The sequence below is a fragment of the Diadema antillarum genome, unplaced genomic scaffold, assembly GCF_040938485.1.
Source record: "Diadema antillarum isolate AM-2024a unplaced genomic scaffold, OU_Dant_1.0 seq00000547_RagTag, whole genome shotgun sequence".
Lineage (NCBI taxonomy): Eukaryota > Metazoa > Echinodermata > Echinoidea > Diadematoida > Diadematidae > Diadema > Diadema antillarum.
This window is the reverse complement of record NW_027271493.1, coordinates 789890-912546: the sequence shown is the minus strand read 5'-3', so window position 1 is coordinate 912546 and position 122657 is coordinate 789890. Positions and strand designations below refer to the sequence as shown.

General features: G+C 40.7%; 1 protein-coding gene and 1 pseudogene across 1 annotated transcript; one reads left to right on the top strand and one right to left on the bottom strand.

Annotated features, from left to right (window-relative positions):
- Positions 1-32496: 32496 nt before the first annotated feature.
- LOC139734809 (uncharacterized) lies at positions 32497-41897 on the bottom strand (annotated as a pseudogene).
- A 13597-nt stretch (positions 41898-55494) lies between these two features.
- On the top strand, positions 55495-122243 carry LOC139734808 (uncharacterized). Its single transcript, XM_071645594.1, is given in 65 exon segments — positions 55495-55525; positions 56914-57039; positions 57859-58056; positions 58642-58818; positions 59528-59776; positions 61175-61426; positions 62028-62279; positions 62825-63076; positions 63575-63826; positions 65005-65256; positions 65770-66021; positions 66535-66786; positions 67268-67519; positions 68039-68290; positions 68779-69030; positions 69553-69804; positions 70478-70729; positions 71430-71681; positions 72186-72437; positions 81766-82017; positions 82376-82627; positions 83157-83408; positions 83929-84183; positions 85101-85352; positions 85861-86112; positions 86512-86763; positions 87341-87592; positions 88055-88309; positions 89058-89309; positions 89996-90247; positions 90850-91101; positions 91575-91829; positions 92132-92383; positions 92697-92948; positions 93388-93645; positions 93890-94150; positions 94628-94879; positions 95390-95641; positions 96027-96160; positions 96162-96282; positions 96494-96582; positions 96584-96743; positions 98027-98386; positions 98777-98899; positions 99690-99812; positions 100225-100350; positions 100767-100901; positions 101403-101567; positions 102219-102383; positions 102593-102712; positions 103379-103621; positions 103888-104142; positions 104607-104861; positions 105617-105871; positions 106189-106473; positions 107832-108107; positions 109304-109558; positions 110202-110462; positions 110879-111127; positions 113805-114050; positions 116824-117075; positions 117578-118090; positions 119326-119448; positions 120130-120234; positions 121564-122243. Coding segments are annotated over 65 exon segments (14733 nt in total). The 3' UTR covers positions 121782-122243.
- The last annotated feature ends 414 nt before the right edge of the window (positions 122244-122657 follow it).

Below are 122657 nucleotides of genomic sequence, written 5' to 3'. Positions count from 1 at the left end.
TTAATTGTTCTATCACATCACTATGCAATGTGTTTACTTTTTTTACCGTTGTAAAGTATGCATTGTTCCACTCATTATACATTTGATTTTACGCAGTATTCATGTGTACGTTTAATTTGAATTACATTTTATTGCTTGTATTTCTTCAAGTAATTAAACAATATATTTTGTCAAATAAATGTATACTCTACATTACGAATAACTTTCTATTGGATAATGGAAATATTTAAAATGGAATGTAAAAAACATGATTTTTGTGTAAAAAAAAACAAAATAAAGGTTTACATCACTAATTCTTTAAGTTTGGTTTGTACACCAAGACAAGCACATGCATTTAATTAATTCTGCTGTGTTTTGTAATCACTTGACAAAATAGCCTATAAACACGTCCCTGTGTTGTATACACGTAATGTATAGTATGGGGATATATCATGTCTTCTTTCACATGATGCTGTGGTGAGTTTTCTGACAGTCATAAAGATGACAATGATGAACTTTGCGTAAATTATTCAAACAATCGAACCCATTATTCATGTTACCGTATTTTCAATCCAAACGAGGTAAACACACTGTTGCGTATTATAGTTCTGAAAGCGTCCCTGTGATTTACGTGCGGTTACAAACAGCAGCCCTGGAGTTTCTTGGGTAACGAAGCCCTCACGTGGGATCTTACGAGATGTACGGACGTCACAAGTACACATGAAAAAAAAAAACTGCTGAGTTTACATAGCCGATATTACACAGGAGTCCTTTAATGACTGCATATATTCATATCATTTTGTTTGCGTATCTGATTACAGCGATGGGAAACGAATCTGATAAAGCACTTGATGTACAGTAAAAATTAAAAAAAAATGCGTGACACTTGATAACATCCGGGCAAACACTTGTATAAATCGTTAATTTTGTTGACAGATACACAGGCACTCATATTGTTGTGGTTTTATTTGTTCTTTCTGATAGTTTCAGGATTGATATTTCCTTCGTCATGCTTCATGAGAGGAATCTGCCGAAAGGTCTTTGAACTTATTCCAGTAGCGGAATTAGTGTAAAATAGCTGTTCATACCATTTGTCGAGACCTTATTATAGTCATAATAGCTTAATTTATCTTATAGAGAAAACGCTATGTAAGATGGTAAATCATTATGTTTGTCGAACACACGAATTTGGCTCTCTATATACTCATCATTTGTGTCACTTTGTCTATTCTTCAACAATCGTTACGTCATAATGTAAAAGTTATACTGGAAGTAATGTTAGTCTGGAACAGATTAATCTGAATCTCGGTTCATCACTCAACGAATATCAAAACAAATGTCACAACAGCAACGTCCTTACGGGTTTACATGGGTTATAGACGAGAAAAAAAATGCGATTGTGTATCAAGTAATAATCACAGATGAATATCAAAGTGCAAGTCCAAGACAAACTTATCGAACCTTTTCACTTAAAGTCTTGGTACATCAGAATTGAACGGTGTATCAGTGGACTAGAAGTTTGTTTGAAAGCAAAATGAATCCAGTTTATATGCTAATGTAACTGCAGAGATGGAACAAAGTAGGCCACGCAAACTGATTTTTATTGATATATATATATATATGTGTGTATATATATATCTGTATATATATATTATATAACATACATATATATATATATATATTATATAACATATATATATATATATATAATTATATATATATATATATAATTATATATATATATATATATTATATAACTTACCTGTGTTCATTCATTCTTTTTTTTATTCATCTACATTTCAACTCATCGTAATTCATCATAGGACTTAATGGTTATTTCGTGTTTGAGCTCGTGATAAACAAACAATTCTAGATCGAGTATATTCTGTAAAAAAAGAAAAAAAATGTTTTAAAAGTTCCATGACAGGGATTAATTTAAAAATAAAAAATACTAGGGGGGGAGGACAGTTGCCATGTGAAATGGATTATATAAAGACACCTAGGTTACCATGGATTTCTAAATCAATTCTCCGTTCAATAAACAGAAAAAATCGATTGTATTATAAATACAAAATGGAAAAAACTGAACGAACAAAGAACAAATATACATCATATAAAAACACATTAACCAGGATTTTACGTTTGGTAAAGAAAAGGTATTATTCTCAGCAGCTGTTGAGATACAAGTCTGATATTAAAAATACCTGGAAAGTTTTAGAACAGGCTATGAATATTCCGAATAAAAAAGCAGAAATTTGTGAAATAAAGTGGGATGATGAAACAATTGATGACCCTGTTGATATTGCAAATATTTTTAATTCTTATTTTTCAAAAATAGGTGAAACGCTTGCTCATGGTATTCCGGCTACAGAACAGAATTTTACTGAATTCTTAGGCCAGAATAACCCAAATTCTATTATTTTAACTCCAACAAATAGACATGAGATTATCGACATTGTATCCTCTTTAACAAACAAACGAAGTTCCGGTTATGATGATATAGATAATTGTATCCTTAAAGGTGTTGTTATATCCTCAGTTGCAGTTCCCTTGGCCCACATTTTTAATCTGTCAATTTCTAATGGTATTTTTCCTGATAAAATGAAATTGGCTAAAGTAATTCCAATATTTAAGAAAGGTAATAATCTGGATGTCAGCAATTATCGTCCAATCTCTTTATTATCTTCATTGTCGAAAGTTTTAGAAAAATAATATACATCAGAACTATTAATTTTTGTAATGTGCATAAAATATTCACAAATTGCCAGTTTGGTTTTCGAGAGAGACACAGTACTATCCATGCAGTTCTTCATTTTATTGATAAAGTTGTTAATGCAACCGACAACCATTCTCATTTAATTAGTATATTCTTGGACTTCTCCAAGGCCTTCGACACGATTAATCATAACATTTTGCTCCATAAGTTATCGCACTATGGAATACGTGGGAAGGCCTTGGAGTGGTTCAAGAGTTATTTAGCTAACAGAAAACAGTTTGTTTCAATTAAAGATAATCATTCAGTTATAAGAGATGTTAAGTGTGGCGTTCCACAGGAAGTCTCTTAGGGCCGCTGTTATTCATTATTTATATCAATGATTTTTCCTCTGTTTCAGAGCTACTTTCTTTTATACACTTTGCTGATGATACCAGTGTTTTTCTTGCCCATAACGATATCGATGTTCTAGTTCAACAAGTAAATACGGAATTGAAAAAAGTGACCAACTGGGTCAGAGCTAACAAGTTATCTCTGAATGTTCAAAAAACAAAATATATGCTTTTCAGCAATACTGTGGATTCTTTGAACTCAGAAATAGTTCTGAATGATTGTAATTTAGAAAGTGTGTCATATTTTAAATTTCTTGGTATTTTTGTAGATAATAAACTTTCTTGGAAAATACATATAGATCATATCTGCAAAATTATTTCTCGCAATATAGGTGTTATGAATAGACTGAAATTTTATATTCCTGAAAAGACCCTACTGGTGTTATACTCCTCTTTGATACTCCCTTACCTTAATTATGGAATTTTAGCTTGGGGCAATACTCATCAGACACTGCTGAATAGAGTGTTATTATTGCAAAAGAAAGCCCTCCGTATCATTTCTAATTCTCCTACACGTTCACATACAAATGCATTGTTTGACTGTTATAAGCTATTGAAAATAAACGAATTATTCTTATTTAACTTAGGTCAATTTATGTATATGTATGATAACAATTTACTCCAACCTATCTTTGATTTTATGTTTCAAAAAAATCAATCCTTCCATAATTACCCCACCCGACGTTCTAACGAGTTTCATTTACCACTTCTTCGAACGATTTTAGCAAAGAATACACTTATTTACACTGGACCAAATTATTGGAATTCCCTGAACCATGATTTAAAATCTGCTCCATCTATATACTCATTTAAAAGGAGATTAAAGTCTTTTCTTTTACAATCTTATAATGACGACTCGCAGAGTCAGATTAGTTTATAGGCTTACTTTGCTACTCATCCGCAATATCGGCATTGCCGTTCTCTTTATTATTGTAACTATTGCTCAAGCCTTGATTATAAGATTTTCGTTAACCTATACTTCGCAGTTGCAGGGTTTTTTTTTCTATATTCTTTTTTCTTCTTCTCCTTCTTCCTCAAACCCCCGAGGATCGTCATATGTGTTGCATATTCCTGTCTATTTTGTTACCTCTTTATCACGCTATAGTTTTGTTTCCTCTTGTGTCGTCATGTCAGTTTTTTTTCTTGTTTTTCCTCCTACAAGTAGTCTTGTTGCTGTCCCAGTCCTGTTGCATGTTCATTACTCTGTTTGTAGTTGTTCTATGTATAACTGTTTGTTCGTCTGTCTCTTAGTGGGCTGCCAAACTTTTTTTGTGACGAACTTTTTGTGCGGATTTTTTGCTGTTTTCAATTCAATTTTTACATCGGACTTCTAATAACGAGGGGCCCACACTCTACAAGCTCTGTCTTTTTAGTGGGTCCCTCCGTTTTTTTCACACAGTGCATAATTATATTGAAAACTATTTCACTTTCGTTGTCTTAGCAACTATTGCAATGTATCGATACTGTTAGTTTTTTTTTTTGCTATTATTGTTGTTTTCTCTGTACAATTGTATGCATTGGTTTTGTCACTTCAGAAAGTGAGATTTATGTCTGTGTTATGTATTGTGGAAAAAACGAATAAATATGAACTTGAACTTGAACTTGAAAGGTGAGACTTTAGTTTACTGTCTTGAGTTTTCTCTTACCCACATGTCTCCTACATGACACGTAACCAGCTGGACAGCCAGGTATAAACGTCGCTGACGGATGGTCCACGTTATTTTCTTTTCATTTTATTTCATTTTCTATAATTAAGTCTCCACACAAATCATACAGTGCAGCGTTTGCAACATCCATCCATGACAATGTAAAGTAACACGTGAATAATACGTTATTAGTTCAGTATATACAAATAGCATTTACACGGCACAAATCAATTGAAATCATTCTCAAGTACATTACATTCATGACGGATAAATAAAATTGTGTGTGGTGGGAACCTATATCGAAGCATGTTATGACCTAATACACATAGTGATTACTTGTGCATCTTTCTTCAGAGCATTATCAATCTCTTTATTTTCTTTTCTTCATATTCATGTGATAAGATTGCACTGAATCATGGCTTCAATGGGTGGCAGAAAAACGGTGCTGTTCGTTATTCCGAAGGTGCGCTATTCCGAAGGTTCGTTATTCCGAAGGTTCGTTAATTCGAAACACAGAAATTCCCTATACCGAGGTTCGTTAATCCGAAAATGAAAAAAGGGGTTGTTAATCCGAAAATTTGTAGCGTTATTCCGAAGGTTCGTTATTCCGGAGATTCGTTAATCCGAAAATGAAATTCGGAATAACGAACCTTCGGAATAACGAACCTTCGGAATAACGAATCTTCGGACGTAAAGCGCCATTGGAATAACGAACCTTCGGAATAATGAGACTACAAGTACGAGGTCGCGTGGTGTAACTGTGAACTATGATACGTCTACGGTAGTGGACAATTTGTCGTAGATGGCGCTATCCACGGTATTGCTTGTAACCTGCCCGAAGGTAGCAGCAGCATAAGACTGAGTAACCATGGAACCAGGGGTCTCTACTTCTATTGACCGATTCTGGTTCGTTGAGGGCAGCAGACATTTTACGGCACAGGGCGCAGCCATAGTGGGTGTATCAGCCGACCCCCCCCCCCCCCCCCCTGCTCTCCCCCACCCCGGGGCAACATGTTTATCACGCACTTGTAACAAAGGTTCGCGCACTAGCAAGCATTCGCGCACTCAGTACGAGACGCCCATTGGCTAAAGCAGTTTTTCATTCTGCGCGCGTGCTAATGTAGGGAGAGGGGTTTTTGCCCCCTCCCCCCCCCCCCCCCTTCAGATCTCGGTCGTGGATCGAGCGATCCTCGCGAAAATTTACACTAAGATAGAGGCCAATGTAACCACGAGACTGTATAGTTAGATTTTTCAAATTTTGATTTATGCATTTTATATTAATCAATTTATGCTAATTTATGCAAAAATATTTTTGTCTATAACTCAAATAATAAACCTCCAAGGTTTCTAATTTTGGGTAAACATATTCTTTTCAATATCCTCAACAATAATATTGAAGCAAATATTCGGCTTCATAATTATTTCTTATGTATTTCTTTGTTCGTTACTATTTGTTTTTGTTGTTTTTTTTGTCAAAATTTGTCGCAGAAACTTTTTAAAGTTTAATCAGGCTAAAATAAATCATTATCAGCCATTGAAAGTAAAGATATTTATTTTTATATGAATTAATTGCAAAAACACAATTTACATTGGATTTGTACACGTAATCACGTTTTTGAGCAATTTTTGGGTCGACGAACTTTTTTCAAAGGGGCGTGGCTTCAAAACGGTATGCCCGGGAGCAAGAAATTTGCTCTCAAAAGTTGCGCGATACTTGAATGAAAAAAGTCACAACAATGTCGCGGCGAGGGCATCACACGTTGCGGAATAATCACGCGAAACGTCGAGGGGGGGGGATCCCCCCCCCCCCCCCCCCCGTGGGAATAGGGTTAACGTCAATCCTATAAATTGTGATAATGTGTCTAACCAATTGAGTAAAACAGAAAGGTCAATTGTACCGATGTACCCTGTGAACTGGTTTATTGAGAAGATTTGAAAAGGTGGTGGTAGTGAAAGAATGCCTCTTGCCTACACCAAACACTGTAATGCAAAACCTCGACCAGACTGTCCCGTTGCCGGGGAGAACTTTCGTCAGAAGAAGCATGAGCGGAATTTGGTCTGAGTGTGAGGCTTTATATTCTTCTGTCACCTACTTGCGATCGTTTTCTCATAAGCCTTTGTGCGCGATTAGGGCTGAAGAGTCTCTTCTAAATCTACTGGTTTGCCTAAGTCAATGCCCACATTTGACTTAAAAAGATGAGCATGACATTTCTGAATCAGTGGCGGATCGGAGAGAGGGGGGGGGGGGGGGGGGGGAGGGGGCTCACCGAGCGCGCCCCCTTAATTTTTTAACCAAAGAAATTTAAAAAAAAGTGAAAAGGGGAGTCCCCTTTATACATCTTTTCTTATTCACCAGAAAATTGCGCTAAAACATTTTCCTTTTTGGCTTGTCAACCAACGAAAACCAGGAAGTGGTACGAGAAAACGAAAAAAAAAGAAAAAAGAAAAAGAAGAAGTGCACTTGAGTTTTTCTTTTGGTCAGCTGATTTAACCCGGAAGTGGCATCAGAAATGTGTTGCACCTCCCCCGCCCCCCCTCCTTCTTGACGGAATTCCTGGATCAGCAATTGAATGCAGTCGTCGTATACCACAGTATAAGGCAACATCGCGTTTGTGGGGACATATAGCAGTAAAGATTAATGGCAGGAGACCAAGAAGAAGTTTCAAAATGGACCTGAGTGAAAGAAGAAAGTTTAGCAACTGACTGCGCATTTCACAGGTCATCCAAAAAAAAAAAGAGCAAGTACAAAACAAGTCATTTCTTTGAGATTTTCTTGTAGCCCAAACACGCAGTAGAAAAATAAAGTACCCTGCGTTAAGGTGCCTTGAACACTAAGCTTATCATGATGTTAAGGACACACATCATATTTCCCTATAGGCATAACAGGTGTTTTTCGCGAGTTTTGTGTTGAAAAATGCACATGTGACATTGACAATTTAATTGATCTATTTAGAGGTACTGTGGCATAGGGGCCTAAAAGCCAGTTCGGGGTTAGCTCATGTGCCGATGGGTAAAAATGACCTTTCTTCTTTCTCAGTTGATTAGGCACTCATGCATTAGCTTGCCCAACGAAGAAATTTATGAAATTCATCAGTCATGTTCAAACAAAGGATGAACTCGCGTAGACCAGGTCACCAGAATAATCCATCACTTGGCACTTTGGAAAGCATCCATTTCATTATCTTGTATTGAATGTAATTACCATCATTTTCTATAGATATTGCCAAATACTAAATTTGCCGTCGGGTGGATGTAATGGCAGCACCACTTAGGAGGTTTACTTGAAATAATCATTACATCACAAATGCTTCTGTCAGTGAATTTAAAAACCAACATTCTCTCCTAGTTCAAACACTACCCTTTCTTCTGCTCATACACAAAGTATAACCCCGAATTGGCTTATATTCCTGACTCCTAATCAGAGGACCCTACCCTATTCTATCCTCTCCAGTGACTACGTTCTAAAGGACCCTTGGACAAGATGTTTGAACCCATCATGTCCCTCTTGACAAAGGGACCAAGAGTATAAATTTATACTTGGCATCGCTGGGATAATGATGATGGCAGTGTTATCTGTAAGAGCAGTGTCAGCATTGAAAAGGCTACCCTTGAGGAAGCAACAATACAAGAAAATACAAGAAAATACACATAATGTCGAATGAATGAATAATGAATGAATGAATGAATGAATGAATGAATGAATGAATGAATGAATGAAACATTAATTAGTCTCCTGATCCAGTCATTACAACACCAAGACTTTACAAAATTCATAACTTTTGCATCGATTGTCCGATTTTCCTCAAACTTTCACTGATGTTTCTATTAATGTTGCTGCTTCCACTCATTCCACATTGATTTTTTGGTTTTGGTTTCCTTTAAGGTGCCTCGGACCCATATCCTTCATAATTATTATACTATTCTTGCGTCTCGGGCAATTTACTACAGGCCGGTTATGAGTGTAAAGAGCGAACAGCTACGCCTTTCCAACGGATTCATTCATTTCACGCTTCACTGGAATGTTACGGTGACAGTACCACACATTCCATCCCCACACCTGAATAATATCCTCCGTTGTGCATTCACGCGTTCATTTCCCATTGCATTTTAATCCCCACAAATTCGGTCTGCTGCACACACACTTTCTCACCGGCTCTTACGTTATGAAATCTCCCTGTATTCCATTCCAATGATTCTCTTTACTTGAGTCTATCTCATCTGCCCCTCCCCAACTCCCTTTCTCTCTGTCTTCTTTTTTTTTCAGGGGTTACATATACCTAGTGTTGGGTAACCGATACGTAAGTGCTTCTTTGCGCAACACCTTGCCTAATGCATTTTACTGGCAAACCAAAGTAGCGCCATGACTAGATCGTCCGCAAAAGGCATAACGGAGCCATAAGACTCGACGTTGATGCCAGCAGAAGTCAGCTTTCTCATGCAGTAGAAATGAGTAAAGCCTGCTAACTAACGATAGAAGCAATTCTGTTATACATATTGACGCTTTGAAAGAGGGATTTAGAAGACTTTGATGTGCCGACCCACCCCCACCGGAAAAGGGATAAATATGAATTTTCTACTTTTTTGTGTGTCTGTTTCCTCTACTTTTTCCCTTTTCTGTCTTTTTGTTCTTTTTCCTCCTCCTCTTCTTCTTGTTCTTGTTTTTTTTCTTCCTTTTTTCTTCTTCATATTCTTTTCCAACTCCGTGTTAGTTGACAATGTACATTGTAGTGTCGTTTATATTCCATCATTGCGTTATGATTCCCCATGTCATGTGTGATGTAGCCAGGTAATGCGCCAATGTGAAATCTGAAAAGTAATGCAATATAAATGTATATTTCATTTATTAAAACAATAATTAATGCAAATATTACTACCTAGTATATGTAGGGTTGTCTCAGTGTAAGCATTTTTGCCAGAATCATGTGCAGCTGCTGTTTGTTGGTATTTATCACGTGAAAAGTACACTTATTTTGAGTACAAGCTTAATCACGTAATGAGTACGCGCAGCTCACTTAGTGCATGTTGAGCTACGGGTTGTTTTTTTTTTTTTTTTTTTTTTGTTTGTTTTTGCTGTCTTCATCCATGTCCTATATACACTGCAAGAACATCGGTGTTAGATTTAACACCATGGGTGTTAAATCTAAGACCAATCAAGTGTCAATAAAGGACCACACCCACAGGTGTAGAAAGTATGTTGTGATGGTGTTGAAAGTGTTCACCTGGCACATCGTGGTGATAATTTGACACTGTTGCTGATGATATTTTTGATATTACGCTGGTGTTAATTCAACATTGTTGTACCGCATGGTGTTGATTTCATATTTTGCTGGTGTTAATGTCAATGGCAGAACACCCTTCCAGCTTTAATAGGAGACCACACCAACTGGTGTTACTGTGGTGTAAATGTGTTTACACCTTTTAATTACCTGCCGAGTGAACGTGAATTGATGTTCGTTGTGTCTGCTGCCCTGCTTGTTTTTCTTTTATTTTCCCACCACAGTTTGCAAAGTGGTGTCAAAACGTTGTGTTCCGAAGTGGAAAAAGAAAGAAAGAAAGAGATGACTCGTATCCATCAAATTCCCGGGGTACATTTTACTCTGTCCCATCCTAAATAACAAACAGACTCTTCTCTGTTCAAGTACAACTTTGTTATAGACTCAAAATGGTTCAGTTTGCTTTAAGTACTTCACCAATAAATCATCATCGTCAGGTTACCGGCAACAAAACGGGTACAAAATAGATTTAGTCAATTAAGTGATGTCCTGACAAAATCCTAGCTGTCTTATCCAAAAAAATAAAAGAAAAAGAAAAGCGAAAAATGAAAAATGAAACCACGGCATATAATAGAAAAGATGACCCCATTTGTTGGTTTGTTTGTTTACCTGTTTTTGTCTATTCATTTATTTATTTTAGCCCTCCTAAACATCACAGATACGATATTTGTCACCTCAACCGCGTTGTATTTGTCTGTATATTCGCATCTACATGTATACTCGGTTTCGAAGGTACACTGAGACGGTTATGTACAGTTTCCTATGGTGCCGAGATAGTATCAATTACACGTTACGTCATCTCCTCTTCTGTGTTTCTTTCTCCTATGCATTTACGCTGATGACATATGATTATATTTTACCCTATAATCTTAATGCCAGGAAACTCTGATATTAACGAAATTGGTCACCCTGATGACCCTGATGACCCTTAAATGACTTTCAAATAATCTAACCACGCCTTTCATTTCCCTAATGTCCATTCATCGAAAAAAGGTGGGGCTTTGTATCGTTCAGGTTGGCCAGTGGCCCCTTCGACCAGTACAAAGTGATAGAAAACAACCAATTACATAAGAATCCTGCCGATAAAAGATAGGAACTGGACATGGTAGGGGATTCTATTCTTACCATCTATGGTAAGATAACCCTTGGGAGTGGTTGGTCGAGTTGGGCTATTCTTGGTATACATTAAAAGATCAATGTGGGATTTACGCCACAACCAGGCCGAGGAATGATACCATTACGATATTACACCAACAATGCCACGGATACGGACGTTGCTCCAGCAGTGGAAGGCAACAGAAGGACGGAAAAGTACCGCCGCGCAGGTCCATCTTTCAAGATGATATTGCCATGGATGTACCCCCTTCTATCCGATACCAGACCACCTAATTTCCTAGAATGCAACAAGTTAAAGACATGCACGACAAACCTTTAGACACTTCCATGACTCGGCTTGCGGTTGATCCAATGTTGTAAGAATTATTTCCCTTTTTCTCATTTTCATAGACGTTATTCACCCTAACCGTCAACTTTCTGGTATTTCTTATAGCAAGGCTTGTTTAATCAACCTCGAAGTAAAGGGAAGATGAAACAGAATAACCTGAAAGTCATAAGTAGGCTATTTATTTACATGGGAGGAAAGCACAAACAAATAAAAAAAAAAATACCAAAAGGCTTTGATGGGTCCATAGAGATGATTGCAATCCCATATTTTATACAGTTAATTCGTTGAGTTAAATCTACCAACAAAATGTTTCATGATTTTAATATGAACACATAACATTCATATTGCATGAGAATGCGAGCTTAACAATATAAATACAATAAAAAGATATAAATACATATTTCAATGATTATGATACATACGTATACTTTACCATGATTGTTCTGATTAATTTTCCATTTGGCCCAAAGAAAAAACGAAAATCACATCGAATTGGCGTAAACTGATATTTGCTTGATACTTATTAAAACAAACACAAAAACTAACAGAATTATTGTCGAAGGGAGAACCAAAAGGTATCACATATTTTGCAATTCGAGAATTGTTTTCCCATAACTTCCTGTTTTCACTAAAAAAAACACACTACGTAGTATATAACTGCAAATTTTGTTCATGATAAACCTTAATTTATCAATAACCTTTGTTAACAATGAAATTGTAGATCTTTTACGAAATAAAAACCCAGAAGTTCCTCTCGAATACCCATGGGAAAACAATTCCAAAACTTATGCAAAAGATAATAAGCACGTATTATGCCATAAATTTACATTTAGGGAATCTAAGCATTGAACAGCCCTTACCTCTGCTTGTTAAATATAATATGGTTCATCATATTGTAATAGTATAATACTTTACTTAAGGTAAAACTTGATATTATGCCCTTTCTGTAAAAATGTGTAAAAATGTTGATATTGAAAGTTCACAAAGAATAATAATAGACATTCAATACTCATTGGGCTCGTAATTAGTGGCCTTAAAAAAATACCGAAATGGAGAAAATGTAATTGCTCTCAAAGCCGCAAAGTTCATTTTCACAAAGTATATAGTAATTGGGTAATAGTCCGGACACGCCCTTGTGTGATTGCTTCTTGTCCCTCTCCTGTCGCGTTACTACAACCGTTGTTACCATGGTTACAATGCAATAAGCCACTTAGGAGTCCCACTTTGCGCATGAGCAGAAGAGGGTCATTTGTAGCAACATGGCATGTTGTTTTTAAATTCATCGATATAAGCATCTGTGAACTAATGATTATTTATGCTTGCTAGCGCATCCACCTGACTGCAAATAGCAGTATTTGGCAATATCATATAGAAAAAGATTGTTGATACATTTTATTAGTGCAAAACAATGAAATGGATGCTTTCCTATTCTGTTCATCCGGTCTATGTGCAAGTCCATCGTTTGTCTGGACATGACATATGAGTTTCATACCTTATTTTGTTTAGCAAATTTACGGATTTTGTCGCCACGAAAAACTGAAGTGTCTTTTATCTGAGGAAAAGGGGGCATTTGTACCCATGTGCACATGAGCAAACTACGCACTGGGAAATTTTCTTAAAACATCATCTGGGCATGGGAACCTCTCCCGTCAAGGGTGATGCAGCTCATGTCACGATGTGCCTGAAAATGCAGATCACGTGGGACTGGAAATTAACTTTTGGAAGCTCTTAAAGGGGATGGCTAGTAACTGATCAGTGGGAATCAGTGGGAATGCTGGGGGATGATTGTTCCAATCCTTGTGGGATTCTTTTAAGAGTACATTATATATCTATTGTTGAGTAAAAATCATTTGCTTCAGAACGGTGTTATATTCAAGTAATGTGCAGTTTAATGCACCTTCACTGTACAAGCATGATAGCCTGGAACCATTAAACTGCATATTACTTGAATATGAAACCATTCTGAAGCAAATAATTTGCACACAACAATAGATATGTAATGTACTCTAAAATGAATCCCGCAAGAACTGGAACAATCACCTCCCAGCATTCCCACTGATTCCCACTGATCACTATAGCCACCCCCTTTAAGCTACCTGGTATGATTATCGCTTTGGCAGAGACCATGCTCCTTTTACGGGTACTGACCCTGTAGGGAGATAATACAATTGTCCATGGTTCAGCCAAGGCCCTGGGAATTCCAACTGAATTTTGGAACTTCTGGATCAATGGACTTCGTCTTTGAGCTGACTGTGAGGATGGCATTTCAAAGGATTTGGAACAATTAAAACTTTCTCCCGTTCTTCCGTTGAATTCTGTCTCTTTGAAATCTCCCCATGTTAGTTTGGTGGAAGGAACTGACTCCCTGGTATTATCTGGTGTTTAGGGACAAGATAAGCCTACCTGACAAAAAGAAAGAAATATTTTGTTTTCTGTCGGTGGATTATCATCGTACGATTCTCGAGATTTTAGATGTAATGGATTAGTCCATTACGCCTTGAGGGCCATTCTAAGGGACAATAATTTAAATACCGATGACACGCCCCTCGAGGTGTAGGAGGAACAGAATTGCAAAGATTTAGCCCAAATTTAAACACACAATTGCTGTCATTCTTATCCAATATTGTGAATCATGGGGGGGGGGGGTTAAGGATAGAGTGGGAAAAAAATGAGAATTCAGCTTTATGCTGCTATAACCAGTGTGATGGTGACCATGCGTATGTGTATAGGGCATGATGTGGTCGTACTATGTGCGTGTCGAATACTATGTGCGTGTGAATACGTCATGATGATGAATGAAAAAAAATATGAATCATAGGTGTGTATTTTAATTACGAATGGCTGCACGTGCACGAATATCAGCGTTGTGAATACATTGTTACATGAGATTAAAAATGGCTCATTATTCGGTAATGCACTGGCATGACTGGCAAAGACATGTTGTCTTCCAAAAGCGGATTTCTCTAAACTACATGCATATCACTTTTTGTAAATGTAATACATTCCTTTCATCTTTTTTATAATATACATTGAAAAGTGTTTATATCCTCTTGTTGCTGCAAACAATATTAGTTGCTGAGAGTGCGGATGTCCATATCAAAAAAAAAAAGGTAGGAAGAAAGAAAGAATAGATGGAAATGAAAAAGTAAAATTATCAGAAATGAAACTGATTGACTAAGGACTAAAATGATTGATAGTAATAATGAAGGTAATTAAACAAAAAATGTGCACTGCCTCATCACAGGAGCAGTGATGCAGTATAGTTCACCCAGCACATTGCTTCATTTAAAGAAAGTTCGATGAAATTTTTCAAGGGTCGCAAAGGTCACCCTGACAGAAAATGGTTGTGTACCGTGTTGAGCAAGACGGTGAAACTTAAAGAAAGTCAAACCCTATGGCACAAAAGATTTCAGAGATGTTTGTTTATTTTATATCACTTTATTTCATAATATGTATTTGACTACTTGTATTTCACTTATTTATAGATTTGTTAAATGTAAGCAACATCAATTGGAACACCCCTCCTGGAAATGTGGCTTGGTCTTTTATAAGCAAACGTTCAAGCACGAGCCTTGAATAGCGTAAAATCGATTTTAGCTTTGGCTTTGTCGCAAGGGCTCAGAGATGAGCGGGGTGGGAGATAAGGGGGATGAGTTGTCATTGTCCTATTCATCTGTTAAAGGCCTTCATCTGAAGAAAAACATTTGTAACAATCATCCTCTTTTTTGCATCTCCTACTGAAAACCTCGAGAACAAGTTATAACCTAATACCGAATTTACAATAATCACTTCGACAGTCGGAAATATCTCTCGATCCAATAATAACACGCTTTGTACCAAGGACAATTATCTGTACTTTCACATTCTACTATCAGTACAGTACCTATTGTATTACCTCCCTTTCTCTTTCTCTCTCTCTCTCTCTCTCTCTCTCACCCTCTGTCTCACACACACACATGCACTGTATATATATTTATATATATGTATATATATATACAATATATTTCTCTCTATATGTATATATATATGTATATATATATGTATATATATATATATATATATATATATATATATATATATATTCATCATATTTTCATTCCTTTTACATTCAATCAATCATGATTATGTACTTGCTGCATTATGAACGGGGGTACTAAGGAGAAATTGTCAATGTTTCATTACATATTATTTCTATTTTCCATGAAAAAGCGTGTGCATTATCCAAACGATTGTTTTGTTTGTAGTATATGTTATATGCGTACTTTATGTCATTGCTTATGATTTGCACGTTGCTCTGTATACGTTTGATTACGTTTAAGCATTTGAACTCTGCAGGAATGTCCGAAAACAAATGTTATGCATATTTTTACATGACAATGAAATATCTTAAGTCATGAATCTCTTGCACGCCCTCTCCTCTTTTTTTCAATTTGAAAATATTGTGGTCCGTAATCATTTCCCGGATCTAGTTTGCTAGGATTAGAATATCATTAGAACTTACAGTGAGCTTATCATACCTTGAACATCGGACCCGATGCTAAACTGTCATGTGTACGTGTGTGTGTGTGGTTAAATTCTTTTCATGTGCCTAAGTGCTGATTATTTTTTTTTAAGCCCGTACTTACTGAAGAAGTCCCTGGCACAGAAGATTAGAAATAAAAGACAAAATTAGATTGAATCGCTATTCCTCGAGGACCTCGGATCCTAATTTTTGTTGTTTTTGTTTTGTTTTGATTTTAAGTTGGAAGTCATCAGTGAGTGTGGGTTTTTGGTTCATTCGGCAACTACTGAGATCTGCCCGGATTTGCTCCGGCGAATAAGACGGTCAAATGGGCTTCAATGACAAGGTTTTTAGCCGCCCTGTTATCATTCAAGTCTTTGTGCTTGGTATTATAGGTGAGTGCAGTATTTAGGGTGTGAGTTGAAAGTGTGTACTCTTCGGCATCAAACGTCAAACGAATCGATAAACTTCGTGGTTCTTGTTCTTGTTATTTGCGGGTCTTTTATTTTTTCTGTACGAATACATTATTACCGCGCTGTCCTACACTTATCCATCTCTGCTTCCATCTCTTCCCATATCTATCTATCTATCTATCTATCTATCTGTCTGTCTGTCTATCTATCTATCTATCTATCTATCTACATGTATATCTATCTATTTATGAACATATTTACGATTGTATGTATGTATCTGTATGTATGTATGTATATATGTATCTACTATCTATCTATCCATCTTTCTGTCGATCTGTCTATCCATCCATCTATCTTCTAACTATCTACATGTATGTTTATCTATTTATGTATGTATTTACGTATGTATGCATGTATCTATCTATTATTTATCTATCTATCTATCTCACTATCTATCTGGCTATCTATCCATAATATATCCTCCGTTTCTCTCTTGAAAGTTCTGAAATGGGAATGGTTTACATATTACATAGGACGTCTGTATGATATAGCGCAGAGTGAAAATCGATAAGACAAACCACGTTTCGGGGCCATGCACCCTCCCCTGGATACGCCATCTCCTGCCTCCCCCCCCCCCCCCTCCTAAGTAGACTTACACTCACACGCCTATCGTAATAAGGCCTAAGCCAAAATGATAATGGTTGAAAATACCCCAGTGAATCTATGATAATGATGGGGAGTTCAGTGCAAAGTCTGATCTCATGACTTATCAAGAAAGGTCCCGTTCACCTTTTCACGGGCGACGTTGATTATTGTGAAAGCGTGCCCCATACGACAAAGGGAATGAAAAGTAGAAAGGGTGCAGGAATTACAGTTGTTACACTCGAGATAGCAATACTTCCAATTTTTTTCTATTTTTACCTTCAGTTTGCTTGATTTCAGATACTATCAATACTATCAATAACAATGTTGACGGTTATGGTAATAGTATCCAAGATACAATGATAATAAATGAAACGATAGTGACAGTAAAAACAATGATGTTGATAACCATTATCATCATCATCGTCATTTCTTTGTTTGATACAAAATAATCTAATTCCGACCTACTCGGAATCATTGATATATAAACGAGCTGTGAGGTATAGGACATTTTATTCCTTGACATTTCACCACTCACTTTCTCGTGAACTTCCCCGCCCAATAACAGAATACAATCATATAAAAAGAGAAATATTTTGCATATACGTCGGAGCCACTTTGTTTTATATTTAGCACACCCCCTGTAAGTGTTCAAACATGTGCATCCCTTTATGGATTGAAAAAAAAAAACTATACAAAGACACACATAGTAATTGAATTGATTTGCAACAGTGCTATATTATACCCATGCATCTAGGCCTACGTATATGTACACTTTACCTATTCTCGATGTACATAACTTGCAATGTTTCTTTAATTGTGTTGTATTTTGTATTTTTATGTCTGTTACTACTGCAGGTTGCCTTCAGAAAGCAGTTTTACAAAACTGAAGAGGCCAACCCTCAGCATAAAATGAATAATAAAAATCCTAGATGAAAATAATAATCATCTTTATTATCATTGTTATCATTATTATTTTCATTATTATCATTATTTTTATCATCATCATTATTTTTATTATTATTGTTGTGTTATTATTGTTATTATTATTAACATTATCATAATTATCGTTGTTGTTATCATTAGCATCACCATCATCATCATCGTCATCATCATCATCATTATCGATATCTGTTTTATCACCATAGAAACATTGATATAAAAAGAAAATTAATTACAAAAAGAATACTAATTACAAACAATGTCAATAACACGTGCTTTTCATATCATGCAGTGATGTATGCCCTTTGGTACCTTCGAAAATTGGTTGTTAATTCATATTTCCAATTACAAAAGAAAAACCAACAACAGTGAGCCAAGTATGCCGCTATGTACAAAATTTTCAGCGTTGAGTAGGTTTGCCAGTCCAGAGTAAAAAGACCAGGCCCTGTTTCACGGAGACTTATGATTAACTTTTAAAGTTGATTTCTATGGCAGCCTGTATTAGATCAAGTGACATCATTCTCTATTTCATATCCTTAAAGGGAAGAGACAGCCTGCCTATCTGTTGGTCTGTTTCTCTTCCCGTTGGTGGCGCTTTGAAGAAAGACATTGATATAAATGAAAAGGAAGAAATGATACGAGAAAGACATAGAGAATGAACGAGAAGAAATGCAAAGGATCATAATTATGAACAAATAATGATTTAACTCTCTTCCACCATAATATCACCATTTCCCACAGGGTCAGCTAATCAACCTCCCCTTTTTTCTTGGGAGCAATGGGTTTATTAAGGAAGAATGAAGCGCTGTGGGAGGTAGTGCATGACAGACTATTACATGGGAGAGCGAGAAAAGATCATTCGAAAGCTAGAGAAAATTGATGAAGAATTAAGACCGAAAAGAAGAAAGAAAGAAAGAAAGAAAGAAAGAAAGAAAGAAAGAAAGACATATCGGTGAAATAGAGAGACAAAAATGAAGGAGAGAGAGACAGGGGTCAAAAGATCATGAGGACAATGTAGGTAAGTGTTTTTTTTTAACTGCCTTTACGAGATTTTTCCGGCTCTTTTTATAGCTTATTTACTGACATAAATTTGAAGCCTCTTTAGGATTCTTCTTTGGAAAGGATAATTAAAGTGGAAACGATTTGATCCCTTGTAAAGCTGAAACTGTTTCAAAAAGGTGCTCTGAGACAGAAAGATTTGACTTAAACAAGAAAAAAGAGAGGGAGAGAGTGATGTCTTTTTCCTCCTATTGAAAATTAGGAGCATTCAGTTCTCTCACTCTACCTTATATTCCAACCAACAAAAGATACTCTTCGCCGCAAATCAAAACAGATTTGTTGTCTTCAGTAAAAGAAAGACAACATATAAAAAAGGAAACCAAATAGGCTAACGTTTTGTTTTCTTTTTCATTTGAACAGGCATTTATCATACTTAAGCCAGTGCCAATCAGCTCGCCATGACATTCCACAAATCGAATCTAATATTACCCCTTTTCGCCGCAATGCACTCGGAAAGATAGCTTTGATATTTGTAGCAAATGTATATAAGTTACATCTTTCACTTCTCCCTCTTTATGACAACGCCCATGTAGAACTTGTTTTGTTAGTTGTTTGTTTTTATGGGTCAAGTTATACCGAGCATATTTTATTACCACTTATGCATATGAGATACGATTGGCGTTAGTCGGTACGTGACTGTGATATTCAAATCTTTCGAGCATTGCTCTGAAATTTCATATAATTCAGATTTTATTTCATTTCAAATTCTTTCTGTTGGCATTTAGACAAAAGGGATATCTACATATATACACAAAAACATACATTAGTGTATATAATAAATAAATATATATATATATATATATATATATATATATATACAGATTTCAATATTATACAATTATATAATCACACATATTATATTCACAATACAGCGAGTAAATGCATAATTACCAGTTTATGCAAACAATTTATTTATAGATCATCAACAGAGCAAAAGAGTTTTCAGGAGTCGGTTCTTTCGTTGACCTGCACCATTTTCGTGATCACCTTAAAAATATGAACCCTCTTAAATATCATTAACAAGAGAGGATAAGTAACATTTCCTATTATTTACAGAACTTACTTCAAAACATTGCATTCGTATATTTGTTCCACACCAGTCATATTGTGAACTTTCTGTAATCTATTTTTCCATTGTTTTTTTCTGTCTGGTTCTGCTGTGTACAGTTTATCACACTTAACCCATTCCACACGGGAACCTGGTGGCCTGTCTATTAAGTCTATGAGGATTTCAGAATTCAGTACGGAATGGGTTAATTTGAAGGTCATTGAGTACGGAATTACATTATTATTTTTTCAGTCCAGTATTGTACCGTGCCCCAATTCTTCCTGGCCCCAGCATACCCCTACCCAAAAGAGAGAGGAAGATGGGGAGGGGGAGGGGGAAAGAAAGAAATGTTTCTGTATTATCAAGCGTTTCTTTCCATAAGGTACTTAATCCACTTTTGATGTTATTGTAAGAAGAAAAACTAAATTCGTATCAATTTCTCAAGCATACGTGTAAAAGTGTTTTCAGGAGCCGCATTTACACTTACTAACATCGCGATTTTTAAAATCGCGATATTTTAGTCCACCGTTTACACTTGCGCAAAAGCATGCGAAGTTTGAGCTTCACGAAACATCGCGATTTTTTGGTCGGTAGTGCGCATGCGTAATTTACCTCTTTTCAACACGGTAGCTGAGTGGAAGCGCGCGCTATTCTGTTCGTTTTCACTGCAGGGCAGTATACACGTACTAGTATTTTGATCACAGCTAGCTGGTTGGAATGTTGAGCCAGGGCTTTTTATCAGTGCAATGCACATAAATTTGTGCTTCTCGAGACTGTTTACTTACGGTAAAACTATAGAGCTTGCTATATTAGATCACATACGTAGTAGGTGTGTAAAACTTCATCTACAGCAGCATTCAGGAGGATCATGAAATTTTGCCGATATGACGAAAGTGAGAAGTAGGACTGGGAAGTTAGGACTGGTATTTTATCAGGCGACCGCAAGAACTCACTCTTGTTACGTACTCCTGTATTCCACAAACAACGTATGAGAGCAGTACGGGCACTCCCACAATCTGAATCAACGCATTTTCTGGGAGAACATTATTTTGTTAAGTCGTCATGGGGTGATGATACGTGGTTGGAGAACTTCAGGTTTAGTACAGTTTTCACGTACTAGTTTCATCAGGGAGAGGGAGGTGAGAGACCACGAGCCGATCGAGGATCGGCCGTTCAGACCTGTGCACAGCTGTCTACTTACTAACTACACGATGGCCAGTGACCGACGTACTCTCTACACGATCGATCCAAAGAGGGATCGGGAGCGCGCGTAAACTCCCGGTGCCATCCGATACCGAAAGTCACGTGATGAAAAATCGCGCTATTTCTGCAGTTTGGGTTTACACTCGCTAACTTCGCCTCAAACTTCGCGATGTTTCAAAAAATCGCACTCCGGCTGGCGATTTTTCTGTTTTAGCAACGACTTTATGTGATTTAGTGTTTTTTTGATAATTATGATGATTTGTTACCTCCTCGCATTCTCCTTCTACTTTCGTCATCTTTCAAAGGAATTCATATTGCATAGAAATGAAAAATTTCACAGCTTGTAATAACGTAATAGGTGTGTAATTCGAGAAGCTACACAACTCGAAAAGTTAGCCAGCTTGGAAAAAACTCGGGGGGGGGGGGGGGGTCCAGTGCATTCAAGCATGCACATTTATTTCTGGATTAGATCCTGCTGGATTCAACACCACCTTTTGGAGATTTTTTTTTTTAATCATTATTATCAACTGGGTTCTCCATTTTCTGTCAAGAATGTAAATATCTAGAAGAGTCTACTGTATGAGACTAGTATAATAAAAAAAAAACCTGTACAACATAAAAGTCCTATTTGATGAAAATGGTTTTAGCACCTTTTGGAAAGGCGCTGTTTGTGGCATAATAATTTGGCGAAGGAGAAAGAAATGGAGAGAAAGGTTGAAAACGAGAGACGAGAAAACGAATCCATATACCTTTCACTTACATGACGGGAATAGTTGGAAAGGGAGATCGCAAAGGCTAAAACCGATGAAATTCAGCTAAAACTTTTTGCAGAGGGGTGAAATGAACCCTGATCTAAAATTCCCTTTCTAATTACGCAAGACGGTACGAAAGTAATCGGATTTTAAGTAAAGTTGATTTTACTTTTTAAAGTGCATCCGCACGTTGTAGAAGTCAAAGACGGACACAAAGGGATAACCCGAGGGGCAGATAATTGTGGCTTACGTACCCTGCTGCTCTCTATAAAACTCCTGAACAGTGGTACTTAATGAGCAACTTTAATTTCGATGCTCCTCTGATTGTCGCTCCTGAAGTTACTCGAAGGCATGGAAATATTTTTACACATATTTGTATACGAAAGGGTTTATAATGGATATTTTTTTAAGGGATGTTTATAGATGATATCGCAAATCATGTCTTCTCATCTATCGATCAGAAGTTTCTATTATTCGTGAACACTTCATTTCGAGTATGACTCTCTCATAAGTTTACAATCAATGAGAAATTACCTAACATGTTTACTTTAAATTTTTCTTGGGCATGTAATATGACGAATATGTCATCCGCTTGTCAAACTCATAATAGCAAAACAATTTAAAAAAAAATAGGTTACAAGGAAGTTAACTAATCCGAAATGGAAATAAAGCTGAATAACTATTTTTCCGTGCATTTATCTACATCAGCTGATTATCTATGTATGATAAAACGTGTAGAGAGGGTGTTTGTGCGTAATAAGACATTTAATAATAATAATAATAATAATAATAATAATAATAATAATAATAGTGGCTACTTGTATAGCGCACAGGTCCACTATTCAGTGCTCATGGCGCTTCAAAAATGAAAAGATATCATATATTTACATGCATATACATATTCAAACATTTCAACAAATAAGAAGATGGTAAACGAAAACAAATATATACCAAATAAAGAATACAACATATACCAATCAAAAATACAATATTGATCCAATATTAATGACATTTGAGAGATTGTACACGGAAATGTACATGAACGGATTAAAAGGGGGAGGAGAGATAATGTCAATATTGTGTTCTTTCTTTGTGGACGGATGGTGATTCGCTCTTTCCGATTCCCTGACCCCATTAAGTTCCATAAAAACCGTCATTTTGCAGCTTTTACATCAAAGATAGATCACAGTGCGTGTTCTTCAGTTGGTCCGACTCTTTACGAGAAGAGGAATAAAAAGCTAATCATAATCCCAAACATTATTTTAAGGAGCTTCAACAACACAGAGAAGTAGAATTAAGACATGACAGATTTCTTAGGACCAATAACTTACTGTAGATCTACACTTGTGTGGTTTGCATGTGAGTGTGTTTTACATACAAGGAGTCAAGCCACTCCTGTCCAATGTTGGTGAATTATTTTAACAGTCTTTTTCTTAGGGTCAGAGTTTTTGAGGGAGCCTATGTCATTACACTTAAAGAATGAATACGCTTCGTAACACATGCGAATAATATACTTGGGGCTTTAAGCGGGTATATGAGTCACACCAGCAAACCATTACATCCTCTGGTAACACTCTCCACTGGATGACGATGTGCGCAATGAGATAAGAAACTGGTGAGGGCGTGGTCTTTTCGTAAGAGGCGACTCCGTGCTCTCGTAAACACGGTCCGGTCCGGCCGCACCCCCTTTTCACTACCTGAAACCGCATCCCCATTCATGTCCTTCATGGCGCCTTGTTTGTTCTGTAGGCCTAAATGCGATATAGTAGCACAACTTTACCGTCCCCCACTCTAGACGGGTAGCATTGTTTGCGTAAAACATTTAAGCTTTCTGACCTTAAGATTCACTCTCCTCACTTCAGAGGCGGTGAATTACTCATTATTTGTATGTCTTCATCATTTACCGATGAAAACGCCTCTTCCCATTGCGTGGGACTGACTGGATGTTTTTTGTAATTTTTTGTGTTCAATCTAATAATGGGTGTTTTCCTGATTCAGACTTTCTACGAGACCAATAAATAACACGACACGCAAATTACTTATATATAATTACTTATATATAATCTCTCTATCTCTCCGTACTTAACATATAGACGTGGGTGTATACAGTGTATGTGTATCTAGGTGTCGGGTGATTGTGTTTCATTACAAATGATTAGTATGAGCTTTTTTCAGTTTCAGTTTCAGATTGTTTTATTTCTCCACTTGCTTTAAAAAAATCAGAATGAAAAAATCCAAAGTTTTCACATGAAAAAAATATAAACAAGAGTACTCAGAAGAAATGTTACTATGTGAACAGTATAATAACATAACTCATTATCTAATGTTATATCCGAACGTATACAGGTGGATTAGTTTTTTACTTATGAGTTAGTTGTAGAAATGGTAAGTTTATGTATAATTTATGAACTAAAGGGTAAGTTATTGTTACGGGTATTTTACTGTTTATTTTGAAATTTTCAATTAAACAAAATTGTTGCGTGTGCATGCCCAACCACTATTTATTCTTGCGTGTGAGGAGCTTCAACTATCACTGCAAGGTTCTGCCAGATAAATCCATATCCAGATAATTCCAGGCTGCCGTGCGAGTTATACCTTTCAAGTTTGGGTGTGGTCTCGGATCCAGTAGTACATCATTGTTTGTTCCGATGAAGAGCTTGTGTCTGTTTTAGGGGGAAAAGCCGATCAGATACCACCCCCACCCCTCCTGCAATGGAAAGAAAAGCGTCATGTAACTACAATCTTTCATGCAATGGGTACTGTATGGTCAAGGTTCAAAAAATTGAAGCGGATCTCTTTTGTTATGCTAATTTGCACTAGATTACATCAGAGAAGGCAAGGGGCGGGTCTAAGAGTTGTTTTGCTTGCGTTTTGCTCTTTTCTTTTGTTCTTGTGTGTGTGTGTGTGTGTGTGTGTGTGTTTGCGTGTTTTCTTTTTTCTTGTTAGATTTTACTCACGTAATGTCGCAATCTTGTTTTTGTTTTTTTGTTTTTTTTTTTTGTTTTTTTTTTCGGGCACATAACTTGAACGTACAGACGTGTAATGCTTTTAACAATTCAGGCCTTATGCGAAAGGCAAAATTCGCTTATGTATGTTGTATAGCAACTCCAACGCGAATCACGCACAGGCCTAGCTGAATTTCTTCCATCATTCCTTTGATATAGGCAGCACTTGAAACAATTTCCCCTAAATGCTTGACCGCAGTATTAAGAAATTAGGCGTTTTCACATCAGCCCGATAAAAATCCAAGTTCGAAATATTTTTTTAATTCCCCCTTTCAGAAAATAGCGCGCTATTTCGAAACATCGGGCTGATGTGAAAACGCCTATTGTGTAATAATCCTCTTTCACTAGGCGTTTTCACATCAGCCCGATAAAAATCCAAGCTCGAGATATTTTCCAATTTCCCAGGTCAGAAAATAGCGCGCTGTTTCGACACATTGGGCTGATGTGAAAACGCCTAATGTCTGTGGAATTTTCTGGCATTATTACAACCTCTCTGACAAAGTATAGGGCCTACTGGAGGAGACTGCTTGCTTTTTGTTCAGGGAGGTGGGAAGACATCTCTCTACATTCGCAGCGAAACATTGTGGATGACACCTTTCCCCTGGCCGCGTGCCATGCACTCACAACCGTCGAAGAGATCAGGGCCCTCGTTTCATAGAACTTGTTATCTGTGAAAAGTTGTAATAGTTGTTATAAGCTACTGAAATCCCTGCATCTGACTGGCTGAGAGAAATTTTGTCACAGAAATGTGACAGTTGTCACTGATAACAAATTTTATGAAACGGGACCATGTGCAACTGCCTTTGTAGGATCTTATTCAGGATATTCCGGATGATTTTCAGACTCTTACGTTTGAGCATGTATGAATTTGCTGTACTGGGTACAGAATTTGAAAATTCATGCAGACTGGGATAAGGAATAAGAATGTTTAAGGAATCACAACAAATCACAATGAGGGCGAATGGGACATAGCAGCTTTACGTATTAAATAAGAATGCAAGTTTGGTGCTCAAAGAAGCAGAAAAAAGAAAAAAAACATGCATAATTTCTAGGAGGGGGAGAACTTGTCAAACAAGTAGTATTGTAATGGAATTGATCCGATACATTATTGGAATATGACTCTGCTACGTCATCATCCTTTTTCAGTGCATAATGTTTTGGGTTTTTACAATATTGGTTTCTCTGCTCAAGGACGACAATATATTCAAAGGTGTAAACAAAGCACTGTCGATTTACGTGTTATAAGATTATGATGTGAAATTATATAAACCACCTGGGATGTCCCTTAAAGGGGATGGCTAGTAACTGAGCAGTGGGAATCAGTGGGAATGCTGGGGATGATTGTTCCAATTCTTGTGGGATTCATTTAAGAATACATTTGTTTATTTATATATCTATTTTTGTGTGAAAATTATATGCTTCAGAACGGTCTCATATTCAAGTAACGTGCAGTTTAATGCCCCGTCACTGTACAGACATGCTAGCCTGGAAACATTAAACTGCACATTACTTGAATATAAGACCATTCTGAAGCAAATAATTTTCATACGACAACAGATATATAATGAACTCTTAAATGAATCCCACAAGAATTGGAACAGTCATCCCCCAACATTCCCACTGATTCCCACAGATCAGTTACTAGCCATCCCCTTTAAACGTCTATTTCATAGTCTGCATTTTAGTAGTAGGTACATGTATAGCAATGTGTTACTCCCACTGAAAGGCCATTTTAGAAGACAATGAAGATAATAAATACATGGACTGAAAAACAATGGTCGGGCGAACAAAAAAAAATTGACATAGAAACAAAAGTGAAGCGACTACACTTGAGAAAAGCAAAGTTCGGAGACGCCGCCATCAACTGTGATGGTTAAAGGCATTATTTACCATTTGCAAAAGAAACAAAAATCCTGCATTAGTGCATTAAAATCGTTCTAAAATGTGAGTTAGGGATAGAAACAACCACTGTAAAAATTTGAATCCGTATAATCGATGTTAAGTATTGTTAAATACACAAAATGTGGACAATAGTTATAACAAAAATGTTTCCAGACTTAAGCGTCTACAGTTAAGGTTTAATGAGAAAAATACTGATATCTCCTTATATTTTAGGCTTTATTGCAAACATTTTATACGGTAGGATGTTTTGCGATACAATAGACCTCACATATTATGCATCAATGTGATATCTTGATTTTTTTTTTTTCAATCACTGCTCCCAAAAGTAAACAGGACCTTCAAGATGGAAGTCGGGATAGATGATATCACAGAGAGATATAGAAAAACGGAGAAAGAGAGAAGGGGGAATAGAGAGAGGTACCATGCAGAGGCAGGACTACAAGACGAAAAAAGGTCAGAGATTAGTTACAAAGAGTTTCCATTGAACAAGAGATTTAGCTTGACAATGGTGATGGTATAAGATCGTACCTAAACGACTGAAGAGCCCTCATTCAACTGTTTCTCTCAGAGATGCTGTGAAAGAGCAAATAATAAGCAAGTAGAACGACCGTGTGAATACCGACACTAAAGACTTTGTGCCCGAAAGTTTTGTACCGTTGTAGGATATGTCCTTCTTCTTGTGAGGATGGTAAGATTTGTCCATTGTAAGAATAAAGTCCTTCTTTGTAGGATACATGTACTATTAGTAACAAGCAGTGTTTCGCATGTAAATGGTATAATAACATGGTGCTAGCAAAGAGGTACTGTGGACGAGCTCCTCCTTGGGGCTAGTAATCGAGCAATCATAATAAGGTGTGCCCCTGCCATTCTCCAAGCATGGATCTACTACGAACTATGAACGGAGGTCTTTCTTTTATCCCGTCATCACCGCTGCCAGCTGATTATGTGCATCTTGATGAGAGTACATTCAGATGATTTGACAATGACAATGACAATTGTGTAATCACGCATCGTCACTGACAAAAGAACCGTTTCCCTCATTTCGGCCTTATTTGGCTGAGGTGCCTTTCGAGACTCTATTGCCTTTGAATAAACACCGATGATGAGGAGCAGCAAACGTTATAATAATATGTCAAATTTGTGTCACAAAATGAGTAATTACGGAAGTGGACACTTGTGGACACGCATTTAACGTTACTTAATGGTGAGACATAGGTGTTATCTACCGTTACTGTCCATGTTTTCTCTGAAACACTGCACGAAAGATATAGGGAAAAATGAGATTGCAAATCACAATGAACTTGCCGAAATATTTGCTTTCTCTTATAAAGTACGTGCATTTCGCAAATGAAATTGGCTGAGCGATGATTTCCAAATTCACACTACAACTGCACTTGCATTTTCTTGATTAAGATAGAGTTATCATCTTCTGCGCATACGGTTTTTAGATTTCTCAAAGCGCGTTTGTTTTCATCCAGGCTGACAATCGGTGGTCGTGATGAGATCAAAGCACGAAAGTATGTATAAAAATGTTAATGTGACGCTTTTGGGAGAAACGTGTGTTTGAATAAATTAACGAGCGATGTATGTCCATGTGTAGTAGGTCCATGCTCCAAGTATAGGGAACCTGGATGATATCCATGGGCACCTTTATTGAATAACCAAAGTATACTTATTGCATTGACCGATCAAACCCGTTGCACAAGTGATAGCGTAAGAAACCCACGTGGACACCCATATGAAGCTATTGGTTGTGCGCCCCACCCTCTCCTTTTATCGGCATCTTGCAACCAATCACATTCTGCACCTTGCTCGAAGTACTTGGTTGATGTCGTAAGGCTGCGTTTACATAGAAGTATACTATTCGGGTATAAAGTGCGCGTTTTCGAGGGCACGCGAATAGCTTGAATCGAACGATAGGATTTCCTAACACCGGGTCACATAAGAGGGCACTATTCGAAAATGCCGAATAGCTGCGTATATAGTGGGAATCGCACTTGTTCGATTTTCGCGCAGCGTATACCAACCTATTCGGGTGTGACCGCCGGTGTTCGTATGGTGAATGTATGCTCTGGTTAAACAGTTAAAGGTAAGTATGCAAATTCATACGATTTCTTGGTACTCACTTTATTGGAATTGCATAGCACATGCCATTATATCTAAGTTATCCAGCACTTCAGGGTTACTATGTCAAATGACCCACGTAGCCCCACCCCCCTTTTTTTAACTGAAAGAACAACATTACATTCTATGTGATTTATGTGGGCTCTGCATTTTTTTCCTTTTTTTTGACCTTGAAATGATTGAAGAAGGTCAGAAGGGCAGGTTAGTTGTGTAGTTATGTGGAAAAACAAGTTTTCTTTTATTCTTTTTACACAAATTAACTTCAAGAAGGAAAAATCGTACTGTCATACATTTATATTCGGATGAATGAATAAAAAATAACAGAAATAATCTATCTATCTAAACATGTATTTCAAAATAATTTTTCATGTGTTTTGCTTTCAGACATCTTGCCACCCGATCATCGCTTGCGTCGATGTCAGCACCATTTCACATGTCCACAAATAGGCCTAGATGAGAAGTTTTTGTTTTGTTTTTTAAACTACATGCGGATGTCATACAACAGCTACAAGAGTCCGAAGTATCCATTTTGACGGCGCCAAAAGAAAGTATAGGACGCGCGTGCTATCTTATATGGATGAACCGCCTGCCCGTATAGCGTATACCGAATAGCGAATAGCGAGTAGCGATTACAGTATATCGTATACCGTATACTTCTATGTGAAAGCTATACGTATATGCACCAACTCAGGTTATCGAGACCATTCAGAATCTTTATTCGCAGAATTAAAAACACTTAAGGTAAATGACATAATTTTTTTTTCCAAAACTCACTCTTTATGTTCCGCTTACATAATGGTCAGTTGCCATCTTATTTTTACTCACTATTTCAATTAAACAAGGACATACATTCTTATCCAACAAGACGATCTGATAAGTTTCATTTATATAATCCCAAAACAGTGATGGCTCCGAAATCTGTCAGACACACCGGACCCGATGTTTGGAATTCTCTTCCTTCTGAAATTCGGAGTTTAAAGACCATGTATTCTTTTAGGAAAGCTGTAAAAACAATGTTGTTTTCTGGATATCAGTAATTCCATTGTCATTGTTAATGTATTATACACGAAATTCTTTCGCAGAAATATCGACGCATTTAATCTATTATGTAATAATAATTATGTAACTGACCATGACCTGTATCAACTGTTCATCTGTACCTCGGTGAGAAAATATTTTGTCATGCCTTGCTAATCAGTGATACGCTAGTGATTTCATTTTGTATAAACCTTTAGTGAAAGCAGACAAACCTCTTCTTTCCCTTTCTCCTTTCAACTATCCTCATCCAAGTCATCCCTCCCTCCTATTCCCCTTCCGATGTATATTATAATATTACAGTATATGTTATGCTACGGGGGCTGCACGCAAATCAAGCAACGTTTATGCTGCAGCCCCTCTGTATTATTCATTGTTGTATATTTTGTTGTACTCTTGCTGTACATTGTACAAAGGCAATGAAGAAGAAAATGCAACTTATATTTATGTTTGTATATGAATGTGTATGTACAATGATGATACAGAAACCAATAAGTCAAATCAGATAAAATCAAACGTAGCCTCACGGTAGCTTTTGTAGAGGAGCCCAAAAGTCACCGCAATGGTTGCTCTACATAGAATGAAATCTTACGGACTCGCCTATACCCGACCTCGATCAAGGGCATGAAATCAGTTACACAGCTGACGAGTTCGAGTAGCCCAAGCAAAACTCTTTTCTTGTGTGTCAATACCCTTCTGAAGGGTGGCCGTAAGAGCCACTTGACCACGTTGACAGCCCCGAATACGCAAATCGAAGGCGGGGTCCTTGAAAGCAATTAGAATCAGAAAGATGGACTTCCGCTCTTCTCAATAAACAGCAGCCGCGATCTTCGTGACAACAAACAACGAATGGAGATAGAAGAATCTTCCAATGAAGACTGACGAACAAATTTATTCCTGGAGAGTTCTAGTTGTCAATACTGAAAACTGCCGAAGAATAATTATGACAGAATCCTCATCAGCGAGGGGATGCCCTATATACCCTGAAAATGATTCCGTTTAAAGCAAATCTGTTAACCACGTATATGCCGGTACGCCAAGCGGAGAGACTTTTCGGCTATGCTATCAAAAGGGATCACTACCCGTCGGCAGGGGAGGGGTGGGGACTAAGATTCCTTGGCACTGGTTAAAATAAACTCTTCTTAAATCAGAAAGAGCAGTTCCATCTCATGCATGAGATGCCGACCTTTTCTTTGAAAGGTTTAGGAATAACCTTTCTCGCCCTTCAAAATCTAGGCACCGGTGAAGTACCCCTAACAGTGGATTAACGATCCGTGTTGTCGACAAACCGGTGCTAATCTGTTCTTCATTATGAATAGGTAGCTGCTTGTCAGCACGCAATCATAGAAGCCACAAAATCCGTCATTGTGCAGTGAACTTGGATAGCAATAGAGAAGCGATTAGGGAAAAAAGGGTGGTGACCCCTCCGAAAACTATCAATGTCTGTCAATTCCACTGCAAATTTGAGAAAAGAAGGCTTAGTTGGTCCGTTATTACCCTGATTGTTGTTGCCTAGATTAGCGACAAGTTCGCTCATCCGGTTCGTCCTTCCCCCCTCGGAGACTAGTAGAGGTGGACTGGTCCGCGATGCCTCGAATCTGGGTGTGCAAATCTATATGCCTCGGTCAAGAGCATTGTATTGCATTTTCAAAGAAACCGTGATGATACAGAGGACTCATCCACTGTATAAGAGGGGGAGAAAGTTGGAGATTTAAGGAGGTGGGAATGAGGGGGGAAAAGACAGGAGGTGAAATGTTGTATCTCAAGTGGAACAAACACTAATTTGGCGTCCATTTTTGTCTGCAAGTATCATGTTATTTCTCTCCATAAACTTTCAACATTCGTTGAGTTTTTGTGGGAACAGGAGAATGTCTCATCTACTCACAGAGCACAATTAAACGTTTCGGCAAATGGGGCTGCCGTGACCTCCTGGAGCATGGTGTAAAGGCACACACCTTTCCGGGCAAGCCTTGCGTGTGATTTGCGGAGAACATGCGGCTGCCCAGAGATTCCCAGCAGATGGCTCTCACATGACAGTACAGTGCACGTATCTCGCCCGTAGTCGCCCGTAGGTGCGCACGCAAATCCGAGTTTTGCATAATGTCTTACTTGCTGGACGCGTGCTACTTAAGTTGCGGGTATTCTGTGTGACCTATATGTCAGGCGCGTGGGGGCGTGGGCGCCGGCTGACAACTCAGTGATGGGATTCCTCAGTCTGAAGGAATATTTCTCTTTTTTTTTTTGGCAGAGGTTCCAGAGAATGTCATAATCCTGGCCCCAGCTGACTCTCAACTAACCAGCAGAAAGGCAGTAACTGACCCTCAACATGTACGCGGGTTAACTGCCTGTGACTTACGGCAGCTACGGGCCTCCTACTGGTGTTCTGCGTCTTCTCAACTCCCTATATCACTATAGATTCTGTTTCAGATGCCAGGAACCTGGGCGGAGTTTGCAGATGTGCCTAATGAGTAGAACCCGAACAAACAACGAAGCAAATAACCAACAGGGCAGAAGCAAAGTATTGGACATGGGGGCATTTTCAATGTTGTTTCTTTATATATTATATATATAGTGCATGAGGCTGAATGCACTATAACAATATATAAGCACCGACAAATTCTGAATTTGTCCCGAAGGCCAGTTATATTCAATGAGGCCGCAGGCCGAATTGAATATAACTGCCTGAGGGCAAATTCAGAATTTGGAGGTGCTTGTATTGTTATAGTGCAAGAAGAACTCATGCACTATGTGTTATATAAAATAGCATACATACCCAGGTGAATTATAACAATAGGTAGAAATAGGGAAGTCCAGATCACTTACCAATACCAGTTTCTTTCAAGCTGTGTAGACAAAATCCGGAAGTAACAGTAGAAACCCTTAACAGTCAACAGTTAACACGTAATTAACGCTCTGGAACACCGAACACAAGATCCAAACGTGAAATTCCATAATGGCATAGTTCTAGGCCTATAACATGAGACCATGCCCATCACATCGTCATTGAGTTTGTTCGTTTACTTCTGATAATAAATTTTGACTTTGCATCCATGAAAATGAAGTTGCTGGTGAGTACTTATGTTGGAACTGATGTTGATAGGAGAAGTGTGGGGTGACGCGAGTCCAGCCGTAACGTTAGGACTAGATGTAGGCGTAGATCTGCGAGCGACAGAGCTAACGTTAGTAGTACTAGTAGTAGGAGTAGGACCAGGTCTAGGCGCAACCGGATTCAAGCACGTGCTTGTGGCAGGCATTGTAGGCGTCGACTGGACCCGAGAAATGGTCAAACTCATTCGTCGCTTTTGATCTTCCTCAACTCGAGAATAATGCTTTATGCTTGTCTCAGATTTGTGTCCGGAGATTGCCATTATATGGCGTGCTTCGAATCCAGCATTATCGAGTTTGTGAATTGAAGTTGCCCGAAGGCAATGGTTGGTATACACTTTAGAACAATGCGCTTCAGCAGTAATCGACGACATTTTGTTCGCAAGAGTATTCACACCTACGGGAGAATTGTCGTACCATGGATGGCCAGGCCTTGTGGTTGCTTTTGGTCGTTGCCACAGTGCATCACAGTGTGGATGTAGGTGTGAGACATATTTCACGAAAGATTCAACGGGGCAGTCATCCTTATGGGTCTCATACATACGACCTTGTTGACTTTGTTCGTCGTCAAGCCCTTCCCCACGGTGATTCTTGGTTTTCATGTCTCTAGCCAGATACACATACCTTTGATTCGAAGAGTCAGTTGTGACAGCAAAATCTCCCTTGTTCATGTTGCGGAGATTTTCTCTTCCCCTGTTGCAGAAATGCAACATTAGATCTAAGAAAACCTTATTCTGGAGACCCCTTGGTGTCGTAGGTGAGACGGCAGGTGAAGATTTGATTTTTGACATATCTTCGTCGGTGATAGGGTCCTTATGCCGTACGGATCCTTTCCCAGCCTCTTTCACTTTGTGTAGCACAGCTTTAAACATATCATTGCACCTTTGAAGTCACCATCGCTACAAATGTTTACGTCAAGCGTTTGTTGAAAGTGTCGCTGAAGACCATAACGAAGTGTGATCAGAGAGCGCTTAGCGTATAGTTCCCCATTTCCCCTACGCACCTCCGCGTAAAATGTACGCAGAAAGCGGCACAAGTCCTGGGCTGACTTGCTTTCAACATCCGTCAGGCTCAGAAGAAGTGCGGGAAAACCCTCAGCTGAAGGAGCTAACCTGGAAGTGGCACCAGAAATAAACTATCATAAACTCGGCCTCCTACTTTTAAAAACGTGGCACCGGCCGTGAGCAAAACAAGACAAAAAATTTGCATTTCCATCTGGGGTTAAACACCCTGCTCTTTGCGATGAATGAATAAAGCGGGATCTGTTACTTGCATGAGTTGTGACCCTCTCATACACGGGACCACCATTTTATGTCCTGTCCGAGGAACAGAGTGTTTTACCTCTTGCTAGAGGGATGATTATACTCAACATTACTCAGTCCAGACTCGGGTTCGAACCCGAGGATCGTGAGGCAGACGCGCTACCGACTGAGCCAACTCACCGTCCTGTCGGGTCTGCCTGCATCTTCATGTGTGAACTCGCGACTGAAAGAGTTCGGAGGGAAAACGTGATCGTGAGGGTTATAAAGAAGACTTAATGCTCTTGTCATTGCTCTGTAATCATGGCCACAGGCGGCTAAGCGTGCAACATTGACTTTCATGTCAGCCCCATTGTAGAATTCAATCAGAACAATAAGAACAATGAACATGACTTTCACTTGTGATGTTGGAGGTGATAATTTTTTATAATGATGATGATGATGATAGTAATTATGGTTATGATGATGATGGTAATAATGGTGATGATGATGATGGTGATGATTGTGTGATGACAAGGATGAAAGTCGGTGAAGGTTGAGTGTCTACGCAAATTGATGGTGATGTTAAGAATAGAAGATGAGGAGGGGACAAAATGTTACGGTGGCACATACTGACATCCTACGATGAAGGGTGTTGAGATAAATTCAATAAAATCGTAAGTTATTACGATCATTGGGGATTTGATAGTGATGTTAATGATCAAAGCAAAACTAGAAGGAGCAGAAAGTGTTGGAAGTTGTATCACAGGGCATGTAGGAAATTTATGATAGTAATAGTGTGCTGAAGATTAGGTCCTATCATCTTGTAAAGAGACTGATGTTTCACCCTGGATTCATCCCGCAGAATGTGCATGGAATAGGGATTTCATCACGCCAGTATAACATCGTGAAATGTATATACTAAACAAGAAGGCTGTGGTAAAGTTACAGGAGCGTAATACCGGGTGAGTCCCGCGAGGTTATACAGGAAATAGTTTCACAGAGGATCAAGTCACTCGGAAATCCAAATTCAATAATTTCTCAGTTTTGTTTAGAATCAGCACAGTGGCAAGAGTATCAGCGATACAATTATAATTTACACGTGTCTTGAAATAGCATTAGAATAGTAGCCCAAAAGGGTATCATAATTAATTCAATACAAAAAAAAAATCAACCATTCTAAAGAAATCTGAACACCTTTCTGCAAGATAAATGTTCAGGTTGGGCAAAAGCATACCAGTAGATCATAATGGTGCGTTAGTGAAGTTATTTTCTTATACACATCCTCCGCACATCGGTTCACCCATGCAAGGCAAAATCAATGGCTGATCGAATCGAGTGTTCTAGTCTGAATTACAAGTGAGGGGCTCGCTTTGCTTCCAGTGTCACAAAGAATCAATTACCAAGACAAAGGTCATAGGCGTTACCCTCTACCTGTCGCCCCTGTTTCGGAAGATGTGCAAATCTTAATCCCTCTCACCTGATACTATCGCCGCTTGATCTTTCAGCTTCTTCGGGAAGCTTTGATTACTCGCAGTCAGTAGGAAGAAAGAAAGTATACAAACAACAACAAAACGAGAGGAAAATTGCGCAACAGTGTCTAGAAAGGTACCAGCTCGTGTTAGGGCGTGTTCAGCCTACTTTGCCACTATTCGTGGGGACGGTGTAGTCATTTTGTATGTTTGTTGTTTCGTTATTGTTCTTAATGTAATTATCAATGTGAATAGATATGCGTCACAGCGTACAAAACGTCTATGCGTAGAAGGAGTAGATGATGAAAGTATAGTGGTTAAGGTCACACCCACAATTATGAGAGCTTCGGTTTGAAGAGGTCGTGAACAACAAACAAATGCCGAGCTCAAGTGCTCTTGTTATTTGAAAGCCGTTAAGAATAGGGACCAGAATAATTTGCGAAGATTTTCTTGCCCCGTTGTTGGTTCTTTTTTGTAGTTGTGTTATTGTAGGTGTTGTTGTTGTTGTATTTTTGTCTGTTTGTTTGGTTTGTTGTTTTCCATATTTGTTTTTGTTTTCTAGGAGGAACGTAGAGGGGAAAGAAAATGGAACTGCGCTTACATGTGTGTAAGTTCAATAATAATAAAGTCTTATTTACCCAGGGTAGCCTCTTCAGTGTTACCACTGCTCTACCAGAGGGCCCTGCCATTATTATTATTACCCTAGCGTTGCCAGGTACCCATTTATACACCTGGGTCGAGAGGGACATGGTGGGTAAAAGCATCTTGTCCAAGGACGTAAGCACTGGGCGGGATTCGAACTCGGGTCCTCCGATCGGGAGTCGGGAGTCTTATCCACTACGCCACTGCGCCCCCACTATTATTGCGTACAGAAGAAGATTTTTGTTGTTGTTTTTTTGTTTGTTTTTTGTTCTTTTTAGTTTCTGCTGCTGTGCGACCATCATCCCTAAGGAACACCAGTTGCAGTAGTTGTGGTACCATCTCTGTTTGAGTAAGAATGTCATAACAAATTGTGAAGGATATGAAGTGTCGTTGTATTAGTAGCATTAGTAGCAGTGGAATTGCAGTAGAAGTAGTCGTAGCAGAAGTAATAGAAGTAGGAGAAGTAGTAGAAATAGTAGTAGTAGGCTAGTAGTACTTAAAATAGCAGAAATAGTAATAGTAGTAGTAGTAGTAGTAGTAGTAGCAGTAATAGTAGTAATAGTAGTAGTAGTAGTAGTAGTAGTAGTAGCACTAGTAATAGTAGAAGTAGTAGTAATATAAAAGTAATAATAGTAGCACAGTAGGTTTAGTAGCGGTATTAATAGTAGTAGTAGTAGTAGTAATAGTAGTAGTAGTAGTAGTAGTAGTAGTAGTAGAGTAGTATAAGAAGTGGTAGTAGTAATAGTAATAGAAGTAGTAGTAGTAGTAGTAGTAGTAGTAGTAGTAGTAGTAGTATTAGCAGTAGTAGTAGTAGTAGTAGTTTAGTATTAAGTAGGCCGCTTATAACCAATCGCTTAACTAGCTATGCTGTATTTTCTACCATCGGAATTTAAACAAAATGTACTCTTTTTGGTGAAGATACCCATGATGGCAATATGTAAATCAATGGCTTGGCAATGTTAGTGCATGGAAGTGCAGTGTGCTCAGATGTATTATTGAAGATTTCGTGCTTTGTTATTTTCTTATAGTTGTTTTGTTGCCTTATGTCATCACGTCTGAGCAATACACTTTTGTCTGCGGTTGAGCATGTATGAGTTTTGTTACCGCAAGGGAAAAACAAGGTTTTAATCGAAAACTTGTTTTTCTTCTGGAGGAGTGAAGGGAGAATTACAACATGCCTTTCATTGCGAAACACACACACACACACACACACACACACACACACACACACACACACACACTGAAAATTTGGATCAAATCTTGATAGTGAGTTTTCATCGGCAGTAATTAATAAAAAAAGCAATACACTCCTTAAAAGCAAGGATTGATAGGGAACCCAGCAATGTGTCAATAGGAAGAGTTCCTTCGAGCCTATACAGCAACAGATCCCCTATTTTCGTTATGAACCACAATAATGATCAGTCAAACCGTATTTTCCATTCACTGCACAAAATCTGAAATCTGATGCAACGGCGCGGCGATTCCAAGGTATATGTCACCTTTAGATAAACAGGTTACGCAAAGCTGTTAAGTACGGCTGAGTTTTCCTTCACTTTGTTCATGATTAACGGTTATATCTTTTATGAGACATAATAGCCATTGATCTCTGGTTCTCTGACATACTGGATTTTCCTTCGGCAAAATGAAGATTAATCGACGGTTTATCTACATGTTGAATTAGGACAGAGAGAGAGAGAGGAAAAAAATGATATTGGACATTTCGGGTGGAGAAATGAATGAACCACAGTCCGAAAGCAGAGTGGTGTCAATGACCAAGAATATATGTTTCTTTAATGTATCAAAATTCATGCATATTTCCTTTCCTATACAGCCTAGAATCAGAAAATTTCATCCACCTGCTACCCCCAATTAATTCCCTTATGCAAGAATGCTCCTAGCATCCACTCGTTGTTGTTAGGCAAGGCAAGCATGCAGCAAGCTCTATGGTTGTTAAGGCAAAAACATGCATATATTTTAAACCTTTTGCTCAGAAACGTTTATTCTGTGCACCTATCTTTATAAAATGTATATGGGAAAATATGTGCACACTAATTGTTGTTTCCGTGGTGCATATAATATGAATGACGCTTTGATATGTAAAACCAGTACATGGGCTTGGAATCCAGATGTCTTGCATTATTCTTGATGCCATGTCGAATGACCCTTTACAGGACAAGCTTCACAATTGCAGATAGCTGTTTATAATTTGTCGTTAAAGTTTGCACAATATTTGAACTATAAATTATTGCTCTACGTACGATTAAAGGGGTGTTCCACACTATTCATATAATTTCACATCATGTGTATAGTACATAAATCGACAATGCCTTTTATATGTTTATTGAATTTATTGTGGTACTAGAGCAGAGACACAAAAAGGCTGAAATACATCAATGTAATCCCCTTACCGAATGATTACAGTACCAACTGTTTGACAAGTTCACCTGTATAGAATTTATGTTTTTCGTCCATTTTTCATTCGCTCTGCTTCCTTGAACACCCAATCGTTCATTAAGATGTGAAGATGCTCTGACGTCATCCTCATTCATCTTATTCCTCGTCGCAATCACTGCAAAATCTGAAACTATACACCCAGTTTATCCAATATTGTTATTCAATCAAATCCAAAAGTCTAAAAATCAACAGGGGATCTCTTTTAATGGGCAAAGACGCTGTATTCTGCTATGGCATTACTCGAATATATTGCATTCATTGAGAACCATTTCATCTCGAGTCAAGCTGACCTTTGCCAGGCAGGCCTTATTGATTGTACGGTGTACGTTGTGGTTTTAGTCTCATTTTTATTTTCGAGGAACAGGAGCCAAACGGAAGTGGGGTTGCTAAATATTCAACAAGTCATTGAAGACAGCTTTTCTCAAAACATTTTCCCTTTGCCAAACTTCTGGCTGTATGTACCACACCCCTGCTTCCATGGTTGTCTGAGTACACAGTAAATCACACAAATCCCTAAAAAGCATGTAAGGGTCCTGTGTTGTAACGGGATGGTGATCATTTGGTCGATCTGTATGAAACCGTGAGCTGTGCATCAGATTGCTCTGTACAACTCGACATACTTACGAAATTCGTTAAAGAGCTTTATTATGACAAAAATCATGTGCAGTAATCATTCTTACATCCTCGTACTATGTTAACCATGACGACTGCCGGCATACAATAATGAGAAAAAGAAAAAAAAATCCACAACATATCTCCGTCATGAATAAAGTCACACGAAAACGAGGAACACGCGTTACTGCAAACACTAAAACATTCCATGTAAATAGGTGCCAAAGCATGCATAGTTGTATCTGTGTTTAGTGAGTGTATATTATGTGCGTGCGTATGTGAGTGCGTTTTTTGCACGTTTTTGATGCGTATGTGTGTGTGTGTGTGTGTGTGTGTGTGTGTGTGTGTGTGCGTGTTTGTCAGTATCGGGGGAGGGAGTAAAAACAGGGGAAGGAGTACATGTAGGATGATAAGAGTAGGAGTGGAGTCGAAGTGGGGGTAATTGATCGGCTTTAACCGATTGGTATAATAAAATAAATTATAAATTTTGTAATCATGGTAGTCTCATGTTGTACTGGGTATCTGTTTTCAGATGATGATGGAAAACATCTATAACCCTTTCTGTACAAAGGATTGGGGGCCGTATGTACAATACCACATGGTTTCTGTGCCAATCAGCACTAGAAGCGCACCAAGGGTTAACAGGGACTACAATCGAAATACAGCAATATACCGTCATGGGGAACGTGGCTCTATCATGTACAGAATCTAAGATGGCGTGCTGAGAGATTTATAGCATCTTTTTTTTCACCAATTGGAACAACACATTTTTTTTTTTTGTTCCGTAACTTTGGGTGAGTATAATAATGGGCATTTAAACCAAGTTTCGTGTACCGTTATAGTCTTACGCTAAAATTTGAGACGAATCATGTCTGTCACCATTTAGTGAAAAAAAGGTTTGAGACGTGAAGAGTTTACAGCCGACATCCATACAAATCTGTTATTCTCTGTCTGAACTTAGGCTCTTTGACCTTCTTACTTAAGAGGGACTAGCATTTGGACTATGTGGCCCTCATTCGGCTCATTCCGTTCCCATTGTTTGCACGGAACTTCACGCCGAGAAATCGAGACCGTTGACTATCTGGGGCTCGTTTGAATTACAAAAGGGAGTGTATGTGTGAGTGTGTGTATAGTCTTTATATACGGTGGAAGATAGTCAATACCACATGTGTGTGGCTTTGCTAAAGAATGTCGGTTTTGAATGGGCTGCGAGATGTGTCACAATTTGCAATGAAAGCTAGAAAGTGAGTCAGTCAATAAGACGAATCGAAGGATGCGATTGGTTCTCGCTTTCTGATTATTCTTTCGTCTCGTAATGCTAGAAACCGTACCAGGGCGTGGTCGAGGCAAGGTCCTACTGTACTCTATAAAGACGTAACTCAGCGAGAGGTGGCTCATACCTTTCACTGCGGCAAAGGTTTCGCGCCATTGTCTGGGCTGCTTAAAATATTGATAACAATCGGACTCACTACTTCAGCCTCGCTTGATGGTGCCCGCCCAGTCTTTTTTGTAACATCGGGCAGAACTGCATTGTTCTGCTCCTGAACTCCGAATTCGAGCAGCAAGCGACGCCCCGAGGTTCGGGCAAGCAGCTCCGCGCAGATCAACCGTGTCCTCCTTGCACACTTCAGTGCCCACCGCAAAAGGGTCTGGGCTTTCTCCTTTTTCGTTTCGCTCTCCTGGTCTAGTCGATCCAGGATATCGGGAGGTCTTTTCAGTGGTCGCCTGCCAAGCATCAGCTTCAGACGTGCCACGGAGGGACACAATCTCACCTTCCTTTGGAGCAGACTCCCTGGAACTGCTTCAACCTGTTGCGGGGAATGAGATGAAATAGGTCCTTGAAGTACAACTGTGTTTCGGGACCAAAGAGAGTGTGTGTTTTTTAAAGTTTTTTGGACAAGAAAAAGGGAACGGGAACCAAAGTCTTGTGCCATGGAGACAAGAGGAATTCTAGCTCTGTTGGGATGTATCCTCTTCATGCATATTGCCCATGCGCAAGGTAAGTCTTTTCACATGGGACGGTGTATAGAATGTGTGCGTGTGTTTGTGTGTGTGTGTGTGTGTGTGTGTGTGTGTGTGTGTGTGTGCTGTTGTAAAACGTGGTAAAATTCCGTGGTGCTTCCGACTCGTCGTGGGTGTGGTCGGCGATTGTCGGATGCGTTTTTGGTATTCGTGCGTTCCGCTGCCTGGCGGTCGTATTGGATGACCTTCTGCAAAGATGCCCAATTGAATATCTATTTTTTTTTTCTTACACGCTCATACCGTATGGACCAACGTCTTCTCTTTCTTGGTAAAAGCCATCCAAAATGAAAAAAAAAAAAAACAAGTACATTACAGTTGACTCACGTTATAACGAAGTCCTCGGGAAGGGCAGTAATGCCAGTATTCTTTCTTTATCATATCGAAATGTCGTTATAACCAAACAAATGAGCAATGGAATGAAATACCTGGATCTAGAGCAGACAATTTTGCGGTCTAAAATTTTCTTTCCTTGTTCGTTAAAACGGGAGTATCTTTACGTTGTATATGAAAAAAAAATATCTAAATCAAAAAAAAAATCTAAATTTAATTTGTAACGAACCGATATTCTCGAGAAAGATTCTAGAATGAACACGTATCATGACTGATTTAAAGTCTCTCTCTCTCTCTCTCTCTCTCTCTCTCTCTTGGTCAATAAATGTTAAGTTAGGTTTAGTAAGAGGATAGGAATTCCAGCAAGTAAATTCTATAAATTTAGATCTATCTAGACTAGAGTAGTATAAAATGAATGGTTAAAGCGTTTTTTTTTTTCTTTTTTTTTCTTTTTTAGTTGCTGGCCCAAAAGGAGCTCCTTTCGACTCCAAAGCTGCAAATTTGAGTAAAATTTCTGAAAATCTTGAAAAAAAAAGCAGCATTAAGTTTTGACATCCCGTGCAAAATGCAAAGTCGCAACCACGCGCAAAAAAGGAAAAAAAGGTTTTACATTCAAGTTTATTAGCTGGCGGTCGAATTTTTGACGGCGTTATGGTCGAATTTTGAGCGGCTTGCTTTATCTAATACATGGACCACACATCAGATCGGGCATAAAATCCTCTTTCCTTGCATCTTCTAACAATAATCAAATTTACTCCAGTAGGAATTTAATTCTTCACGCTCCGGCCGCCGTGTACGAATGACTTTTTCTTTGAAAATTCCCACATAAACGGCTGAAAATGGTCAGTGCTGCTTTTCTGTGTGCGGATTTGACTTTTATTCTTCACTGTATTTCATTTTCTGAGCTCGGTAGTGACAATACCAGGTAATTAACACATTCCTTGTCTTTTTCCCTAAATAGAACGAAATAGATCATAAGGCGGAACGGCTGACCGTCGTAAGCATGGTGATTACTGAAAACATTACCATGGTAACTATTTAAAATTTTACTCTCATTTGGAAGTAACTGAAAGAAAGTTCTTGCGATAGAGTGGCATTGTCACGTCCAAGTCTTTTATAAATTAGATAGGTCTAAATATCTAGGGTAATCAATCCAGTTTGCGGCAGGGCCTTTGTATTGTACTTCGGTTTTGTTTAGTTTTTCTACTCATGAGGAGTAATTTGATTAAGAGTCCCAAGACCTGAATATAGAGCTTATTAATTGTCCTCTTAAATAGATTTAGATTTATATTTATGAAAAAGAAACTTGGGAAAGAGTTCTTTTTTTTGTACCCCTCTAGATTAGCTTAAACGTATCCTTCTGAGCGTAGGCGTAGGACTCGGAATCTTAACCTCACATGTGTGGTGACTTGTTCCGCTAATGTGCACTAGTCTATAGTATAGATTGCGAAAGGAATGCAGAAATTTTTGTGATCGAGTGACCTTGTGTAAATGTGAAGTGAAGCTTTCTTAATCAGACACATATGGGTGAAAACTTTGAACGATGTACAATTGGCCATTTTCGGGCTTTTCGATATTCAAACCCTTGTAAAATTGTCACCTGGGGGTGTTTTTCATGGTTTTAGGTATCATTAAATTGGTAGGGGAGGGTTGTACCTTTCAGAAAATATATACTTTGTAGTGTTCTTACTGCATTTTCTTTAAAAAATAATGCCTTGAAGCTGAAAAAATTGACAAAAATGTATATTTTGGGAAAAAATCCAAGAATCACACGTCGTAATTTTTGTTCTAATGCAATTCTACAGCTTTGTTTTTCCTCGTAAGACCACACACTTCAACTATTTAATCAAGTACTTCTGCCATGAACGTGTGTAGTATTTATCTTATCAGGAAACGCTGAATTCACTTATGTCTGAAAAAGAACGTCTCAGAATGAATTATCTTTTCCTCGACGCCAAAAATTCAGGATGACTATGAAAACATGTAAGGCCATATTTATTCAGCGTCTTATCCATACTACCATTCCATCAAAATTTGTGAGTGAGCTGTGTGAAATAATCGTGTGGTGGCTCATTAAAGAAAATTATACTAAATAACCATCAGAGATGTTCAGTTGTTTAATGGTGTCATTAATGAAAGTGGATTATGCTTGAGATAAAAAGTGGTTATCAGTATGTCAGTGTGAGCCAGGCGACTATGATGATTGGCAACTTTAGTAGCATACTGTCCACAAAAATGAGTTTTGGTTGAAAACCCGAATTGGCGAATGTCTCTGATCAAAACGAATGTCCCTGATTGAAAGTCTCTGAAGGGATATTCCCTCATCTGAAACTTTCGCACTGCATGATACTTTATTTGCGTGCTTATTTTACGCACTGACGAGCCATCCTGGAATCGAGTCAGCACAGTTCAACGACAGATATGCCCACAAATCTTGAAAATGTGAGTAATAACAAAAACTTTCCTGGTGTTTTGGCCGATTTATTAGAATTATTATTCCGTAGATTTGCCAATCAGTATCATTTGTGAAATTATGTATTTTGATCTTTGGATTAGAGGTAAATTAAAAAAGGATAGACAGTAAATATGTAAGAATCTGCACGAAAATCAAAGACCGCACGTCTCTGAGCAAAATGAAAAACGTCTCTGAAAATTACTGTTTCATGAAATAAAGACATCCACTAAACAAATTATGAGAACATTAAAGTAAATTTATGTCTGGATGGGCTCAGATAGTATAATAGGAACAAGTAGAACCAAGTTAACACGGGCGTGTTGTAATATTAAGAAAAATGAAGCTTCCTGAAAGATGTTCAAAATATGTAAAAGAGTTTCAAATTTAAGATTTTCTGTTGATTGAGCGAGTGTAAACACATTGCCAGGACAGAAAGTGTGTTTTATGACTAGTAATAGGTCAATAGTTTATGATTATTATGTAGTAGTCACTTTAGTTTACATATTTTTTGTGAGAGAGGCAGAAATGTAAGAAAAACAGGTTTAGGTCAGAGACGTTCTCTGAACAAATAGGATCTGCTCTCAAACCAATATCAATGACCCACCATGGCGAATTGGTGCCTATGTTTGTAGCACATTGGTTCTTCAATCCAAATATAATGCCAATATCTTGTAAAAATCAAACCCATTAAGTGCTGATAAGCAAAGATGTTTACGTCAGAGACGTTACATTGAACGTTTTACACATTTTCAACTACTACAATAAGGAGTAGATCTTTCATTATTCCACAGTATATGGCCCTCGTATACATACATCGTTCTAGGTAATTTACGCAATCTAAAAACAATGTTGATTTTATAATTTTGATCAGAGACGTTCATTTGTGCGTACATTGTTCTTCCAGTGCATGATAAATTTATTTTAATATCATTTTAACTCTATCTTTTTTTCTTACAGCAAGATGGGAAGACCGGATGGATCTTAAATGCTCCGAATATTAGAATTTCGTCCTGCTCAGGATCTTTAGGCACAGTCATGTTCATGGAGCCTACAAGTTCCAGACAACGGCCGTGGTACTGGCAAGACCGGACGGACATTTTGGAGGAGCTATCTGTTTACAAAATAATGACTATCCCAACCCCTGTTTCAGGTAGCAAGCGACGCAGTCGGTACCATGCACTGATTGAGGACATGGAATACCAAGTGGAGGGGAAATACAATTCAATGTTATAATGCGGACTCTGTTTTTAATGCACATCACTACGTTTGCTTTTGAGGCTGTAGAATCTGAGGCTTACACGCTAAGAAATAAATTTTCAAATTTGCACCTAATTTGTAACAATAGCAGCACACTTGTGGTGCATACTTGCACCCTTAATTGTGCTTAATTGCACCCTTAATTAACTGCCTTTTTGAAGTTTTGCTCATTTCTGCAAACAAGTTCTCGTACAGTTGATAAGAATATGCAAATGAGTGAGCTAACCATGTCATAACCTCACAATTTTCCATTGATCGTGTACAAAAAATAACGAAAACTCAATTTTTCTGTCTTTGAAATCTGAAACATGATACTATTCCTGGTTGATTACCTTCAGAATAGTAATCAGTTAGATATACCCGGATTAAAGCCTCGGGCATAATTATGTTTGAATGAAAAACTGAAAATTTCAAAAGTTTATGTGCAAACATTATATAAATGGCAAGTTGTGAGGGAATGACAAGCTCAATTTGCCATTAGCATATTCATAATGACTGTTCAAAAACTTTTTCCTGAAAAATTAGCGAAACTTCAAAACGTCATAACTTCATTATTTTTTTCTTGAGCCCGTAAGATTTTATTCTTTCTTATCAGCGGCTAGCTCATATTTGGGCTGAATTTCCCCTGTAATGACTCCTTTTCTCTTAGAAGTAAGGTGAGATGTTCTAGTGGTATTATTTTTGAGGTTTGTAAGCCAAATACATGAGAAAAGGAAAAATACTAACATTTATGATGAAACAAGTAAATGTCAATATAGAATGTCCGTTTACTTAGTTTCCTCTACAACACTATACTTACGTATCGCCTTCGAGTAGAAAGAAGGATTGATAATCCCCTACCGATGTGACAGGTAAAATGTGATATTGTAATGTTATCATTGTCAACCTCTTGAAAGAGGTTTTCAGTTCATTTTTGGTCAAACGTTTGCTGTACCACACCGTTGATATTCTTTTGAGTTTGGCGTTTACAATTTATATCTGCCATAGTATACAAAAAAGCACAGCGGAATTATTGATGCTTCTAGGATGAGTATAGCTTAATTACAGCTTTCTGAGACGGCATCATAACAGTGGCCCAGGTACGGTCCCTAATAAAAATCCGAACTGGCCGGACATACACATACAATCATATTTGAGGTATAGTGGTCAAATTAAAATAGTATTAGTAAATTCGTGTTTACCTTTGTTATAGATTTGGACTACATTTGAAAGAAAACATATACAATATTGATAGCATGTGGGCACACCTTCGCATACACCGGAAGGTGAAATACAAAGTAGCGGTCATCACAAACAAAAACAATTCTTGACATATGCCTCGGTAAATGATTTCTCAATGAATGTGGAATGTTGAGTTACGAGCATCTTTTAAAATAGGGAGTTTGGTGTTCAATTCTAGTGATAACTTACAGCCGAAACGTCCCTGATGGAAAAGCAAATGTCTCTGATATAAACAAATAATTTAGGTAAAGTAGTCAAAATTGCAAGTATTTCATGTAATTTTTATTTGTCTGCCATTCAAAAGTGTTGTAAGATATGAATAATATAACAAGGACAGGTTTGTTGTTGATTTTTGGTGTAGAAATCGAAATTCCTCTCACAATTTGGAGGTTTGTAGTTACAATCGGTTATTATGAAAAATAATTCAAGTTGAAATTACCATTCTGAATTGTTCACAAAAGATAAACATGTGTTTAATAAAAGAATAATGTTGTTTGTTCACAAACCTCGTAATTATGGATCAAAGGACATCGTTTTTATTGTCTATGTCTGAGGAACGTCTATGAGTGAAACCTGAACGTCTCTGATCAAAACATGGCTTACTTTCAGCATCTGTAAAGGGCTTTTATGGGGATTTGACCAAATGAAATGCACTAAATTCATTATTAGTATCTAGTGAACATTAACATTTAAACAAATGAGACCCCTGCTATATGTTTTGTTCAAATGAGATGAAAGTGAAGATAAGAATATAAAAATCTCTGTTTAAATGACAAAAACTCCACTTTTACTTTAACTTCCATGTGTATTAGCTTTTGTAAACTTCACAGGAGATAAACAATATTCTAGGAACAAATTAACACAGTCTTCAAAAGCATGAACAAGATGAAAATATATTCATTTGAATGTTTTTCTACCCTTCATTTGAATTTTCACTTAAACAATGTTTATTTTAGTCAGGGACGTTCGCCAATATGTCACAGTTCTATCTAATCTTGAATAAAAACAACACCCTTGGAGATATCCCAGTATAATCGGGTTTCCAAGAAAGCTGATATCAATGACATTTGACTGAGATACATTTATATCAGTGAGAGACGTTTTTTTTTAATTTTTACCCCTGATTTGCCCAATTGTACATCGTTCAACGTTCTCACCCATATCTATGCTTCTGACAAAAGGCGAGTGTTCTGGATGTTTCGGTTGGAGAACTCGCTAGGATTATTTCTCCCGAGACTGAACAGGAACAAAAATATGCAAGGCTTTGTGTCATTGAATGCGCGTATTTGTGGATGTGATTATGTCACTTTTAAGTTATTAACATTTCCCACACCTAGAAGGGGAGGGCTGGGAGGAGTGGGGCGGAGGAGGGTCGGGCACATCGGTGGATGCAGCTGAGGAGAGAGGCGAGACGGTACTATCTAGCCAGACTTTTATTCTTTTATTAATTGCAGATCGTAGTGTATATCGGGAAATCACATGGTAATGCAGCCTGCAAAACTTTACAACGGTCTTAATCGTTTGTCCTTTATTTACATTCACAAGTAGTCGTCTATTCACGTTCTTTGTGTTGCATCTTTTTAATCATGTAATTGTCAAGTTAGTCAGTCGGGAATTAAAGCTCTTTTATAATGAAGACACCTTGGTGTTTATTGACGTCCGAAGTTGAGGATTTTAGCGTCTACCCAAGAGGTGAAGAATTAATCGTAACTGAGAACCGAAGCATTTTTTTTTTCTGCATTGTTACTGGGAAGGGTATCCAGCGTAGATGGAGAAACTGAGAGAGCGAAAAAAGAAAAAGAAATAAATGTGAGGGTCTTTCTCTTCTCTCTTCCTCTTGTGCACATGGGAGAATGGGTCGTGAATTACAACAAGACAATTAGTATTTGTGGAAAATTGCTAATAATATGCATACCATGTATTATAAAATGTCAGGGATGTGTGTGCTCATGTGACTTAACCTTGTCAGATTCTTTGCTCGTTTGCGCTATTTCTGTTCCGATTTATTTCCTGTAAAGAATATGCCATAACCATTGTTGTCTTTACTTGCTTAGTGATATTAAGGACTGAAGTTCATGAGCAGCACCTCTACCGAGTTTGGGAACATGGCAATAAAATGTTTGGAGGTTTTCGGTTTCTTTGGGGTTTTTTTTTTTCTTATACGTTGTTCTTCCACCTCCCTAGTTTATATACTATTCATTATTCTCATACCCCCTTCGGAAAAGGAGATTAAGTGTATCTGTCTTTTCCTGTATCTTTTATGTCTTCCCCCATTTCTTTACCTTTTCTCATCCCCCATCTTTCTCTCCCTCTCCCCTCGTCTCTGACCTTCCTCTCCTGTTTTCTCCCACTTTCTCCCCTCCCTCTTCCTTCAAATCCCTGGCCCTAGTCCGTCTAGCCTCTGTGGAACGTGTACAGTAATATTGTATATAAGTCAAGAATTCCGCGTTTCCCTCTCCCTGACGAGCTTTTTGTTGCTGCGCACCGCTTCGGCTCCTCTAAACTCATTCAGCACTCGTAATTACTCGTCATTTCTACCACTGTCTATCGACCCCGTCCAATTTCCTCTAGATATAAAATAGCGCTTATTTGACTACTCATCTGACTCCCGAATAATCTAGTCCATAATTATACAAGTCTTCATTCTATTAAGTCCGACTCCTTTACATTCCCAACATATCTTCGCATCGCGCCGAATGGTCAATAAATCCTTATAACAAATCTGGCTATTTATCTCTGGAAATGAAAGAGAAGACAAGCTTTTGTCGATCCTGGGTTTATTTGACAAAAGGGGGAAGGTAAGGGGGTAAGGTGCTTTGCTTTTGAATGAGATGTACACATCATGGGCAATCATCGGTAGGTAACTATTGGATAGCCTGAAGACGTTTATAACTGTACAAGGCGTATAACTGCGTTAGCTCAGTGAGTGCCCAGGGAGTATCAAGGAACCATGTCAACCACGTGGTCCTTCTTAGCTTAAAGGCATTTACCGTTGGCAGATGAAAAAAAAAGATAAAAGCTTCAGCCCTTTAAAACAGTTTTAAAATGCTAGTTAGGGGTATTTAACAACCAATGCGAAATTGTTGATTCTTATAATCAATCTCTAGTATTGTTAAAATTGAATATGAACATAACTTTAATAAACTTGTTTTTAGAGTAAACCGTTTAGATATGGTTTATTGAGGAAAACTAGTGACATCTTATATTTCATAGGTTTTATTTCGAAATTTCTCTGATTTATTGTGGTAGGATGTTTTGTGACACGCCTAATAGACACATAATGCATCAAATGTAATAACTCGGAACATTTTTAAAAATCACTGCTCCCGATGGAAAACAATACATTTGATGCGCTTTAGACCACAGCAGAAACGCTCCTATAGGCATGATAGGTAAGAATTATACTTTTTTCATCGTTTCCTATTATAGTCCTTTAGAAGGAACATTATAAAGTCATCTGTCCCGTAGTTGCTTACCTACAAGTATTTAGTGTTTCAAAAGCAGCCAGGCAAATCAAATAACTCGTGTCTATATCAATTTGGATCCAAAAGTGGGATCGTTATGGGAGAACCATATTGATATACGCTGTCACAAATAGCTCAATTCATCATGTTCATGCAGGGATGTCAGGCAATAAATAGTTTTCTATAACGCTATGATTAACAATTATGTTTGCATTCGGCGATAACTCGACAAGCTCAGTAGAAACCCGGGCAGATTATCACAATGCATGATATGGCAAAGAGTGTGTGTATAAACAGGCAAGAATCGGTTGAACATTGCGAATTACAACAGACTTTAGAGTCACATTCATTGAAAAAAAATAAAAAACGTTCATAAAAATTGTTTAGTGCTGAGATATTCTGAACATTCCCATTAATTTTGTACATGATCCACCCGTATTCCGCAGACAGTAGAATTAAAACGTCAATTTCAATCACTCGATGTATCAAGTTTTCGCGTCACCAGGATTTACTGTAAAGAAACTATTGCAGTTTCCAGAGGGCTTTGGTGAGAATTGTAATCTCAACAGTAGTTTTATTACAGTGAGAAATACACGACGCGAAGCTGAATATTTTTGAAATATTCAAGCGTTACATGAATGGGTGACATTGCTACACGCAAATAACAAATCAAGTAATGAGCATTATTTGTTGTATAAAATTGTAACATTGTTCAAATTCCGCGTCAGTTATTTTGATAAGACCCCCGTCATCCAAGACCAGTTGCAAGGTATGCGAACTGAAGTGCACACACAATTACAGTGCATTATTAACAACCGTTCAATGCAGATGAGCGCGGACGAGCGGTCGTTAGAACTTGTCATTGAGCATGATAATGCCCAGTGAAAAGTAAAATTGGGCCCTTTGGCAAAATAAGACTGGTGACGAGATAGCTCTCAACCAGGCATTTGATTAAGATCGATATTGTCATTTCACAATGCGTCTTTACATCTTGTGGAATACCACTTGGGGTGGCGCCTAGGTCTTGAGTAAAGACATAAACCGAGTGCGTGCTTTAAAAAAAAATGAAAATGGCAAACTCTGTAACTGCTGGAAAGCATTGAAGCTGTAAAGTTATGTATTCCAAGTTGCAAATGTAAAGTTCAATATTAGACTTTCTTTTTTTTTTCGACAGAAAATAGCATACTGCACTGTCGACAGTGAATTATTCTTTTTTATAAAATATCATCAACAGGAATTGCATAATTATTTCGGATGCTTTGCTATCTGTGTAAACAACTTAAAGTCACGGCAAAAGAACCCAGGAAAACGTGGGACCTGGGCACGGATCAGCAAAAGATCTGTAGTACAAAGCAAGAACGATGTAGGGACTCATCAGCAGTTCTCACACTTTGCTGCTTGTCCCAAGTTTGCATCACCCAACACACACACACGCACACGCACACACACACACGCAGTTCTGTTACGTAACTTAATGACGCTTTAAAGCCAGGTTCCCTGGGTCTTTTTTTTTCTCTTAAACTAGCCGTTGCATTGATATATTTATGAAAGGGACATAAACTTCTTTCTGGCAGAATTACATTTCCAATACTCTCCAAGAACTGCATTGCGTGAAGAGAGAATTCTATAAGGACACCATTATGTAAGTGCATTCATCTGGCATGCTCTACCAAGGGAAGAAAAAAGGTGAAGCCCGGTATGTGTTGTGTAAACGGGCATGGGTGATGAAGGACACGGGAAATGTAGCGTGGGTAGCTCCACGTTGGAGACAAGCGTAGGCTGAGCGACCCTGTATGACGAAAACTCGATGCAATTCCGGTAGTTGATGTCTTCCGTGAGAGAAACGGGAAGGTGTTGAGGTCGGTTCTATGACGTTTGCTTCAGCGACAATAATTGTTCCCATCAAATGTCTGCACTGTAAGCCGAGCCTAAAACCTATCACAAAATCATAATCCCACTAATTACATCAAACTAAGGGGTTTAACTAAACTTAAACCCTATTACAACCCTAACTCGAAGTCTTTGGGGGAAAAAACCGGGGCAATTAATGCAGGAGCAAACTGTCTGGTCGCCATGATTGGGGTCAGCTCTGTCTACAGAAATCCACAGCATGCACAAGGAAAGGTTGCAAAGGTATCCTCATACAAGAAAAAGATGTTTTCAAGTGTCTGCCCGGCACTTACTGTAAACATCGGTAAAGCCAATTATGATAACTATGCTTTCGTGTTTTGTTTTAGCGAATAAATAGCCTCGACTGGCCCCGATATAAAAGGCAGAATATACTTCTATTCCGTTGGTTAAGATGGGGTTGAGAGCGACAGAAATCTAACCTATGTGCCTCCATTTCCTACAGAATTTAGCTTTCTACCAATGTAGTTGCAACATTCACAGGAGAAATATTTCGCATTTTATAAGACGTCTGTTTCAAGGCAAAGAATCAGGGGAAACTATTGTCTGCCGTTTCTGTCCATGCAGGCTTACAAATAGCATGTGGATTCATGTGGACACATGCGCTTCCATTGCCAAAAAGTGAAGATAAAAGGCATTCGGCTGCGTTCACATAGAAGTATTCGGTATTCGGTATTCGCTATTCGCTATTCGCTATTCGGGCACCGAGTACACCATTACCCGCACCGTCAACTAACTATCCCATGCAGTGAGGATTTCTTCCACCTACATCCCAGCAAATCTTATTAACAATTTCTAAACTGCATCAGAATGTCAGTCTACATGCTTATTTTTGCTAAAGGGCAGATCCAGATCAAAATTGTCATTATTTCATAAACGAGAGACGGTATACGATGCAAAAAAAAAAATCGAACAAGCTCGATTCCCACTTTGCTATACTTTTCACAGCTATTCGGTACTTTCGAATAGTGCCCTCCTATGTGAACCGGTGTGAGGAAATCCTATCGTTCGATTCAAGCTATTCGCGTGCCCTCGAAAACGAGCCCCGAATACCCGAATAGTATACTTCTATGTGAACGCAGCCTACACTGTCTTAGCAGAACCTGTTGATGCAACGGAGAGGCAAGTTTTAGAATTTAAACTAGAAGTAATAAGAGCGACTTTGGTTTTGTACAGCCGGAGTGATCACCTGTGTAATCGGTATGGAATCTTAGGAAATGGAATGTGATTGTTGCTATGTTGGCAAGCCACAGTTGCTTGCCAATGCCATCGGGAGGAGAAAGTGCCGCAGACGGGACATTTTGTACATATTTGCTTACCCTAGCGAAACCGGAGAGTAAAGCATGACGGTGGTTTACCATATCCTATTTAAAAGGATATTTCTACAACCACAACGAAAAAAAAACCCCGAGAAACTCGTGAAAATATAATGGATTGAAATGTAATGTTTGTTCGACCTTGTCTTACACCATGACAAGATTCTGATAAAACTGCTTTTGCCTCCAAACAACAGTGTGTGAAAGACTGTTGTGGTTATCAAATATAAAGCTCGTATACTCCAAAAAAACAAGTTATTCCTAATTGTTTTCCATGTCATTTTCATTTCATTTCATTTCCATCAGCACAAAAACATTTACACACACATAAAGTAACACCAAATCCCGAGACTTGCCCAACGTAGCAATGTCTCATACACTCAAACTGGATTAACATCCATTGTGCATCTGACTTGTTGTACCAGAAGTTAGTATGGCTTGTTCCTAGGTAAGCTTGATGAAAAGTAGCCATAGATAGGAATACACTGAAAAGGGGCATTATTATGACATAATTATACGCGACCAGTTTGGTAATAAGAAATGGTTCAATTCGCTCATTTCCTTGACACTCTTAATTCCAATCTACCTGATTAAGCAGAGATTAACTATAAAGACCTGTATAGTGAAAAAGGAAAATACAACACATTGACTGCTAGAAGTCCATTAGTTCACTGAAACCACTAGTAGGTGAAGCAGGTTTGATTGCAAAAGTAAATGCTCCACCTGAAATCAATAGTTTAATTGTAAGCCGCTGCTGATGCGGTTAAAACCTGGTTAAAAGCCATTTCAATTCCTTTTCTTCGATTCTCGGCAGATGAGTTCCCAAGCTAAGAAAAGAACAATAATTAGGCAGAAATGGAGGTATGCGGAATGTGCCGGATTAATGCCAAATTTTCACCCGCAAAAGTCGTTAATCGTGACGGGAGGAGACGATGTGGATCGGATGGTGTAACACATACCGTATCTCACACCAACTATACTTTGTAAAGTCGGCGGGCTGGTGCCACGCCCTTGCCCATTGCCGCTGATGGCGATCTACCTTGCAGGTGGCCTGAAAAAAATGCATTTTATGAAGCGCGAATTTCACAGGATACATTTGGTCCTGATGGTTTGTTATGTCTGCTTGGGAGTGTCGGATCAGCGATGTTGCAGTAGTTATGGCGGAGTTCTCCGTCATCCGAGTCTACTCAACACCTTATTTTGCATCTCTTGTAAAAATATTAAATCAAATGATGAGAAACTTTAGTTGCTACCGACGATTCATTGCCACAAGTTCTACCCAATGCCAACATTCCAATAAAGGAGAACACTCCATTTCCTTTTGTTTAGTTAGATGAAAATATTCCAGCAACATACAAGATGTGTAGGCCATACTGACAGCCCCTCTTGACATCGTAGAGGCTACTACTGAATAAGCCTACTTTTACTATCATGTAGAAAAGGAGAAGTGAAGGAATGGAAACAAAATGATTGATTAATGAAAGGAAATGCACAGATTAACAAGAAACAAAAGTGGTATCGGGCAACCAGTTTCATAAATGATTAAGAAACTCGAGAACGTAGCTATGTATCAGCCCGATGATTTGGCACAGGGAGTGACTACGCAGTCGACTTAATTCTCGTTGCGGGGACTTCTCTTGTTTGTGTGAAAGTATTATATTGATGTACTATACACTGTGCATAAAAAAATATTGCTGTACAAACTTGTGTTCTTGTCTTATAGGCCCGTAAGAACTTCAAGGAGAAGGAGAGTGGTATTCTCACACCAGTTGCCAACCACGAACAAAATTAAAAATAAAAATACTAAGTGACGAAAGGGTTGGGTCCAAAAACAGTGAACTTGCTGTCTTCTGTGAGAGTGGCGAGAGGGGAGACGACGGATCTATAAAGAAAAACCTTGCGGGAGCTTTTAGTTTGCTTTCAAGATGAACGTGACAGTTTTGCGCATGCGCGCAAGTGAGAGCCTCGATTCGAGAACAAACGAAATGGCGTGGGGCTTCAGATGAATAAGAAGCTGTGTACACACAACACACAGATGCAAGTAGAGAAGTGATAACAATTGCTGAATAGGGTATGCTAATTTGTGCTGAACAAACGGCGAGTGGTTACGTCGTGTTATGCAGGAATGCGAATGGAGATTCGTGCCCATTTTCAAGCAAAACTTTTGTAATGTATTCAAATATAATGCATGCCTCCATCGCATCAGACTTCAGTAACATCGGGTGGGTTATTAGGCCTGGTGAATTGTATGAAACTCCTGGTATCGTAATATTCGTTGGAATTCTGACGGCATTCTCGCAAGAACAAAACTACATCGGTTGTCACAATTTGGATAAGGGAGAACTCAAATTTGGCAGAAAGTGTCCTTTACTTCCTAGTTGTCTGTTTATTGAACGATGAACCGACAGAAACAGAAAACGAAATTCAAATCTTAGGTACATTTTGCAGGTGGCTTTTGAATTTTACAGTCCTAGGATGGATTCCTCTGTTGAGAAGACTTGTACTGCAGCTGTTTTCATTCTTTGGCCTAAATGAGATTGATTCTACTAAGAACATCTAGTCATTCAATTCGCTGCAATGTTCCTTTTTCATAGTCTTAGTCTGTCTGTATCAAAATGTCTACATGTGCCGAACTCGCCTAATCCGATGAGACTGCTAGTGAGTGGCCATGCTTTAGATTCTGCTGTATGTGATAACAGGGTTTTCAATCCATTACCCAATATCTAAAGGAATTTCACGCTGAACGTTTTCTTGTTATATTGTACAAAATATAAGATTTGGCAGTCGTGTTGATATAGTATACATTTGCCACTTGAACAGTGAAAGTAGAAATGAGCGTGTTTTGAAGGCAGACAGTGTTACAAAGTCCTATTATACTTCCTGGGAACTGTCTCGTAAAACTTGAAGAATGTGTTCGCAAAAAAAAAAAAAAAAACGATAAGTCCATTTTTGAAGATTTTGAAGTACGGTCACTGTCATGAAGTACAAAATAATCTTTTAAAGGATTATTGGTCACTACATATAAAGGTAAATTTTTGAAGTTATGGTCAAAAGAAGCAAACGTTTTCTTACTCTCTTTATTTTCTTGACCTTTAATCGCAAATATCTCCATTTGGCGAATATGGACTTGTCGGTTTTTGCGAACAAACTCTTCACTTGATATCGATATCAAGGTACATATCCAGTTATAAGCTACTAAAACCTTTAACCTGATTGGCCGAGACCAAATTTGTCATAAAAAAATTAGCGGTTGTTACTTTGTAACAGGTTTCATAAAAAGGGACCCCGGTCTAACGCATCTGTTTGCCCATAATTTGGGGCGTTTCCTCTGAATTTTCCTACAGAGTGTACCGTGAACCAGTGTCCCAACGGCGAGAACTGCTATGTGAGGGACGTCGACGGGGAACTGCCATATGCATGTGAATGTTCGGTTCCTTTTACGCAGGGAGCTGACTGCTCCGTTTTATCAGGTAAGTGGCGCCATGCGTGGTTGGCATCCGTTCACCTGTGGTGCTATATCATGTAGATTTTTTAAAGTTTGCACATTACTGTTTTGAAATAGTTGCTGCATCCAGTTGCTGAACATGTTTTGACGAGAAACACCGTAGAAGTAGTAGTAGAGCAGCTACACAATGGAAAATGGAGAACGGGCAAAGGTGTACTTCGCAATTATTAGGTGAACGGCCGCCCCTTGTATAATTATACGAGGGAGCGAGCGAACAAAAAATGCCGAGCAAAGTTATTGCGAAGTAATCAAACCGTTTGGAAAATTACTTAATATTTAGAATATATTCTTGTGTATTTCTGTGTGATTGCAGGTTCTGAGATGTTTCCTTGACACCTTTTGACTTACGAATTAACTCAGTAATAGGGCTTTCTACAGCTCAGTCGGTAGAGCACCGGGCTAGCATCAGGAGGTCTCGAGTTCGAATCCCGATGGAATCCCATTCTCTATGCTCATATTTTTTACTAATGAATTATTTTATACGTTACGCTTTCACAAGCGAGGCTTCTAACCTGCCCATTTCTCGCAATAACTTTGCACTTTATAAGATATACTACATCATGGCAGAACATTTACATATTGAAATAAAAACAGACTGTACCAAGATTTTCACCTAATTTGGCAATATATTTCAGAACTGGTAACTGATATTCCCTAATGTTTTTGTGTCAACCACCCTACCCATATTTTTCTTAATCATTCATTGCTTGGTCATTTCATCTTTTTTGTAAATGTCTTAATCTAATGATTCCGTTTTTTGTCACTCTGTGATCAAACTGAACAGACGGTCAGGAAATCTTTACGTGCTATGGCGACTCGTGCAGATCAGGAACCTTCGCATCCGTCAACTACCCGGGACTGTACAACAACCGCTACAGGGCGCTGTACCTCTTGTACATCCCTGGAGCCACCAGCATTACTTTCACTTTCAGCCCGCTCTTTGACATTGAAGAATTCAAAGATGAACTGTATGTTGGAGCTGGTAAGTAGTGTGCTTTTATGTTTTTGGTTTTAATATGTTTTTGTGTGATCTTAAGAAAGATAAAGACCACCTAACACGAGTAATACAAGTAGGTAAATACAATTGTATATCCATCTAGCATGTCTAGATTTTCTTTTCTGCAGACATTTGGAGTTGAAAATAAGTTACTTAACGCTAAAATTTTCTCTTTGTCCATTTTGTTTCCTCTGGGTAAATATTGTTTATATTGCCGAAAGGGACTGTGATTATTCATTGAATTATCTACTTAGTATGATTTTTTTTTTACCCGTTTACACTCTGTTAAACGTTGTAAACCCAATAGAGACAATGATATTTTGTAACAACGTACAGTTGTATGTATAGTGTCCAACTAGCATCGTGTCTTACAAGTACAAAGATGATCAATTAGATCAACCGATGAAATCAAATCAAATCGGCATCCAGGATAATTGTTTGCGTAGTAGAAACTTGCATTCGCAAGGATTGACATATCGTGCTGCTTTACGTGTAATCCGATTCGCATGTGTGTTTACAACGGTAAGGCGGATTCCCGATTATCTAAAAACTTTTTGTGTTGTCTTCCAGGTCTGCAGTACTCGGATTCCCAACTTGATGGTGTCGGGAGTCCACCCAACTGGTATTTCTTCGAAGGTTCCGAGCAACCTGGCAGTTTCACCATTCAGGGAGATACGGCTTGGATGTACTTTGGTACCGATAAGAACATCCAGCGGAATGGATTTGAAATCTCATGGAATGGTCTCGGTAAGAAAGAGAAACTTCAATTAATTTTTTCATTTCTTTATTAATTTTCATTTCCAGGTAAATTGCAAGTGCAGTAAAATATGAATACATAATTGTGCATATTCATACTAAACTGATAGAAAAGATTAGTTATAATGGAGGAAAATCAATGTAAAAAATCAAATCAATCTGTATTTTGATCCAGTTCTCCGCTGAAAATTGGTGACGTTTTTCTATACTATCAGAATCATAACCGCATTCCTTAGAATTCCAATAGTTTCAGTTCATTTTTTTAACAATTTGATCATTGGAATTTGCTTCAAGAAATCTGTTCCTCTGCAAATCCGTTGAAAGCATAAAAATTGCAGAAATACATAGTAACTACATTACAATAATAAAAGAAGGAACAAGAGTCGTGTAACAACAAAATCAACGAAACACTAAAAAAGGTACATCAAAAAAAAAATTCCTCCTCATTACGTACTTCCGTTCTTTCTTTTTTTATTCACTCAATTATCAACTTTATCCCGAGTAATGATCGAGGGGAAAGGGGAGGCTTCTCGGAATATTTTGTTTGACGATTTCTGGTTTGACGATTTCGCAAAACGATAAAGCCCTGTGACCATACCAGTGCCTTTCAAATTCTTATAAATGTTAAATTCCTCGAAATGAAATGAATAACATGAGAAATTGGTTTGTATTGTTGTTTTCTGGTATATCTTACTAACAGTGGACACTACTCCACCGGTATTTGTCAACTGCCCGGCTAACATCGTGAGGACCGTTGAGCTTGGTACCTCCAGCACTGCCGTGTCTTGGACCGTACCCACGGCGACTGACGCCAATGCATTCACCGTTGTCTCCACGAGCACCCCCGGTAGCATCTTCAACACTGGAACGACCACAACAGTGACGTACACGGCGACGGATGAGTTCGGCAATGTCGGCCAGTGCTCGTTCACAGTCACCGTTGTTGCCAGTACGGAACCATCATTATTATTAAGTCACCAATATGCAAAAGAGTTTCTATGTGTGTGCGTTAATTGATGTCTCGTACGATTACGTCCTCTGACAGAGTGTTTAAGATAGCAAGTTGTACGTTAATTGTTTGATATTGTTTGAACACCGAGCTGTTGATATATCGCCCCATAATATGCAGTTGTCAACCCAGATGAATACAATTTCGAGTGCAATGTATTCCCAACATGTGGATCCATTACATTGACAAAACAAATACGTTTGGAGATTTTTTTTCAGTTCAGATTCCATGTAGAGATCATGTCGCTGAGCAATCATGAAACGAGCACTTGCTCTTGTTCGAGTATTGTGCTTTGTTTATACCAACACCACACAGACCTTGGCCATACAAGTTGCCCGAAGCTGTCACTGCTACGAATTTCATGTAATTCCTGACATTTTTTGTTTCGACTGAAATGATAATCACACATGATCAGCGCCTTTACTCTCTTTTCTTTCTCTTCCCCTTTAGCATGCGATTGCAGTAATAACCCAACTGTTTTGCAGGGCCGCTAGTAGGGGATTTAACGGTGGAACCCACATTGACCAAAAAACAAAACAAAAAAAAACACGCGTAAAAAAAAGCAGTATGCAAAGAAAAGTCCGGTGCCACTGCGTGGCAAGCTTATTGCAAGATACACCAATATCTACACAAATAACCCCCAGAGTCGACAATTCTATCTTTGATCCGAAGCAGAGCCGAGGATATAAGCCGATCCTCAAGTACGAGTAGTGCAGTAACCTCTCGTCTCCATTTCGGTTAAATTCACCCTGCGATATAGGACGCTTGCCCTGAAACGGTTGACCGTCAGTGGTCAGTCTCTTCCTGGTCACAACTTGTGAAGTATTGTACAGACATCTGTCTTTACCTAAGTCGCGTAAACAAAAACCAAGATCAAATACTAATGAAATTGATTATTTTATTATTTCGAATACACTTTTACAGCTGTGTTAGATTTCGGTAACATATAATGTAAAAAGATTAGTATAGCAAATACAAGAGAGGGCTGACTTCGTAAACTCGCGGGTTCGAGTGTTCACAGGATCCACGTATTGAAACGAGGATTGCTTGGCGAAGCCGCTTGAGCTGGAATAGCTTTCCCCATAACCATCCTCACAACCCGGAAGTAATGATGGGAGATTTGGAGAGAACGGAAGCTGCCATAGGTAGCAGACGACATTGGAGATGAATTAACCACTTGTTTTTTTCCAACAGTCACAAAAATAAAATAGCAGTGAATAGCGTTTTTAAGTAATCTTTATTTCACAACAATACTTCACAATAATATGGTGATACTATAAGTTCACGGTTTCATTGTTAGATTTCATCATTCGTCCTCCCCCTCCCCCTTCCCTGCAGCCGATACCACCCCACCAACCATTCTGACCTGCCCGTCAAATATCGTGCAGACCGTCGAGACCGGGACGGCCGGTGCCCAGGTGACCTGGACCGAGCCAACAGCCACCGATCTCTCTGGCGTGGCATCCACCACTTCGTCCGTCTCCTCTGGAGCTTTCTTCAACCTTGGCACGACCACGGTCGCCTACACGATCACCGATGGTGTTGGGAATGCTAACACCAATTGTGTTTTCACAGTGACGATCACTGCCGGTAAAGAGAGCCCCTTTTATTTTCAGTTTGACCTGAAGGCACCAACAACTGCTGCTTCCCCGATTCTCTCCCCATCCCCCCCCCCCAACTAACCAATGTATCAACCTGCATTTTTGCTGTACTGCTAATGTGTTGCTATTACCTTGTGCATTACGAAAATATTACTTTCATACCTGTGATGGTGTTCAATTTCGTACCAGGTCTGTCGCCTAATGTGTGTCCTAAAATCCTGCGATCCTCTTTTTTTCCAATGCCTCAGGGTTACTAAACCAATTTTGTGCATGCCGGTTTGCAGTGAATGATCAAATTAATGGTTGGAGCAGTTTTTTGTTTGTTTGTTTGTTTGTTTGTTGTTTTGTTTTTTTTTTTTGGGGGGGGGAATAAGTCTTTATATAAATGTTGCCATTCTGCTTGTTTTTATGCTTTCCATATTATTCTTCACGTCTCTCGATAATGATGTTCCCCTACATTGCCTATACTCAAACTTTCTTAGAGATGCACCAAATGCCTGCTTTCCTTTTCGTATATGTAATCACTCTCTCGCATGTGTCTTCACTGTTTCATGTATGTATCATCCGTGGGCTATAATTCGTCCTCGCAGTCGATAATACGGCTCCGGTTATAACTGTAAACAGCGGTAGTATCGTGAGACAAGTCGAGGTTGGGTCACCCGGAACTACGGTGACCTACATCGAACCTACTGCTACTGACAATTCCGGTACTGTGTTCCTCGTGAGCCGTACGGCTCAACCGGGAGACTTCTTCCCGGTTGGATCCACCGTCGTGGAATACGTCTTTGCCGATCCCTCTGGCAATACAGCTACGGGAACCTTTACTGTCACTGTTGTAGAAGGTACAAATTAGAATAAACTAACAGCTCTTCTTTCTTCTTTTATCCATTTCTTTCAATTCATTTAGACTTCACACAGGATCTACTAGAAACTACTTAAATCTATGGTCAACCTGTTATTATAATTTTGACCTTATCTGGTCAAGATATGAATTCATGCCCACAAAAGATAGAACGCAACAGTGCTGAACTCTCGTACTCCACTGGCGCATTGTCCCTCGGCCCTAGGCCTATATCTAGCATTATGTCTTCATTTCTACTTTCATGTTTAAATTAAAACATTTTCCATAATCTGTATCCTTTCTCCCTCCGATATGCGTAATGTTCATATACCCTATGAAAGGAAAGAAAAATGCATGCCGAAGCACTATCTTTGAAAATCAATACATTTTATTGCTGGTGAAGGGCAATATTTAACAATTGAGCACCGTTATAGACACGTATTTCTTCTTGCATGTCTATCTCTGTTGATCATCTTTATCTGTTTGCACATTATTCTCCATGCATCCCAACTTTTCCTATCTAATTCATAATTTCCAATACAACAGTCGACTCCACCCCTCCTACGGTAAATGTGAACAATGGTAACATTGTCCGTCAAGTCGCATTTGGCTCCACGGGAACCACAGTAACCTACACCGAGCCCACAGCTACCGATAACTCCGGCACCGTTTTCCTTGTAAGCCGCACTGCCCAGCCGGGCGATTTCTTCCCGCTTGGGTCTACCGTTGTGGAATACGTCTTTTCTGACCCTTCGGGCAACACGGCAACGGGAACTTTCACGGTGACCGTCGTGGAAGGTACAACTGTCCTGCTCGATATTAGCGGGATAACATTCTGTCTGTGGCGGAGATGGAGCAACGAATCTTTGGAATTAATCTGACTTTCCCAGCTGCACTTATCATAACATAATATCATAATGGTGGGGTTGTCGTTGAAAATGTAATCCTTGCGTTAAATTCAAGGAAGCCTGTTCCTATTGCTTTATCTTACGTGTGCATTCCACTGTTTCAGACAATGTATTGTTGCCTACATGTACTCTGTATCTTACTGTATCTCAAACTTGTCTCACGAGTGTAATAGCTTTTCATCATTTCATTGCCTTTGTGCGTGTGTGCGTTTCTGCTTTTATGCCTTTGTGCCTTTGTGCACAAGTATAACAAAAGAATTCTTTCATCGTTGCATTGTCTTGTCAAATTTCCAGATGTATGTCAATATCTCCTGGCATTTGTTTTTCATCACGCTGTGCAATCATGTTTCATTTCCTTCCCTCTGTCAATTCGTCCCCCATTATGCAGTCGACACTACCGCACCCGTTGTAACGGTAAACAATGGTAACATTGTTCGCCAAGTTGAAGTGGGTACACCGGGTACTACTGTCACCTATACCGAACCTACCGCTACCGACAACTCCGGCACCGCTTTCCTTGTAAGCCGCACGGCGCAGCCGGGCGATTTCTTCCCGGTTGGATCTACCGTTGTGGAATACGTCTTTTCTGATGCTGCGGGAAATACTGCAACGGGAACTTTCACAGTGACCATCGTGGAAGGTACCCAGGAGATTCGAATGAACGTTATTGGACTATTTCTGATATTATTTTTCTGTGTCTTTGGAAGTTCTTAGATAGCAATTTTGGAATCTTGTCAAGAAATAATTTCCATTGAACACATCATTATTGTCTCCCCGAGTAGCAGAAGCGAGACAATGGCGCCTCTTGTCCTTCGTCGTCGTTGGCGGCGTCTTCAACAATGTGGTGTATTTTTTTCACTTTCCATAGCTTTGAGCTGCGCATGACCACCAATCTCACACCACAAGCATATTACCTTAAAATGTCCGTCAAGTTTGAATATGTTCACTACCCAAAGGTGTGAATTGTCTATTTAAAAAGGTCGATAAACTTGCCCAGATGAAAACATATGCGATGTTATGGTCTACTCTGTGTAGCTCTTCACAGATCCACAAGTATAATTGAAAATGCCGATAAAGTGCGAATTTGAGCTTTGAGCTACGACCACCAAGTTCACACCACAGGTACATGACCTCAGGATGCCAGTCAAAATTGAATAATGATGAATTCCAGAAGGTCAAAAGGTCAATGAACTTTCCCCCTAATATAAGCGTCATATTGTGTGCTCTTCATTACCTTTTCATAGCTTTGACTAAAGTAATGCAAAACCTTGGACTACGGGTGATTCATCTAAAGTTGGCGGTCAGGGTTGAATATTGGTTAAGTCAGACAAATTCAAATGTCTGATAAGTTCTGTGAACTTATATTTCCAAAATTATCATTCAAAATGCGATATACTGGCTGGTGAATCATCGCTTGGGTAATGCCGTGTCTGATCCTTAGTCTGCCAAGGTTCTACAAGTTATTAAAAGTCGAAGTTTAATTATTCTATCAAGATATGCTGTAACATTTTTCAGACCATTTATCAATAACTAGCGACGTAGAACCCTGCATGTTGAGTTGGTCCTATTAACTGTCTTTTGATGTAAATAGACGTTACTTCTGATCTGTGTACCGCAGGAGCAAGGTAGTGTTGAGAACAATGTAAAAGAACTTGAGTAGCGAGTATATATGTTTATCTTTGTACTGTTATGTACTGTCAGACTGTCCGTCCGACGCTAATGGCCAAGTCTTTGCATCCAGCAAGTTGTTTTTGTTGTAAAATATTACTTGTCTGTACAATGTTCTTATGTGTTTTTCTGTGCTCATCCTTTGGACAGTTGACACTATCGCACCAGTTGTAACGGTAAACAATGGTAACATTGTACGTCAAGTTGAAGTGGGTACACCAGGTACCACTGTCACCTATACCGAACCTACCGCTACCGACAACTCGGGGACCTCTTTCCTTGTGAGCCGCACGGCTGAGCCGGGCGATTTCTTCCCGGTTGGGTCTACCGTTGTGGAATACGTCTTTTCTGATCCTGCGGGAAACACCGCTACGGGAACTTTCACGGTGACCGTTGTTGAAGGTACCCAGACGAGTGAAAGAGGCTTCACTCACGGAGCTGATCAATCGTTTAAATGTCGTAAATTTTTGCATGTTTGCACTTCGGTGGCACTTAGTGTTTCTCGATGATATTCATAATTATATTTAAAGCTCATGCAAGCAAGCTTACGTTTTTGTTTGTTTTTTATTAACACATGCACACAAGTCAGATAATGTTTGAGACACCCTCAACTTTTCTTGACTTTAAAATTACTTGTCCATCCTCGCCTTCATAATGCATCAATTCAGCTTTTAACATTCTCAAGTTAGAGCGAGGGTCATCTTGACTGTTCTTTTTGTTAAGTTTGTAACTTTTTTGTCTCTGTATTTTGGCTAATATTGTCATCGCCGTCTTTACATTTTACATGCAGTGTTCCCTACTGTTTGTTGTCGTACATGTCTATTAATCAGTCTGTGTTGCTCGTCTATCGTAAGTGATACCTGTCAACTATAATATCGAATTTCCCGTCGGTCTATCCACCCATCCTTCACACAGTCGACACTATTGCCCCCGTTGTAACGGTAAACAATGGTAACATCGTTCGCCAAGTTGAAGTGGGTACACCAGGTACCACTGTCACCTATACCGAACCTACCGCTACCGACAACTCTGGGACCTCTTTCCTTGTAAGCCGCACTGCCGAGCCGGGCGATTTCTTCCCGGTCGGGTCTACCGTTGTGGAATACGTCTTTTCTGATCCTGCGGGAAACACCGCTACGGGAACTTTCACGGTGACCGTTATTGAAGGTATCCAGAAGAGTAAAAGAGGCTTCTTTCATGGGGCTGAACATTTGTCATTAGTTTAAATGTTGTAGACGTTTGAATGTTTGCACTTCATTTGCACATTATTGTTCCTCAATGATATTAATAAAGTTTACAGTTCATGCAAACTCACGTTTCCCTTAACAGATACAGGTGCATAAATCAGAAAGTCATATAATGTTTAAGACATCCTTTAAAACTCTTCATCTCGTGTACATTACTTTTCCATCCTTACCATTATTCTGATACTGTATCAATTCAGGTTTTTACTTTCTTAAGTTAGAGTGACGGATGTCTTGCTTGTTCTTTTTATTCAGTTTGCCACTTTTCTGTCTATGCATTTTGGTGAACATTGTCTTCACTGTGTTTATATTATACACGCAGTGTTTACTACTATTTGTTGTCGTACCTGTCTTTTAATCAGTCTTTGTTGCTTATCTTTCATCGCGATACCTGTCGACTTATCTCAAATTTCCCTTCGGTCTATCTACCCACCAGTTGACACTATCGCACCCGTTGTAACTGTAAGCAATGGTAACATTGTTCGCCAAGTTGAAGTGGGAACACCTGGTACTACTGTCACCTATACTGAACCTACCGCTACCGACAACTCTGGGACCTCTTTCCTTGTGAGCCGCACGGCTGAGCCGGGTGATTTCTTCCCGGTTGGGTCTACCGTTGTAGACTACGTCTTTTCAGATCCTGCGGGAAACACCGCTACAGGAACTTTCACTGTGACCGTTATTGAAGGTACCCAGACGAGTGAAACTGGCTTCTTTCACGGAGTTGATCAATTTGTTCAAATGTCGTAAATTTTCGAATGTTTGCACTTCGTTTGAACATATATTGTTTCTTGAGAATATTGATATAGTTTAAAACTTTTGCGAGCTTGCGTTTTCTATTCTCTTTGTTTGACTAGCACGTGTACACAAGTCAGAAAGTGATATGTTTATGACACCCTTTAAAGCTCTTCATCTCTTGAAAATCACTTGTCATAGTAATACTGTAACGATTCAGGTTTTTATTTTAATTGTTCTTTTTGTTCAGTTTGTCTCTTTTCTGTCTGTTTTCTTGGTAAACATTGTCTTCACTGGTTTTATATTGTACATGCATACAGTTCAGTCTCACTAGTTGTCGGATCTGTCTTTGAATTAGTCTTTGTTTCTCGTCTATCATAAGTGATACCTGTCCGCTGTATCTCAATATTCCCTTCGATCCATCTACCCACCAGTTGACACTATCGCACCCGTTGTAACGGTAAACAATGGAAACATTGTTCGCCAAGTTGAAGTGGGTACACCAGGTACCACTGTCACCTATACCGAACCTACCGCTACCGACAACTCTGGGACCTCTTTCCTTGTAAGCCGCACGGCTGAGCCGGGTGATTTCTTCCCGGTCGGGTCTACCGTTGTGGAATACGTCTTTTCTGATCCTGCGGGAAATACTGCTACGGGAACTTTCACTGTGACCGTCATTGAAGGTACCCAGACGAGTGAAGGAGGTCTCGTTCACGGAGCTGATCATTTTTTTTACATGTCGTAACTTTGTGTGTGTGTGTTTGCACTTCGTTTGCAAATTGTGTTTGTCAATGATATTCACAAAGTTTAATGCTCGTACAAGCTTACGTTTTCTAATTGTTTTAATAACACATGCACACAAGTCCAAAAGTCATATATAAAGTTTGAGACTCCCTCAAGTTTTCTTCTCTTGAAAATTACTTGTCCATACTCGACATCACATTGCATCGATTCGGCTTTTTTACTTTAGATTAGAGCGACGGAAGTCTTGATTGTTCTTTTTGTTAAGGTTGTCACTTTTCTGTCTATGTATTTTGGCTAACATTGTCATCGCCATCTTTACATTTTAGATGCAGTGTTCCTTACTGTTTGTTGTCGTACAAGGATTAAGCAGTTTTTTTTTTTTGTCGCTCGTCCATAAGTGATACCTGTCAACTATATAATGAACTTCAATTTGGTCTACCCACATATCCCTCACACAGTTGACACTATAGCACCAGTTGTAACGGTAAACAATGGTAACATTGTTCGCCAAGTTGAAGTGGGTACACCGGGTACCACTGTCACCTATACCGAACCTACCGCTACCGACAACTCGGGGACCTCTTTCCTTGTAAGCCGCACTGCCGAGCCGGGTGATTTCTTCCCGGTCGGGTCTACCGTTGTAGACTACGTCTTTTCAGATCCTGCGGGAAACACCGCTACGGGAACTTTCACTGTGACCGTTGTTGAAGGTACCCAGACGAGTGAAAGAGGCTTCTTTCACGGAGTTGATCAATTAATTGTTAAAATGTCGTAAATTTGCGAATGTTTGCACTTCGTTTGCACATATATTGTTTCTTGAGAATATTCATATAGTTTAAAACTTTTACGAGCTTGCGTTTTCTATTCTCTTTGTTTGATTAACACGTGTACACAAGTCAGAAAGTGATATGTTTATGACACCCTTTAAAGCTCTTCATCTCTTAAAAATCACTTGTCCATCCTCATCACAGTAATACTGTAACGATTCAGCTTTTTATTTTGATTGTTTTCTTTGTTCAGTTTGTCTCTTTTCTGTCTATGTATTCTTGGTAAACATTGTCTTCACTGTTTTCATATTGTACATGCATACAGTTCAGTACTACTTGCTGTCGGATCTGTCTTTGAATCAGTCTGTTTCTCGTCTATCATAAGTGATAGCTGTATCTCAATTTTCCCTTCCGATCCATCTACCCACCAGTTGACACTATCGCACCCGTTGTAACGGTAAACGATGGTAACATTGTTCGCCAAGTTGAAGTGGGTACACCAGGTACCACTGTCACCTATACCGAACCTACCGCTACCGACAACTCTGGGACCTCTTTCCTTGTAAGCCGCACGGCTGAGCCGGGTGATTTCTTCCCGGTCGGGTCTACCGTTGTGGAATACGTCTTTTCTGATCCTGCGGGAAATACTGCTACGGGAACTTTCACTGTGACCGTCATTGAAGGTACCCAGACGAGTGAAGGAGGTTTCATTCACGGAGCTGATCAATTTTTTTTATATGTCGTAATTTGTGTGTGTGTGTGTGTGTGTGTTTGCACTTCGTTTGCACATTGTGTTTGTAGATGATATTCACAAAGTTTAATGCTCGTACAAGCTTACGTTTTCTAATTGTTTTAATAACACATGCACACAAGTCCAAAAGTCATATATAAAGTTTGAGACTCCCTCAAGTTTTCTTCTCTTGAAAATTACTTGTCCATACTCGACATCACATTGCATCAATTCGGCTTTTTACTTTAAATTAGAGCGACGGAAGTCTTGATTGTTCTTTTTGTTAAGGTTGTCACTTTTCTGTCTATGTATTTTGGCTAACATTGTCATCGCCATCGTTACATTTTAGATGCAGTGTTCCTTACTGTTTGTTGTCGTACAAGGATTAAGCAGTTTTTTGTCGCTCGTCCATAAGTGATACCTGTCAACTATATAATGAACTTCAATTTGGTCTACCCACATATCCCTCACACAGTTGACACTATAGCACCAGCTGTAACGGTAAACAATGGTAACATTGTTCGCCAAGTTGAAGTGGGTACACCTGGTACCACTGTCACCTATACCGAACCTACCGCTACCGACAACTCCGGCACCTCTTTCCTTGTGAGCCGAACGGCTGAGCCGGGTGATTTCTTTCCGGTCGGGTCTACCGTTGTGGAATACGTCTTTTCTGATCCGTCGGGAAACACTGCTACGGGAACATTCACAGTGACCGTCGTGGAAGGTACCAGGACAATTATTATAATAAAAGATACAGGCACGGGTTTTATCAAGATGTCGGGAATAGTCTTGGTACAGATCTATACATTTCTTTTCTCTTGCAGGCATGCTCACCTGAAAAGCTATCAAGATATGTTAAGAATGTTTTTTTCTGTTTGTTGGTGGCAACATAATTGTGTTAAATGTTGTGCTCTTCCAGTTCATGTGTTTTCGAATGTCGAGAGTTCTTTTTAACTCGTGAATTTCCGCAAGTTTGCATTGCAGGTATCCTCTTCTTCTACAATCAGTCAAGTCCAAGTATAATCACTCTGTTCAAACTCTTGTTCGTTCAAATACTTTAAAAATGTTCGCAGTGAAAAGTCAGAAACATTAGGGTCCTTGTATCCAAGTTGTGTACGGCAAGCTTAGTAGTAGCTGTTCCGTCTCTGTACCTACATCTGTAGCTTCTACATGTCTTATGATATGTTGAGTTCTCTTTATCAACATATCTGTCTGTCTTTTACGTGGTTTTTGTTTCCTTTTTTGTATAATCTCGTTACAAGTGATCCGTGAACCTTTATTCCTCGTTTTGTCTGTTTAAGTTAGGTCCCTTATGTGAGTTTTGCTGTGTGTCTCTGTACTCTGTGTATCTGTTTTTTTTTTTTTTTCTCCACATCTTTTCACTATCCGGTGTGCAGTCGACACTATCGCTCCCGTTATAACGGTAAACAATGGTAACATTGTTCGCCAAGTTGAAGTGGGTACACCTGGTACCACTGTCACCTATACCGAACCTACCGCTGCCGACAACTCTGGAACCTCTTTCCTTGTGAGCCGAACGGCTGAGCCGGGTGATTTCTTCCCGGTCGGGTCTACCGTTGTGGAATACGTCTTTTCTGATCCTGCGGGGAACACTGCAACGGGAACTTTCACGGTGACCGTTGTTGAAGGTATATCTTTTTTTTTTTTTTCCAGAGCTTTAAATCGGATAACTTTCTATCTCATATCCAACACTCACTGTACGAATATTGCGCCTACACTCCAAATTATCTTTCAACTTCACTGCTAATCGTTGATTACCACCATTAATTGGTTTTACCTACAAATTAATGATTAATGTACTAAACCAGCACGAGATTTCTTTGATCAGGCTACTGACATGTTTCAATCACACAACAATAAGTTTAAGCCATGTAAACCGTTTTGATACAAGATCATTCATTCACAAGGGGGGGGGGGGGGGTTACAAGAAGCCGTTTTACACGACCGCAGACAAGTTCAAATACGCCGTAGCTCGTTAGGGAAGGGGTTAAAATGCCGCGCTTCTTTTAAAAAGTCTGTTTGAGATTAAAATTCTATCCGAAACCAACTCCTAGGCAATCATAAACAATTCTGTGTTCTGTTGTGAAAAAAAGCCGATTCCGTGTTCTGTTGTGAAAAAAAGCCGATTCAGCTTAAATACATAAATTACTCGGGTCCTTTCTGGAATTTTCTTCAATATGATAATGGTCCAATTTGAAATAGTCCAATTTATAACATAGTAATTGATTCTCTACCACACTCCCCTTTTTTAATATCACGTCCCACCCTAAACCTCCCCATCCCCACCTCCCCTCCCTCGTCCTACATCGATCAATACCCACTTTCCAGTTGACACGATTCCTCCTGTTGTGACGGTCAATAGTAGCAACATTGTCCGCCAAACAGAAGTAGGCACGCCTGGAACTGTGGTGTTTTATGCGGAGCCCACCGCGGTAGACAACTCGGGCTTCGTCACTCTAGTCAACCGCACAGCCCAACCGGGCGCTTTCTTTTTCCTCGGGACTACGGTAGTGGAATACCTCTTTTCTGATCTATCTGGCAACACGGCTGTAGGAATCTTTACTGTCACTGTCGTAGCAGGTACATACTACTATTCACGTCATAATTTGTGCAGCTTGCTGACGTCTATGATAATCAACTGTGTCAACTTTGCATGTGATTTTTTTTTTCTGTATTTAACGACCTAATGCTTATTTCAACTGTTGCGATTTCCTATGCTATGTTTAACAAGACAGAGGTTGTATCTTTCATGCAAAGTGAATGAAATCTTTAATCCTGCCTGCTTTTGTATCTTTGATTCGGTTTCCCTTGTTTTCTCCTGCATGAACGGTGTTGCTGGTTGGTTATAACTTGCTTGCAGATTGACTATAGTAATCATATATCAATTAAAAACTGATATGCTGCGAGACACACGACATCTATACCCCTTAATGAAGTAAAGGTCTGTAAGTCTATAATGTGCAAATAACAATGTTTTCTAATAACCTTTGCGATATTTAATTCCTTTTCATTGCTATTTGTGTGCTTCTCTTTCTCTCTTCTCCCGACATGAAACTTATCTGTGCACTAACCGTCCTCAATCAGATCTGGACACGACGCCCCCTATAGTCGTAACTAACGAAGATATAGTGCTGATAGTGGAGACGGGCACGACGAGCGTAGCCGTTGACTTCAGCGAGCCGAACGCCACGGATAACTCGGGCACGGTCTTTCTCGTGAGCCGCTCGGCCCGTCCCGGGGACAATTTCTCCCTAGGGGTAACAGTGGTGGAATATGTGTTTTCCGACCTTTCCGGAAACCTGGCGAACGGGTCGTTCACAATTACAATTCTTGAAGGTGCTTCAAATTAGTCCCCCGATTTTTGGGAGTGTAGATATTATATAGAATACAGTCTAGCACATTGTCATCAACTAGGTCTACTACCTGTTCGTTCACCTTAGACGCAGGACCTCGTGGTCTGTGGACCAATGTCGTCGACGATAGCTATCCACACTTACGGCTTACAAAGTCTTTTTTTTCTAGATTGGACGCCATGCCCTATTCCAATCCTATCACTACCACACTCCCTCACGTCAACAAAAGTCACACAGTATTAACCGACAATTCACATTCTTTTTCATCAGTGAGCAATCCCTTGTTTGTTTTTGTTGTTTTTTTTTCATTTAGGAATCTTGAATATCCGTGTCTAATAGGGTAGCTTGGCATCGCACTCATTCGATGCTAGGATACCTAGTGGCAACGTCAGATTGTCTCTAAATTTGTGTCGAGTTTTGTAGTGTAGTTTATATTTTCTTTTTAGCTTCATGTTCTAGAAAGATTGCATGCACTGCACACGTAGCTTCCTGCAGATTAGACGCACGTGTTTAAAGCACAAAAAATTACAAATAATCTAGAGAACAGCAACCACTATTTAATGTGTAGAATTTGAATTAATTCAAGTCGCACTGGAGCAGTTGTAACTCGAGAATTAATACATGATTAATGTAGACTAGCCTACTTATTACAAACAATAATACAAATTTCTACTGCATAGTCGTCCATTTCATTGATCGAGGAGTAGATCATGTCACACACTCCGTATGACGCAATGCACTCCTCGTTATTGTAGACAGTCTAAATGTGCCTCATCATATCTTAACACAGAGTAGCATGGCGTAGGAATAGTCATAAACAGGTGTTTGTTGGCTTAGCTATTGAATAACTTGGTTATCATTGTAGATACAAACATTTAGAAGTGATTTCCATTCGCAAGATGACACAAATATCCATTCATCAATTCATCAAGCATGTCATTGAAATGATAGAGTGTAGAGTGTAGATGTTCCTCAAAACTGCCTACTTACGGCTTAAACTCGAGATAAAAGCAAGAGGTTAGCAAAATATTACCATATCCAGTTTACTGGTGGTGGGTGGGGCTACTTTAGCATGTCACTATGTTTCCAGAAGAAGCAAAAAAAAAAAAAATAACAAATGAATGCTTCTGAACTAGTGGGCAGAATGCAACAAGTGTAGCAATATTGCTTCAAGTGTAACGTCAATTACTGTTAAGTCGCCAGTTTTTGAAGGATTTGTTAAAAATGACAAATTCATTATTTTACGTACTTTGCAATGATATATTCATGTGAAAATGAAAATCCTATATTCTGTTTCCATGCATTTTGAGAAGGAATCTTCAGGAATATTTTTTTGGGGAAACCCGTCTTTTTAAGTACTCTCGGCTGGCGACTCACCGAGCGTACCACCATTGAGTCACCGCACGTGCGTAGCAGTGAGCTGCATGAAGTCGCCAGTTTTTGAAGGGTTTCTTAAAAATGACAAATTCATTGTTTTACTTACTTTGCAACGATATCTATATATCGCCATGTGAAAATGATAGTCCTATCTTCTGTTTCAATGCAGTTTGAGAAGGAATCGTCATGGATTTTTTTTTGGGGGAAACCCTTCTTTTGAAGTAGTCCCGGCTGGCGACTCACCGAGCGTACTACCATTGAGTTACCGCACATGCATGCAGTGAGCTGCACGAAGTCGCCAGTTTTTGAAGGGTTTTTAAAAATGACAAATTCATTGTTTTACTTACTTTGCAATGATATCTCGATATCTCCATGTGAAAATAATAATCCTGTATTCTGTTTCTATGCAGTTTGAGAAGGAATCGTCATGGATTTTTTTTGGGGGGAAACCCTTCTTTTTAAGTACTACCGGCTGGCGACTCACCGAGCGTACTTGTACCATGAATTACCGCACGTGCATACATTATGCAGTGAGCCGCAAGCTTCCATGCATCCCGCATGCACCTGTTTCATGCACCTGATGAACAGATCCCTATACGTCATGGACGGGCTCCGAGCTGAGCATATTCCAGGAAAAGCTAGCCGTGAATTGTGTAACACACACACACACACACACACACGCACACACGCACATATCCCATCATGCATAATATTACATACGTCACTATTTCACAATGATTAGTATAATTATAGTACATTCGTGAACAGATTCCATTTTCATCCAGTATTTATGATGTATATTGTTAATGTGTTTGTATTTTTTTTGTCAATACTTTGCTGAAAGTATTTTTGTCAATACTTTGCTGAAAGTACAGCATAATTTCATTCTACCCATATATTGATAACAATTGTACTGATTTTCTAATATTTATTATATCTCGTATTTGTTCTTAATTCTAATCATGGAATCAAATACGCAGTACTCGGTAAAAGATCCTTGTAAACAAGCTTTGTTATTAATCGTGTTTACAAGCATGTATTGGCAAACTCGGTCTCACACAGACATGCCCGCAGCGACACACACACACACACACACACACACACATACACACACACACACACACACACATACTAGACAATCTTTCTTGTAACATCATGACATACCAGATAGACTAAAGGACTGCTTTTCAAAATGGAAGAATTATCTTTAACAAGTCAATTCAGAAGTATGAGGATAAAAAACAGAAATAAACTGCAAATAATTTGAAGTGGGAAGCACAGAACGATGTAAGCGACATATTGATTTCGTTATTAGTCTGAACCACTATTCCTGAGGGGTACAATTAGGGCATTACGATTGCAGGAAGAAGAAATGACACTGATGGGGATCCCGCCCGTTCTGGATTTATTTGGGTCGAGATATTAAGGTAAGTAAGAGGAGGAGGCATATAGATAAATAAAAGGACTGAGCTTTTCAAAATGGACTCGGAATCTGCTACGCAGGTTAGGACACAGAAAATGTACACTGCAAATGATTTGAAGTGGCAAGAACGATGCCAGCAAGATTTTATTTCTTCAAATATAACAAATGTCTCTGAAATATAGAGCATGAGAAATTTGGACCAGCCATTTCAAAATGAAATCAAAATTGAATATTGTAAATTGAATATTTATACAGTAATTCCATTCTGCAGTTTGCACAGATGTAACAATTGGCACTAACAGGGCGATCACTCCGACAGCATATGAAATACTCAAACTAAAAATAATGAGGCTAAAAAGTAGAGCACGATCATCTTTGTGCATCAGAAATTCTCAGAATGTATATATAAGTTGTGTGTACTATCTCTGAACTATATACATTTACACTTGTATATACATGTACTTCTAACTTATTTGCAGGTATTCCGTGATAAAGTAAAAATGAATTTAATCCTTGAAAGTACAATGACATATTTTCAACGTCTCCATATAAAGATCTAGAACTGCATGCCTTTTTTTTTCAGAACATATGTACAAATGTTTGCAGTATTGATACCCACATATTATCCGACATACATGCATATTTACGAGTCAAATTGGATACGCATCTGATAACAGATAATCATAGGACGGTTCCTTCAATATTATCCTTCAAAGTACAATCGCAAACATGTATGCAATGTCTTCAAAGCGCTCATGAACTGCCTGCACTTTATTCATAACATATATTCACAAATATTTGCAGCTTTACATATGAATGCAATACATGTATTTCCGGGTCAAAGTGGATGTTTGTAGCCCCATTCAACTAGCTGATGAAGATGCGTCAAATAGTAAGGATGCATCTCGGTTCCGTCATCATTCCTTTAAAGTGCAATCCCATATTGAGCTTTATGTTGTCTTTTCTGTTTTCATAATATATTTACAAAGGTTTCCAGTTTAGATGTGCAATACATGTATATTTCCGGGTCAAACTGGATATGTAATTTTAGCTGATGAAGATATACCTGTACATCGAATAGTTAGGATGCATTTTGGTTCGCTTCCGTCAACATTCCTTCAAAGTACAATCCCATAAACTGTATTTCCAACGTCTCCATAAAGCTCTTGAGCTTCGTGTTGCCTTTTTTCATAACATATTTACAAATGTTTGCAGTTTATATCAACATACATAACATGTGTTATAAAAGCAGGACAACAAACGTATGAAATTGTCAATATATGTTTTACATCTACACAGGGTGGCCCCGAAAGAGTGCTCTACAAAACTGCATGGCTCTTTTCGTTTTTTGTTTGTTTGTTTGATTTTTTTACCAAGACATGGCGACTGAATGAAAGTAACTTGTATACATATTATGCAATATAAACAGGTTTCAAATCAATCAATGTGGTGATCATCATTCTTTGTGCAATTCTATGGCCATTTATCTGAATAGTTGCTGTGATTAAGATCTACTTTTTCATTGAATCCGTATTGGTCGAGCGAAAATAAACATTCTACCTCATATCTTTAAAAAAAAGTTGATAATATGGGCACACTGCTGTAGGTATATAGCACAAATACTTATGAAATTATTCAACATGTTACTGTAATAGTGGTAATACAAACAGATAGTCTGTTTCTGTTGGAGGCTTTATGAATCCTTTGTTCTCACTAGTGCTAGCATAAGTTCACGCTAGCACTATAGTATCACTATTAGTACTCGGTGATGCTAATACAAAGTATTTCATATATAAACAAGTCGGCGATTTGCGATATTCAAGGCAAATTATGAAATGTGTGGAAGAGAACAATTCAATCTGAATGTTGTTTTTTTTCAAAAGAAACAAAAAAATCAAAATTGTTTCTGAGTGTTTTAACTCAAATCTTTATTGCAACATTTTAATCTTCAGCAGTGGCATGTCTTGTGATAAATCCATTTCCTCTACTTCATCTTTTTCCTCTTCATTTTCAACCTCTTTTTCCCTCTACCTCTTCTCCAACATTTTACTCTGCAGCAGTGGCATGCCTCCTCATTCTCTTAACAGAATGCTCATCGCAGAAATAGTCCTGGTCATAGGTGAATCTCTCTGGAAGGCAGGAAGGACAGCACCATTTTGGGCAGTTGGCACCTGAGCATCCTACCCATTTTCTCTGGTTCCTCTTGGTTTCTTGGAAATAATCTGATCCGCATACACAGCAGAAGTCTTCCCCGTCTTCTGATAAGTCCATTTCCTCTACTTCATCGTTTTCTTCTTCATCTTCAACCTCTTCTTCTTCTACCTCTTCTCCATCTTTTTCAGAGTTGCCATTGGGTCTCTTGTCTTGATTCTTCAACTTCTCTCTTTCCTCTTTCTTCTTCTGTCTTTCGGCTTTCTTCCTCTGCTCCTCTTTGATCCTTGCTACCTCTCTCTCGTAGTCCTCCTTGGCCTCCTTGGCAGTGAGGACACGGGCCTTACTCTTTCCTCGAGGTGCCCGTTTTCTTCCGGGTGGGATCCACTCTGGTTGGGGGAGGAACACCTCGGCAACCTCTGGTGACACTACACCATATCGGACTAAAGGATTATCCATCACCACCTTGGAATATGATGTACTTGGCCTGTCTGGTGTCACTGCAGCGTCTTCTGCCTCCGGCATTTCCTCAGTTTGGGGAGCCTCATGAGCCTCTTCATCTGCGGGTATTGCAGCATGGACGTTGGCTGTTTGCTGATCTTGGGCTCCGACATTGGTTGTGTCACGCAGTGCAACATTCTGCTCATTTGCAGGTTGGATATTTGCCTGTGTGGCGGCATCAGCGTAGCGGTACTGTGGTGGGAGAGCCAGGTCGACATCAGTGCATGGGATCATTCGTGATCTGACAAGCTGCTGCTTGTCGATGGCGTTTGGATCAAAGGGATGAATCCCGCACTTCCTGAAGCCATGTTTTATGTTGTGGATGGTCATGGCCTTCTCGAACGGGGTCTTCAGTACTCGCGGAATTTCGGTCTTGGGTACCCACAGTGACCCTCTGATAGCTTGGCCTTCCTTGATAAAGCGCCCAATGTGGCTCTTCAGACTCTTAAACACGGACACATCCAGGGGCTGACAGAGGTGTGTGGTGTGTGGCACCAACTGCAGGAGAATGACATTCTCTCGAATGGCCTCCAATATCAGCATGGGATCCAGGTGAGATGCGTGACCGTCTTGCAACAAGAGGACGGGGTTCTCCTCACTACGATCTTGGGGGCAATGCTTCAAGAAGATCTTGTTAAACCACTTCAGCATCAGCTCTCCGTCCACAAATCCACTGCTCGACTTGGAGTAGAGGGCATTGTCTGGTCCTCCTTGTGAGTAATTGCCTCCAGGCATTGCTTCCTTGAATATGAGGTTTGGAGGCATCACTGCTCCTGCAGCAGAAACGCAGCACAATAGGGAGATATGTTGCGAATCCGCGACAGTCGCAGAATGGGCATGGCGCTGGTACGCTGGCACAACCACCTTCTGGGTTGATTTATTGAGGTCGATCATGGTTTCGTCGACATTGTAGATTCGGTCGGGGTGTTCATGAAGATCGTATCTATCCAGGACTCCTTTGAGAAGTTGGAAGTATTCCCTCAAGTTGTCGACGGTTGAAGAAACTATCCTTGATCTGTCGAGGCGATCTGGCCTACGAAGCTTAAGAGTCATGTCAGGATAGGCTTTACGGAATCTCACCCACCAGTTGTAGCTTGGCCCGTTCTCACCAAACTTGCGATCTCCACATTTCCTGTCCAAGACCCACGCATACAGCATTATCTGGTTCACCGTGAGGGGCATGGCCTTAGCTGCCATGTAATCAATAACAGTTAGGAGGTCCCTCTCAAGTTCTGTAGATAACTTTGTCATGGCACCGTGTTTCGCATTAAGGGGCACTTTACCATTGACACGGTCACCCAATGATCTCCTTGGCACACCGTGGTCTCTTGCTGCGACAGATATTGGCACATGGTTAACTCTGACCTCGTGGAATGCATTCTCCATATCCTCCTCAGACCACTGCCTGTACTTTACATTTCTTTTACCTGGCATGTCTATAAAGTTTAAATAATATTACACCAACCAAGGGAAAATAAATTATAAATTATACAAAAAGAAAAGCAAATTGTTTTGATATACATACAAAACAAAGAGTAACTCAAGAAGAGAATATGGTCATAATGAGATATGACAAACGGATTTCAACGCATATGGATAGGTGTGAAAAGTCACAAATAAAATCATAATATTCAAAACGAATTACATGTACAAACAAAATAAAATATTCAGGGAACAAGAAGGGGGAGAGAACAGGGAAGGATCTACATGTCAGTATTGAACAAGTCATATCATTTGGTACTACATGTATATAGATATATTTGATACTATATAGATATATATGTATTTTTAATATTTTTAATACTATCTATACATACCGTAAAGGCTATCTTTTGAAGATGAAATTGTTGACATGTAATAGTTGTCCCATTTACATGTTGGTTATTCACAGAGAAGAAATTAAACTTTGTTTCCTATATCACACAATAATATATCACCCAATAAAGACCGATCCTTGCAGTTCTGAGAATATTCCTTGAAGTTTAAGTGGGGCTATCCCAGCTAGACTGAGGGCTTGGATGGAGGCATATACACCTGGGGCCCGTTATATATCATATATATATATATATATATATATATATTTTTTTTTTTTTTTTTTTGCGGGGGGGGGGGGAGGGGTGGGTGGCGGATGAATATAATTCCTACTCGGACATAGCATTTGCGCGTGACTATAAGAAGGGAACCCTCAACGCCCCCACCCCCATCCCGCCTACATTAGGAAATAAAACTAACAAGTTAAAAGTTAAAAGTTTAAAACAAATTAACACCAATAAAAAGTTGGGTGGTTCCTAAGCGTCATTCATCTAAGACTAAAAGTAAGAGTCTGTCTTGATTAGATTAACTTATTTTTTTTTACTTCTTATTTTCAACATTCTTTTGTAACAAATACAGACAGAATAAACTGACCAAAAAGAATATAAATCATGAGTGGAAAGATGAGCAAAGAAAATGGGAATGCGTCGGGAGTCGAACCCGAGAAAACCTATATGGCTAGACCGGTGCTCTACCGACTGAGCTGTAGAAAGTCCTCTTTCAGAATCGTCCCACTTGCTTATAAATCTCTTCGGGTCAGTCTGTATACAGTGTACCCCCCCCCCCCCCCCCCCCCGGCCCCAGTTGCCATGATGACTAGACTCCATCGATCCATCCATCCACCCCGCATGCATTCGTGATCATGACAACAGTTCAAGGCACGGTACACACGCAAAAAATCGTTAAACTTTCATATTCCATGCCCACCTGAACTGCACAGTGCACACTCTGATCGACATGAATTTGGCAACCAGAAATAATAATGGACTGAAATACTTCTCATTATCTCAAGGATCGAGTAGATCTTCATTTAATAACATCTTTTTATTCTCATTCTTTTTAACATGCCCAAACATGCAACCATCAATCATTCAGCCCAACCAAGCTAGCGCTCCCATACGATACACGTACACATCACACACGCAATACGCTATTCGCCAATACACTCGTTGAGTCGCCACCAAGCAGTCACGGTTCCATCGTTGAGCTGCCACTCTCACTTGCTTTTTTCTTTCCAAACATACCCATTAACAAATGGTTCAGGCCAATGCTCTAAGTTCCAAGGTTTAATCTGATATACAGTTTTAACAACTTACCGTCATAAGCTCTTCTCCCCTCTACATGAAAGTAGACGATGCCATTGGTGTCGCGTGACCACCGTTCGTGCAGTAGTGTGTGTGTGCGTAATATGGTACGATTTGCGTACAGATTGTACACACAAATTCTTCCCGCCCCTACATAGACGTTTTACTTTCGCGGAAGGACATATGCTTTACTTCTCACTCCATACAAACAATAGACATACACAAGCAATAATAGAGTACACGAGGGGAAGAGGGTATCAGGTGCATGAACAGGTGGCGAATCAACGCGTATGGCGACTTAACGGTAGGTGACGTTACAGATTAATTTCTCAAGAATTATTTTTAAAGGAATAGAGTTTGTGAAGTTTTTACTTAAAATTAGGGTGGTGACAGGACACTGCATTTAATGAAATTGCAGCATTTCTCTCTCTCTCTCTCTCTCTCTCTCTCTTTGGGGGAGGGGTTCATTTAGGCGAGCTGGAGAAAATAGTCAACGAAATTGATCAATCTTTTTCCTTGTTTAATATCATATTGCATAAGCCTCAAACCAGTCGGGTGCATTGCAGCATAACTTGCATTTATTGCTCCATCTCTTCGGGTTTCATTGCGGATGATGTTTGTTTGCCACCGTTTCGCCCTCCATCTAAAAATCGAGCCCATTGTGCGCTCACGTCCCGAGAAAAGGGTCCCCCATTATACCACGTACAATGTTTTTATGACTGGTGTTTGGATTCATATTGCAGTCGATACAACCCCGCCGTCGGTGACGTGCGTCAGCAACATCGTGCAGACCGTCGAGCTCGGCACGACCAGCGCTCAGGTCTTCTTCACCGAGCCCACAGCCGTCGATAACTCCGGTCAGGCCACTCTGCTGAGCCGCTCGAACGCTCCCGGAGACTTTTTCCCCGTTGGCACGACGACAGTCACGTATCTCTTTGTGGATCCCTCCGGAAACCAGGCTGCGCCCTGTTCGTTCACAGTGACCGTAACGTCAGGTGAGCGAGACAGTGCCACCCAAGTTAGTGGGCAAATACCAAAGGAATAGAGACGCGAAGCCTTTGGGTTACCATGACTAAGAATACGTTTTTTGATACATTTCTTATAATCCTATGCTGAAATGTTCAAGCGTTTCATGGTTAAGCTTCAAGAAGTATTCATGAATGTAGTTCGTAGTGGTCGAGGTTCGTTGGTGTCTTTTTGGGGGGAGGTTCGTTGGTGTCTTTTTGGGGGGATGTTCGGTGGATGGTTGGGGAAGGTGTATTGATTGGTATTATTGCAAGGCTATTTTGCCGAATTCCCGCGGAAACTGCAATTCTTCTAGTAGTGATTCTGTATTTTTCCTGCTCTCCGCAGTTGACACTACGCCACCAACGGTGACTTGTATCAACGACATCGTCCAGACCGTTGAGCTGGGATCCAGCGGGGCACAGGTCTTCTTCACCGAGCCTTCTGCCACCGACTTGTCGGGACAGGCAAATCTCATCACCAGGACTGCAGCTCCTGGTGACACGTTCCCGGTCGGCACGACAACAGTGACCTACCTCTTCGCCGACAACTCTGGCAATCAGGCCGCTCCTTGCACATTCACGGTTACCGTGGCAACAGGTGAGTTCTTTCAACAAAAAAGTGGGAAATCTCTACACAGAAAGGGAACATCTTGTAACGCTAAAGAGTTGAATGGAATCACCGTGCTTTGTAATGTAAAAACTGGTGATAGTTGCCTTTCAATCATAAACATAAGATGGGGGTTTTCTACCCTCAAGGCTTTAGATGTTAACACTCGAACAATATCAGCCTTTTCGTATGACAATTTTTCGTAATCCTGCCTTATTTATAATAGCCAACTACACATTCATGCGAAAGTATTGAAGGGATGGTATAGTATTGGTTGTATCAAATTCAAATTACAGAACTATAAAACGGACCAATAAAGCGTGTGTTGGCTACAGTTTTGTAGTAGAGAAATACATGTACAGCCGTAATGTCAGCCTGGCTCGCATACTTCAGCAGAATCGTCAATTGCTGCCTAAAAACTAAATGAAGAACTTTTCAGGACAAAATTTATTTTGTATTTGTAAAGTGGGTTTATAACTGCCACAAGTGGTAACTATTTGTTGATTCTTACCACCTACAGTTGACACAACGCCACCAACCGTGACATGCACAGAAAACATTGTCCAAACCGTCGAACTCGGCACCAGCGGCGTCGCTGTGTTCTTCACGGAACCCTCGGCCACGGATATTTCGGGCACCGCGATCCTGACGTCGCGCACCAACAGTCCCGGCGACGTTTTCCCCGTGGGGACGACGGTTGTAACCTACGTGTTCAGTGATGCCAGCGGCAATCAAGCCGCACCCTGTGTCTTCACCGTGACAGTCACCACAGGTTAGCAAGCGTCCCTATATTTCAAATGGACATTGCGCAATACACTGCTTAGTATCGGAGGAAAGATTAGTTAGTGGACAGTGACGTTCATCCACCACAGTGTTTGTGGTAAAACAAATGTTGCGGAGCATGTTTTTAGACTTTTACACTCATCGTGTGATTTGCTGGTGTTAGTTGTGTATCGCTACCCTTTCACAGATAGGCTTTATAACATTAAAGCATAAATCTGAACGTCTGTGCTACGTGTAAGCCTGCATGAGCCTTTAGCTTGGAACCGTCATCGAGCATGATCCGTAGTTGTAGTGTGAATTAGTAGTGCAAAATGCATCGAAGAAAAAATCGATGCCACATATAAAATTTTTCATCCTGAGCTCGACTTTGAAACTAAGTTACACAGAAAATAATATACCCGGCAATTGCCCCTTTTTTGTCCAAATGATGCAATTGATTCAGCATTGATCGATACATAAAACGATGTAATGTAAGAGCATAAGAACATGTAATGTGATCTCTTTTGCAGTCGATACTATGAACCCGATGGTCACTAGTTGCCCGGACAACATTGCCCGGTCGGTTGAGCTTGGTGAAGCCGGCACTGTGATCACGTGGTCACCCCCAGAGGTGTCCGACATTGCCGGTATCCAGTCCGTTGTGTCCAACATCCAGTCCGGCACATTCTTCAACGTCGGCGAGACCGTCCAGGTCAGCTACACGGTGACCGACAACAGTGGGCTGGTGGACAACAGCTGTTCATTCACTGTTACCGTCTTCCCAGGTGAGTCACGGGCAACATGTCTTTAAAAACATGTGTGGCGTTTAACCCGTTGAAGGACTAGCTAATATGAGCCAGTTCACCGTCAGCACTAGTCTGCAGTGACCTCTCCAACCATAAACTTTGCAAACCATGGAATAGTCTTTGGGAAGAGCAGTTGAAAACAGCCATGCAGGAAGTGGTAATTTACACGTGAGTGCTGCATGAATAGTTTTTGTTAAAATGTTGCTGAAAAGAATGTACATGTATATCATCTGTAAATACCAATCTGCACCTGGTTCATTTATAACAGTTGTCATGAAGCCCTTTTTAGATTTTCAATACCTCTGTTGCAAAACCGTTTCAAGAGAAGGTCTGCAATGATCTTTTTTTCTGCACATGCTCGGATCGAAACTGTGAAGTGGCTTGTTAGATAATTAACTTGGTCTATGCTTGGCCCTTAACATTTAAGCGTATTTGGATGAAAGAGTGTTAACCCCTTTGAAGCCTAGCCCTGATTATATTTGGCTAGACACCTATGGCTAACACGTGTTAGAGCAAAATAAGAGACATTTCCCATGGCCAGTATAATTATATCAATCGGTCTCTGGCCGTCTTTTGTGCTGATTGGTTTTTGTCGCCTTTGTAGGCATACATAGGTATTCCGTTTTTTTAGATATCAACATACAGCCTTCGCCTTTAGAAGGTCAAAGACTTTTGCTTCTTGCTCCTCACCTTGGGAATCCCATTCTTTCTGCCTGTTGCGTAATTCGGAAAGTCCTGCTTGAATGCCGGTTTCTCTATAGCTAGGTTGCCAACCATTCAAGATAAAGATGGTATCTTGTTTGAGCACTATCACACCAGTGAACCTATCCGCAAGACATCAGTAATACAGGACTGTATCGGTTTGGTTCTCTTCTCCTTTTCGTCTCTGTCTGCAGTTGATACAACCCCACCTACGGTGCTGTGTGTCAATAACATCGTACAGACCGTGGAACTCGGAACCAGCGGTACCCAGGTGCCGTTTACCGAGCCCACCGCCACCGACATCTCCGGGCAGACAACGCTGGTAAGCCGCACGGCCGCGCCAGGCGATTTCTTTCCCGTGGGAACAACGACGGTCACGTACGTCTTTGCCGATAACTCCGGCAATACGGCTGACCCATGCAGTTTCACCATCACCATCACTGCAGGTTGGTAAAATGTGTTATAACTGTATGTCGATGTTTGTTTATTTATATACCCTACAATAAGGTTCTTATCACTGATTGGTTTGAAGTATATCACGCGACGTGGTACGGTTCCTCCTATCATTACCTCGGGGTTTTCACTTTCTTGTGCTGCTCACCGAAAAGGCAACTGCGTCCTTGGACCAAAGAAATCGGAGGAAATTCTTCGACTTGCTTGAATTTCAACTTACGAAATAGAACCAGTTCATGTTGTTATCCATCCAATCAGCCAATGGGGAGATCTCCTTGCACATGGCCAATTTACAATAATGTTTCTATGCTATGTGCCATATTAAAAATAATGACTTGAATGTTTCTCATGCGAATAATATCGTTATAATTCTTTATTTAAAAAGTCACCTGCAAGATCGAGTGTATAATTATACATAACATAATCAATATGGAATTACGTTTGTGTTGTATTATCTTTCACTTTACGCCTGATTATTCCCTCTTCTTTTTTCTTTCTCAGTCGACACCACACCCCCGACCGTTACCTGCACCAACAACATCGTTCAGACAGTCGAATTGGGAACGAGCAGTGCCCAGGTCTTCTTCACAGAGCCCAGTGCGGCAGACATCTCTGGCCAGGTCAGTTTGCTCAGCCGGACCGCAGCACCAGGCGACTCCTTCCCCGTCGGCGACACCTCTGTGACTTACATCTTCACCGACAACTCCGGAAACACAGCCGACCCGTGCACCTTCACGATTACCGTCAATACCAGTAAGTTGTGATACAAACAAAAGTAAAAGTGCAGAAAGGTGTGATAATGCATTTAGCCCCTGGAGATCGATTCGAAACGCCTTAAGAATTGCTGCATAGAAGATGGATTTCACAAATATCACAACCCCTTCCCCCTTCTTCCTGGAATCCCCTTCACCCCACCTCAAGTGAGCTCGAAAAGTGAGTGTAACCCATGCCCAAAAAATACTTTGGAACTCGGTGTGCTCAGTTGGCACCACTATAGCCCAATTCCCATGTGTCGTTGACAACAAGCTAATAAAATACCCCCCCCCCCCTTTACTTCAAACCTTCACCACCCCCATCCTAACCCTCACCCCATGTTGTGAGCTCGTTACGTGTGCTGAACCTCTTCTCATGATACAATTTCGAATATTTCAGTTGACACCACCCCGCCCACCGTGACTTGCATCAGTGATATCACGCAAACCGTGGAACTCGGTACTAGCAGCGTGCAGGTGTTCTTCACCGAGCCGACGGCGTCCGACATCTCCGGCCAGGCCACCCTCCTCAGTAGGACGGCCGGACCGGGAGATACTTTCCCCGTTGGTGCCACCAGCGTTACGTACATCTTCACCGACAACTCCGGCAACACAGCCGCTCCCTGTACCTTCACCGTCACAGTGAACACGGGTGGGACAGCATTATTTTTATGACACTTCTAACTGGTTTATGAAATATCCCAAATGTTCTGCATTTGGTCTGCCCCCAACTTTCAAAAACTGTGTCCCAAAGGAATAGATACAAGGCACGAGGTATACATGCAAACATTTACCAAATATATCGTGGGGAATTACCCATGAGGTGAAAAAAAAAGAGAAACAGTATTTCTAAACTACGTATAAATTGGGCCCTGTTGCGTAAAAGTTGTGATCAAACATAACTTTAAAATCGGACACAATCCTCTAGATACTGAATTCTGATTGGCTAATGCCTGACTTTTGCTGGGTTGCTGCACGTGTTTCACGCAACGGAGGCCCTGTTCTATTAACAATAATGCGGACTGAAAAGAGACATAATGTAAGACTTTACTTTGGGACATAGCGTTGCTGTATAGTCAAAAATGAAATGGATACCTGACGCTCTATAATGACTTGTGTGTCAAGAAATCGAAAAGTCTTTTGGCTCTGTAATTTATGCATAGCTTTAATGCGTGCAAGTTGTACACCTGTCAATTCATCATCTCGTCCCGATTGTGATACCTTTCTAGTGGACACCACACCTCCAAGCGTCACTTGCGTGGAGAACGTCGTCCGTACCGTTGAGCTCGGCACTTCATCCGTTGCCATCTTCTTCAACGAGCCCACGGCCACCGACATCTCTGGCCAGGCCCTCCTCCAGTCCAGGACCAACGCCCCAGGCGACAACTTCCCCGTGGGTACCACGGTGGTTACCTATGTGTTTACCGACGCCAGCGGGAACCAGGCCGACCCCTGCAGCTTCACCGTGACGGTCACGACCGGTGAGTGGTTTGATCTCTCACCATACATTTTGCAACGTGGATCTCGATGAATCATAATTGCCAGAAGCAATGAAGCTGCATAGGTGCAGTGTGTCTATCAATCAGCCTTCCAAACGACAGACTTAATGGTTATCCCCAGCGATCCCAGCTAAGCTGTGCTCTTTGTTATCGTGCTTCCCCGTCATAAGATATAATAAAAAATCCTTCCCTTAGACAGATCATTGAACACCGATTCCACGAGTGACAAGACTGGCATTCCACATATGTTAAAGGTCCCAATTCAAGTTCCGTTCTTAGAGCAGCATTTAAACTCCGCCAGGCGGACACACCCTGGAAAATGGGCAATAATGTTACATCCTTATTGGTGAGATGTTTACTCTTTTACCATTGCGGCATTATTGCATCATTTGATCCATCGATCGCTATTAAGCACATTCCATTCCTCTCTCTCTCCCCCACTAGTTGATACAACCGACCCAACCGTCACCAACTGCCCCAGCAACATCGTGCAGTCTGTCGAGCTGGGTGTGCCAGGCGCCATCATCACCTGGACCCCGCCCACAGCCACTGACCTGTCCGGCATTGCTACCATAGTGTCCTCTTCAGATTCTGGGTCATTCTTCAACGTTGGTCAGACCGTTGACGTCACTTACACTGTGACCGACAACAGCGGAAACTCGGACTCTTCCTGCACATTCACAGTCACCGTCTTTTCTGGTAAATCCTTGTTGCAGCTACTGCTGCTGTTATTGTTATTACCTCCGCCAAGGGAGGAGGTGGTGTTGTTACCGTTTGTTTGTTTGTTTGACCGTGTGCAAAATAACTCAAAATGTTGTGAACGGATTTTAATGAAACTTGCAGGAAAGTTTGAGAATGACACAAGAAACAGATGATTAAATTTTGGTAGTGATTTGGTAATTGTGTAGATTTTATGAAGGATCTTCGATATTTGGCAGGTAGGGTCAATGAAGCTGAGGGTTGATGACGTAACAAAGGGCTTCTATATTGGGAATTTGGGCGATTTTCAGCATGCATAGTATGGGTGGAATGAGGAAATCACTGATCTGTATAGGAGAACAAGATCATTGGTAGAAAATAGCTGCTTGGCTGAGGTCTACCCTCTGGGAGTGCTTCTCTAGTTTTAGATAATGTTATTCTTACTTAGCTTATTTCATTCAATCGGGCATATTCTGCATGTCCAAAAACTCACAATGTTCAAAAATTACCGGCATAGATAGGTACACTAAAATACAAGAGTTATCCAATCAAGCCTACAGATACAGACAACCTGTCTTTGGCGACCAACCATGGGGGACTCTAAAAGGTTGCAGTTGTAGACAGCTGGCCGCTCACTTGAATGATCCCAATTTCTTTGAAAAAATAAGTCCATGTTACCAAGACGGTATCCTTTCCTCAAGCAATATACTATTGTGACCTTACATTTATCCTCATCTATCACCCACAGTTGACACCACTCCACCCACCGTCTCCTGCGTCGAGAACATCGTTCAGACGGTGGAGCTCGGAACCTCCTCCGTCCAGATCAGCTACCCCGAGCCGACGGCCTCCGACATCTCCGGAACAGCCATCCTGGTTAGCCGAACGAACTCCCCAGGCGAGCAGTTCCCCGTGGGAACCACCACTGTCACCTACATCTTCGCTGATGGTTCCGGCAACCAGGCCGACCCCTGTACCTTCACCATCACGATTGTGGAAGGTAAGCAAAGAGTTTAGACTTGCTGTCCGTTTTAGATTTAAAAAAAATCCATTGGACATTTAAACTTTTGTGGATGTTTTCGTATTGTGATCGGAAAAATGAATTAGAGTGTATTACTACAATGAAAAATCCACTGAATTCCTGGAGTAAGTCCATCTTGAGACCAGTAGGCGGATTGCTATACCAGACAGAGCCTGATCTGAGACACAGGGAATGCGTGTGTTTTGTTTGTGTTTAGTCATATCGATGTTATATCTACTGCCAAACTGAGTGGGACCTTGAAAAGCAGAACAAATTTAATGCAGGTTGCGATATGCAAAAATGTATGCCATAACGTATGCCATATCAGAAGAAAAGCATAGAATGGTATTTCAAACTGTTTAGAAAGTCTGATCAAAAAGTGGTGGAACGCACAGTATCTTGAACCATCCTTATAACGCCTATCGAGTGATGGCTGTTACTCATAATGCTGGTGTACGACGAAAAGTGATGCACAACTTGATATCGTCATCAGTATCCTACGTTGTGGAATGTTTGTCTACCAAGCTATCCTTTTCGAATCTGATATCCATCTTTAGCTTTTTGCGGTACACTGGTGGTCTTAAGTTACGGATCGATCGATTTGTTTTCTTCTAACGTTAGAGTCGTTAGCTAACACATCTTTGTACGATTTTGATACTTTGCAGTTGACACCACGCCACCAACGGTGACCTGCCAGTCTGACCTTGTGAGGACCATTGAGCTTGGAACGAGCGGCGTCGAGGTCTTCTACATCGAGCCCACGGCCACCGATATCTCCGGCCAGGTCAACCTGGTCAGCCAAACCTCGTCGTCTGGAGACTTCTTCCCCGTCGGCGTGACCTCGGTGACCTACGTGTTTTCGGACAACTCCGGCAACACTGCCGATCCATGCACTTTCACCATTACCGTTAACACAGGTGTGTGGGACAAACCTTCACAAAGAATTCTTTTTAGCTCTAATTTCTTTCTACACCGCTTGATTCGTATTGAATTTGCGCCGTCGTTCGCCCGCCGAAATCCTCAAATGTAGTCCAATTTCTGAAATACCCGTCTGTTTGTAGCACAGTGTTGACATGCACGCTGATATTGCAGTAAGAGGACGCTATTTTATCGTGAGGAACATGAACGGAAAAAAAAAATGCGTCAACTCTTTCATAGAAATTTATTAAGCGTGCTCATATGGTCTGCACCGAAAAAGGGCTATGTAAAACTCTTCAGGTCGTCTTTTTTTTTTTCTTTTTTCTTTTTTTTTTTTTGCTGCTGCATTATGTTAGTGACGATATATGAGGCCTCAGTTCTGTTTGGAAACGGATGGAATTCTTCCCGCCTTTGTTTTGAGACGGAAAAATGCTTTGCCTTGCCAAGCCAGTGTTGAAAACGAAAACTCGATAAGGAGTATGCTCTGTAACTGCAATTCATGTTGGCTGATATAGTACGCCCTCTGTTGTCTCGATTATAACTATCTCTTTTCTCTGTCCCCCATCCCCCCTCCCCCCCCCTCCCCCCCCCCCCCCCCCAGTCGATACGACCCCACCAACGGTTACATGCGTCGACGACATTGTGAGGACCGTCGAGCTTGGAACCACAAGCGTTGTCGTCTTCTACAACGAGCCCTCCGCAACCGACATCTCGGGCCAGGCCATTCTCCAGTCCAGGTCGAATGCCCCCGGCGACAACTTCCCCGTGGGAACCACCTTCGTGACCTACATCTTTGCCGATGCCAGCGGAAACGAGGCGGCTCCATGCATTTTCACTGTCACGGTTGCAACCAGTATGAAGATATTCTTTTTGTTCATGTCTTTTTCTTTAGCATACCACCTCGCAAAACAAACTTTCATCATCATAAGACCATGTCTGCCCTCTTTAATGATTACTACTGGAAGGAAAACCTATTATCTGAAAGTACGTTTATTCTTGTTTTGGAGTCCCGAATTTCTTTTATGATGGTCGTTTGGAAAAAAAAAATCTGCATAATTTGGTACTTGAGTGTGATGTCTATAACTTGTACCCAACCCCTGGGGCAAGTGGTAATTAAAAAATAACTTTGATTTTAACCTGAAATTTCACATTTGACAGACTCTTCTCAGTCAGATTTGGGCATTTCTATTGACTTGTTCAGGATTATGAAGAGGGAAAGTCCATTCATCCAATGCTGGTTGTGTCTAGCTATTTGGAAGTTTTTACATGTACCTGCTCGTCAGATATCTAATGACAGTGATGTTTGTTTATCTCGAAATTTTACAGCCGATACCACGCCACCAACGGTGTCCAACTGCCCAACAAACATCGCCCAGTCTGTGGAGCTCGGCACCCCGGGGGCAGTCATCAACTGGACCCCGCCCACCGCCATGGATCTGTCCGGCATTGCCTCCATAGTCGCTAACGTTGCACCGGGCTCTTTCTTCGATGTGGGACAGACCACGCTGATTACGTACACCGTGACCGACAACAGTGGGCTGACTGACTCCAGCTGTACCTTCACTGTCTCTGTCTTTGCTAGTACGTTGGTTCCTCACTGTGACCTTCTATTGTAAAACCTTATAGTGCTTTGAATACTGATTGGCTCAGGAAGAAAAAAAAACACACACTGTCCCAAAGTCCCCTGGCACATAAAGTAAACTGGAAAACGCTGGGTTGAATCTAAAAAAAAAAAAGAAAACTTTGGCATGGACAAGTTAAAATCAGAGCTGGAGTATGAGACACCAAATCATAAGTTAGAGTACATACTGCCCGCTCAGGGAATTTTGAAGTGTTGCCTCATTCTAATGGCTGTGTTTGGTCTTTTCTACTCCCGTGTTCAGTTGACACCACGCCGCCCACTGTGACCTGCGTCATGAACATCTTCCAGAGCGTCGAGCTCGGCACGCAGTCGACTCCGATCACGTGGACGGAGCCCACAGCCACCGACATCTCCGGAGTGACCATTCTGAGGAGCCAGACCCACACTTCCGGTAGCCTGTTCCCCGTCGGCACCACGACGGTCACGTATATCTTCACCGATGGCTCGGATAATGACGCCGCTCCCTGCACTTTCACCGTCACAGTCGTGGCCGGTCAGTATCATTTTGGATAGTGTGCAGTGTATAGGAAGTTATCACATGGTTCTGTTTCTTTGCCATGAACGAGCCACAGATCCAACCATGTTACGGTAGTACCATTTTCAGATTTAAACTTCGATATTTTCCGTCATAAGTATTGGAACAAAAGAAAAAAGAATAACAAGGCCTCGAATACATAGAGAACAAATGACCCAGATTTTGGACATGTTTGACGAAAAGTTAAATGAATAAGCACAATGAAGACACTGGTTTCTGGTATTTCTGGTCAACATTCCATGTGATCTTTCCGTTGCCTATCTCCTTTTAGATGATACCACTCATCCGACTGTGCTGTGCACTAACGACGTAACCCGCACTGTCGAGCTGGGCACAGCAGGCGTGGAGGTAGCCTACACCGAGCCATCAGCAACCGACATCTCGGGCACGGAGCAAGTCATCAGTCAGTCTCACAGCTCGGGAGACTTCTTCCCTGTCGGGGCCACAACAGTCACGTACGTCTTCGCCGATGCCTCTGGCAATGTAGCACCAACCTGTTCGTTTGTCGTCACCGTTAACACCGGTAAGTACCCTGTGGGATAAGATGTCCCCCCCCCCCCCCCCCCCCGCTCACACACACACACACACACACCACCACCACATAACAGGTCCTATGACGGGGAGTCATTAACTTGCAAATATTTATGCGATTTTAGACAGATAAATCAACCAGCTCAGATGAAGGGCAACGCCCATTTGTTCATTAACTGGAAATAATTGAGTATTGGACAATTTCTATGGACGAAAAAAAACAAAACAAAATGTGTACTTCCGTCTCACAAGGAGATGTCCTCTAACTTTATCCTTTTTCTTGATGGCCTCTCCTTTGAATGTTATCAATGATACAGAATGTCAGCAGTAAAGTCTATTGTAAGGTCATGCTTTATTTTTGCGTAGATATCATATTAACTATACACTGAGCTGCCAATAAAACTTTTGTGTCTTTCCCTCGATTTATACAGTCGACACCACTCCACCAGATGTCCAGAACTGCCCAAGCAACATCGTGACAACCATTGAGCTTGGAACCGCCTCCGCTCAGGTCACATGGGTGGAGCCCACTGCCACGGATATCTCTGGCACGGCCACTGTCCAGTCCCAGACCCGCCAGCCCGGCGATAGCTTTGACGCCAGCACCACGACAACCATCGTGTACCTGTTCGTCGATGCATCCGGAAACGTCGCCGCACCGTGTTCCTTCACAGTGACTGTGAATACAAGTGAGTACTTTTTGTCACATAGGCCTGAGGGTGGTAAAACTCGAACACGGATGTTGAAGACCCGAGCTATTGTGGGTCAGTAGTACAGTAAAGGAAGGATGGAATATGCGGTGTTCTCGAGTAACAAAACATCCACCCAGCAGTTATGCGCTAGACAAAGACCCGTCAATTTTGGAATATGATATTTTACACGCCCCCAAATGCATTATGTTAAAGATATTTCTCCGTCTTTTGAAACACGCAGTTGACACCACACCGCCGACCGTCAGCAACTGTCCGCAAGACATCGTCCGCACCATCGAGGTCAACTCGGCCACTCAGCTCGCCATCACCTGGAGTGTGCCCACGGCGACCGACATCTCCGGCACCCAGTTCATCTCCTCCCAGTCGGCATCATCCGGGGACCTGTTCCCCGTGGGATCCACGACCACGGTCACCTACATCTTTTCTGATGCCTCCGGAAACGATGCCGACCCATGTGTCTTCAATGTCATTATTTTGACAGGTAGGAATAGATCCTTCCTGAACTTGGTTCTTACCTATCGGGAACCCTGCCCCTGCTGCTGGTGGAAATCATGTGTGTAGAACTAGATAGCAAGAACTGGAACGTTATCATCTAGTGTGATCAATTGGTAGTAGGAAAAGCTTTTATAACTCTCATGAGCTGGCATCAAATACATGTACACGCACAAGTACCAAAGTGTACAGGATAGGAACAGGTGATGTGACTTAGCAACCTACTTGGCAAAGGGAAATGTCAAGTCTAAATATCAAATAGAAAAGTGCAGAAGTGGTGAAAAATCACAGCCCTCTTCTTCATTTTTCCCCACTTTCCTGCATCTCGCATGTCGCAAAGAGGAATAAAACACAATATATGGTGAGTGTGTGATGAGTCAGATGGCGAAGAACGCAAAGCATTTTATAGTTCGTGTGCCATCTCAGACGAACTTTACAACTAGACGTCCCTGTTTCTGTTTTACAGAGGATACCACCCCACCAGTCATCTCTGGTTGCCCCGCCGACATCACCCGGACCACGCCTCTCAACAGCGGGGGTGTGGTCATCTCCTGGGTGGCTCCCACGGCCATCGACAACTCCAACAACCAACCCTCCGTCACGGTCACACAGTCACCGAATACTTTCTTCCCGACCGGTGCCACAGTGGTGACCTACACCTTCTCGGACCAGGCCAGCAACACCGCCACCTGTGCTTTCACCGTGACCGTTATTGAAGGTTTGTCGTCATGAAAATACTTCAGATTTATTCATGCAGTTTCAATAGGTTGTAACATGCTTTCTTTTAAGGGTTGATGGAAGAAGAGGAACACACGAAGCTTTACTGAACGTTTTGAACGGCAACTGCTTAAAAAGCTATTCAGTATGGAGGGAACTTTTCAAACTCTCTGGCAATTATCGAATGTTGATATTATAAGACTTGATTGCTCTTAGACCACCGAGCCCACACTCTGAATTGCTTCCTCAATTGTTTGATATGAGCTGTGCATTATGCGTAACATCTGAAAACTAACTGACATTGTTGGTGCATTTTCAAATGCTAAATTGTGCATTATAATCACTTCGGAAGTCCAAAATTCTACCAGTGTCTATAATTTTTACACCAACGACACGTGAATGTCGGAATCAGGATACATTGATGATAATCCTTTATCAATAACCACAGCTGACAGTGGATTGAAAAATAACAAAACCAAAAACAAAACTTTCCCTGACTTCCCCTTGACAGTCGATACGGAGAATCCAGTCATCACCAACTGCCCCAACGACATCAGGGTTAACACTCCTCTGGGTACCGCACTGACCCCGGTTTCCTGGCCAGCTCTGATTGTGACAGACAACTCCGGACAACCGGCCCTTCTCTCCCAGACTGCTGCCTCCGGGGACTCATTCTCTCCCGGCCGGACCACAGTGACCATTGTCTATACTGACCCGTCCTCTAACACCGCCACCTGTCAGTTTGTGGTGACCGTCACAGAGAGTAAGTCCACCTTTCCAGTCTATGCCCAGTATATCTGTCCAACTACGATCTCTGCCTACGCAGATTCAGCGAAAATACGTGTATCGAACAAAATTCATTATGTATTCATTCAGAGCCGCCTCCAGTGATTTTCTATTGCTATTGATGCATTGGTGTTCTTATTGCTGAACATGTACTGGTGAAGGTGATCAATGTCACCATCGGCGTAAACTATATAACCAAAGGTCCAAAAATTCTGTCAAGTGTAGTTTTTTCTTTTGTTTCTTGAAATAAAGAGGAAACGTATTTGTCGAAGTTGATGAAGCAAAGATGTTTGTGCTAACCGAACCTTGTGTTGACCGAGTTACCTGTCACTGATTAATCTGTTCTTCTCCTGTCCTTTCAGTTGACTCAATCCCACCGGAAATCCTGTCTTGCCCATCCGACATCACCTCCTCGGTTCCGGTCGAGGTCGCCGGCACTACCGTGACGTGGACAACCCCGGTGGTCACCGACAACTCCAACGTGGCCCCGACGGTCCACCAGCAATATCAGCCCGGGCTCCTTCTTCCTCCGAGGCTCGACCCAGGTCACTTACACTTTCACCGACAGATCCGGGAACCAAGTCACTTGCTCGTTCGTTGTCACCGTCGTTAACAGGTGTGTGAGAAGAACTCGTAGGCGGCTTCTGATGCCACTTCATCATAAATTGAACACCATAATGAATCGGTCATAATTTCTGGTTTCCCACTTACTCTTGCGGATATGAAGCCCAAGCTTTCCCATTTAAAAATGATAATGTGTATGAAGCCATAGTCACTTTGTCGCATGCAAAATAAATGAGCCCCTTTTTTCACTTCTTGCTCTGTACAGTTGATGAGGTCGGTCCAGTGGTCACTTGCCCAGAAAACATCGTCGTCACCGTTCTGGAAGGAGTCGACGCTGCCTTTGTCGACTTCGACCCCACCCACCGTCACCGACAACGCTGGCGCCACCAATCTGGTTGCCAGCAGTGCGCAGAGCGGCGATTCTTTCCCCGTTGGCACCAGCGCTGTCATCTTCGAGTACGCCGACACGGCCGGCAACACTGGCTCCTGCAGCTTCACAATCACCGTCCTTACTGGTGAGTTGGTCACTTAATACTCCCCTCACATTTAAGGCTCTCTTCAAGTTCTGACGTAAATTTGATACTAATCTCGATGCTGTAGTTGTTCATCTTACAAAAGTGAGGAAATTGAGGTGCCAAGTGTTGCAAAATGTTATGCGTTCCATATATTTATACCCCCGCCAAACGAAGTTTGAAGGGGGTATATAGGAATCAGCGGACGGTCAGTCGGGTGGTCGGTCGGGCGGTCGGGCGGTCGGTCGGGCGGTCGGTCGAGCGGTCGGTCCGTTGCAAATCTTGCGTCGCGAACTACTTCCTCAGTTTTCAACCGATTCCCATAAAACTTGGCACAGATGTGTGCCTTGGGTTGTAGATGTGCAAGACATATTTTTTGACAGTACCCAAAAGTACGTTGCCATGGTAACGGCATATTATGGGCAAAAATGGGTACATATCTTGCGTCGCGAACTCCTCCCACAGTTTTTGATCAATTTTTATGAAATTAGGTACAGATGTTCATCTGAATATGTTAATGTGCAAGACACGTATTTCTGCAGTGGCAAAAAGTGCGTTGCCATGGTAACGGCATGTTATTGGTAAAATATAGGGCAAAATGCGCTTCATGCAAAACTGCTTCAGTGTTCTTCCAATTCTTATGGAATTCATATTGAATGTTTGTCTTAGGATATAGGTCAGCATGACACATTTCTTGACAGTGACAAAAAGTATGTTGCCATGGTAACAGCTCATATATTATGAGCCAAAATGATGGAAAAATACTTCCTCAGTTTTTGCCCAATTTCCATGAAACTTGGTACAGATGTGTGCCTTTGGTTTTATATGTGCAAGACGCATTTTTCGACAGTACCCGAAAGTACGTTGCCATGGTAACGGCATATTAATGGCAGAAGATCAAGGAAAGATCTTGCGGATTTAACTACTTCCTCAGTTTTTTGACCAAAGCTTATGAAATGTTGTTTTGACCAAAGCTTATGAAATGTTGTTTGGTGGGGGTATAACCAGTCGCTGTAGCGACATTTCTAGTTATGAATTTGCACCTGAAAGTAATGCTAGACTGTAAAATGCTAAGATAGTATGAAGTATGATGCATTAATCAGGCATTCAAAATATAGAAGGTCTTAAAACAATATAATGTACTTTGTAATAAGTGTAGTCTGCTCTAAACTTGCAGTAGCCGTGCTTGAAAGGATTCATTTTTGTTTTTAATTTGAAGAATGCATCAGTTGCAACGATAAAGAAGTATATCCAACTCAAATGAAATTTAAAAATTAACTTCCCAGACACACCATGTGCCCCGAACCCTTGCCTGAACGGCGGTGCCTGTGTGGTGAACAGTCTGACCGAGTACCAGTGCGTCTGTGCCGAATGCTTCACGGGAACCAACTGCGAGACGCAGCTCAATGCGTGCGACAACAACCTCTGCCAGAACGGCGGTGCCTGCGTGGCCTACCCGGGCTCCTGCGACAACTACTACTGCGAGTGCCCGGCCTGTTTCGTCGGCACATTCTGCGACATCCCCGTCGATGCCTGCGATAACAACCAGTGCCAGAACGGAGCGGCCTGCGTCGTGGATGCCGACTCGTGCCTGACCTACACCTGCAGCTGCCCTCTCTGCTACACGGGCCAGTTCTGCCAGACCAGTGAGTCCATGATTTCTGATGTCCTGTAGGGAAGTTGGAAAGGGGCAGTTTCAGTCAAAATGTTCGAATTCAAAAGTAATTTATGTTCCAATCACTCATTTGTGTGCATTTAATACCTAGTGATAAGACAAATGCATGGAGTTTGTGCAACCAAACAGGATGACTCGCAGGTTTATTGCGGTGAGTTTGGCATTATTAGAACTAAGTCTGCTTTCCTTGTTAATGGGTTACACAAAAAGCGTGAAATTATTCATCTCTGGCTGTTTGGGACATAAAGATATACTTTACCCACCATAGAGGGATGCATTCCATTTATGCTAAATTTGCGTTCACTATGTGAACCGTGGCTATGGTAACTATGTGTCTTTCTATCCGTCATCCTCTCTCCAGAGCTCGACGCCTGTTCCAATCACCAGTGCCAGAACGGCGCCGCCTGTGAGCCCGTAGGCGATCTCTGCACGGAGTACACCTGCCAGTGCTCTGGCTGCTTCACCGGCGACCTCTGCGATGAAGGTAAAAGTGCTTCCTCCTCCCTGTAGGCCTAGATCTAACCTTGAAGATGGTTATTTGGCTTCAGTGTTCTTTAAGTGGCCTTTATACTTCATTATTGCCTTCGTGTGGTAGTTACCCTGTATAATGACTCGGCTCCATTTCATAAAAGATGTTCGGATAACAACTCTTGCTGAAATAGCAACTTCCTATAGCAACTGCCAATCAGGAAGCTGAATTTTACTATTACAATTGCCATTACAGCAAGAGTTGCAATCATTATCAACTTTTTGTTTACTAAATGGGGCCCAGATCTGTTTTAAAGCTGGCGGTATAACCAGGTAACTCCCAACTCAGTATTCAACAAGCGATCCAGTTTCTACAAAAGGAGATTGTAGCATGTTTCATCTGTTTACATTTTACCGAGGATTCATAACATTTTCCTGAAGCTGACATTGGCACCATGTGACTAATCAGACCTGAGTATGTTTTGCCCGAATGTCTGGTGAGAAACTGCTTGTTGTGCACCTGTAACATTTCTTGGCATTAGCTCTACTAACCTCGGAAAAGTCACCAAGTATCTGAACCACTATAAATCAATCTTCGGAAAGAATTTGAGAGTGGGGAACATTGATAGCAGTCGGTTGTAGATAGCCATTGACTCACACTCCTTGAGTTTTTAAAATGTTTCTAGAGAGCAACCAATTTTCAGATACATGTTAAAGCTACTAATCAGGATTTTAATTGTTGGAATATATTTTGCTCAGAGTTACATTAACCCATAACCCGCTGATTATGCCCTTTCCTACAACAGTGCGCGATGCCTGTTCCCCCAACCCGTGCCTGAACGGAGCACAGTGTACCACCCTGGGCGACACTTGCTTTTCGTACAGCTGCGAGTGTTCCGGCTGTTTCACTGGATTCAACTGCGAACAAGGTTAGTTTTCTTACCAGTAAAACCTTAAAGCTATACATTGTACAGACTCTGGCTGCTTGAAATTGAAGCACAAATGTTGGTGATTAATAAGTAAAAATCGAAATATGTGATGCCAAATTAAATATCTTGATTTTACCACTGCAAATCAGAGTGCACTATGAAAAACACCGTGTGGATCAATTATGGAGAATGTTTCTTGGATTGCATTCATCAGGTGGTACTTCTATTAAAAACGAGCAACGACAAATGTTCTGACACTTAACTAGATTAAATCATTAGAATGAATTTGATATCAATGATATAAAACTGATACCATGGATTCTCGTATATCAACATTTGCATGCCTTATTGGAAATCGAATCAATATTAGTACCAACATGTTTTCATTTTGCATTTTTCTTATTTTTTTCAGCCATTCCCTCTCCGTGTGACAACAACCCATGTCAAAACGGAGGGGTGTGTTCCACCATCGCTGGCGTCTGCTCCGGATACCAGTGCACCTGTCCCGACGGATTCGCTGGGGTCAACTGTGAACAGGGTAAGAGAGGCCTTGTCGAATTTCTTGTACATTTTATCAAGACTTCACTTTGGGACTATTACAGCCTTTATCGGGCAGTTCAGCATATACCTTCTCGAGTTTACCATCTTCTTTCTTTTGACACGGTTGTAAAGCTGAACTTTCTCGAGAGTTTTGACTGGATTCCCCAACTGATTAAAAAGATTTTCCAACTAGGTTGCATTGTATTTCCAGTAGTGATCATACACAAAACGATATAGTTGTTGGGGTTATTTTTACCAATGAGTACAAATAATATTACAAAGCCGAGCTTAGCATAAATTTGTACGAATTCATAATACAAGTATCATGAAATTTTGAACATCGGTCGAGTATTTTCCTTTAATGTATGTAAACCCCTTCATTTTACTGTATTTGTTTTCTGTCCATATCTGTAGTTTCCGTCATCAACACCAACCCGTGCAACAACTTCCCATGCCAGAATGGTGGTACGTGTGTGAACGAGGACTCGGACTCTTATCTCTGTCTCTGCCGCGATGGTTTCACCGGTATCAACTGTCAGCTCTCAACTCGTGAGTATCGATTGCAGCCTCGTTTTCTGGCAAGAAATAAATACCACCCTTTTTCTATTTCCTGTCAAGCAATCGAATTAATCTCTTATTTTCTAAGTTTTAATGTTGAATTTTCTGTGATCAATGAACATTTCACTTGCTCCTGCATTTACTGTCACCAGAGGGTAATGCCTGCATTCATCAGTAGAAACAGAAAAAAGATAAAAACAACCTTGGAGACTTTATCATCTCGAGTGATAATCATCACTCTCCTGTATGACATGGATAGATCCTGATTAGCACAAAATACACTGACAAAAAAAGGGGGAAGGGTCAGCTATTTGTTGATGAAGATTGAACAGAAGACGGACCTTGGAGGTGGGTTTTTTTTCCCGAACAGGAGTTCCTCGACTGGAGTCTTTTTAAGTTAATAAATTAATAAAAATTAAATCAATTTTGCGGTGGTGTAAGATAAATGATAATTTCAATTGTTAAAATGATACGTTTTTTGTGCCCTTCCAGTGACTGCGCCAGGACTGGACAGCTGCTCAGCATCACCCTGCTTGAACGGGGCCGACTGCGTTAACAGCTACGACAGCGACAACCCAACCCCCGGGACATTCAACCTCCAGTACGCTTGCATCTGTCAGCAGGGTTTCACCGGCGTCAATTGTGGATCAACCACCGGTAAGTGTTAAGTTTTCCTTTTATATAGGCTCTGGAAGCAGGGTGCCACTGTCTGGCTGATGGCGTGCACCAGCTGCTCAGCCCCTCTGAGAGAACAATTCCACGTCTCGTTGGCTTTAAATGAACAGAATGTTATAAGGTTCTGAAAAGGCGGACCATTATGAAGGGGTGATAGAATTGAAGTTTCCTCTTGCTACCACAAAGCACTGACATATAACATCGCAGTTTTCATACTCAAAACTGGCAGAGGTCATGACCTATCACCTTTCCTACTAAATCATGCAAGACTTTTCACTAACTTTCCTATTCTAACATGAAATAGGTATATTAGATGAAGAGCAGGGTAGCACAGTTACATGTACACATTGCCTGCATTACACTCTTCCCTTCCATGAACCTGTGATGGGGGTAATTTCGCCAACTTCCATTCCGTTTGCTAATATTGATGAGGGGGTAATTTTGATGGCGTCAAAATCTTAACCTTTTCCATCCTTGAAAGAGTATCGGACAAGCATAGTGGGGGATGGCGCCTGTGTGTGCTTTTTGCACGCACTTGCTGCTAAAACAAATCAATTCCGTGCAAGTAAGATAGACCATATGAATGTCTTGAAAGTGAAGCTAATCCCCAAGTCTGACACTGTCCCTTTGCAGCTGACCAGCCGGTGTTGGACATCTGCACCTTGGAAGCCACCACCAACGGCGTGGCTTGCGAGAACGGCGGGGTCTGCCGCAACTTGTACGAGAGTCTGTCGGGAGATGTCGACTTCTACTGCGACTGCCCGCTGGGCTGGGAGGGCCACAACTGTGAGACGCCGTGTAAGTGTTAAAATGATTTGATAAATCGGTCATGAATTTTGTCATCAGAGTATGTTTCCTCTGTTTTATATAAAAACGATGCCAATTTTTAATAACCACAAGCTCATGTGCCATTGCATGGTTGGTTTTACTTTTTCCCAAATTCCCTAGTGTCACTCTACCCACATTAAACTAGTTTTATTCATGTGTTTTGATTTCTTTCTTGTTAGCTACGAACCCATGCGCCAGCGCACCGTGCCAGAATGGTGGTGTGTGTACCCCAGACAACAACTTCTTCACCTGTGATTGTCCAACTGGCTTTTCAGGCACTACATGCGAGATAGCATTCGGTGAGTAGCAGGAGTCTAAAGGAGAGACTCGTGAGGGGTGTATTTTTTAAATCTAGTTAGCAACATAAATGGCGCCAACTTAAGGATGGCATTTATTCTGTGATTATGAAAACCTTTTTCCAGACTTGGAAGGATTAATTTTCTGTGTTTTTTATTGTTGGTGGTTTTTATTTTTCATTTTTTTGGTGGTTATCATTCTAAACGTTGGTTTCGTTGTTGCTGTTATTACCTATGCTATATCATTCGCAACCTGCTCGTATTTGTATCAGCAGTCCAGGCATAATAAATGCATCCGTTTTACAAGAGGTGGACTATGGATGTTTGTACCGAGGAGATCTCTGGATTCTAAGACTGGCCAACGAGAAAGTCTCTGGAAAGTGGCCTTTTTTTCAAATAGATTATGTTTTGCGTCGTTCGCTCTGTGTGTTTAGATCAGCCATTCACGCGGACAGAAAGCATGATACTGCGGACGTAATTTTGCCAAACCATTGTGGACTTTTTTTGTTGTTGTAAATGGTTAAAAATCTATTGCATGCCTTTTGACAGAGTGTTCGAGCGACGTATATACATCGACTGACTTCCCTTTTACTTTCGACACTGAGTAAAAGAAAACCTTCAGTGTTGGGGCAGATGTTAATTTGTTCTCCAAATTTCTCTTCGATCCAGGTGACAACGACCCGCCCACAATCAACGACTGTCCCGACGATATCGTTCTCACTATCTCCTCGGGCAGTGGCGCCGTCGCCTCGTGGGTGGAGCCCACCGCCACCGATGCCGGCACCGTCCAGCGCCTCCTCCGCTCCCACGTGCCCGGATCGTTCTTCCCTCTCGGCGACACAGCTGTGACGTATGTCTTCACCGACAACAGCGCGAACCTTGCCCGCTGCGAATTCTTCGTCACCGTCACACGTGAGATCTTTATTTTGGCCTATGCCATTGTCTGTATCTAAAATACCCGACAACATTTCCAACTTATAGTAATTTTTAAACATGCCAAATTAGGGAATTGTGTTTGCGATATTCGCAAGTCGATTTTAGCTCTTAGGTTCGACTTAGATGCTTGTGAAACACCCCAAGTCTGCAAAATCTGCAATATCTCTCGAGTAATGATGAATTATGGCTTGCCAATGTGTACACTATTCAAGCCTCTTTCCTTTTTTGCATCTGTATTCCAGTGGAGGAAACCGACAGCATTCCACCTGTTATCAACAACTGTCCCAACACCATCGTCGTCAGCGCCGGTGAGACTGGCACCACGGCCACCGCGACTTGGACGGAGCCTACCGCTACCGACAACAGCGGAACCGTCTCCGTGTCCAACAACTACAACCCCGGCCAGAGCTTCCCCGTGGGAGACACCACAGTGGTCTACACCTTCACTGACGATGCCGGCAACCAGAATACTTGTACCTTCTCCGTCACCGTCTTCCGTAAGTTATCCATTGCCGTAACATATTCTTACAAGTATTAGTGTTAAGTAATTCAATGTAGTGTAGTGTAGTGTAGTAGTGTAGTGTAGTGCAGTGGTGTAGTGTAGTGTTGAATTTGTCAGATTTGATTTGTTTAAAAAGGCGAGTTTGATATCACTTATTCGAAGGCGTACTTCATTACCGCACTGGTTTGTTTATTTACCTGTGTTATCCACTTGGCAAAGGCCAATAAGCAAAATACGTTTTTGCCAAATAAAACATTGAATTTACACACCGTGTCAAGAGTCTTTATCAAAAAAGGAGTTTGCAAAGAGAAGAAAGTGATATTTCAGAGCAGAAGAATTGTGACTCAAATGAAACTTGAGAAAATTCTCCACTCGTAGGCAACATTTACAGTCGTCACATACCGGATTTTACTTCCAATATGCATAGGTGTTATTCTAGTTAAATCCTTCATGTTACAGGAGAGATTGTCAACCAGTCCCCGACCATCACATTCTGTCCCGCGGGACCACTGTCCTACTCGACCGTGGGCGCATCCGAGGTCGTCGTCAGATTCCCCGTCCCCACTGCGACCGACGACTCCGGCATCGCTCCGACGGTGTCTAGCAACTTCTCTCCCGGCCAGTCGTACGCCGTCGGCACGTACGTCGTGACTTACACCTTCACCGACAATACTGGCCTCACCAGTGAATGTACTTTCACCGTTCAAGTTGTTGGTGAGTTATAGCAACGGTTTCATATTTCATAATTCTCTTACAGGCATCCGGGCCACAAGGAAATGGCTGTTGATTTGTGCATCACATGTTATAGTAAATTCGTTAAAAAAGATACCCAAGGCTGGAAATGAATCAATGCTTAAAATTACTCACTGATGGCGAAACTGACTATGAATTTGTACATTGGTTGCTTATGTTGGGTTTAAGATTATTCGTCATTGTTTGCTTCCGGTCTTTGTAATACAAACTTTATCCTTGTACGATTTTGTTCTTAAAGCATGTAAAAGCTTGATTAAATGAGCAACAGTATTGAGGAAGAGTATACCGTAGAATACATGTGAGAGGGCAAGCTAGCTCCCATATTAGGAGTTTCTCTATTCCAATGGTTGTCCTTGCAAATCTCGAGAGCCAAATTATGACGTAAATCAATATCATTTCCTCAATTTTGTTTTTCCTATTTCACAAAGATTTTGTTCACCTATTTAACACATTCAGGTACAGATAAATGCCACTGTGTGTGATACATAGTATAAGTTACGCAATTTGACAGACGGCTTAAACAGTCTATATGGCATGGACTGGATTCCAGCTAATATGGGATGCAAGATCTTGGGATTTTGCAGACATAATTATTTTCATTTATCTTATTTGCTCGTTTCAATGGTGATCAAAGATTAAATGTGTTGTCATTTAGAATTGTTAGAAATAGAATGCAAGAAAATGATTACATCTTATTTCTTTGTTGTCCCTAACAGCTGGAGGTGACATCACCCCTCCAACCATTTCGGACTGTCCCAACATGGCTATCACCGCCGTCGCACCCGCCGGCGCCTCGGGCACCACTGTGACGTGGACCGTTCCCACGGCAACCGACGATTCTGGCTCTGTGACAACCAGCAGCTCGGCCGCACCCGGTAGCTTCTTCGCGGTCGGTACCACAGCCGTGACCTATACCTTCACCGACTCGTCTGGAAACAGCGCACAGTGTATCTTCAACGTGATCATCACTGGTAAGTCTCTTTCTTTTATGTACGTCATTGCTTTTGAGGAACATACAATATTTGACTTTTTTTTCTTTCATGAATAGAGAAGAGATTAATAGTCAGCGTTCTGAGGATTAAAGTTCAATACGATGGTTATGAATATTTTTCAACAGTTAATCTTTAATGCATGTGCAGGAATTTGAATCTAGAGTGCATTTTTTAAAGTCCATTTCATTTTGGAAGGTCGCCTGTTCACTGTGACAAAAACTGTCAAATCAAATGTTGCCCGAGTATATGTTTTCGCTTGCTTAAATGTTGTATGTGTTGCCTGCCTGACGAAACAGAGACTTCCATCGTCGAGACTCCAGCCCCAACCAACCTGGTCCTCACACCAAGCACCGACTCCATCGTGGCCACCTGGACGCCGCCCGTGGGCTCCTTCGACGGCTATCAGATCACCGTCGGCTCGGCATCGAGCCCCAACCTCCTCACCCAGGCTCTGCCAGCCTCAGCCAGCAGCTACACCATTCCCAACCTCTCCCCCAGCACGGCCTATGTTGTCAGCATCGCCGCCACTGGCAATGCAGGACTTAGCTCCTCCATCTCCGGGACTGCAACCACAAGTGCAGGTGAGTTATGGTCGTATTAACCTTTTTCAGTGCCGGTTCACACACAAACACACAGTCACAAAGGCACAAACATCTTTAATTGTGTTGTACACATTGTCCAAACTCCATTACACAGATAGGGTTATACACATCTGTCAACTATTCTATCTTTTTATGATGTGTTTTTGCCATGGAAAAAAAAATGAAAGAGACAAATATTTGATACTTGCAAATTGCCTATCTACTCACCGTGTTAAGTTTGTTTGTTTGTTTGATGGGGGTAGGATATTTTTTCCCGTGATGCCTAGGGCGTTGCAACAACGTGAAGACGTCATGGTAGTTTAAAACAGAAACGCGTTCGAAATCAAAGAGCTGCTATAATTATATAAAAATGAAAGAAATAAAAAAACAAAACTTGAAATGTTTTGAAACGAGGACTCGTGCCTTCTAAGATTGCTGAGAACTTTTCTGGTATGTTGCGAGTTTAGAGATCGCCGTAGGTCGTTCTATAACGTTTTCCTTTCCGTGTTTCGTTTCACCACAACAGTGACCGAGACCCCTGCCCCGTCCAACCTGGGCGTCACCACCACCACCACTACCCTCACTGCCTCCTGGACCGCACCCAATGGTGCCTACACCGGCTACCAGCTGACTGTGGGTAGTCCCACCAACCCTAGTCTGATCGTCCAGAACCTCGGGGCGGGCACCACCACGTACACCGCCAGCAACCTGACACCCAACACGGCATACACCATTAGTTTGGCTGCCACTGGCACCGCTGGTTTGAGTGCAGCTGTTTCAGCAGTTGGTGTGACCGACGCTGGTGAGTTTGATTTGTATCCCGTCCGACTTAGAGGTCTTATATCCCTTTTGCAAAGATCACAAAACTTGAATGTCTCCAAATAGTGCTTATTCACCTCTATCATCAAGAAGCTTCCAGTTCCATTACCCTGAGGAGCAGTCTGATTTTATTACTTCTTACAATAAACCAGCTTACGATAAAGAATCTAATTTTCAAAGTTGCAAGAGGGACACACGAACTGTTCGTCTTTCATTTCTCCGTCTGTACAGAAACAAAAAGAAATATAACCTACGTTCGCTCTACTCTTTCTTCCACCTCTCTTCCTGATTTCATATTTTGAGATGAGAAATGCATGCCAATTTTTATTGGGCAGATTTCATACAATTATTGTACATGATTCAAATCGTACTCGTTACTTTTTGAATAACTGCTGGTCACTTTGTTGTTGATATCTGTGACGGTCGTTGAGAACAGATTAAATGGTAATACATAAGTAGCATCTCCTTGTAAGAGACGTAAAGGGAAAAAAGTGTTTGAACTCACACATAACTTTCTTCGTCTTTGATATCAAAATCAGAGACCGGACAGGCCCCGGCTTCCGTGAGCAACGTCGCCCTCACACCTTCCTCAAACGCCATCACTGTTTCCTTTACGGCGCCCTCTGGTGACGTGTCTGGGTACAACGTCGGCGCTGGCACGACGACCGCTGCTAACCAGCAGACGGCAACCCTGGCTGGCGATGCGACCAGCTACACCTTCAGCGGTCTCGCTCCGTCCACTCTCTACTTCGTCACCGTCCAGGCTTTCAATGGCTTCGGTAGCAGCCCTGCAACTTTGGACAGTGCCAATACTTGTAAGCACCCCCCCCCCCCCTTTACCACAGTGGTAGTGCAGTTGTAAGGAGCGATCATTACAGAAGAAAACAAAGTAGATGTGGTTGACGTCGGCGTAATTGTGAGCACTGTAGTATGCTTTGTGATGCTTGGTGACGACTTTCAATGAGCACGAAAAATATGTGTTTTTATAACAAACTTCAGGTTATTATTGTAGGCCTTTTTAGAAATCACAACACCAAACTATGATTACTATTGCCGTTTTTAACTCTTTATTGCCATGGTGGAAACCCCCTGTGTGCCACGTTATTCTGAGACACGAAGGTAGTCATGCTTTGAGAAAGAATTATGTTTTTCCAATCTATATAACTTCTACTAATTTCTGTTAAGGAACGTAATAGTAAGCAAAGTTGAAGAGGAATGGCAAGCTTTGCTTTGATACAATTGTATGACAAATCTACTTCTGTTTTTTTTCTCTTGAATGACAGTTGCTACATTACTGTAGAGGCATGACTTTTGCACATGAAACGGTGACAGAAACTTAGAATTTACACGCAGAACTAGTTGGGAACACCGCTTGCAGTCAATCACCACATAGAATGCAAGCTGTATGTAAAAGGAACAAAAGCGCGAGAAAAGCTTTCATTGTACCGCGGGATTTGGCGATTTATCGATCGGTTTAAGCGGATTTGTGCGTTTGAGCAGAATATGCGAAGTCGGCACGCCGTCGACTGAGTGGGACATGCGAACGTGGCACATGAAGAGTTAACAGTTGGACATGGGCTTCGTCAGTAGAGTCAATGTGGCTAGAGCTGTCCACATATCATGTTTATCATGTTTTGTGCTTCCCTCGTGAACAACTCGTACTAATGACCCTAAAATTTAATTTCGGTGTATATAACTGTTTAATATTAATTGTAATCCACCGTTTGTTGTGCATCTGGTTTCCCCTGGTCACTGCAGTATCTGCTGATTAGTCTGACGGTAGTCCAGCTACTGTTGCTATACAGTGACTGAATTACTTAAATGTAATCTATCTGAACACGCCACTCTTGGATGTGAGGGTGTGGTCGGAAAGATTTCAACTGCTCCCTACATTGCAATTATTAGATTATCTACCAAGCGTGCTTTCTTTATTCATTGAAATACCCAATTCAATATCGAAACCTTTACTAAATGGTCAAACTTTTTTTATAATTCTTTTTGGTCCTTACAGTGGACGTGGTGGTGGCTGGCGGACCAGTCATCGACAATTGTCCCGTAGCCATCCCCACCTCGCTGCCTTTCGGTACCTACGCCTACGTCACTTGGGACGAGCCGACGGCAACATCCTCCCTTGGCCCCGTTACCACAGTAACCTCGCCCGGATACACGGCGGCATACTTCAGGCTGGGCACGTACACTTTCACATACGAGTACGCAGATGTCAACGGTGACACCAGCGAGTGTACATTCGACATTGTTGTCACTGGTGAGTATTGGTATATCACGCAGATTAAAAATCTCCTCGCCCACCGCCTCAAAAATGCAATTGATGTTGTGTTCAAACAGGGATGCCTTATAATGCCAGACTACCTTGTAGTACCTTGTAGTTGTTATCCCCGAAGACCTCCGCTAGGAAGGGTAACTCGGGAAGTTTCTAATGGTGAGGGGCCTCCGTGTTCTTTTAGTCTGATTTATAGAGATGTGACCTCTATTATATTTATGAAGCCTACAATCTACCATGTACTAGCCTCTTGTAGACGGCCCTGGAGCTGTTGCAAGTCCGTAGAGCCGATATTGAGGCGAAAATTTTGGAGAGCAAAAAGGGCTCTATAAACTGAGACATATAAAACAAAATAACATGGCAAGGAGGAGCTGTTGGAGGGCTGAAGAAAAGGAGATGAGTGAGGATTCGCCATTGCTAAGGTGTATAGGTCCACTACTGACGGTGAAGGGGCCGAGTTGTATTCTCTGCTTGACCTATATTACATATGCCAGGAAGGGACTTCTGTTGAAAAAGTTAACACGTTTCTTTTATCGTTTGTGTCACTGAAGGTGCTTTGATCACTGCGGAAATCTTCCGAAGCTATCTTAGAATAATTGTATTCAATTTTTGTCAAAAATCATTGCAGATGGTAGCGATACCGATGCACCGGTCGTCTCCGGCTGCCCCTCCGACGTCAGCGTCTCCGTCTCCGGTGGCTCGTCCAGCGCAGCCGCTAGCTGGGTGGAACCAACCGCCACCGACGCCTCTCAGCCAGTTACCGTCAGGAACAACTATTCTCCAGGTGATACTTTCCCCGTGGGAACCACGGCCGTCACCTACACCTTCATCGACGCCGCCGGATACTACTCCACCTGCTCCTTCAATGTGGTTGTCTCGTCAGGCGGTGGTAAGGAGCGCAGAGATTTTATTCATTTTGATTTTGATTTGTGTGTGTGTGTGATAGGAAGCACAAAGATTTTATTCATTTTAATTCTTTTCAAGGCAATAGTCATTCTTTCCAGCAAGCATAGTGAGATGTGGAAACATTACCCGGTGATGCCCGGTCTCAATTCGCCAAGCACCGCATGCTCTGGCGGTATTAAACATAACACCAAAATAAGTGTCTTGCCAAGAACTGTCATCAATGCAGGCGAATGAAAAAAGTTGATTCCTAAAATGAAGAGACAGTGCACATGAAGTTCTCAAGGCCGGGCATAAGATAATTGATTGTACTCCAAAAGAGATGTAAAATTGTCATTCAAAGTTGTCGAAGTGACGGTCTAAATCGGTGTTCATTCAATCCGTCCTTTTCACTCCAAACAGTCGTTACAGACAACGTCAGTCCCGTCTTCGATAACTGCCCGTCATCTCAGGTCATCGTCGTCGAGGCCTCGGCATCGAGCGCCTCTGCCGTTTGGCAAGTGCCCACCGCAACCGACAACTCTGGCAGCGTGAACGTCCAGGTGAGCCCGGATCAGAGCGTCTTCCCCGTCGGCACGACTACCGTTACCTACACGGCCACCGACCCGAGCGGAAATGCGGCTACGTGTTCCTTCGACATCTCCGTAGTCCGTAAGTTTCTTGCTTATGATCTTTAGCTTCTTGAAGGAAGCAGAGTTAACCAAAAGAAGAATAAACCGGAGGGGAATCAAATGGAGGGAGACGGAAACATTTCCAGTGTGGGCGGTGACAGACACCACAAACTTTCTCGTATCATATGCGCCTGTTAAACTAAATTCTGTAAACTTAACAGAAATTAATGATAACATTTTACATATGTGTACTTACAACTACAGATATATACATATATTACATATTTACAATGGTCAGATAGATGGCATGTACTGGCCATAGAGGCGGTGGCGAACGTCTCCGCCAGCAGGGTCGGCAGGGCCACCCCACGGATATCTGCCACCACATCGCCGACAAAGAGTGGGGCGTTATACCACATGTCCGCATGAGGTTTCAGGTGAGGAGAGTCCGTTTCTAGAAACAATCGATTGCAAAGGATGGCCCGCACAGCCTCCTGGACATTCCCGAAAATTTGGACCAGGCCGGTGATCCCAAAATAAACGTTGAGGTCCGGCGCCAGTCGAGGATGAGGATGATGTTCCCACCGAAGCAGTGGAGATGCATTCTTTGGAACGGCTAGTATCTTCTGCCGTAACAGGCGGAGAGCCAGCCAGTGGAGCACCGTGCTAAAGGTGTCCTCAGCACTTCCCCGTAGGTGCATGACAAGCACGTATCCGATGGTGTCCTAGAGAGAGAGGATCCGCTTAAATAGGTCCTCTTGGTGCCCCCCCCCCCTTCCTCCGGGTTCCTGGGCATCGATAGATCGAAGCCCACTTCGCTCACTGCAACAACCCGAGGGTGTTGCAGGATACGGACATAGGCATCACACTGCCCGCGGTGAACTTCGTCGCCTTCTTCGAGTGGATCCCCACCGCCACCTTGTATTTGAGGGCCTGATGGAAGTGACCCTCAAATCCAGCCTTGGCGAACTTCTCCGGGTCGCAGAAGTTCACCACCCCCCCCCCCCGGCAAGTTGGACCGGCATCCTTGGCTTCCTCCCTGGGGTCAGTGTTCTGTCCCCAGGGTTTTCAAGGGAATCGATTCGTAGCCGGTCCGAATGTTTTACTGCAGAATTTTCCTCTTCTTTCCACAAAAATATTCATTTATCAACATTCAGATAACAAAACAATGTCACATCATTATCAAACATATACATAAAACGGATAATCAATTTGTCAAACAGCTAAAAACAGTCTAATATGAATATGATTCCAATTAATATTGGATGTAATATCACATAATATTGATATACAAATCCTGACAGAAGTTCATAGGTGATATTTTCCTTCTCCCCAGAAGAAAAAATATACTTGTATTTCTCAAAGTAAGTACTTGAAATTACATAGTACAAAAAATGATGGTAAAAGTTAGAAAGTAACATTAAAAAAACATCCAATATCCAATAAACATTCCAGTGCCTTGTGTGCCATTTATATTACAGGAAATGTTCTGATTCATATGAATAATTCCTTCTAATTCAAAATAATTTTTGGAAATTCATAATATTTTCTGAAAGGAAATCTAAGACAACTTGCATGTCTTAATTTTAAAACTTACTAAAAATGTAGTATTTTGCATATAAAACATAAAGAAATAAAGGGCGGAAGTTACCCCTTAATGCACAAAATATGAAAATCTTTACGCCTAGCAAGAATGTTTCTAATGCCGGACATTTCAAGAATTAAATGCTAAGTTGATTAAGAAGCGCTTGAACAAAATTAAACATGAACATATTTTGGCTTTGTCAACAGAATAAATTTACACGAAAAAATATGAATTTTACCCCAGTCGGAAATACTGGATCGAGTGTGACTTTAACATTTACAGTCTTTGAACCTATTCTGGGGATTTTAAAAAAAAGCAATACATGAGAAGACAAATTGTACAAAATTGACGGGCAGCTTCAAAACGTCTAGCTAATATAAATATGATTCCAATTGATATTACATACACAACCTTTAGTTATTTAAGACATTTATTCATCTACTTTCTTTGCCTGATTTAAAAGTTAATAAAATTGGCTAAAATGTAATGATTTATGTTATTTCTAACAGAAAATATAAAGTATTTTGCATACAAATAAACCACGTTGTAACACCTTGGGTTTTCAGTAGAACCAAGTATAAAAGCACTTGTAGTAATTAGAATTTGATTCTTTAATATAATTTCCTGTACTTGAGCAATACACCTTTGAGGTAACATCACATTCCCAAAACAAATGTGCAATTGTTTCTGTGGAGCTCGAACAAAACGTACACTGTTGTGTGTTATATAGTCCCATTGCAAAAAAAAAAAATAATAATAATAATTTACTAACACCAGTCATTCTATGCAGAATGCTATAATGAGGAAGTCTTTGATTCAGGGGAAAATACACAAGAAACATTGTAGATCTTAATCCAATCCAAGTTTTGGTAAAAAGATTATTCCCATTTCCTTTCAGATTAAGGTGGTTAAAATATTTGATCACATGATATTCGGTGTATAATATCGACATATCTTGGTTCTTTTGAACAAATTATATATATCGTATCTTCTTGTTGCGTCTTTATTTCATTATCATTCTGATTTCTTTTCAATGTATTTTTTCCACTGTAAGGGGATTACATGAATAACTGAAAAATACTCTTACAAAATTACAGCAATTTTTTCTCTTCCAACAATGTTCTCCTTCCAGGCGACACCGAGGCTCCTGTCTTTGCCAACTGCCCCTCTGACCAGACCGTCGTGGTTGGCTTCGGTGCCACCAGCGGCACGGCGACCTGGACCGCTCCCACTGCCACGGACAACTTCGGTACCGTCAGCATTTCCAGCAACTTCAACTCCGGCGACGCTTTCCCACTGGGCGCCACAGCTGTGACGTACACGGCCACCGATTCGTACGGCAACTCGGCCACGTGTTCGTTTGTCGTCTCCGTGTCGGGTGAGACACTGTATTTTATATATCGAATTTGTGATTCTGTGTTTTTCTAACTGTAACTCTGCGACTAGTGAACTGTTTCTCGGGTAGCTAGTTAGAATCATTGTCTTTTCTTGTAAACCTGCGGAAGCACAATGCACGGAGTTCTAACATTATCAATGGGCAACATCTTTTGAAATTGTGGCATTCAGAAAGCATACTCCAACTTGATAAAAATTCATCAAGGACAAGTCAAAGGCACCTCCCATTTTTATGCCTCCGCCACGAAGTGGTGCCGGAGGCATTATGTTTTCGGGTTGTCCGTCCGTCCGTCCGTCCGTCCTTCCGTCCGTCCGTCCGTCCGTCCGTCCGTCCGTCCTTCCGTCCGTCTTTCCGTCCGTCCGTAATGAATTTTGTGGACAAGGTAACTATCAATAGCTGTTGAGGTATCCTGATGAAACTTGGCATGTATGTGTATTAGGGGGTGAAGTTGTGCCTATCAACTTTTGGGTGCATGTGCTCAAGGTCAAAGGTCAAAAGGTCAAGGTCAAATACATAAAATTTCACTATTTCCACCATATCTACGCAATGCCTGAAGATATTTTCTTGAAACTTAGTGTATACATGTATTACCCAATTTAGATTCTCTGGTGAAAGTTTGGGTCATGAGGTCAAAGGTCAAAGGTCAAAAGGTCGAGTAAAAGTATTAAAACTTCTTTTTTTTCTCTGTAAATTGGAAAATTGTTCAAGGTATCTTCATGGAACATAGTATATATACATGTACTGACTGGCAGTGATTATCTAGAGAATGTAGGGTTCATGGGGTCAAAGGTCAGGGGTCAAAGGTCAAGTGCAACACTTCAAAATTTTACTATTTCCCTCATGTTCATGCAATGCCAGCAGGATTAGTATTTTTGTCCCCGCCGAACGAGTTCGAGCAGGGGACTATGAAACGGGCTCCGTACGTGTGTGTGTCCGTGTGTCCGTCCGTCTGTCCGTCCGTCCGTCCGTGTGTCCGTGTGTCCGTGTGTCCGTGTGTGCGTCCGTGTGTGATCAAAATCTTCAATTTGCTACTTCTCTGTCATTTATGAGCCAATTTTGATTCTGTTTGCTTTATATGATAGCACTACATGGGAGCTTTGAAACTTCTACACAGAATTTCAGTCGTGACCTTTGATCTTGACCTTTGACCTATATTGTACATTTTGCTACAAAATGCTACTCCTTCGCCATTTCTAACCCGATTTCGATTCCGTTTGCTTTATGTGATGGCGCTAGGTGAGGGCTTCAAAACTTCTACACAGAATTTTGACCTTTGACTTCTTTGACCTTTGACCTTGATTTTTTGACCTATATTGTACATTTTGCTACAAAATGCTACTCCTTCGCCATTTCTAACCCGATTTCGATTCCGTTTGCTTTATGTGATGGCACTAGGTGAGGGCTTCAAAACTTCTACACAGAATTTTGACCTTTGACTTCTTTGACCTTTGACCTTGATTTTTGACCTATATTGTACATTTTGCTACGAAATGCTACTCCTTCGCCATTTTTAACCCGATTTCGATTCCGTTTGCTTTATATGATGGCACTAGTTGAGGGCTTCAAAACTTCTACACAGAATTTTGACCTTTGACGTCTTTGACCTTTGACCTTGATTTTTGACCTATATTGTGCATTTTGCTACAGAATGCTACTCCTTCGCCATTTCTAACCCGATTTCGATTCCGTTTGCTTTATGTGATAGCACTAGGTGAGGGCTTCAAAACTTCTACACAGAATTTTGACCTTTGTCTTCTTTGACCTTTGACCTTGATTTTTGACCTATATTGTACATTGGCTACAAAATGCTACTCCTTCGCCATTTCTAACCCAATTTCGATTCCATTTGCTTTATGTGATGGCACTAGGTGAGGGCTTCAAAACTTCTACACAGAATTTTGACCTTTGACCTTGATTTTTTACCTATATTGCACATTTTGTTACAAAATGCTACTTCCGGCGGGGACATATGTTACGCACTGCGTAATTTCTACTTTTCCTTGTTTTTTTTACACTTGGTGTATGCATGTGTAACCTAATAGAAATTCTCTGGAGAGTTTTTTTTTCTTTTTCTTTTTTTATTGCCTCAAAGGTCAAAAGGTCAAAGATCAAGTGAAAGTGCTGAACTAACTTTTTCCTCCATATCTCGGAAGTGGCTCAATTTATCGTGAAACCTACTGCATATCTATGCATGTTCTACCTGAAAGTGATTATCTTATGAATTGTAGGGTCTAAGGCCAGATGAACATGGTAACAATTTACTATTCAGTACAGAAATTGCACTTTTTCTCCATACCGGTACCATGAAAATTACTCAATGCATAAATGTATGAATGGGTCAAAGTCAAGTTAAAGTCCTTAAATCCCCAAATACATGCTCTCCTATTCATCCAATTAAACCAAGTTCAAGGAAGGTGAACATTCAACACATTTCTGACAAACTTGTCATTTCAATATTTTGCCAGTTTTGTGAAAATGTAATCACACATTGTCCACATGGACTATCTAGACCTATTAGGAGAATCATGCATTATGGCGGAGGCATACCAGTCGCCATAGCGACATTTCTAGTTTTGTTTTGGCAACACTTAAATATATACTTGTTTTTCAATGAAATGCGAATGCGTTTGTATTGTTCGTTTTATCAGATATTTCAAGATAGATTTGCCATTTCATTGTCACACATTGTTCGAGGTTATATCAATGGTGAGAATCACAACCACATAAACTTGGGTGTCGTGAATTTCAATTGTAGCTACTGGAGACTCCACACCACCGGTCTTTGCGAACTGCCCGGCTGACGTCAGCGTTCAGGTGACCACAGGCGTGACCGAGGCCCTCGTCTCGTGGACCGCGCCCACCGCCACCGACAACTCTGGCGTTGTGACCGTCACCTCTACCCGCAGCCCCGGCGATGCCTTCAGCGTCGGTACCACCCAGGTGGTCTACACCGCCACTGACGGCAGCGGAAACCAGGCCGTCTGCTCATTCTTCGTCACTGTGTCGAGTAAGGATTGAATTGTGCTCGTTACGTCTTGCGTGTAATTGTTCTTGGCTGTTTGTTGCGTAGATCTTTGATTGTTAGCCCATTACTTTTGCCAGTTGGTGCAGTGGATCAATGCTTTAGACAAAATATTCGGGGATACCCTCGGTAAACTGTTTTAATGTACTGATGGACAAAAAAAAAAATGGACACGTTTGTACTGTGAAATCCAAATACTGCGGTGATATTCCCAGCAGTGAACATGAGGAGTTACTGTCCTGGTGCACTTTTTTTTTAAACATAGATTGGTGTGTGAGTACGAGATAATGATAGTGGTGACTTATTGATGGACAGTCGTGGTATTAAATCGCCGTCGCCGAAAGATGTTTCAGATTGAAATAATCACAAAGAAAATAACCTTTTGAAAGTCCAGACGAAATCTGTCGAGTAAATACTAACAGGTGTTTTTATTAGGTGATACCATGTTGAACCCAATCTGAACTACTTTGCCCCGTTTTGTCTTCAGCCGTCTCTCCAGTTGACGTGACTCCACCCGTCCTGTCCAACTGCCCCACGGACATCGTCCAGACCGCTGCCTCGGGAGCCTCCTTCGCAGTCGTCACGTGGGTCCCGCCCACCGCCACCGACAACGTGGGCACACCCACCGTCTCCAGCAACTTCCCCTCCGGCTCCTCTTTCCCCGTCGGTAGTACTCTGGTGACCTACACGGCCGTGGACGCCGCCGGCAACACAGCCGAGTGCAGCTTCAACATCGTTGTGCAGCCCTCGAGCACCAACACCGCCCCCGTCGTCACCTTCTGCCCCACCGACGGGCAGGTGTACTTCACCGCCCCCGGCGGCGACAGCATTGCCGTGAACTACAGCCCGCCCACGGCCACGGACGACTCCGGCTCGTTCTCGACGTCGTCGACCAACCAGCCGGGAGATGTCTTCGCTGTCGGCACGCACACCATTTCCTACACGTTCACTGATGACGAGGGCCTGTCAGCTACCTGTGCGTTCACCATCAGTGTTCAAGGTTTGTGCATCTTTACCATGTTTACATCTTGACTAAATATCTGCACTTCCGGTTTTATTATGAAATTAAATGAAAATATAGAAGGGCAGTGTTCATACGATGTGAATGACACGGAAAAAAGATTAACTAATCTTGCTAGCTCTCTACACTTCCAGATCTGCAAGTTAGCATCCATTGCATTTACATAAGATAATCGCTTTCTTTTGATCGAGTTGTCAAAGTTATATGTGGCTCTGCACCTCAAAACAGACAAAAAGTCGCCAGACATGAATTTTTAGTTAAGACCATATTCTGATAGAGCAGACTTTAAGCTTTAAAATTATATATAACTCAAATCAAATGGACTCTCCTAACCTATCTAGATATTGGAAAGAAAGCACAAACTCAGGAAAAGTGTGAACTGAGAAAAGAGGCTCTGAAGTACAGTGTCTATTCAAGCGCTTAATCTTTACCAAACCGTGCTGGCTGTGCAATGAATGGGACAAAAAACAGGAAGTAAACTACCAGAGTAACAACAATGAAGGGATTATCAAATTAAACTGAAATTAAGCATGCCTCATTAACACATTCTGTCCATAATTAATGCCAACTTTCAAAGCAGTAGCACTATCCTTTCAAAAGTTATTAGAGTTGAAAGTGAAGAGTGTGGACAAGATTTTCAGATATGAAAAAGGGATTCTAAAGGCACACCTAATCACTATTCTACCAAAAATTTTCGAGATAAACTGCTAAAAAAACACACTTTCCTGCCCGGTTTATGATACCAAATTTTAGCATTATGTAAAAGAAGACCCGCTCTTTCAGAAAATATGGAAAAGTCAAGTTCGGCTAGGTTGGCCCATTTCACTTATTTTCAGTCCTCACGCAAAATCTGTGTGCGACTTTATGTTCGTTTTGAGGTGCACGGTCACATATTAAAGAGAACGATGCTTCCACATTCTCAGATATTGCCGAGGGATCCTCTCTTTTTCCCCATTTCGGGAGAAAAGTTTTTCTTCTGTTGTGCATTAGCATTATAAAACGATATTAAGTGATTTGTGGAAAGATGTGAAGCTTCACGTCCGTAATATCATGAATGTCGGGCAGTCCAATACATCTTGTGCTGAAATAAAAGGGAGAAATGTCCAGAGCGGGGTATGACTTGGATGGATGTGGATGGCAATGACGTAATGTGATCACCACCCCCTCCCCCTCCGTAATACTCAATAACCACCTTCTCCCCCTCCTCTTTTCAGTGGGTGCCAACCCATGTTCCAGCAACCCATGTTCCCCCTCTGAGCAGTGCTTCTACATCCCATCCCAGTACCTGTGTATCGCCAGCAGGAGGCGGAGGGATACCGAATTCCTAGACCTGAGTGGTAAGCAGAAACTTTCTTCGCATTTATTTTTACTGTATCCGTTCAATTACAAGCAGAAGGGAATGTATTGAGCGATATGATGAGTTAGTAGAAGATGTTTCTTCAAATTCCTTGTTCAATTCCCAGACAAAAAAAAATATTCCCTGTTAATGTCTGTAAGTATGTGTGTGTGTGATTTATAAGACACTATGCTTGCTAAGGATGTATGATTTTTGATAAGGATCTATTAATATTTTTGAGAAAAATGAATAAAATCGGCAACAGAATTTAGATCCAGTCAAGCGTAAGGTTCGAACTGCATTAAAAAACACAACAGACCCAGGTTTGCACACCGTAATAGCATGCTTTCAGGAAAACCAACATGGGGTGAAAATATAAAGAAAAGATGTTTTACATTTTATGTGAACAAAATATACGGCAACCTTCTAACATTGGCCGATTCCAAAACCTTGCAACTTTGGGGGTACATTGCATTTGTAGTTTGCAGGGCGAACTTTAAATACTCAACCTTGGCTTACGTTGCGTGGTATTGTGGCGATTATTTTCACAATTCTGCCTAGAAATATTCAATTTGATTATACAAACCCTCGATTTAATCGTAGAGTCGGTATAATCTTGTCATTTAAAAAGAAAAAAAAACACTAAACTTTGACATTTTTTATCCCCCCTCCCTCCTCGCAGACATTTGTCCCTGTGAGAACGGTGGAATGTGTCTACTGGACGACGCTACGGCCACGGCTTCTTGTAGATGCCCGGCTGGATTTTACGGAAACCTCTGTGAAAACGGTGAGAGATGTATACATGCTCGTAAATGAACTTGAAGACCCTCCGCTAAATCATTTGTGATGTCAGACGGGTCGAAGGAAAGTGTCCTTTGGAACGTAAATTCAATTCAATTCAATTCAAGCTTATTTCCAGTCGACATAAAGTCAAACAATAAATTCATACAATGAAAACACATAGAGACAAATATAAGAATGTCAAAAGAAATACACAAACATACACAAATCATCAACAAGAACAAAAACCGATGCTTAAATTCATCATTCCTTGCATAAAATTCACCGATGCTTAAATTCATTGATTTTCAAAATCAGACTTGAGTACACATAGGCAATCGCAAGAAGAAAAGACTATTATACCCCTTTCAGGTAATCGCGGTTCAATTATCCGCATCCAAATAATGCGGATGAAATAATCAAAATCGCGTTCATAATATCCCATGAAGTGCGCACTACTTATACGAGCGCCCGTTCATATAACGGTGCGAAAGACGGGAGTATTTGTCATGGTTACTCGGCACGCCTCTATAATGACGTAATGTTTCCGGTGATATATACTCGCGTGTATGCACAGCTCTCGCTCAAGCTCAGCAATGAGCGGTTGTTCGGGAAATCGAGTGACCTTTGACCGAACTGTGGAATGTTAGTGCGCATAAGTCGTAAAACGCGTTCATGTATTCTTGATCTACTCCTCATGCTCCAATAATGCGCATAATAGCAGCGTCAAAATAATGCGCACTTTTTTACTCCTCTCCCGTTCATGTAATCAAATTTTACGACTTATTGCTCCTATTATCCGCATCCACGATTACCTGAAAGGGGTATTACTTGACATTCCAGCTTTAGATCTGTTTTTGCAATTAAGAACTTTCACAAGCCATTACCTGTGTTAAGGGCGACAAGTATCCAGAATATTTCTGACCAATTGCACCAATACTAAGTCTTCACATTGGAGAAACGCGCGTGGTCAAGTCCGTCGTTCCATTTGTTCCCTTTCCTAGGTGTTCGTGTTGGGAAAAGCTTCATGTGCTCAAGTGCTCACATAGATTCTGTTACTGTGACACGTTCAGGTCCTTACTTTGTTGGAATTGTGAATGTCTTGTTACGATCTTTCTAAAAGTTTGTGAAGGTGAAAGAATGAATTTGACGTAGCATGATTATGTGTCCTTTAGCTCTTCACGATCTTGCTGCTGTTTTTTCCCTGTTCAAGCACATTTGGGTTCAAACCATACTTGTCGTTTAAATAGATTATGGGAAAATAGAGTGCACCAAGTTTAAGCAGTCGCTGAGTCGAGAAATATTTAACATTTCTCTCTGGATTTGCAACCTGCAGAAATGGTGAATGTACACAAGCCGGAGGTCCAGGGCAAAAATGAAGTCCAGCCGTGGTCAAGCGGTAATAGCGCCCTCTTCTATTCCGTTATCATCTGTATGTCCGTCATGCTGGTGGTCATTCTCACTCTCTCGGGTCTCCTCTGCTACATCGTACCGCGATTCGCCGCCATTCCTCGACGTCGCACAAAGATGGACGAGATTCCCGTTCTCCATTAAGATAAAAAAGCAGAACAACATAACTTCTTTTTCCTTTCCATGGTATGTTACAAAGAGTGAAAAAAAAATATACCGATAACAACTAGGCGCATATTAGTTGTACAAAACAGCAATCATAGGATCTTGTATGTGCTAATTCGTCCAAGTCTTGATTGCTGAGTATTATTAAACTGCTGGAGGATGGTAGGTTTTCTTTTTGCCGTTTTATTCACTTCTTTCGGGTAAGGTCTTTGTTTTGGATTATTGAAGACATTAACGTGCAATTCTAAATTTCCAATGAAAATTATTTTATACGTACTTCAAGCTCTTTTTTTAATTTGCACTGTCCCAAAGAGCCAGTCAGTATTATGGAGGAAATTTCTTTTAATTCAAATGCAAGGTGGCTTCATTTCCTAGAAACTGGATAATTTGAAAGCTTGTTGTATGCTCAATTATAATGTTGAAAATATTATGACATATTAATCGAATTGGACATTTGCTTGAGACCTAGATGAATGCTTGTACATGCGGGAAATCCATGCCAAAAGTTGTGCTAGGGAGAACATTTTGGAATAATCTGTGGCAAAGGTGTCTTTCATTTCTCTTTCTGTATAATTCCCTTTGTGTACATATCAGTTTACTTTATTATGTATTCCCCACCTCAGTAATCGTGTAGGATTAGATGTGTAGAGCAAACTCTTCAATAATGCACTGTATAGTGTACATGAGATACCATAAAAAAGAGAATTGCTTAACCATGAAATCTACAAAAATGTATTTAATTTGAACATGTGTTCTTCAGAATGCTGCTTTTCCTGAAAACGTAATGGAGGAACTTTTCGGCACTAAGGCTTGTTTTGTTTTCTTCACGATTCACTGGAATATAAATCTTGTATC